We start from the raw sequence: 144,179 nt of genomic DNA on the forward strand, positions 1-144,179 counted from the left end.
CCCAAAGGACTAATGGTGAAGCATACTATCCACCTCCAAAGAAAAAACTGATATTGATGGAGCACAGACTGAAACATTCTATTTTTCACTTTCTTTCATTTATTTTTCTTTTAAGCTTTCTTATACAAAATGACTCTTTGCTAATGTTTTACATCATTGCACACAAATAACCTATATCTGATTTCTAACTGCCTCAGGGAGGGCTGGGGAAGGAAGGAAGGAGGGAAGGAGGGATAAAATTTGGAATTCATAACTTTAAATAAAAATGTTTATTATAAAAAATAAAGTCTCCAAAAAAAAGAATATTTGAAAGATGGGAAGGGGATAGGAAATGAGGACCTTTAACTCAGAGGATTTAATATATGATCGTAGAGGTAACAGGGAACCAATGCAGTTTTTTGAATAAAGGAGAGATATGGTCAGACCTGTGGTTAAGGAAGATCAATTTGAAAATTGAGTAGAAGATAGACTGAAATGGGGAAAAGGTAGAATCCAATAAAAAGGTTCACCTGATAGCCAAGGCATAAGGGGCCACATCAGAGTAACAGTTTCTTAGGAAAAAGTGGGGTATATAGGAGACATGTTATAAAATTTACTATCAATGGGACTTGGAAATTGATTGAACATGATGGGTGAAAAAGAACAGGGTGTTGAGGGTGATTAACTGGGATTCCAGCCTGGGAGGAGGGTGATATCCTTAACAATAATCAGGAAGTTAGGAAGTTCACAGTATTGGACTCAAGGCACACAAACCCCACCCCTACCCCCGTATGTCACCCTGATTGGCTTTACTTTACCCTTGTTATTAGGTTTTCTATCATTTCCTTCTCTCTCTCTCTCTCTCTCTCTCTCTCTCTCTCTCTCTCTCTCCCCCTCCCTCCCTCCCTCCCTCTTATTTTCCCAGTGGAGTACAGATAGAAAGGATGATGGGACAAATTACTATCCTGCTGTTATTCTTTCATATTTAGTGTTCCACAGACTTACATGGGTAGATAAAAGAACTGCTTTATGTAGCTATTGCTTTATGTAGCTTTTTGTAGCTTCACTGCAGGTATCTTCAGTACAACTATAGCAGCAAATAGGACAACAGTGATGGTATGTATCCCATTCTCTTCTTTAATGACTCTCATCTCCTCTTCTAAGTCTCTATTTTAAAATTATTTTCATGCCATTTAACTTGGATATTGTGAACATTTAGTTCAACAACATCTATTTAGGATGCTGCTATTCTTAGGTGTTTTTTTTCTGGACTAATGTTCTATCTGAGTGATTAAAGTAATCAGCTCAGTATGTGATAATGGTCCAATTCCAGTAAGTTTACTGGTTGAGTTTTCCAGGATATTTTGAGGCTACTATCATTATTAATTGCATTAATTCTGGCTAAAATTCCTTTTAGTTTTGTTGTAACTCAGCCTCCAACTTGTAGCTTGGTTCCTGGGAGATGACCTAGGGTAATAGAACAAAATGTACTTGTAAGGTGATTAAAAATTGCCTCAACTTGACAGACAACAGTGAATAAAAATGTTGGTAGTATTTAGGGATATAGCATAGGCTGATGAATGAAGAATAACTTGGAGCCTTTTCCTGTTGGTGTTGGAAGCAATTATAGGAAAGACTTGAAGCATGACTTACAGATGTCATCTCACAAGCTTAGCTGGGCTGACTTAGAATTGAACATGTATTCACATGTTGCTCCATGAAGACTTCTGCCAGCCAGCTTTCTTTGGTGATCTGATCTATGCCAATTTTGATTATATCATTAATTCAGGCCCACCCTTTTTGTGGGGGGAAAGACACTTAGTGGAATACTACAACAGCCTACTATTTCTCAGTTGGTAGGATAAGAAAACTTTACAAAGAAATTTGAAAGAAATTTCTTTTTCTCATCAAACAGCATTTTTTTGTCATTCCCACCCTCACTACCACACTATTTTCAACAATAAGTGCTTGTTGAATTTGTTTTCCTGGAGCAATCGGTCAACAACACTTAATTCACCACTACTACATGAAAAGCCTTCATGGTGGGATAAAACATAATTTAGTAGATATGGTTCTTCTCAAGGAATTTATAACCTAACTGAACAGCAGGATAAAACGATATTTTTACAATTCAATAAATACTTATTAAGGTCTAATTACATACAGGACATTCTCAGGAATACAGGATAATAGTTTAGAGGTCATCTAATCCAACCCCTACATTTAACTGATGGGCAATGGACTAGATAGGTCAAGTGACTTTCCCAAGGTTATATTTTGTATGAGAGTGTGAAGAGAGAGACAGAGACAGGTAGGATTGGAATCTAGTTCCTTGGCCTTAAATTCCAGTGTACTTCCCTACATAAAAAATCATACATTCCATTCTACAGAACTCAAGGTGCTTCCAGCTGATTAGGTTATGCTAATCATTGAACAAATTCAGCATTTAATAAACACGAACTATTTGCAAGGCATCTTCCTATAAGCTGGAGGAAAAAAGGCTGAAAACATACAGTCCTAACTCTCAAGAAGTTTACAACCTGGAGTAAATAAGACAAGTACACAAGTACCCCTAATACAAGTCAAGTGAGGCTAAGGTAGAAGCCCAAATAAAGTACTGGTAGAAATTCAAAGAGAAAGAGAGCCTTTTAAAATGAGATCTGGAAAGGCCTAAGGGAGAGTGAGTTTAGGCTCAAAGAAGGAGGAAGGATGTCAGGCAAAGGTAGAGAGTAAGGTGAGGGGAGAGTCCATTCAGGCTAAGGGGGTGGGGGGAGAGGAACAAGATCATAAGGCAAGTTCAGGACTTAACCATCCTACACCACAGTTTCTAATGGAGTTGAATTATAGTACCTGTGTTTATCCGGGCACTTGGTTCCACATTTTCTTAGTTTATTTGAAAAGCCTTCTGGCTGTTCCCGTTTTGTTTTGGACAAAACTAATCAGAGCAATGCTGGTGGTGACACTTATCCTAGTTTTCCTCCCTCTTTTCTTCTCTGGCTTTCCTTACTAAGGGAGGGGATGGCATGGGGAGTATCTTCCTAGCAAATGTCTCTGGTCCCTTCTTCCCTCCTCATCTTTTGCTTCCCACAGGCCAGAAACGCCAACAGACTAAGGGATCTACACTTTGAGAACTCCCCTGCGGCTTTAGCATCGGAGCTGGGCATGCTCAGACACCAAGGGCTGGTTTCTTTGGCTTCTAAGTTTGGCAGTTTCCCCACCCCACTGCATCTGAACCGGCAGGTTTGCATTTGGGAAGTGTAAAAAAAACCCAGGAGGAAATAAACCCATTTCTCACAGTGGTGGAAGGGAGGCGAGGAAGAGGGGGAGGCAGCCTATGTCAGTGGCTTTGCCTTTTTTTTTCCCAGAACTTGACCCTCTTCCTCCTCTGGGCCAGGAAGGCTTGCGCGCAACGAGGGCACGAGGAGGGGGGCTCAAGCATTTGCGCACTGGCCTCTGAAAAGGGGGGGCGGGGGAGTGAAATGGGTGGGAAAGGAAATGCGGGGGCGCGCGCGCGTCCTGCAGAGGGAGGTGTTGTCCGAGTGCACGTGTGCGGGTGCGCGCCGTGGGGAGTAGAGGGAAGGGAAAGAGGCGGGGCCCCGGCCAGCACCGGGCTGGGGCGAGAATACGCGGGCGCATTGCACTCCCGGGGAGGTGCAGCTACAGCAGCAGGAGCAGTAGCGGCGGCGGCGGCGGCGGTGGCGGTGGCGGCTGTGCGCTGGGGGCGGTAAATACTATCTGTATCAGTTTTGGCAGCAGCAACAGTATCCCCTACGTTCCATCCTCCTGTCTGGGTCCGGGGGAGGTGCCCCTCCCGGGAGGGGAGCTCAGGGCCTGAGACTCGTCCCCTGGATGCTGCTGGCGCTCGCTTCCTAGACTCTTAGTTTGGCCAGTGGGCTGGAGAGTGGGGAGAGCTCCCGGAGAGGGACGCCTTGGAACCTGTTCTGCCTTCAAGCCCACGAGAGAGCCCAGAGGCGACCGCGGGGGAGCCTTGCAATTGAGATTGTGGAAGAAGAGGTAGACGTTGGAGGTGGAGGGAGGAACGGTCCTTCCCGACGCTCCGCAAGATGGGCTGTACGTTGAGTGCGGAGGACAAGGCGGCGGTGGAGCGGAGTAAGATGATTGACCGTAACCTGCGGGAGGATGGCGAGAAAGCCGCCCGGGAGGTCAAGCTGCTTCTGCTGGGTAAGGAAGAAAAAGCCCATTGGGAGAATGGCATGGGCTGAGGATGTTGCTTACGACCACTATAGTATTATGGTTATCTCTGTTTGGGGAGAGAGGGACCCCGTGGATGTGGCTTTGGTATGAATCACCAAATGATCCCATTCTGCTGAGTTGAGCCTTTTCAGTGGAGGGAGCTGGTAATGGGTGGGGTGGGATGAAGGTGGGGGGAGAGTCTACACTGCCTCTTTTCCCTTGCCCATCATGCTCACAGATTGGGTGGGTTTCAGAAGACAGCTTGGAGGGAGGTGTTGAAATATGTTCTTAAAGATGCAGACTCCTTCACGGGGGGGGGGGGGGGCGGTGGACATTTTTCTTTCTTTCATTTCCTTTTAAAGGACTTCAAAATGTACACAGAGCCAGAGAGTAAGATCTGTTTGTGGTGTAGTGTAGGGCAGGAGCAAGCCATCCCTTGGTTTTCCCCATCCCACTTCCCCCCTTCCTCCTAATATGCTCATGAGAACTTGCAGAGAGGTTGGCTGTAGAGTAGATTTTTTTTTTCTTGCTTTACTCCAAAATCTTTTGATGCAGTCTTTATTAAAAAGACAGGATCGGTTAGATTGTAGAGATAGGGTATACCTGGGTACATTTAAAAACCGTTCCTTTTAAAGTTTAGCCTTTTTCTACAGTGAAAGGGCTTTAAAACACACACACACACACACACACACACACACACTTAACAAAGGTGTTATCTGCATCTATGCAAGAGTGAAAGTCTTTGCAAAGCTAAGTACCTAGCTTTTAAAAACGTGCTTTAGGTATTGAACTTCAAAAGGCCATTTCCTAAGTATTAAGGTGATAGTACTGTTTTTAAGCTTTCTAAAGCAGGCCGGCACTGCATTAGAAGGCTGATATTTCTTGTTGGAAAAAAGCTGTAATTTTTCTACAGCCATTACTAGAGCTATTCAGTTACTGTTTTATGTAGAAAAAAAGGATATTTTGAAATTGGAAGTGTCACTTTGAAAAATAGTACAACGTAATTTTCCACATGAAAAATTCATTCTCATCCACCCCTCCTCTCTCCCTCCCTTTTACTTTTTCTCTCCCATGTAAGTGGTCGGCTTATGTGAAACTTGGAAAATATTTCGTTTTTCTATTCATCATCTTGGTCAGCAAAATGTTTAGGTGAAAGTGGCTTTCTTTTATTTACAAGAAAAGAAGATAAACAAGGTTTATGAGTCAGATGCAATATGTAGTGAGAGATTCTTCTTTTTAATCAAAGGGTCCTTTTATCTTTAAATACTTAAAATCCTAAAGATGCAATTGAATATTTTCAGTCAGGGGATTGTTAGGTTCTAAAGAAGTTTTTTTGTTTGTTTGGTGGGTATTTTGTTTGTTTGTTTCCCTAAAAAAATGGTACAATGAAATAAGAAAATTTGCATGGGCAACCTTTAGGTTTACTTTACTCTGTTTAGCAAGCTACAAAATAAATGAAGGCTTTTCGTTAGTTTTCCTATAGTATATATAAAGGCATACAACCTAGAAGCATTAAAAGTAGTAATGAATCAATTCATTTTGTAGTCAGGCTGTGAAATTAAGACTGAGATGACCACCCTTTCTCTTGCTAATGGCTAATTTTTTCACAGTTAATTCTATTTTTTGTAGTTCATGTAGCATGACATTGATCTAAAGATGCTAATAAGGTCAAGCTACATATGGTGTGTACAAAAAAGTTGTGCAACTTCATGTCCATTTGTTTTGTTTGAGTTGGATACTGTTGAGAGCACATAAAAAGCAAGAAGCCTCTTTCAAGTTTCAGAATTGTTACTCTGAAATTCTCATATAGACCCAGCTCAGTTGTCAGTTTGAGAAACCCATCCAACAAGTTTTCACTGAAACATACATAAAATCAACTGAAAAAAAGAAAACATTGCCCATAATTTCTTTTGAAGAATTCCTAGAATTTATATATTTATACATATATACATATATATACATATATACATATATATACATATATATTTATACATATATATACACACACATACACTTTTGAACATTATATTATAGCTTAGGTGGCACAGTAGATAGAGTGCTGGACCTGGAGTCAGGGATTTAAATTTGCCCTTGGACACATATTAGCTGTGTGACCTTGGGCAAGTCAATTCACACTGTGTGCCTCAGTTTCCTCATCTGTAAAATGAGCTGGAGAAGGAAATGACAAATCACTCCAGTGTCTTTGCCAAGAAAATCCCAAATAGGGTCACAGAGTGGAACACTCTACTATTAGTAGAAACAACACTAGACCTGCAATAAGAATATCTCAGTATTGGGGTAGCTAGGTGGCACAGTGGATAGAGCACCAGCCCTGTAGTCAGGAGGACCTGAGTTCAAATCCAGACTCAGACACTTGACACTAGCTGTGTGACCCTGGGCAAGTCACTTAACGGCAATTGCCTCACCAAAAAAATATCTCAGTACTAATTAATTAATTTTTTAAGCTTCAATTTCTGAAACTTTACCTGTTCACACAATCTTCATTTGGTTAATATTAGTACTCAGACTCTTCAATTGAAGCACTGTGTAAGTAGAGGTGGTTATTAGTCTTGGGTCTGCCATTTAGTTGTGTCACTTCAGAAGTTTAACTTCTCTGTAACTCAGCTTTCATATCTGGAAAATGGCATTAATAACCCTTGAATTTGGCATATTAGATAAGTAACATGAGGGTTTCACGCTGTTTAATATTGTAGAAATGTAAGCTATCATTCAAAGTAATTGTACTAATGATAGGTTGGTAGTTTGAAAGCTAGAAGAGACTTTAGAGGCCAACAAATCCAAACCCTGATTTTTTACAGAAAAAGAAATTTAGCTTCCGAAGAGCCTCATCTTTCCAAGGGCGTGTTAGTAGTAAACATGGAAGTTGGGGTTTCAGCTCAGTCTTCCTCCATACACAGCATTCTTTCTACCATGTTGCCCCCCACATACAATGAATTTATAAAATGGGTGGGATAGCTAAGACCAGAGTCCCCCTTTAGTTTTTGTCACTCCTTGGGGGGCAAATGCTTTTAAAGAATATCTTCTATTAAAATTTGTTTATCAAATCAATGTTTTTCTTTAATTTGCAGGGCACGCAAAGAATGTGAATCTTTACAGTAGGTTATAGGGAAAATGACAACCAGCAAATTGATGGTGTTTAGAAAATCTCAAGAGATTAAATACTTTATACTTATTACAGTAGACATATTTCAAAATATTTTTTCATTACTCTCAGTGGGGGTGGGAATGAAATTTCCATAACTTTAAAAAAAATTCTTCTGGCCTTGGCTTCTCATTTCTTTCAACAGAATTGTGGTCAATTCCTTCCATGTTCCCTCTTTTCTGTTTACTCCTCCTACTAATAGCGATGCTTGAGTACCCTTTCACCCAGAGTTCTCCTAACATTTTCCCCACTAACAGTTTAGTAATTTCATAAATTTCAATTTCAGGAATGTTTGAATACCCACTTTGATTTGTTAGACTGCTAAAATCTGATCTTTACTTTTTTGGCTGCCAAAAATTAGGCAGGCTGAGAAGTTGGCATTTTACATTACAGTAAATGAGGCTACCAATAGATTTTGAGTACTAACAACTTGTTTGGTTATAATTTGAAGAAGACACCTGGGATTTTACAAGATACATCAGCAACATACTTTCTGTTCTGTTGTGAGCAAACATATCCATCCAGGTGAAGTGGGCACTCTCTGTTGACTTTTTTTTTTTATTCTTGTGACAAAAGAAAACCATATCTTTAATCATCTGTTCTATGACGTTTGGTTTTCTCTTCCTGATAGGACTTTGGCATGAGAAATTTTACTTTGATAGTTGGTTGAGGATTGGATTGCAAAAAAATTAGGAAACTATACAATAGTCTAGGCTGTAGTGTGAACTAAAAACTAATCAGAGAAAGTTTGCCAAGGTAAAATAGTTGAGACTTAGCAATAGGTGGTCAGGGAAGAGAGGGTTGACTTTCAGGTTTCAATTTTAGTTTTGAACTTAACTGGTAGACCACTTCCCTGATTTCCATTTTATTTGTTGTTTTTGTTCTTTTATCCCTGCCTTTTGAGGATGAGGCCTTTAAACTAAATTTAAGGAAATATCTCCATTTATCCCATCTATGTAAAAAATGGGGAGATTGGACTGAATGTTTAAGTCCCTTTCTCTCATCTTCATTCTATGATTGTATTACAATGTTAAATCTTTTTTCTTTTCTTCTTTCCTCACCCTTAAAGAGGAAGCATGTGGGGGGCAGAGGGGTATATATCTATCCTTCTTGAAATTTTAGTCTTATAAATAAGATGTGGTAGTGAATAAATTGTATAAATATATAAAATTATTGCACTAAAATTTAATTTATTTTATATATCATTAATTGACTAGACCATGATGACATAGTGCAAAAAATTAGCTCATTTACTAGTTTCTTGATTGTAGTCTGGGCCCTTTAAAAAAAATTTGATTTATTATGCTTTAGTATCAGTATTTAGGTCAGATAAAGTCATATTATAAATGCCCTTTTCTTTAAAGTCAGAACAGGGTGAGGAAACCACTTTTTTGGGGGGGGGCAGGGCAATGAGGGTTAAGTGACTTACCCAGGGTCACACAGCTAGTAAGTGTCAAGTGTCTGAGCAGATTTGAACTCAGGTCCTCCTGAATCCGGGGCCAGTGCTTTATCCACTGTGTCACCTAGCTGCTCCAGACTAATGTTTTCAAAAAACAATTACATGGATAGAGTACCGGCCCTGTATTCAGGAGGACCTGAGTTCAAATCTGGCCTCAGACACTTGACACTTACTAGCTGTGTGACCCTGGGCAATTCACTTAAACCCAATTGCCTCAGCCAAAAATAAATAAATAAATAAATAGAAATAAATAATTACAGCCACACACTACATTAAAATAAAATTGACATTAGCTGTTTATGGTATGTTTACAAAGGATTTTTCGCACAATAACCCATAAGGTATATTGTTCAAAGATTCCTAGCTGCCCGGGAAACCATTTTAAAAGAGAATGACTTTTTTTTTTCATTGCATTTGGTTGATTCTCATAAGGGGAAAAAATAATATCTGTGGAGGTTTTCAAGGGAAGGCCACAAATTTTTTTTTTCAGGGCACTGAGGGTTAAGTGACTTGCCCAGGGTCACACAGGTAGTAAGTGTCATGTGTCTGAATCCGGTTTTGAACTCGGGTCCTCCTGAATCCAGGCCTGGTACTTTATCCACTGCACCACCTAGCTGCCCCCGAAGCCCGCAATTTAATACCACTACATTCTACCAGAAGAAAAACTAGTCTTAACATTCAGTACATGAAAGAGTTTGTGTGTGTGTATGTATATGTATTAGGTCATAATGACTTTCTAAAATGGATTTTGTTTTAAAAAGAAACATTTGTGTAGTGTAGTCATTCTCAATTTTGTCAACTCTCTCAATACAATTTTTCAATACTCTTATGAAACTCCATCTTCCCTAAAAAAAGGGAAAAAGGAAAGTTTTAGCTTTCTCTGGGGTTTCACAAGTGGGGTAGAAAAATCAACATTAGTCAATTTGTTCCTAAGTCTAATACTTGTCACTAACATCTCCAAACTGCTGTTTGGATTTTAGCAGTCTCAGTCTCCTTGGCTTCCTTTGAAATTAACCTATGACTTCCCTAGAGATCCAGACCAAAATTGGGAAATACTGGCAAAGCAAGACTTGACCTGTATTATTGTCTTTATCTTTTTTGGATCTGTACATTTAAATATATTACTAAATTGGATCTTAGAGATATCTAGTTTTCATCCTTTTACTTTATACCTAAGAATCTGAGGCCCAGAGAGTTCAGTGACATATCCAAGTTTTATAAGCTCATATGCCAAAAAGAACTTAGAATTCAAACTTCAAAAGTGATTTCCTTTTTAAAAAAAATAACCAATAGTGGCAGCTAGGTGGCACAGTGGATAAAGCACCGGCCCTGGATTCAGGAGTACCTGAGTTCAAATCCGACCTCAGACACTTGACACTTACTAGCTGTGTGACCCTGGGCAAGTCACTTAACCCTCATTGCCCCACCAAAAAAAAAAAATAACCAATATATGTAGCTTTTCTTTGTTGTAAAAGTTTTATATTGGCAACTTATTAAATTGAAATCACAAATTATATGAATATTTTTGAAAGCAATTAATTTCCCCAAACTCCATTTATAGCTTTCATTGTTCCTTTACATATTTTGAATATTACTGTTTGTTCTTCTGAATCCATTTTTGCAAAAAAGTTCAGGATTGTAAACCAAAAAGGAACTGCAAATGTTAATAATAAAGAGAAGTTCAAAGGCAATTTATCTCTCTTACAATGATTATCCTTCATACAATATAGTATATAATTCTGGTCATATGATAATTGGTTAACTAGATATTTAAACTATTAGTCTTTCTGATGCATTTGTATTTCAATATGATTAGAATACTGAGGTATTTTTCATTGATTTTTAAAAATTGGAATTGATATTTCATGCCAACAATTGTCTAGCCTTGGACAAGTCACTTCACCTTACTAGTCAGGCTTTATTTTGTTGTTGTTTGTCCTTCCCTCTCAAAGAGGACCATGACATTGGGAGGTGATATCATGACTTGCATTCGATTGGGTTTAAGTGAGGCAGGGCTGTGCAAAATCACCAGCCTAACTCTGTCTTCCTGAGCCATCTGGGTCCAGTGGCAAGATATACATGAGAACAACTGGAGGTGGTCCCCAAGTGTTTGAGGCAATCGAGGTTAAATGACTTGCCCAAGGTCACACAGCTAGTAGTGTCAAGTGTCTTATGTCAAATTTGAATTCAGGTCCTCTTGACTCCAGGGTCAGTGCTTTATCTACTGTGCCACCTAGCTGCCCTGGGTTTTACTTTATTTTCACATAAAATGAATTTGGATTGCAGTATATCTATAGTCTCTTTAGGTATATATTATGATTTTATATTTTTTCCTTGTGAAATCCAGACTACAGGAAGCTAAGATTATAAAAATAATTTGACTCCATTTTAACAACTCTCTCTCTCTCTCTCTCTCTCTCTCTCTCTCTCTCTCTCTCTCTCTCACACACACACACACACACACACACACACACACACACACACACACGGATATGGCATATGTATGAATGTATGTGGCAGTTTGGTGGCACGGTGGATAGAGTGCTGGGCTTGGAATCAAGAAGATTCATTTTCCTGAGGACAGATCTGGCCTCAGATATTACATATGTGACCGTGGGCAAGTCCCTTAACCCTGTTTACCTCAATTCCTCATCTGTAAAATGAGCTGTAGAAGGAAATGGCAAATCAGTCTAATATCTTAATACACACACATAATTCTGGGTAAAAATACACACATATCCATGTGTGTATGCACATATATACATACGCATGCATACATGTGTGTATATGTGTATTTATGTATGTATATATAAATGTATATATATAATTGTTATGTATATGTTTGTGCATAAGTATAAATGTTTTATATACTATACCCATATAAAATTGTTCTTCCCCTACCCCAAATTTGGTCATAGCTTTTTTGTAACATTTGTTAATTAGATCAATATATTTGTTTCAGTGAACTTTATACTTTGAGGAACTTTCTTCCTTGATTGCACTTCTTGGAAGCAGTAAATTAGAGGATGGGTTTCCCTATCAGTAAGTCTTTCATGTCATAATTGTAGGCGTTAGTGAGTTTTGCCTCACTTCCTAACCTTGACTCACGAATGTATTTTGAAAATAACTAAGGAGTTTGAGATATGGTAGATTGAAATGTCAGGAGGGGATGATGCCTCTGTGCAAGGCCTTGATTTCTAATATGCTGAAAGATATATTTGCTTTGCTATTTATTTCTCCTTAAAGAACCCTGTAGAGTACTTAAACCTGATAAAAGAAAGCAAAATATATTCATTTATATCCATTCATTTTGAACTCATTCAGTTGAAACTGCTCTCCAAAGTTACTAATGATTACTGTTTTGGCAAATCTAATGGATTTTTCTCAGTCTTTATCCTTCTTTACTTCTCTGCATAATTTATTAGTGTCAGTGGCCCTTATCTCCTGGATATTCTCTCCTCACTAGGTTTTTGTGACACTGCTCTCTTTGACTGCCCTTGTTAGTCCTTTTTGCTGGATCACCATCCTAACCTAATTGGTGAGGTGTCCCAAGGAAACAACCCTTGGGATCCTTCTATCTTTTTGTTCTCGTCCCCCCCCTCTTTCCTCCCTCCTTCCTATACCTCAGGCCTGCATTACCACCTGCCTGTTAGACATTTCAAACTGGCCGTCTTGTAACATGTCTAGACAAGGCTTTAGTGTGGTCCCCTATCTCTCATGCCCTTCTGGACTTCAGTACTTCTGTGGAAAGCATCACCATCCTTTGAAATGATCCTTGTTCACATCTTGAAGTCATTCTTGAATCCTCACTCTCCCTGATTTTACATATGCAAATAATTGCTTACCAAGACTTGTTGATTCTACCTCTATAACATCTCCCATATCCATCCCCTTCACCTTCACCACAGCTTCCACCCTAGTTGAGATCCTTATCACCTCTTTTCTGAGATGTTCCATTAGTCATAATTAGTATCTCTGCCTCCAGTCACTCCCCTTTCTACCCCATCCTCTATACAGTTGCCAAAGTGCTTTTCCAAAAATAAGCCTCTGTCACTTCCCTACTCAACAAAAACTAGCCCCCCCCATTTCCTCTAGGATCAAAGAGTAAGTTCTGTGTTTAGCATTTGAAGACATCCATAACCTAGTTCAAATCTACCTTTCCAAGTACATGCACAATGCAGTCTAGTCAAGCTGGCTTGCTTCATTCCCTCCTCCTCTCAGACCTCAACTCCCTCTTTCCCTTTGCTTATACTCCCTCTTCACCTTTGCCTCCTTAGAATTCCTAACTTTTCTCACAACTCAGACTCCTATTTTATTCACTTTTGATCCCCTACATCCTAGTGCCTCATCCAGAATTACCTTGTATTTACTTTGTAAAGTTTTTCTATTTACTTTACTATTTCTGTTGAGGGTACCACAATCCTTTCAGTCCTATGAATTCACAAATTAAAGTAATTTTTGTTCTGAAGTACACTTCTGGATTTCTCTATTTTTCGTATCTCTTCCTATATAGTATATTCAGTGGTGATCATGAATATTTATTGGGCACCTACTCATAAAGGCAGTGTGACAGTGTAAAAAATGTGGAACTTTTTGAGTCTCCACATGCTAGATGACTCAGTGGTGCACTCCATATGCTGATACAGGAAACATCTAAGACTCATGGTAGCCTGTAACCTGTCAACACAATTTCCTGCTTCTAAGTGGGTTCCTAAAGTGCTTTACAACTCAATGCCCTACCCTGTTATCTAGAATTCTTTTAAAGAGAATTGGCAGTTTGGCAACACCATGGTATTATACTGAAGCCCTAGTTTCCTACCCATTTCTACAGAGTCCCTCCCAAACTCTTAGCATCATCCTGTGATTTGGTCACTATCCAGAAGTGAAACATTGTGATGACGCTAGAAAAGGAATTCCCTTCCTCTAATATCCTCACTGCCAGTATAGATAACACATAGACAACCCAGAGGGAAATAGTCATCTACCCCATGTTGTGACTTCAGTTCTTTATAGAAATGCCAGCTCATGCACCACATAGTCCATCCTCTTTTCTCTAAGAGGCATACTTCTCAGAGACTCGTTTTCTCTACCATGGAGGACCAAACCTTCTTACTCTTGAACTTAGGGTTACTAATGAGACACTTCTGGGCTAACATGGCCCCCCAATTTTTTATCACCTGGAACAGTAGTATCAAACTTTGGGTATTTGTAGGATACAGTTTGACTTGGGAAACACATTATCTGTGTTTTATTGTGTTTTTACTTGTTTTGTTAAACATTTCACAGTCCAATTTTAATTTTTTGGGGCCTCCGTACAGGCTACAAATTTGACACCTCTGTTCTAGAATGCTATGTTTTGATGTCACACTGCATGGGAATTCTCTCTCCTAACTAAGAAGCAGGGGATAAGGAAACCTATGCTATGAACCCAACCTGAATGAATTCATACTTTCAGACAGTTGTGTGCCTCTATAGGACTTTTCTTTCTATCTGAGCTGTCATATTTTGAATTGAGAAAGTCCATCCTCAGAACTTGTCTTCAGGCCACGTGGTCAAGCATATAAAGCTACCCTATACTTTAATGGAACATACAATTGCTTCCATTGGCAAAGCTCATGTTTACTCTTAGTTCCTTTGCAGCTCATTCTGGATCTCAAACACAGATCAAAAAAGAGTTCCAAAAATGTCGCATGAGTTTCCTGTTTATAGACTATGGAATTTTGCTTCTTCCAACACAGTCGATCCTCTTAAGGTTCTGAGATAACCAAGTCATCTTAGGAGCAGCCTCAGGTACTTTAACCTTTCCCCTAGAATGGTGTCAAAAATAAGAATCATAGATTTGTAGTTGGAAGAGATGTTAGAGGATATCTAATCTAACCTCCTTATTTTACAGATGAGAAATTTGGCCTCAGAGAGAAGTGACTTGCATAAGGTCATACTAGTATTAAAAGGCAGAGGGAGGATTTGAACTAGATCCTCTGACTCTATACTGTATTCTCTTGGGGCAGCCGTAGAAGCACTGAAAAATTAATCAGGACTTGTCTTTTGTTCTCTTGTTATTTTCTTTAGAGAGGTATGAACATTCAAACACATTACATTACTCAGAGTACTTACCTTTTTAAACCGTATGGAACAATACTAGAGAGTCCATGAAGAGTAAGTGGAATAGGTAGTGGTATGGCTGGGCAGCAAATTAACCTTTTTGAAAGTTACAAGATGGCTACTCTGAGAAACCTGCCAATTTCATATAGACCAGTGGTTCATTTTTTTTTTTTTTTACTCATGGCAGTTTTATTCTTTGCAGTGAGAGATACATGGCACAGTAAATGTTTAAATTGGCAGAATTACAGGAGAGTTGGGAGACTTGCACAAGTGCATGTGATTGCAAGTTTGAGTTCTGTACAATTCTTGGCATGCTCTGTAGCACAGACAGTAAATGGCCCTGTGGTATTCTCTTTGGAAATCACTGCTGTCGCTTTTTATATAGGGCCTGAATCACCTATTTAACTGTTTGACCACTTAAGATTTTACTGTACAAGTCTTTGATAAATACGAATTGCTGACTAGGAAGGCAAGCATTCTTGGTTGAGATAGCAAACTACTCACCGAAGTGATTACCGTTTGTATCTGTAGTGCAAGTCCTGGAGTTCTGGAACTGAATGAACAAATAATGCTGTATTAACAAGAAGATCAATTCCTCTTTTTTGTTTTCTTCCAGAGATGATCTCTAGGAAGCGTATCCGTGATGAGTACTATTTGTTACTGTATACAATTCAGAGTTATAGTAGGTATATGCAGGTTGTAACAGTGTCTTTGGGGTTTTTAAAGCTGTGTGATATATTTGGAATGATAAATGGCACTTATTCATTCAACACAGATATGATAATGATGCACAGGTAAGTGGATGAATTTCCTTGGTACTTGGCTTGAATACTAAGAAGCAAGACAGTACTGGTAGCATTGGCTTTGGTGCAAACTGTGACTTTGGGCAAGTTACAACCTTTTTGAAGTCATTTTCCTTATTTGTAAGATGAAGAGGTTCAAATAAATAATGTCAGAAGCTCTTGTCTGCTGAGAGTAACATTGCTGCAGATGATGCCTAAAGATGTTCCCTCCCTGTTTCCCCAGTGAGGTATAAATTTTATGAAACAATGAATTCCACATGAAAATGTTTTCTTTGGAAGAATTTATGATGACTTTCAAATAAGTCTAAACCCTGACTTAAGGACTATTCCCTCGATTCAGATTCCCTTGTCAAATCCAGAATTAACATCCTAAACTTCTAAAGGAGGACAAGTAGGGAGTGTGGTACAGTGGAAAGAGGACTGGGGCTCGAATACCATCTGGGACACATTATTATGTAAGTGTGTGATTTGGGGCAAATCACTTACCCTTCCAAAGCTTTAGTTTTGTCATCTGGAAAAATGAATGGTTGGATTAGATGGCATCTGAGGTCCCTTGCTGTTGTAGATCTTTGGTTTTATGGTAAGCTTAAGGTTATCTTTTGGTGAATTTCAGTAACTTGGATTTAGAAACATCTATATGACTCCCCCCACCAAGACTGTGTTTTTTGTTGTCATTGTTCAGTCATTTTTCAGTCATGTGAGACTTTGTGACCCCATTTGGGGTTTTCTTGGCAAAGATACTAGAATGGTTTACCATTTCCTTTTCCAGCTCACTTTACAGATGAGGAATAGAGGCATACAGGATTAAGTGACTTGCCCAGGGTCATACAACTAGTGTACTCAGGAAGATTCATCTTTCTGACTTTGGGCCCAGTACTCTATTCACCTAGCTGCCCAAGTTTGTGCTTGGCTAAAACAGTACAGACAGTTCTTGATTTACATAAATTTGCATTATGCAAATCAAACTTTACATAAAGAATTCTAAATCTTCCTTCCAAAAAAGAAATCCCACAACTATGTTAACTTTACTGTGTAGTACTGTATTCTTCCCCTCCTCCCCCTCAGCTTAGAGCTCCAAGACCTCCTGCCCCTCCACCAAAAAACAAAACAAAACCCCTTCAAGTGAAAGCAGAAGCCCTGATGCCATGTGTCCAGCCCCCTCCCATTTGACTTATGTGACTCTGTGCTGGGCTACTGTATCTGTCCCCTACCCCTCATGTGTCATCCATCCTCTCCTGTCAGTTTCTGACACCCCCTTCCCCCATGTGTGCTTCTTCCCTTCGGTCTGGTCAGGCCCCCAGGGCCCAGCTCAGGTCTTCTCTCTGCTTTCAGTACTTCTCTGTTAAGTGTTCCCAAAGGTCCTTGAACTTTGCCCTGGCCCCCGACCTCCACTGCTGCACTGCCCCCTTTCTTCTTCCTTTTCTTCTCCACTTTCTTAGGTAAATTCTTATTAAGTGAAAGTAGCTTTAAGTAAATGCCTGCGGAATATAAGGCAAGGTCTGACTGTATTAACACTTCTTTTGTTCTGATGAGTGTTTAATTGGTAAAATTTGTGAAAAGAAACCAAGATTTATATTGTTGCACAAATAGCTCAGTGGTAGAAATTTTCAACAAACTAACACCTTCAGTTTGAAATATCTGATCTAGAGCTCTGCCTCTGACATCTGTCCTCCTCTATTTACCTTACCTATCCTTAAGGCTCTTTCAGTGTCTTCTCTGATTGTTTACATTTCTCTTCCTCATTTCCCTTTGCTTGTTTAGTTCTGTACTCTTTCATTAAAGGCAAAGGCCTTAAGGCTTTTGTCTCTTGTTGCTCTTTGTATCCTGGCATACAACCTCAAAGACATAAACCCAGCACACAAATGAAAATCAATAGCTGTAATTGAGTTTTAGAGCAAATTTAGCTTCTTCCTTGGATACCATCTGGGTAGCAGAATATTCAGAAATCTTGGGACCTTGCTGAATATTGTACCCTAGACAACTACCTAGCTTTACTAACATTTTACTCTGGCCTTTAATTTTGTTTGTTTTTATTTAGATTTGTTAGATACAATGAGAGAGCTGAGACAAAGGCCAAGTTACTTGCCTATGATCGTTGCCATTGTGTTAGAGGCAAGACTTCAACCTAGGTCTTCCTGATTCTAAGGCTATCCCTACATCTTCTGGCTCATTCACCTTTTGAGTTTGGTTTAGGTGATATTTTAGATACTGTATGTATTTTGTCAATAGCCCCTAAGTGAAATATTGAAGGCTTCTAAGATTAAAAAGTCCTTTTTTCCCCAAAATTACTTGATAAAGATAAAGATTAGCATATCAGTTTCTTTCTCTTAAAGAATAACTTTTATTAATTGAATTTTTAAGTAACTTTTTTGTTTTCCCATAAAGTCATACCTCTACTTCGGTTTGATCACTTAGCATTCTTTTTTCATTGTTTCATGAATCCCTTCACAGAAGTTATCTTTTTTAAAAAAATTTGTCATAGTATTAAAGATTATTAAGTTTTGTATCCTTTTTGATTTGTGCATCAGTATTGTATCAGGTTTTTTAATGGACCTAGCTATGTAACTTTTAACAGATTTCATGCAATTCAGTAAATAGAGTCTAATAGAGAGAAGTTAATAGGCAACCATCAGTTGCCTTCATCCAACAGTCAATATCCTATTAAAGTTTGCAAATAGGGCCCTTGTAATCTGAAATGGGACCATCCTTACTTTCCTGTAATTTCATCAGTCTGATCCTGAGACACTCAATTGAGCACTGATTCCTTGATCACACCTGCTATTCTCTTAAGCCCATAAGTTACATCTATTTCTTCTCATTTGGCAAAGATTCTATTGTATTTCCAGTTCACAGAGCTATTATGGTAATGGTTTAAAAAACACTTGGGATATTTAATGTAGCTTTTGGTGAATATTAATTTTAAAAGTACGGTATATTCCTAAGTGCCTTCCAGCAAGGCACCAGAGACTAATTGAAGATAATGGTATTTTGCATTTTATTTTCTGTGAAAGAAATATTCCAAGGATAATATCAAGTTCATGATCAGTTTCTATTATTGCATATAAAGAAATCACCTCACAGTCAGACATGTCTACCAAGTATGAGGAGAATTGATCGGAATTTTGAGATGAGGCATATAAAAGCTAGGAAACTTTGAGGTCTAGGTGAAAGTCATCATTTTAATGTTTCTCTAGGTCACTATCCTTCATTCTCAACTCACACTTGAAGATTGGGTCCACCTGGGGATGACTCCCAGATTCAAGGTACTTTATGAGTCAGCAGCCCTAAAACTAAAAGCTCATCAGCTGCCATTGATTTTTTTACCCTTGACCCTAGTCAGCTAGAGGATATAATTAGCTCAAAACAAAGCCATGTAGTGAACAAGCATAGTAAGAAGAGATAGCACCAACTTATCCTCTGGAGAGTACTCTAACCAATAGAGCTTCAATATGGTGAATGGACTTAGACTTCTCAAGGGGACAAGCACACACATAGGGAACACAGGGCCATAGTGAGAGGCAGTCCATGCATTGCATGCTGCAGGGTCATCAATCTTAAAATCCAAGTCATTTATGGGTGTTGCTTTACTCTGGCTATAGTCACAACTGCCTCCAGCATTTATCTTAGCTAACATCCTGGACAAGGGCTAAAAGCCGTACAGTTCTAGAAAGAGCTGAAGCCTGTGCACATCCTAAGAACAGTAGGAGTAATAGTTTTGAGAGCCTAATTCCTGATCAGGAGTTATCTCCAGTTTCTGGACTCTAAACTATGTTCATGGACTCTGCTTGAGTCAGCTAGTGGACTCAATTCGATGCTGTCAGATTTCTCCCCCTGTTCTTTATGGAGTTTCTTAAGAGGAGCAGGGAAAAGGTGAGGAGACAGTTTCCCATAGCTGGCTCTCTTGTCCACTATTTCTGCTTGGACCTAGCTTGATTTTTATCTTGATAATAAAGAGCATAGCTGATCTCTCAGCAAATCATCAATTGCCTACATCCTATACTATACAAGGGGCACTTAATCTGAAAAGAGCTCAACTTTATATCCTATAATTTTATCAATCTGATCTAGGAGGACTCAGTTGTTCAGGAGTTCTCTGATCTCACCTTTGCTTTCCTTTTAAACCCCAAAACTGCATATATTTATTCTCAATTGGTAATAATAGTATTATATTACTGTGCACTTACTATTATTTTGCTTCTCTTGTAAGTGACTTTAATTGCAAGGAGACATGTTTCATGCATAGCTATCACAATTAGTTTTCACCTGATTTGTGAGACAGCTTGTCAACAATGTGGCACTTTTGTTACATTTATTATTCTTATTTTATGGAGTCATTTCTCAGAGATAATTAATGTGAACCAGATGTGCCAATGTAACGACTAGAATGATGCCATCTGCTGGAGACTTACTGTAGGGAAGCTCCACTGTGAGAAGGCCTCTGAGGGCAAGGCCATGTAGCTTTTCTTTGGCATCAGGAAGTGACGTTTGCTTGTGGGAAGAAGAGAAGGTGAGGCTGGCTCTCTTGCTTTCTCTTTTCTCAGGACTCGAGTGGAGAAGGGAGCTAGAAATGTGCTCTCCCTTTAATAGATAGATGAATCTAGGTCTTTCTCTCTCTCTTCACCAAATTCTTATTCTCCTTAATAAATGCTTAAAAGTCTAACTCATGCTAAAGCTTATAATTTATTGGTGACCACTCATTAGGTATTTTAGACAGACTAGCTAGAATTTAGCCCCTTACACCAATTTTGCTGAAATATAAATGGGGGGAGTTTATTATATTGTCACCAATAAGAGTATTATGAAGATTTTCTGGGTCTTTTTCCTGCCAGACAAAATATTATAGTTTCTTTTTGCTTTTTTGTTTTTTGTTTTTTGTTTTGGCAGGGCAATGAGGGTTAAGTGATTTGCCCAGAGTCACACAGCTAGTAAGTGTAAGTGTCTGAAGCCGCATTTGAACTCAGGTCCTCCTGAATCCAGGGCCAGTGCTCTATCCACTACGCCACCTAGCTGCCACCTATTATAGTTTCTTAATGCTATCCTAGAGGATTGGTTCTTTTTGCCCTCCAGTTCTGTCTTATGTGGTTTAGCTCTCTCTCCTCCTATTCTCTCCTCTCCCTTCCTGTTCTCTCCAGGACCTTTTTCAGCTATTCAGATTGACTTACTTTTAATGACCTTTTCATTTACATTGCTTGCTTGCTATATGTATTCTTTCAGTGCTGCTTATTTCAGGCTGCATCTGTTCATTCAGATTTTCCCATCTTTCTTTGAATTCTTCATGTGTTACTACAAATACTATTACATTTGTGTCATAGGTTTTTTTTAATATCATTTGCTTAATCTTTCTCAGCCTCAGTTTTCTCATTTGTAAAATGAGAATGTCAGAGGCTTGTGGGGATAAAATGAGATTATTTTGTTGGCAAACATTATTATATCTCTAATTGGAACTCTCATATGGTTTTAATAGTTTTGTAATTCTTTTTTAAGTACAGCTTGTTCATATTCTTCAATCACATTAGAGGGAATGGCTTTTAGTCTTAGACATTTGTATTATAACAGGCTTTTAGGGAATTATGAATCAGAGTAGAAATATTTGATGCAGTGACTTTTCTCCCCTATCCATAGTTTAGGACTCATTTTTATTATAATCAAAAGCATTTATCTAATACCAAGAACTAATATAATTTGTAATTAAAAAACCCTTTCCCAGTTAAAGGAAGGATGCACCTTCTCCCCAGCATGAGCTAACATAGTGCTAGTAATAGTAACAACAGGAATAATAACAAAACAAAACAAAAGGCATAAGTATTGGCAAAAGAGTTACAATTATCCCTACATATGTAGATGAGCTGATGTTGTCCTTATAAAACCCCAGAGCATCAGTGAGCAAACTATTTGAGACAATTAATACTTTCTGAGAAGTATAAGGATATAAAATAAATACACACAATCATCAAAACACAACAAAACAAAAACCAGGAAGAAATTATAGGAAAAAATCCATTAAATATAGGTAAAAATAAATAACTTATAAAGACAAGTAAGATTTATAGAGGGATAACTCTAAAAGAGTTTTTACAGAAATACTTAATAACATTCACTGTCAAAATTGATTATAAAAATATATAATAGATCCCCTAATCTAGTAATTGGGTTATGATCCATACAAAAATAAATACAAAACTAGCAGAGTAAAAGCTAAAAAAAATTGCTTGAAAAGAATATTTAGCTTTTTTTTCAAAAATGAGATCTTTTCACAGTTTTTACTGGTGTCTAGATGAAGGTTTTGGAGCCACAGCTGTATTCTGGGCAGTTGTCCAGAAAGGTTCAAAACATGAAATACAAAGTAAAATACCTTGGGATGCAGTTTTGTAGGTGAAGATAAAAAGTTGGTTACATTTCTTTAAGTCTAATATTCAACTCTAATGAATACTATTATTAGAAGAAAGACGTTTAGCATGTATTACCTAAACTTATAATGTATCTTGATAGTGCATATTATCAAACTTTCTGTATTTTATTCAATATTTTAGCTTATTCCAAACACGTAAGCTGTTCATTTGAATAGGGAGATTTTTTTTCACATTGAACAAATGGATAAAAATAGTTTCGTTTTTGAACCACTGGACAAAATCTCACAGAAAGGGAGGGGAAAATTTCCCCTGTGTGTGTGTAATTAAAAAGTTTGTGGTTCATTAAAATATTTCTTGCTAGTTTGGAAGTTGGCCTTTTAACATGAATAAGGGTAAAACACTTTATTTGTAGGTGTTGATTAAAAGAACAAGAAGCATCTTGTTTCAATGACATATAATTACAAAATACGTGTTTTTAATTTGTAGAAAAGGAAATTGCTTAGTTTTGCTGACCTTTCACAATTATATTGATGTATAATTTCTAAACCTGTATTTGTCCTTAATAGAGACAGTCACTAATATATGTTATAAACACACACACACACACACACACACACACACACACACACACACACACACACATGCAGAGAGAGACACAGACAGACCAAGATGGGGAGGGAGAAAGAGGGAGGAAGGGAGGCAGATGGAGAGGAAGGGAGGAGGGAGACAGGGACAGAGACTGAGAGAGACAGCCATCCTGTGGCCACAGGAACTTCTCATTCCTTACACATACAGCCCCCATGGAACTGCCAGTTGATTTGGGATATAATAGCACCTAGTCACAGAGTTGTTGTGAAGATTAGCTGACATGATATTTGTATCGTGCTTAGCACAGTACCTGGCACAGAGTAAGTGCTTAATAAATGACGTATCCCTCACCCCATGCCTGTCTTTCTCTTTAGTGAGATCAGAATCCTGTTTTCTTTCTCCCAGTTTCAGCTTTTTTGTGTTCTATCTAGGCAATGTCTTACATGAAAAGACTGGTGGTATAAACAAAAGGATTGGAAGGGAAGATAGAGCCCCTGTTATTGTACTTGCATTTTATCACCTTTTCCTTACCTGCCTTCTCAATCACAACTCAGGCCCTTCCTACCTTCTAACACTTTACTGTCCTCTACACACTCTACCATCCAACTGGGGCAGCTAGATGGTGCAGGGGAGAGAGCACAGGCCCTAGAGTCAGGAGGACCTGAGTTTAAATCCAGCTTCAGACAATTGACACTTTACTAGCTGCATGATGCTGGGGGCAAGTCACTTAACCCCAGTTGCCTCAGACATCCAGGGCCATCTCTTAAGTCATCCTGATATATATCTTGTCACTGGACCCAGATGGCTCTGGAGGGAAGAGTGAGGCTAGTGCCTTTGCACAGCCCTCCCTCACTTAAAAATCCAATTCACTGCAAGTCATGACATCATCTCTCAATGCCATGGTCCTATTCAAGAACAAAGGACAACCAGATAACTAAAAACAGCTAACTAACTAACCATCCAACTAGACCTGTCTATTGGTTGGTCCTCCTATTCGACACTTCAGTCTCCCAACTCTGGTGCCTTTGTACTAGTTGTCCTCCATACCCTGAAATGTTTTTCCCTCCTTGTTCAACTTCCCCTTTCTATCCTTGGCCTTCTTTAAGACTCAGCCAAAATCCTACCTGTTGTAGGAGGACATCATTAAGCCTCTCCCAGATACTAGTGCCTTCCCTCAAACATTACCTTCTGTTTATACTGTATATGCCACATATGTGTTTACACATATACATGTATATGTGTATATACATACATATACACACACACACATGTTTGTATATATGTGTGTGTAGGGCATGAGGAGGGAGGGAAGGGGAGAGAAAGAGAATATTAATTATTTTCATGTTGTCTTCCTCATTAGAACATTAGAATGTGAAAGTCTTGAGGCTAGGGAGTGTATTTTTGCTTTTCTTTGTACCCCAGCACTTAGCATAATGCATGATACATAGAAAAGGTTTTATAAATGTTATTATTTGACTGACTTTTTATTCTCTGCCTTTTTAGACTCCAGCCCTCTCTCCATTCTGTGGTCTTAAACTTTTCATCTCAGAATCCACATTAATTCCAGGAAAACAATGATTAGGATAGCCTGGGAGTGGTTTTCTTCTGTAATATAGATGAATCTTACTTAAGTCCCTTGTGTGTAAAACCCCACTATGTAGTTAGTTACCTATGTCTTGATTGATGTGTGACTTTATTTTCCAGAAAGGACTAAGAGAAAAAATAAGAATGTGTTAAAGCATTTAAAGTCCCTTTTATTCCTTGGTAGTTTTCTCTTTTTTCACCTTCTAAATAGTCGTAAAATAGTATGAGCTTTGTGTTAAAGCATTTAAAGTCCCTTTTATTCCTTGGTAGTTTTCTCTTTTTTCACCTTCTAAATAGTCGTAAAATAGTATGAGCTTCTAAAGTAAAAGCTTTCATAGAAGAGGCATTCTAAATAATCATAAAGATGTCTGTGTGCCACACTATATCCTATTTTGCTTGGGGTCACATGAAAGAGAATCCCTGGGAGAAATGGACAGGTGATGAGGTTGGTCCACAGGACCCAGATAAAGAGATCAGCTCCAAAAGTGATTGTTTCTTAGACTAAGAAGTATTTCCAAGTGTCGCAACCAGCTTGAAGTCGTGATCCCTCAGTATCTTCTATAAGGGATCTGTCCTTCAGCTTTAGAACTTGCTAATCTACAGCCATCCTCCTAATGTCTTTGGAAGTAATCTAGTGTACATTGCTGTTGTCCAAGTTTTCGCTTGAATCTCTAACCCCAGGCTACATTCACAGGGCCCTTTTCATCTTCTTGATCCCTGAACCTATTTAGTGACATGGGTCTTATTTAATTAATTTACCTAACTAGGACTCTTCCCTTCTTCCAGCCAAAGGTGAGAGGAGTTATTAAAATAACAGAAAATTATTTTTTTTATCCTCCAGAATAAGAGTAAGTTCAACCTAACACCCAGTTTATCCATAACTGTCTCAGAAAACACTCCCTTTCATTACGTCAATTTTATTGTGTTTATCAGATACTGATAAGATAAAAACAAAAATAGTTTGTTCCTTCAAGGAACTTACATTCTACTAGAATCTACCACTGGGGGAGTATAACCCAGATTTCACACTCATGGTGTTAGCGAGATTCTTCATTCCTTGCTTATATCCAGTCAGTTGCTGGATCTTGTAGTTTCTATAACATCTCCCTCTTTTCATAACTATACTATCCCTCTCCTTCAAACTCATGTATGTAGCCACCTCTTTAGTTCAGATTCTCATGACCTCTCCCCTGGATTATTGCTATAGCCTCTTTTTGGTCTACCTGGCTCATGACTCTCCCTACTCTATCCCTTATTCCACATAGTTTCCTAAAATGATTTTGTTGATAGATAAATATATCTGTAGATATAGCATAGATCTGATCATGTACCTTTTTCAAATTCGGTGGCTCGTGGTTGCTGCTAGTATCAAATGTAAAGTACTTTTGACAGTTAAAATTCTTCTTAACCTGTCTCTTATTTTTCTAATGTTCAACCCTTTCACATGCAATTTTTTAAATAATATTTTATTTTTCCACAATTACATGTAAAAACAACTTTAACATTCTTTTTTATTTGTTTATTTGAGTTTCAAATTCTCTCCCTCCCTTCTCATCCCCTTTTTTGAAACAGTAAGCAATCTGGAAGAATACTCAAAATAAAAAGAAAAAAAAAGAAAAAAATAGTATGCTTTGGTCTGTATTCGGATGCCATCAGTTCTTTCTATGGAGGCAGATAACATTTTTTGTAATGAGTCTTTGGGGATTTTCTGGGATCATTGTATTGCTGAGAATAGCTAAGACATTCACCGTTTTTCATTGTACAGTATCACTGTTACTGTGTACGATGTTCCCCTGGTTCTGATCATTTCATTTTATCAGTTTATGCAAGTCTTTCCAGGTTTTTCTGAAATCATTCCAGGCATAATTTCTTATACTACAGTGATATTTCATTGCAATCATATACCACAACTTTTTTTCATCCATTCCCCAGTTGATGGGCATCCTCTCAGTTTCCAGTTTTTAGCCACCATAAAAATTGCTACTATACATAGTTTTGTACAAAGAGGTCCTTCTCTCTTTCTCCGTCTCCCCCCCTCCCCAATTTTCTTTTGGATATAGATGTAGTAGTGCTATTGCTAGATCAAATGGTATGTACAATTTTATAACCCTTTCCTCATTGTTCCAAATTGCTTTCCAGAATGCTTGCTTGGATCAATATATAATTCCACCAACAGTATTTTGTGTCCCAGTTTTCCACAACCTCTCCAACATCCAACATTTTCCTTTTCTGTTATATTAGCTGATCTGATAAGTGTGAGATGGTATCTCAAAGTTGTTTTAATTTGCATTTCTCCAATCAATAGTGATGTAGAGGATTTTTCATTTGAGTATGGATAGCTTTGATTTCTTCAGATGAAAACTGCCTGTTCATATCCTTTGACCATTTATCAATTGGGGAATGAGTTGTATTCCTATAAATTTGGCTCAGTTCTCTATATATTTGAGAAATTAAGCCCTTATCAGATATATTTACTGTAAAAAATCCTCTCTCCCCCCAGTTTATAGCTTTCCTTCTGTGGTTTCATTGGTTTTGTTTGGACAAAATCTTTTAAAATTTTGTATGATCACAATTATCCATTTTGCATCTGGTTGGTCTTAAATTAATCCCTTCTCCATAGATCTGACAGGTAAACTATTCCATTCTCTCCTGATTTGCTTATGGTATCATCCTTTATGTCTTAAATTATGTACTCATTTTGATCTTATCTTGGTACATGATGTGTGATAGTTTCCATCTGTGGTAAAATATGAAAGTTTTTAACAGTCGGTTAGGATAAGTGAAAGACGCCAGTTTTTCAAGGACCACCCTTTTGGGGAGGAGATGAACAGTCTGCCTGCTGCGCATGTCAGACTGCCTGCCGGGTACAGTCCGCCTGCTGCGCATGTCAGACTGCCTGCCAGGTACAGTGCGCCTGCTGCGCATGTCAGACTGCCTGCCGGGTTTTTTTTGACTTCCGGGGTGGAGAGAACGGGAGTAGCCTTTTTTGCCGGCTTGGCGGGACTCCGGGCGGCGCGGCACAGACGGTCTGACTCACTCCAAAGGTGGCCTAAATCGGTTTGGTGAGTTTTTATAAGGAATATAGACAGCCTAGATTTAAGACGATTTGTACTGTATTTCTGTTTTCCTATCCTTCTAATCAACAACACCTTATATACAATAAAGGCTCTATCTAGAAAACCAGAAGCTTCTTCCATTTACTAGTCTGGGAGATGAATTAAGGGAAGGGTTAAGTAGGGGAGATTTATGATCTAATATCCAATTTTAAATCTCACAGTTTGGCGACCCCGAAGGGACCTTAAGGACCCTCCCACCCTCCCTAGTTTGGCCATAAGCCGGCTAATTCGGTGGATTTTCCAAATACCCACCCCCCCCCCCCCCCCCCCCCCCCCCCCCGCGGACTTTCCCTTTGTCTAATCTCCCTTAAAGACTTTAAGCCTCTAAAAGTCTTGCTTTAAACAGAAAAGCCAGCCCAGTTTAAAGGGCAAGATGCTCGAATATTCTACCATCCCTTTGATTTTTCTCATCGGAATGTATTGGGACAGCATAACATCCCGACTTAGAGGAATAGTTTACTCAATGGTCCTTCATAACATTATTGGTTTTTTCCTCATTCAGGCAGCAAAAAGTTTTTTGTATAATAGTATACGTGAGAATCTTTGGGAAAATACGTTTAATATAAGTAGAAATTTTATGCCTGCAATTGAAATACCTTTTAATACCACATCCATAGTTCATACGACTAAGGATTTTATTTTTTTTTGTTGTTTTTTTTTTGTTTTTGTTATTATCATTGTTTTTGTTATTATCATTGTTATGATGTGGGGGAAACTCTCACATATGGAGAGAGACCTCAAAATGGCTGTTTCTACTAGAGATGATCCAAGTTCAGAATCAGATCAGCAGAAACTACTCCCTCTGCAGGAAGCTATAGAACATAGTAAGAAGGGAGTGCCAATTCAAGTCAGAAAATATAGCCCCTTTAGACCAAGTGACTTGAGCGCATGGAAATCAATCATCCCTAGTTTTGAGAAAAATCCAAACACTGTAATTTCACAGTTAAGGACTATATTTAATGCATATCAACCCAGTTGGGCTGATGTTACTTGCCTTTTGGAAACTTTACTGTCCCCAACTGAGATTACAGATATTATCTCAGCAGGAAATGCCCTTGTTGCGAAAGGTAAGGCCGATGTGGAATGGCCTCTAAAGGATCCAGAGTGGAATTATAATGATGATAGGGATTTCCAAAGATTAAAAGATGCTAGAGAAACACTTCTGAAGGGAATGGAATCTTGCTCTAGAAAACCGGAAAACTGGCAGAAATTTTTAAGCCTACCTCAGGAGGCTAATGAAAGACCAAACAGATTTTATGATAGACTTTGTGAGGCCGCTAGACAGTACACCAGATTGGATCCAGTAGATTTAAGAGATTCCTGTATCATTCTCAACACATTTGTTTATAATTCACTGCCAGAAATACGCAGATACTTTCTGAAACAATGTCCAGACTGGAGAAATCTCTCAGTAGATAGAATTAAGGAACTTGCAAATTATGTCTTTGACTCACGTGAGGAAGATCCAGATCACCCTAAACAGAGCATTCTGGCACCAGCGATTCCTAGTCAGCCATGTGGACACCGGAACAAGGACACTAAGGTGTGTTGTTACTGTCGTAAGGAGGGGCATGAATTGAGAGAATGTAGGACTTGGAGAAGAAATTCTAATTCTAATTACAGGCGAAATCAAAATAGAAATAGATCTTTTTGGAGGAATACAGAAAGGCAGTACCAGAATAATGGTAACCAAGACCCCCCTCAGAAGAGGACACAGGAATGATGGTGTCTTGGGGAGGAATGGAACATAGATAATGAAAGCCATATATTCCCAGATCCAGATTTTTTGAATGCACTTGTGCCAGTCCATTCACCTCCCCAGAGTAATGAACCACATGTCACCTTAAAAGTGGGGGAGACTTATTATGATTGTCTGCTAGACACAGGAGCCTCTAAATCAGTATTAGTAAGCAAACCAGATGCTGGGTGTAGACCTGTAGGATTTTTGAATGTAGTGGGAGTCTCAGGAAAGAGCCAGAGAGTGGCAAAATTGAATCCTCGCATGGTATCTATGGGGCCCTTAACAGTGGAACATTCATTTTTACTCATGCCTGATGCCCCTGTAAATTTATTAGGTCGTGATCTCCTTTGCAAGCTTAGAGCAACCATATCTTGTGCTCCAGATGGGGCTGTCTCCTTACAATTGCCAGAGGATACTGTTCATTTATTACCAATTTTACTTACAGAAGCTCAAGGAACAGCAGGGGAGGTATCCAAAATCCCCTCTGACATTCCTGAGTCTTTATGGGCCTCATCCCCTAATGAGGTGGGGCTCCTTAAGTCTGCCATGCCTGTTACCTTTAAAGTTAAGGGGGGACCACCCCCCTCCATTCCACAGTATCCATTGTCTAGGGAAGCAATAGAAGGGATCACCCCTATAATTGAGGCTTTGAAAAGCCAGGGTATTATTATTCCATGTCATCACTCTCCATGCAATACTCCCATTTTGCCAGTTAAAAAACCCAAGCCTGGGCCAGATGGTAAACCTGTTTATCGCTTTGTGCAAGATCTTAGAGCGATTAATAATTATGTTATTCCTAGACATTCTATAGTCGCAAATCCGGCTATGATAATTTCCTCAATTCCCTATGAATCTACATGTTTCACAGTGGTAGACCTTTGCTCTGCCTTTTTCTCCATACCAGTACATGAGGACTTCCAATATTTATTTGCTTTTACCTGGAAAAATAGACAGTGGACCTGGACTAGACTCCCACAGGGATTTGTAGACAGTCCCACATTATTTTCCCAAATTTTACAGCAGGATCTGGCCTCTATTACCTTTAAGGGCTCCACACTAGTACAATATGTAGATGACTTACTTTTGGCCTCTCCTAATGCTGAAATTTGTCAGGAAGATAGCCGTCACTTACTGCTGGAGCTGCACAAGAGAGGACACAAGGTTTCCAAGACAAAGGTACAATGGTGTTTGCCCCAGGTAGAATATTTAGGATTTATTTTGGCTGCTGGAACTCGCTCTGTCTCTTCTAAGAGAGTCCAGGCCATTCAACAACTCTCTGCCCCCACTACTAAGAGGCAGTTGAGAGCCATTCTGGGAGCAGCTGGGTACTGTAGACAATGGATACCCTCTTTTGGTGAAATTACTAAACCCCTCATAGCTCTTACAAAAAGTTCTGTTCCAGACAGTTTACAGTTGGATCCCCAGCATCTCTCAGCCATAAAAGAATTAAAACGGGCCTTGTTATCAGCACCTGCCCTAGGACTGCCAGATTATAGTAAGCCTTTCACTCTCTTTGTGCATGAACAAAGGGGGGTGGCTTCTGGAGTCCTGACTCAGTCACTGGGGCCTAACCAACGTCCTATAGCCTACTATTCAATTCAGCTGGACCCTGTAGCGGCTGGAGCGCCACCTTGCCTTAGAGCAGTGGCGGCCACAGCGCTTTTGGTAGAAAAAGCCTCTGATTTGGTCCTAGGTAACCCTCTAACTGTGCAATGCCCTCACGAAGTGGAGGCTCTCTTACTACGTCACAGGACACAAGCCTTTTCAGATCAAAGGCTGGCTAAGTATGAAATAACCCTGTTAGGTAATGAGAATATCACTTTAAAACGCTGCACAGTTCTTAATCCAGCAACACTACTCCCTAACTTACCATTCTCGGGGGAACCATTGCACGACTGTGCTTCTTTAGTTGCTATGGCTGAAAAACCCCGTGACGATCTTTTTGATACACCTTTAGAAAATCCTGATCTTGTCCTCTATACAGATGGTTCCTCATTTATGAGAGAGGGAACCCGTTTTACTGGAGCTGCTGTAGTTTCTGATTATGACACCCTCTGGGCAGCTTCTCTGCCTTCCCATTTTAGTGCACAGGCTGCTGAACTTGTGGCTCTTACACAGGCCTGTAATATAGCTAAAGATAAGAGTGCCACCATTTTTACTGACTCGAAATATGGCTTTGGCATATGCCACTTTATTGGTATGATTTGGCGTCAACGAGGCTTTCTAACATCCTCGGGCAAGGCTATTGCCAATGGGGACCTTATCAAGGACCTCTTAGATGCCCTAAAACTGCCTTCTTCCCTAGCCGTTGTACATTGCCCTGCCCACACAGGGAATAGTGATCCTGTTTCAAAGGGAAATGCACGAGCCGATTCTGCAGCCAAGCTTGCTGCATTAGAAGCTCCTGAACATGTATTTAACCTTTCACCTTCTGAGGATATTCCTTCCAACCTAACCTATGACGATTCTGAAGTAGAAAAGTGGAAAAAGAAATTTAAGGCGAAACAGATCAATGGCATCTGGGTGTCTCCGGAAGGTAAGCCATTTCTTCCCCGGAAATTCTACCACCAGGTATGCCTCTCTGTTCACAGAAAAGGCCATTTTGGTACACAAGGCATTGTAGACTCTATTAAGAGAACCTGGATAGCACCAGGTGTGACTAATACAGCATCTCGAATCTGCTCGGGCTGCTCCACATGTCAGTCTTATAATCAGTATGCTTTTAAGGTCAAAGCTTATGGAGGGCGTCCTCTAGCATATACACCTTTTGAGCACTTACAAATTGATTATATTACTATGCCAAAAGCAGGACATTATAAATTTTGCCTTGTTATAGTTGATCAGCTCACTCGGTGGGTGGAGGCCTTTCCCAGCCCCCGAGCCACAGCTGCCTTTGTTGCCAAAATTCTTCTTAAAGAGATAGTACCTCGTTTTGGCCCACCAGCCCGCATCGATTCTGACAAAGGCACACATTTCACTGATTCGATTTTATCCCAAATCTACTCTTTCTTGGGAGTGACTCCAAAATTCCACACGCCCTACCATCCACAAAGTTCAGGCCAAGTCGAACGTATGAATAAAGAGCTTAAGAGTATGATTGGCAAATTATGTACTGAAACCCATTTGAAATGGCCTGATGTTCTACCATTGGCATTATTCTATCTACGAAGTAGACCAAGAGGAGAACTTCATATATCTCCTTATGAAATGCTTTTTGGTCACCCTCCTATCCAAGCTAAAACTTTTTCCCCAGTTTATACATCACTGGTGGGAGGTGATACTTCTGTTGCTTCCTATATACAGGAATTACAGACCAGGCTACGTGAACTCCATGAGGCAGGAGCTGTGGTCCAGGCAGGACCATTAGACTTTTCATTGCATAACTTCAACCCAGGAGATAAAATATATGTAAAGAATTTTCAGAGAACCAGTGGAACTCAACCTGCCTGGGAAGGACCTTTTCAGGTATTATTGACAACTCCTACCGCCATTAAAATTGGTGAAAAAGACTCATGGATTCATTGCTCTCATATAAAGCCTGCACCATTCATAGGTGAAGAGATTTCAGATAGACCTGAGGTAGACGCTAAAGAGGTAAAAACCCTAACGATAGCAACTGTTAAAGAGCAAAGAAAGTTCAGAGGAAACAGGAAGTTCCCATTTAAGAATCCCACTGATCAGTTAAATGCTTTGGGACTCAGTCTTCGTAAAGTATCAGGAGACGGAAATTGCCTTTTTAGGGCTTTAGCAGACCAGCTAGAAGGTCACTGTAGAAATCATCTCAGACACAGACAAGAAGCTGCTTCTTATATGATTAACCATAGACAAGAGTTTGAGTCTTTTATAGTAAATGACTCCCCTTTTGAAGAATATGTTGATGAATTAAAGAAATTTGGAAAGTGGGGAGGAAATGATACAATTGTAGCATTTGCTAAGCAGCATCAGCTGAATGTTGTGGTTCATCAATTAAATCAGCCTTTATTGAAAATCAGTGGCACAGACAAAACTGATGCTACAGAACTCCACATTTTCTACCATAAAGAACATTATGACAGCATTAGAAAGATCAATGACAATTCAGAAACCCCTGCCACTTTGGCATGCAGAGAATTGGGGAACCAGTTAAAACAATGTGGCATACCCCAAACTCTAGCAGCTTAAATACCTTATAATTTAACAAGCATTTCCTTCTACAGGCAAAAGCACTGAAGTACATGGCCTAGTTTTCTGGCCTACCTCAACTATTTTTTTTTTTTTTATTAATTTTTGGGTTTTTTTGTTTTTGTTTTGACTTTTGAAAGGCACTGAAAAGACCTGGAATTGACTGCACCTTTAAGTTCTTTAAGAGCACAAAAGGGTGCTTAGCGAATCTTTTGCTTTTTATTTTTTATTTTTGGTTTTGCTTTGGTTTTTTTTTTTACTTTTGTTTCTTTTGCTTTTCTTTAAAACTAAATTTTGTAAACTAAGTGATTATTCAAAGACATTTTAAGTATATGCTGTGGGTGAGGCTATCGGGCCTCAGAAGCTACCAGAATTCTTCTTTTTTTTTATTTACTCTTTCTTTTTGAGAGAACCATGAGTTCTAATGAGTTTTGTTTTATTTATTTATTTTTCTCCTTTCTCTTGTATGTTGTTCTGTTTAACTAAAAAGTACCAGAAATTGCCTGATACCTCACTGAAAACATTGAATATTGAATCTTGCTAATTGAAGTCTTATTTCTTTTTGATGAATTAATCACCACTTTAAGTATCTGCTACTGTTATACCAGAGAATTCATGTATAAGATGATGTGGTCTACTTGCTAAAAGAAGATTATGTAATAATGTCTAAAAGAAGATTATGTAACAATGTCTAATATAATCAGCTATTTACATTCGTTTATTATTTATATGTCATTATACTCTGGGTATGGTTTGGAATTATTGTATATATCACTAATATATTCTCAGTTATGCAGCATAGCACACATTTTTACCATCATATTGTCTTTGGTGAAATTAATGAGATTTCAGAAATATGGAAACTTATCATTTCAGAGACTAACTTGCTGTGAACTCTGACGCAGGCCCTGGAGAGAATATATGTGCAACAAAAGGAGAGACAGGTATACGTAAGTCCATGGTTTGCTTATGATGGTGACTATGTAGAGCACAATTACTAGGCACAGTCCAGTATTCATCCTCTCTCCCTCCTAATTTAACCTAATTTAACTGAACTTATTTATCTTTTTATCTCACTCAGTTGAATTCACCTGTGGCCTAGCACAATCACTGGCTGTCTCAGAACCATGAGATATGGTATGATAACCTTTCCATAACATTTTCAGGTGTCATGAACACATACTAAATTTGGCTTTGATCCAGACACATGGTGGTAAAAAGTGTTACACATTGCATAACTACCTCAACCCTCTATTACAAGTCTAACCATATAAAGGAGGGAATGTAATGGAATTTATTAATTTGATCATTGACAATGCTATGCTAAGGTTTTAAAAATACAGCAATTCAAACAGTTAAAGAAGATAATCCAGCTTTCCAGACCAGAGTCCAGAATCCAGTTTTCCAGACCAGAATCCAGTTTCCTCCTGATGACATCTTACCACTTCAAGAAGACAAGAGAACTCAGAGACTTTATATGAACTGTTTTGCTTTATTAGCTTTTACTATCTCCTTTCTGTTATATACTATCTGTAACATGTACTCTCTGCAGAGGCTCTCCCTTTGCAAGACTAATGTCAAAGCGTCGGTTCATGAGGAAAAAAAAAAAAATCGCCCCTCTGGACAAAACTTTCCTCTCTTCCTTTTCTGTATTGTTGTTCGCATATTATTAGTCAGCAAAAGTTATTATATTCTTTTTACTGTTCCATCAAGGAAACATTCCGTTTCTTGAGGAAGCAAAGGGGGGAAATGTGGTAAAATATGAAAGTTTTTAACAGTCGGTTAGGATAAGTGAAAGACGCCAGTTTTTCAAGGACCACCCTTTTGGGGAGGAGATGAACAGTCTGCCTGCTGCGCATGTCAGACTGCCTGCCGGGTACAGTCCGCCTGCTGCGCATGTCAGACTGCCTGCCAGGTACAGTGCGCCTGCTGCGCATGTCAGACTGCCTGCCGGGTTTTTTTTTGACTTCCGGGGTGGAGAGAACGGGAGTAGCCTTTTTTGCCGGCTTGGCGGGACTCCGGGCGGCGCGGCACAGACGGTCTGACTCACTCCAAAGGTGGCCTAAATCGGTTTGGTGAGTTTTTATAAGGAATATAGACAGCCTAGATTTAAGACGATTTGTACTGTATTTCTGTTTTCCTATCCTTCTAATCAACAACACCTTATATACAATAAAGGCTCTATCTAGAAAACCAGAAGCTTCTTCCATTTACTAGTCTGGGAGATGAATTAAGGGAAGGGTTAAGTAGGGGAGATTTATGATCTAATATCCAATTTTAAATCTCACACATCATACTGTTTTCTAGTTTCCCCAGCAGCTTTTGTCCTAAGAGCTTGGATTTCTTGGTTTATCAAATACTAAGTTATTATGATCATTTACTACAATATATTGCTTTTCACACTCTTTTCTTATCCAGCGATACTGGCCTTTTAGCACAGAGAGCCCCAAGTCCTATCTTTTGTGCCTTTGCACCTTGGATATGTTCTTTCCTTACTTCTGCCCCTTAGAATTCCCAATTTCCTTGAAGACTCAGTCTAAATGCCACCTTCACCTGAAAGCCTTTCTTGATCTCCCTAGCTGTTGGGAACCCCCTCTCCATACTACCTCATATGCATTTTGTGTATAATATGTGTTTACTTATATGCATATGCCTCCTTTCCCCTCTGCCCCCCCCTCACTTCCCCTCCCCTGCCCATTTGAACATCAACTTTTTTGTGGACAGGAGCAGTTTCACTGTTTTGTTTTCTCAGAACTTACTGTGCTTTAGCACATAGACAGTTCTCACTAAACGTTTGTTGATTCATTTCTGATTGCTGATTGACAGGGAAGGGGAGACGGGTAAGCTGCTAAATGCCAGCCAGTCTATGAGGAGGTATAGGTCCTGAGAGGGGATGATGTACCATGACAACCACATTGGTAAAGACTCTTGGCCTCATGACCTGGAATATATTTTAATGTCTCTTTTGCCGTCTGGCCACAGGTTGAGGATGAGGAATTTAACTAGGGTGGAAGCCTTCAACCTTTGGAGTGTGAACTGCGAGTGAATATTGCAGGCTTTGTCCTTCTGGATGCAGAACCAGGCTGTGTCAGAAACCTGGCAGGAACATGATACCTTCAACCTCATCTTAATCCTTCCCCCTCTCTTCTTTCTCCTTCCCCCTCCCCCACTCCTGCTCATTGCTATCTCTAAGGCCCGTCTTGTCCTGGTGCCTCCTCTGGACACACAGAGACCAGTTCTATATGCTATGGCTTAAAAGCTAGAAAGTGTGGGAGATCCAGGGGGGGAAGCATCTTTTCTAAAGTTCTTTAAAGATGCTCATCCCTCATTAATTGACCCACAGTTGTGATTTCATCCTTTCCCCCTGAATCATGTTGTTTTGGTACTTAGATCCTGTGTTGATGAACCTGCTATTGATATATTTATTATGCCTTCAACAAGCCCCGTTTTGAACTTTTTAACTTGTCTCGATGCACTGAGATACCTTGACCTTACCTCTGCCTAGTCCAACCTCTGAGGCCATCTTAGACACCTGGCTTTCATGCTGCTAACTCCATTTTGAGTAAGGCCAGGTAGAACGGGGTGCTCATACTTTAGAACTGGGAGGAAGGAGAAGGAGGAGTTCTTGATGTGTTCTTGGAGTTCTGGATGCATTTTCATGTAGAAACGGTGCTCATTGTTAAGTCTGCTGGTTTTGGATTATAGTACTGAATAATATGATAGTTCACTATAATTATTAGCTCACCACCTTATTCAAGCACATTATGGTTGTAATAGACTTTTCACAGCTGATCTGAGAAAGCATTATTTTTAAAAATCTGTAAGAAAATGTGTTCAAAACTCCAAATATAAAGACTTTCAGATGTACTTTTGGAATGCAGTACATTTGTAAGTTGGACACTGTCTATTTCTTATCCTCTCTGGTAAATAAAACCGGAAAAGACAGCATATTAAATATTTACAACAACCTAATAGTAACTAGGCAACTGAGAACCCGGGATGAAATCTCTGTTTTCACAATGCTAAGTGCATTGCATTTTGGAGAACACATTCTAATGTGATCCTCAACAGCTTGTTTTCAGACTGCCTGGGCAGAGCACGGTGCCATGAATGCAGGTGCTTAATAAATGTTTGGAGAAATAAAAAATGATGTGGAAGAAGGGTCTGAGGTGTTTAGGAAGTAACCACTGAATCCTCATTCTCAACTTAACATAAGCTGAGACTTACATCATTTCCAGACTAATGTTTTGCTGAGGGTAGGGTGTTAGAGAAGATTATCAGTAGTAGGAAGGATCCTGGTGGAGGAAACGATTTTTTTTATTGACTTATAACTTGAGAATATTGGTTTCATTATTGAAAAAGATATATTTGTTGGTTAGTAGTTCACTGCTTGCTTGGTGTTATTAATTATATGATAGATTCAGAACTACAAGGGACCTTACAAATTATCTAGTTCACGTTCCTCATTTTACAGAAATAAAAAATTGAGGCCTACAGAAAAGAAATAACTTTCTCAAGACCACAAAGGTAGTAAACATCAAGCAGACCAATTTGTCTTAGTGAGTTACTAGGCGGTAATGAGTGGGTTAGAGACTTTTTATCAGAGTTAAGATTTGAACTTGGGTCTTCTAGCCCTCTGTCCATTTTCCTGCTTGATGGTTCCTGGTTCTTCAGACTGTAGATAAATAAATGTCTCTGCCACTCTCCATGATATATTCAAATTCCCAGTTTTGAATTGCTGTCTTTCTGAGAGACAAAATGGGTCTGGGTTTTTTTTTTCCTGCCTGTGCTAAATGCCACTGGATCGATACTTTACTAATATATAATATTAATTAATAATAATTATTTGCTGCAAAACAGATACAATAGCCATTAATATATAAGTAGCAATTAATTTAAAACACAGTTTAGAACAATAATTACAAAAACAACTTAGTACAGATCTTCCCAAGCTTCTAAGTTGTCTTGGACTAAAAAATTGTTTCACCCTGACCTTTTGTTGATTCTGCCATGCCAGCATTCATTTTTAGGCATTATTTATAAAGTTGTTGGGAGAGGAATTTGGGCAAGCTGAGGTGAGACCCCAATTTGACTCTGCTATTTTGCCTCCACCCCCAACCCCCCAGGCAACTTCCTTACCAAGTATCTCCCACTTAATGATGGACTCACACATTCATTTTAAAAAGTATTTTTTACTGGAACTTCAGCAGAGATGTTGGACATACAGAGATGGCTATATAGAACTACAGAAAGGAAGGCATGGTATGCTTTTAGAATTTTATGATTAGTGATGAAGTTTATGCTGAGCATCCACACATTTAACATGACTGACATCACTGTGAACAGCTTCACATTGCAGGATATCAATTTGGAAACGGCAGTGAAGTTTTTAAACTACAGAATAGGGTTATCTTCTGCATGAAATTAGCTGACTCATAAATATTGTAAGGAAAGTTAGGCCTAACTTGGTGTTCATAAGTACAAATAGAAAATGCATTGTAAAATGCACCAGTAAATATTTATTGATTGCTTATACTTGCCTAACACTATAATGTGTCTAACACTATAAAGTATTAGGCATTATCTTTTGCTTCTTGTCCTTTAAGGTCTTATTGGAGTAGTGATTCCACACCTTTCACCAATTTATACTTTACAAAATATCCACTATGGGACAGCCATGTGCTAAGCCCTGAAAATATGAAGAAAAGGTAAAAGCTCCCATTCTCAAGGGATTTCTAATCTAATGTACAAACACAATACATACAAGAGAAACATGGCTCTTTTTCTTTCCATAGTTCATTTTAATATCAAATATCTTGCATTTTCTTCTATTTTCTCCAAAGTTTTATTTTATTCTAATATTTCTTGAGGCTTAGTTTAGTCATTGATTTCTATTTGGTCTATTCCAGTTTGTAAGGAGTGCATTACATAGGAAAGGTTTACCACTTTTTCTTCTAAGCAATTTATTCTACTTTCAATTACTTCTACAAGACCTAGATGTTGCTGTTGGGAGTTATACTTGCAATATTACTACTACTCCCCAGGGCTTCCGAGGACCCCGTTATGTGTTTAAAATAAATCAATAAACATTCATTAAGTGTCTGTTATGTGTCAGGCACTGTGCTAAATGCTGAGGATACAAAAAGAAGCAGAAGACAGTCCCTAAGTTCAAGGACTTTACAACTCAATGGGGAAGACTGAATTCAAACATATATACATACACATATATACATTTATATACATATAAACATATGTATATACACATACATACATACACACACACAAACTATATGCAGGTTAAACAGGAAATAATTAACAGAAGGTACTGGAATGAAGAGAGAATGGAGGCTTCTTGTAGAAGGTAGGCATTTAATTGGGACTTAAAGGAAACTAGAGATATCAATAGTTGGAGCAAAGGAGGAAGAGCATTCCAGGTATTGGGAGGTTGGGGGTGGCGTTGAACCAAGAAAGAAAGCCAAGCCAAAGAAAATGCCAAGATCATGGAGTGTCTAATTCATGGAATATTCAGGAGACCAGTGTCAATAGATTGAAGAGTAAGTGTCCAGGATTAAGGTGTAAGAAGCCTAGAAAGGCAAGAGGGGGCTAGGTTATGAAGTGTTTTGAATGCCAGAGATCATTTTGTATTTCTTTCTAGAGGCAATAGGAGGCCACTGGAATTTATTGGACATGGGTAGGGGAAGTGGTATCAACATGATTGGATGTGTACTTGATGAAAGTCAGTTTAACATCATAATGTAGAATGGATTGGAGTGGAGAGAAATTTGAGTCAGGCATATCCACCAGTGGGCTATTGCAGTAATCCAGTAGTGAGGTGATAAGGGCCTACATTAGAGTGGCGATGGTGCAGAAGGAGAGAAGAATATACTCAAGAGATGTTACTAAGATGAAATCCACAGGTTTGATGGATATGGGGGTGGGGGGTAAGAGATGGTGAGGAATCCATGATGACTTCTAGATTGTGAGCCTAAGGGACTGGGAGAATGATGTTGCCCTCTACTGTAATAGGGAAGATAAGATAGAGGGAAAGTGTAGGGAGAAAGATAATGAGTTGTTTTGGACATAATGAGTTTACGACATTAACTGAACATCCAGTTGGAAAGGCAGTTGGAGATGTGAGACTGGAGGTCAGAGAGTTTGGGGTAAGATAGGTAGATTTGAGATTCCTTAGTATAGAGATGGGCATTAAATTGATGGGAGCTGATGAGATCACCAAGGGCCATGATGTAGAGGAATAAGAAAGAAGGCCCCTGACAGAACCCTGAGGGATACCAAAGATTACAGGGCACAGTCTGGAGGAGGGTTCAGCAAAGGAGACAGGGAAGGAGAGGTCATATAGGTAGGAAAAGAATGAGGAGAGAATGGTGTCCTGAAAATCTAGAGAATGATCAACAGGATACAGAGAGATCCAAGAGAATGAGAACTGAGAAAAGGTCATTGGATTTGGCAACTAAGAGATCATTAGTAACTTTGAAGAGAACAGCTTAAGTGGAATGATAAAGTAAGAAATCAGATTGTAAGGCGTTAAGAAGAAAGCAAAAGTTTTTGGCAAAGTTGTGAAAAAATCCAACCCTTCTGGAGAGCAATTTGGAACTATGCCAAAAGGGCTATAGAACTGTGCATACCCTTTGATCCAGCAATACCACTTCTAGGTTTATATCATAAAGACTTACCCCAAAAGAGAAATAGACCTATTTTTACAAAAATATTTATAGCAGCTCTTTTTTGGTGACTAAGAATTGGAAATTAATAGTTGAGGAATAGCTAAACAAGCTGTGGTATATGATGGTGATGGAATATTATTGTGCTATAAGAAATGACAAGCAGGATGATTTCAAAAAAGCCTGGAAAGACTTGTATGAACTGATATATGGTGAAGTGATCAGAATCAAGAGAACATTGTTGACAGAGACAGCTATATTGTTTGATAAAGAACTGTGAACAACTTAATTATTCTCAACAATACAATGATCTGACATTCCCAAAGGATTATTGATGAAACATACTATCGACCTCTAAAGAAAGAACTGATATTGATGGAACACAGACTGAAGCATGCTATTTTTCACTTCCTTTAATGTTTTTGTTCAAGATTTCTTGTGCAAAATTACTAATTTGGTAATGTTTTACATAATCAGACAAGTATAACCCATATCAGATTGCTTACTGCCTCAGGGAAGGGGGAGGGGAGGGAGGGAGAGAAGGAAGGATAAAAGTTGAAACTCAAAACTATAAATAAAAGTATGTATTACTTAAAAGAAAGAAAGTGAAAGGAAAACAAGTATGAACACCTATTGTAGATGGCCTTTTTGAGGAGTTTAGCTACAAAGGGCAGATGAGATAAGATGGTAGAGATGGAAGGATCAAGTGAGGGTTTTCTCAGGTAAGGGGAGACATGAATATGTTTATTTGCAGTAGAATATAAAATGGTTTACAGGGAGAGATTGAAAATAAGAGAAAGATAGGGATGACACAAGGGCCAGTCTGTTGGAGGAGATGGGATGAAAGGGATTGGTTAAACAAATAGAGGGATTAACCTTGGTAAGGAGCTTCTTTATCATATGTGACAGGGCTGAAGAAGAAGTAAGTAGCAGAAAGCATCTGAGTGATAGGAGATGAAAAAGAGGGAATTCATGACAAATGACCTCTTTTTTTTTTTTTTGTAAAATATGAGGCAAAGTTTTCTGCTGATAGAATGAGAGGAGGGTAAAATATGGGAGGTTTAAGGAGGTATAAAGAGATTTGGAAGGTACTGTGGAGAGTGAGTTGATAAGGAAGGTATAGTAAAATTGTGTAGTAGCAGTGAATGCCAGGTTGAGGTTATATAACAAAAATTTGTAGTGGATCCAGTCAGAAGTTTCATGATTTTCTCTACCTTCATTCATCAGTACATATGTAGGTCAGAACGCAATGAATAGTGGGAATAATCCAAGGCTGAGGATTGACTGGGTGTAATTATTTATATGATAAGTAGACTAGGTATTCAAGAGAACAGTGTGGAGTTGAATTGGTTCACCAGGGAGTCAAGATGAGAAGAGAGAGAGGCTAGTATAGGGGAGATGGCTTGGGAGAGAATTGATGGGCTAAGGGATTGGAGCTCAAGGTGTGACTGAAGAGTAAGATTTTATATGGCAAGGCAGAGGGAGGGATGAAAAGACAATAGATTATGGCCAAATAACAGGATATAGGATTCTTGAACAAGGAGGTGATACCTTTATGGGTGATGGCAAGATCAAGGGTATGAACAACTTGATGTGTTTACTACCATCCTGGGACTTCCTTTAGGGAATCTTTTACTGTTTCTTTCTCCAGACAGAAACACTTAGTTACACTTGTTTCTGGTCATTGTTTGGTTCCACTGGGAGGCAAAGACTTATTTGTCTACATAGTGCTGTTTTTTTGGACACCTTTGCTATTGCCTAGAGGCAGCTGGCTGATTTTGTCTCAATCTAGAGTAGAAAATATCAGTTAGTTTAGTTTTCCATTGTATTTGTTAATCCATATTCAGTCAGGTCAAAATTTAAGGGTTTTTTGTTTGTTTTTTTGCTGAAATTGATTTATTTGCCAAGCTGTTAGAGATGGCAACCAAGGGCCATGACAGTTTACACAATAAACTGGCTTGTAAAAATCTCATCTAGAAAAGGTGGTGCAAGGTTATAGTAATATCACTTCATAAAACAGAGAAGAGAAATTGAGAATAAAATCAGTTACCAGAAAGTTAGGTGAAAGACCCATCTAAGTAAAGATTTTCCAGGGATCTTTATGGATGAAGCTGGAAAGGCAACAAAAGGACAAAAGATAAAAGATCTGCAGTGAATTTTAGAATAAATCCTTTTACTGGTTAAGGAGAGCAGAGCCACCAGGTTTGAATACTAACATCACATTCCTGAATGAGCTTCTAGAGGAAGAAATATTATCATGGAAAATGAAGAGATGAAAGTCACAAAGGTAGTACCAAATCTACGTAGAGAAGATCCATGCTGTAAGCAACAAAGCCACCAGGGCATTGAAGCATAGGTAGAGAAACAATTGGAAAGATAGGAAGATGCCAAAAGCATGGGGAAAAACTCAGACCTTACTATTTTGGGAAAAGGCAACAGAGAATGCCAATAACTACTGACCTAGGGTACTACCTCCCATTTTATAAAAATAATCTATATCTGTATCAGATGTATCCTTAAGAAGGGTATTAGGGAACAGACAGACTTTTGAAAATAGTGTTGTACCCCATATATTTACCATCACATAATGGCTTAAAGAAATATGATGTTTAAGCGCATACTACACTTCTTTGTTGATTATATAAAAACATTTGATTTTATAAAAAAGGGTCACTTTAGGGGATTCCTTACAGTAAGGTATCTGTCTCCCATGCTTATGTTAAAATTATTGAAAATGCTTTGAAAGATATAATAGAACGGAACTTGTTCAATCCTCTGACAGTTAGTACTCTATTAGGTGAGGTATACAACAGTCATGTTCCATCTAGAGATGTTATTGGTATTTGTGATGGTGGTGGTGGTGCTGCTGCTGCCGAATAAGTAGAAACCATTCAGTGTCCAAATTGAAGAAGGATTCCTTATAAATTAAATCCTTCACGTTTGAAGTTGACATTATGCTAATTGCATTCATCTGTACAACATTGTAGAGCCTTCTGGAGAATTTTACTCTTAAATTAATTTCTCCAAAAAATGTAACTTTACTGTGAATTTTTCTTGCTACAAAATATGATTTATTCTGATATGAAATTATTATTAATTTCATCTGAAGCAATTTTTATGTTATCTCCATTGAGTTATCTTAGTCTTTTGACATTTGTGCTATTCTTAGGGAATTTTTTAAAAAGTCAGTATTACTCAAGGTAAAATATTAGGATTGAAAATCTAATGAAGGTAAAGATAAGAGAGATAGGAAGGAAATCTTAAAACAAACAAAAAACTAGATGATATAAACTATCCTTTGTTGTGAATGGCTCCAGTAAAGGAATCATTTATTGCTGACTCTTCTTTGCTTCTCCTGCAATACTTAGGACTGTGAATGTTTTATGTTTGCTCTTGTTTTATGTAGGAGTGTGGCAGGTGCAATAGCACAGGACTGTATGTTAGAAAGGAATTTTAATCCTGCTTTTTTATGTGAAAATTTGCCTGTTAGTAATATTTAACATTTATATAACAATTTAAGGCTTGTAGAGTAGTTTATCAGGTCACCAGCTAAAAATGAGAATGTAAGATTTTTTTTCTTTTTCATTAAAAGTTGTTTGGAGGGGCAGCTAGGTGGCACAGTGGATAGAGCACCGGCCCTGGAGTCAGGAGGACCTGAGTTCAAATTTGGCTTCAGAGACTTAACACTTACTAGCTGTATGACCTTAGGCGAGTCACTTAACCCCAATTGCCTCACAAACAAAACAAAACAAAACAAAAGATGTTTGGAGATCTTAGATATTCTATAAAATTTTTAGGAATTTCCAAATTCCCAAACAGGCTTTTGTTCTTATTTATTCTAATATGAGTTTCTTGTATGGTAGTAAAACAAAACAGTAATATCTGTTTTTCCTCTTGAAAGATATTTTAATGTAGTCTAGTTTTCAAAACTTTGCACTCTTAGTCATAGGTGTCAAAGTCAATGAGTGGGCTGATGTCTATTATTATTAAAGATCAGTGATCATAATTGAGGTTTTAGAATTTTAAGTGGCAAATGGCATACCATGAACAGTGATAGAAGAGTGTATGCTCTTAGATGTTAAAATTTCTAGTGTGTCACTGATCAGACTATTAGAAAATAAATATGCATACCAAAAGGCAAGTCTGCCTTTTTTCAATGACAAAAGCACACAAAACAAAGGTTTGTTGGAACAAGCCTCAAATGGCTTATGTTTCCATGTAGTTTTTGTTTAATTCACCATATTTTAAAAATTTCTTCTTCAAAATAGCACTCAGAGTTTTAGGGATACTTTTAATAAAATTCTGAATCATTTGTAATTAACATTTTAAAATATATCTATTTATCATAAAAGAAGGCATACTATTATAGACCTAACTTGTTAGCTGCATAACTTTCATCAGGATCTTTATATGCATAATCACCACAGTTTCTTTCTGTATCATTATTATATTTTAAATTTCTTAACGTAATATAATCTAACTAGAGATCACAGAGACTACCCATCTCTTTTTTCAATACTAAGAGATCTTGAATCATACTAGGAAAATCTAACACTTCACAATTTGCATTTTCCACAAGTAGGTTATATTTCTTTTGGTCACTTTAACTGTGAGAAATCTTGCTTTCGAATTGAAGAAGTAATGTGGTGTGGCTGAAAGAACATTCTTCAGTATGCCTCATTTATGGTCTCAGCTCTGTATATCACTTATCCTCTCTTGACTGCATTTAGACACTGTTCTCTCCATTCCATGTTTTACTTTGTCTACATATCCTTTTATGTGTTATTCTTTAATATCTTGCTTGCTCTGATTTTTTAAAATTTGCAACCAATGTTAACATATGGAATTCCTTTTGAAATTCAAACCATAACCACTGCTTCTGATCCAAGGAGGGAAATCTATTTTTAGTATAGATCTAAGAGACGAGTTGTCTCTGAAAACTAAAGGGTAATAAGGTCAGGATTTGAAAACTGACTATCTAGCTTCTCACTGGTGCCCAGAGAGCCTGACCTTGGAAGGTGGAGTTTTAAAAAATTTTATTTGAAGTAAGTTCCATAGTGCCAAATACATATACTGTAAGGATGTCATACTCTAAAATCAAACAGCAAAATTGCAATTTAATTTATTTGTTATTTTCAGTGATGTGTTCCCCTTCTTTGATAGCAAAAACAAGAATAATGACAAAGCTGCCTTGATTTTTTTTTTGCCAAGAACTAACATACTTTTGGAACTCTTTTCATCCCAGTTATTTCATCTGAACTTTAAAGGAACACTAGGAAAGATGTTAGGTGAATTATAAAATATTCCTTTGTTAATAGCTGAGAAAACGGACATTGAGAAGTTTGGGGAGTTTATATATACACTTAAAGTTTATACAGTTAGTGACAGTCCCAGGACTGTCACAAATTTTATAATACCCCAAGTCATTCTTAGTCTAGGATTCTTAGTCTTGTACTTTATAATATATAGCCTCTGGTCTTAGTCCATGGGCAAATTTTTATGAAGTATGGGAAATAAATATAGATTGTACAGGTAAATTAATACAGAGTTATCTCATGTGCATATGTACTAATGTCTGAGGAAAATAAAGCAAGTTCTGTGAAAGGGGGTGCAGGGTGACAGGGCACAGCATTTGAGACACAGAGGGCAATCTACAAAGGCACAGATGTAAGAAATGATATATTGTATATCGAGAACAGCTAATAGGCTTCTAGTTTTGGCTGGAGGGTAGAGTGCTTGAGTAATGAGTAATCAGCTTGGATAGATAGACTGAATCCAAATGGCAAAATACTTTAATTGCTAAACAAAAGACTTTTTCCATTTATTCAGTGAGCCATATAAGCTTCTTGAGACAGGATAGTGATTTGGGTTGGACCTGCAATTTAGGAATATCAATTTGGCAGTTATATGGAAGTTGGATTGGGAAGAGAAGAGAGACTGGATGCAGAGAGACCAATTAGGCTATTTCATTAGCCTAGGTGAGAGGTGGTGGCTTGAGTAAGTGTAATTGTTTTATGAACGGAGAGAAGAGAATGAATACAAGACATACTGAGGAGATGGAATTAAGAAGATGTGCCAGTTTCTCTCCCCCTCCCCCATCCCCATAGTGTGTTTGTATGTATAAAATACATTTTTGAGTTGTATTTTTGAACATATTGAGTTTGAGATGTCTTAGTAATAGTCAGCTAGAGATGTTTATCCAGCAGGCAGTTGTATTGTGAGACTTGAGCTCAGGACTGGATGTGTAAGTTTAAATAAGTGACAGATTAATCCATGGGAGCCCGTGAATGAGAGGGAGGGAGGGAGGGAGGGGGGAGAAGGGGGAAGAGGGGGAGAGGGAGAGAGGGGGAGAGGGGAAGGGGGAGAGGGAGAGGGAGAGGGAGAGGGAGGAGGCCCAAGGGAGAGCATTAGGTTATATTGTTGGATGGGGACATGGATGAAGATGAATGAATCAGTGAAAATTGGTTATGAAGTGTTTGCCATGTTCTTTCCTTGAGTAGTTTGTATTTTAATAAGGCAATGGTGGCTAAGGAAAGTAGTTTTGTTCTATAATCACAGAAGTAGTAAGTTGATCCATAGGGAAATCAGTTGGCATGTACTTTTCCAGTATCAGTGGAACTTGTTCATTAAGTTACTATTCCCAGAGAAAGAGAGAGAACTGACAGGAAGCAGATGACAAGATGGCCTGGGTGGATTGTTAGATAGAATCTAAAGGCAAAACATGGTGAAGGGGCTGAGACTAGCTAAGAGATAATGGTGGACTAAATGTTCTAGTATGTCCTCAGTCAAACAAGGAAGATGTCAGGATATTCAAGTATTATGTTTTGCTCTTAACTTCAGATTTGTTTAAGTTTCTAACAGTTAATTTTTAATTTTTATGTCATTAGAATCTGTCAGAACCTATTAAGGTTTTTTTGTTTTGTTTTACTTGTACTTGTATTCCTAGTGCTTATTAGCACAGTGCCTAGTACATAGTAAGCACTTAATAATTATGAGTTGACTTCTTATTGACTACAAAGCATCCAGCACTGGATCAGTTATTGTAAATTAAGAAATTAGCTCAATAAATATTAAACTTTTTTCTTGGTTCTTTTTTCCTATTTTCATTGGAAATCTTTTCTTTTTTTGTCCCTGTGTGTTTTATATATTTTGAGCTCTCACTAAATGATTTTAAGTGAGTGTTAATGATGATGTCCTGGGTACTATTTTCTCAGTCACTTTGTAATTTTTCTCCCTTCATGATTGTCCTTATACATTTTTTTTCTCTACTTGAAATTTGCTTTCCTTCAGCTCCACCCATCTTATTTTACTCATACATGAAGCTTTCCCTTACCTACACTTGCTGGGGATAATCTTTATTTCATATGAACTCTCATTGCACTTTGTATCTAGAAATTTTTGTTCTTAAATCAGAAATGCATCTCAAAAATAGTATCTTCTAACTGTGGGGACCAGTTTTTAATTGGGGCGTGCTAGCTAAGTGGCTCGCCACAATATTGGGGCAAGGAAGGAAACCGGCAGCCTCCCTCAAAACAGAACAAGATTTATTTTAACAAGAATGAACTTAAAAAAAAAAAAAACCACAAACAGGATCAGTAGGATCAAGGGAAAGGAAATAAAAATGGGGAAAGGGAAATTATAATACCTGAAAAATACCACCACCCAGGAATCAGCTGAAAATACGCAGCAGAATGCCTGTTGCTTTCCAGCTTCCACCTAGAATGCCCAATTCTCCTCCCCCAAACCTAGAAACACCCCACACAGTCCCAGCCAATGGAATGGCTGCTCTGACAGTCACATGACTGCCCTCACTAGGCTTCCAACGATTATAATTTTGCCAGGCCCATGTAGGTGTTGGTGGGTGGTGATGACGTGAGGTGCCAGAGCCCTGGCAATGGCTATAACCAGTGGGTGGAGCACCGTGTGGTTTGCGGAGCCCCAGGCCAGTGCTCGCTGAGGCATAAAAATCTCAAATAACAATTAATTCTTTACATTTCCCCCTTTGTTTCGTCAAGAAACACGAGGTGTTTCCTTGATGAAACAATAAACAATAAATAATTTTTTAAAAATAACAGAATATCATAACCGATGCTAAAAAACAATATACTAATAATAATATAGGAAAGGGAAAATACATATTACAGATGATGTATATAGTAACAGAAGGAAAAACAAAAATGTCCATTTAAAGTACTTAAAATCTTGTCTTAGAAGGAGGGTTGAGATGTCATCAGGGTAACAGGACTCTGGTCTGGATTCTGGCTATCTCTGGATTCTGGTTGTCTCTGGAACTGCTGGATTGTCATTAATCTTAAGCATAGCATTGTCTAAAAATATTCAAATAAACAATGAAAGTTCTTCAAAATATACAAAAAAGTTTAAACTTGATATATATACAGCATATTGGAGTCCCCCCTTTGGAGGATATTCATATCTATACGCAATACAAAATTGAGACAATTATGACATTACTAGCACTTTTTACCACTATATGTCTGGATCGAGGCCAAATTTAGTTATGTGTCGATGATGACACCTGAAAATGTTATGGAAAGTTTACCATACCACATCTTGTGGTGCATAGACGACTAATAATTGTGCTAGGCCTCAGGTGGATCGATTCTCACCATGATACCAGATTGAGTGAAGAAGCCAAGTTAAGTTAAACTAGGTGCATGCATTATGGCTAACATGACACCAGAACATTTTTGGAGTGAGAGAGGAAGAAACTAGACTATATCTAGCAATTGTGCTCTACATAGCTGCTCTCATAAGCAAACTATGGATTTCCTGAATGTATTTGGCTATTCTCTCAGCCTCTATCAGGGTATCTTACATGTACCTGTCTCTCCTCCTGTTGTATATATATTCTCTCCAGGGCCTGCAACATGGAGTTGAACCATCTCCATTGAGCTCATTGTAAGAGCAATTAGTCTCTGAAATGGTAAGTTTCCATAAATCATAAATCTCGTATTAATTTCACCAAAGACAATTTGATGGTAAAAATGTGTGCTACACTGCATAACTTAGGATATACTTGAAATATATATATATATAATCCCAAACCATACCCAGAGTATACATAGTCACAATGACATACAAATGATAAATGAATGTAAATGGCTGATATTATTAAACATTATTACAGAATCTTCATTAAGCAAGTAAACCACATCATCTTGTCCATGAATTCTCTATCTAGTACAATGACAATAACAGATACTTGAAATGATAAACAATTTATCAAAAGGAAATAAAACATCAGTGAGACTCAATATTTTCATTAATTGCCTTATAAATCAAGCAATAAGGTCCAATAGCCCTTTCTAGAAGACAGAGCCATGTGCTCTTGGTGGAGAAGTTCTTCACCTGTAGGAGGAAAAGCTTGTTTAAGGTAAAAGCTTATAATGCTAGAATTTGGGGTACACCACATTTTTTAAACTGGTTCCCCAAGTCTCTGCATGCCAAAGTGGCAGGGGTTTCTGAATCATCATTGATACTTCTAATGCTGTCATAATGACTGTTATGGTAGAAAATATGGAGTTCTATAGCGTCGACTTTGTCTGTGCCACAAATTTGCCATAGAGGTTCATTCAACTGGTGAATGATTACATTCAGTTGGTTATGTTTGGCAAAGGCTACAATGGAATCGTTCCCAGCACAAGTACCAGCTTTTTTCAAATAAGCAACATATTCTTCAAAGGGAATATCTGTTTTTATAAAAGACCTAAAGTCTTCTTTATGACTGAGCATATAATTAGCAGTTTCTTGTCTGTGTTTAAGATGGTTTTTGGAATGACCTTCTAACTGGTCTCTGAGGGCTCTGAAAAGACAATTTCCATCTCCTGATACCTTATGGAGTTTGAGTCCCAGGGTTTGCAATTGAGTGATAATGCTTGCAAATTGGAACTGTCTATTACCCCTGTGCTCTGTTTGGTGTCTTTGCTCTTTAGCAGCTGGTTGAATTTTATCTGAAATTACTTTACCCACAAATGGTGCGGGCTTCACATGGGAACAATGAATCCAAGATTCTTTTTCTCCAATTTTAATAGCAGTAGGAGTTGTCAGTAATACCTGAAAAGATCCCTCCCAAGCAGGCTGGGTCCCACTGGTCCTCTGAAGATTCTTAATACATACATTGTCTCCAGGACTTAAATCATGCAAGGAAGAGTCTAAAGGACCAGCTTGTACAGCAACTCCTGCTTCATGGAGTTCACGTAGCCTAGTTTGTAGTTCCTGTATATAGGAAGCAATAGAAGTATCACCTCCCACCAGTGATGTATAGACTGGGGAAAAAGTTTTAGCTTGGATAGGAGGGTGACAAAAAAGCATCTCATAAGGAGATATGTGGAGTTCACCTCTTCGTCTACTGTGCAGATAGAATAATGCAAAGTGTAGAACATCAGGCCATTTTAAATAGGTTTCAGTACATAATTTGCCAATCATGCTCTTAAGCTCTTTATTCATACGTTCAACTTGGCCTGAGCTTTGAGGGTGGTAAGGAGTATGAAATCTAGGAGTTACTCCCAAGAAAGAATAAATCTGGGAGAGAGTTGAATCTGTAAAATGTGTGCCTCTATCAGAGTCAATGTATGCATGTGGCCCAAAACGAGGAACAATTTTTTTAAGGAAAGTTTTGACCACAAAGCCAGCAGTTGCTCATGGGGCAGGAAAAGCCTCCACCCATAGAGTGAGCTGGTCAACAATAACAAGGCAAAATTTATATTGTCCTGCTTTGGGCATAGAAATAAAGTCAATTTGTAGATGTTCAAAAGGTGTATATGCCAAAGGGCGCCCTCCATATGCTTTAGCACGGAAAGCATGTTGATTGTAAGACTGACATGTGGAGCAGCCCAAGGAGATTCGAGATGCTATGTTAGTTATACCTGGTGCTAACCAGGTCCTTCTAACTGAGTCCACAATGCCTTGTGTGCCAAAATGGCCTTTCTTGTGAATAGAGAGGCATACCTGGTGATAGAATTTCTGGGGGAGAAGTGGTTTTCCCTCTGAAGACATCCAGACACCATTGATCTGTTTATCCTTGAATCTCTTTTTCCACCTTTCTCCTTCAGAATCATCATAAGTTAGGTGGAGAGAAACATCCTTAGAAGGTGAGAGGTTAAACACATGTTCAGGGGCTTCTAAAGCAGCGAGCTTAGCTGCTGAATCAGCTCGTGCATTCCGTGTTGAAACAGGATCACTATTCCCTGTGTGGACAGGGCAATGTACAATTGCTAGAGCAGAGGGAAGTTTTAGGGCAGATAGGAGGTCCTTGATAAGGTCTCCATTAGCAATACCTTTGCCAGAGGATGTTGGAAAGCCCCTCTGTAGCCAAAGCATGCCTACAGCATGGCATATACTGAAGGCATATCTGGAGTCGGTGTAAATGGTAACACTCTCCCCTTTGGCTATGTTACAGGCTTGTGTAAGAGCCACAAGTTCAGCAGCTTGTGCACTAAAATGTGAAGACAAAGAAACTGCCCAGATAATATCATAATCAGAAACTATAGCAGCCCCAGTGAAACAGGTGCCATTTTTCATAAACGAAGAACCGTCCATATAGAGGACAATATCAGGGTTCCCTAAAGGTGTATCAAAAGGTCATCACGGGGTTTCTCAGCCATATCAACTAAAGAGGCACAGTCATGCAACAGCTCCCCCAAGAGTGATAAGTTAGGAAGCAGTGTTGCCAGGTTAAGGACTGTACAGCATTTTAAAAGTGATATTTTCATGACCTAGCAGGGTTACTTCATACTTAGCCATCCTTTGATCTGAAAGGGCTTGTGTTATATGGCTTAGTAAGAGGGCCTCTACTTCATGAGGACATTTTATTGTAAGAGGATTACCTAGGACCAAATCAGAGGCTTTTTCTACCAAAAGGGCTGTAGCCGCCCCTGCCCTGAGGCGGGGGGGGGCACCCCAGAGGCCACAGAAACTAGTTGGCTGGAATAATAAGATATTGGACACTGGACAGGTCCTTATGATTGAGTCAGGACCCCAGAAGCCACTCCCTTCTGTTCATGCACAAAAAGAGTAAAAGGCTTACTGTAATCTGGGAGTCCTAGTGCAGGAGCTGATAACAATGCCATTTCAATTCTGTTATAGCTGAGAGATGCTGGGAATCCAGCTGTAAAGGTTCCAGGACAGAATTTTTGGTTAGAGCTATAAGAGGCTTAGTAATTTCACCAAAAGAGGGTATCCATTGTATGCAATACCCAGCTGCTCCCAGAATGGCCCTTAACTGCTTCTTAGTAGAGGGAGCAGTGAGTTGTTGAATAGCCTGGACTCTCTTAGGAGAGACAGAGTGAGTTCCGGCAGCCAGAATGAAGCCCAAATATTCTACCTGAGGTAAACACCATTGCACCTTTGACTTAGAGACCTTGTGGCCTCTCTTGTATAGTTCTAATAATAAATGGTGGCTGTCTTCCTGACAGGTGACAGCATCAGGGGAAGCTAAAAGTAAATCATCTACATACTGCACTAAAGTGGAACCTTTAAAAGTAATAGAGGCCAGGTCCTGTTGTAAAATTTGAGAAAATAATGTAGGACTGTCCACAAATCCCTGTGGGAGTCTAGTCCAGGTCCATTGTGTATTTTCCCAGGTAAAGGCAAATAAATACTGGAAGTCCTCATGCACTGGTATAGAGAAAAAGGCAGAGCAGAGGTCTGCCACTGTGAAGCATGTAGCCTCACATGGAATTGAAGAAACTATGGTGGCAGGATTAGGAACTATAGCATGTCTAGGAATCACATAATTGGTAATAGCTCTAAGATCTTGTACAAAATGATAAACAGGTTTGCCATCTGGGCCAGGCTTGGGTTTTTTAACTGACAAAATGGGAGTATTACATGGAGAATGATGGCATGGGACAATAATACCCTGAATTTTCAGAGTCTCAATTATAGGGGTGATCCCTTCTTTAGCTTCTTTAGACAATGGATACTGCGGAATGGATGGAGGTGGTCCCCCTTTACCTTTAATAGTAACAGACATAGCAGTTTTAAGGAGCCCCACTTCAGTAGAGGATGAAGCCCATAAGGACTCAGGAATGTCAGAGGGGATTTTGGATGTATCCCGTACTGCTCCTTGAGCATCTGCAATCAAAATTGGTAATAAATGAACAGTATCCTCTGGCAACCGCAGAGAGACAGCCCCATCTGGAGCACAAGATATGGTTGCTCTAAGTTTACAAAGGAGATAACGACCTAATAAATTTACTGGGGCATCGGGCATAAGTAAAAATGAATGTTCTACAGTTAAAGGCCCCATAGATACCATGCAAGGGGTTAATTCTGCCACTCTTTGGGCCTTACTTGAGACTCCTACCACATTTAAAGATCCAATAGCATTGCATCTAGGGTCTGGTTTATGCACTGAGACTGATTTAGAGGCTCCTGTATCTAACAGACAATCATAATATGTGTCCCCAACTTTGAGGGTCACATGAGGTTCATTACTCTGGGGAGGTGAATGGATTGGTATAAGGGGGTTCAAAAATTCAGTATCTGGAAAAGTAAAGCTTTCTGTATTTATTTTCCATTCCTCCCCTGGACACCATCAGTCCGGTGTCTCCCTCTGAGGGATTCTGGAGTTACCCCAATTCTGATTCTGTCCTTCTGTACCTCCCTGATAGGGTCTACGATTATACTGATTCTGGTTGTAATAAGGTCTGTAATTATCTTGGTTGTTTCCTTTATGGTAAAAATTTCCATAATTATTTTGGTTTCTCCTGAAAAAATATTCCAGACCCTCAGTTACTGCCCACCTAAATTCTTGCTTTCTAATTCTACATTCTCTCAATGAGTGTCCTTGTTTTTCACAGTACTGACACACCTGAGGGGTTTTGTCCTGACCTTTAAATGCCCGACCTGAAAGTGCTGGTTCCAGAATGCTTTGCTTAGCCGTATTGTCTTCATTCACCTCAATGATATAGGTGGCAATTTCTTTAAGCCTTTCTATAGCCATATCTTTCCAGCCTGGACACTGTGTCATAAGAAATTTATGTATTTCTGATAACGATTGACATACAAATGTATTCTGTACAATATAGGAATCTTGATTCTAGTGGGTCCAGTCTTGTAAATTGCCTAGCAGCTTCACAAAGTCTATCATAAAATCTTTTAGGTTGTTCATTAGGCTCCTGAGCGAGTTTTAAAAACTTTTGCTAGTTGTCAGATTTCTTAGAACAGGATTCCATTCCTTTCAGTAGCGTTTCCCTAGCATTTTTTAATTCTTGGAATTGCTGAGGATCATTATAATCCCAGTTTGGCTCCTGGAGAGGCCACTCTGTTAACGCTTCCCCAGAGGCCACCAAGGAATTTCCTGCTGTGACAATATCTGCAATTTCACTTGGGGATAGTATAATTTCCATAAGACAAGTGACATCTGCCCAAGTGGGTTGATATGTATTAAATATAGACCTTTAACTGTGAAATTACTGACTTCGGATTCTGATCAAACCTAGGTATAAGTTTCTTCCATACACACAGATCCTTTGGACTGAATGGGCTATATATTTTACGTTGTGCTTCTCTGCGGGCTGTAACATTCTGTAGGGGGAGCAGTTTCTGTTGATCTGATTCTAAAGACTGGTCTAAATCTGTCCAATAGAGGGACCTGTACTGGTATCCCTGTGAACATGTGGTCTACTATGATCATATCCCTTCCTCTCTTTACAGCTTTTTGGGAAAAAATGCCACATTGCAATAATGACAATAACGAGAATAAAATTTATAGCCATTTGAGTTATAATGATAGTGGTATAGTAAAGTTCTAATTTAGTTGTAATGGTTCCAGTCAAATTGTATATATGCTCCGTGGGAAAGATAAACTCTCCCATACCATCGTTCCAAAGAAATTTTTCTGTGTTCGTGAGGAGGAAACCAGCAATGCCATGAATAAGTATTGAGCAGGCCAACAGTTTAAATCAGGACAATATACTATCCCAAAATATGCCAATTAGAATATACAAAGGGGGAGCCAAATATTCAATCATGGTGCAGTTCAAAATGAACAGACTTTTCTCTGACCAGCAAGATAAACGCTAAGGTTTGGTTTTTTTTAAGAGCAAGGGAGATTGCCTAAGGGGGCAGTGGGGGAGGGGCAAGAAGGTCCCACAGGTTAGTTGGCTCATGGCCAAATAAGGGGGGTGGAGGGTAAAGAAATTCACTAGGTTAATCAACTCCTGGTTGACTCGCCAAAAACTGTGGGGACCAATGTTTAATTGGGGAGTGCTAGCAAAGTGGCTCGCCACAATATTGGGGTAAGGAAGGAAACCAGCAGCCTCCCTCAAAACAGAACAAGATTTATTTTAACAAGAATGAACTTAAAAAAAAAAAAAACCACAAACAGGATCAGTAGGATCAAGGGAAAGGAAATAAAAATGGGGAAAGGGAAATTATAATACCTGAAAAAATACCACCGCCCAGGAATCAGCTGAAAATACGCAGCAGAACGCCTGTCACTTTCCAGCTTCCACCTAGAATGCCCAATTCTCCTCCCCCAAACCTAGAAACACCCCACACAGTCCCAGCCAATGGGATGGCTGCTCTAACAGTCACATGACTGCCCTCACTAGGCTTCCAATCATTATAATTTTGCCAGGCCCATGTAGGTGTTGGTGAGCGGTGATGATGTGAGGTGCCAGAGCCCTGGCAATGGCTACAACCAGTGGGTGGAGCACCGTGTGGTTTGCGAAGCCCCAGGCCAGTGCTCACTGAGGCATAAAAACCTCAAATAACAATTCTTTACACAACTTGTATCTGAATAGCATCTTTCCAACATTTCTGACAAGTGGTAACCTACCTCTTCCTAAAGACCTCCAGTGATGAGATCATGCAGATTTTTGTTTTGAGTAGCTTATTCCACGTTTGAACAGTTCTTAACTTTAAGGAAGTCTTTCCTAATATTAAGTCACTTGTTCAATCTTTTTGCAAATGACATCCACTGATCTTAGTTCTGCTCTCTAGGTCCAAGAAAAACGCGTCTAAGCCTTCCTTCACATGACTGCTCTTCAAATACTTCATGGCTCCATTCCATTTTGTTGCTCAACCCAAATATTCTTTTTCAAGGCTAAGCCTTCCTACTTCCTTAAGTCACTCCTTACATAGTAGAGCTAGGTGTTTTGACCACACTAGTTGCTCTCTGAATCCATCTCCTTTGTCAGTTTCACTTTCAGATATTTACCTCCTAAAAGGTTCTCTATAACTTCCTTTAGTAAGAGTCATTAAGGTAAGGCATAATAAGACCCATGATTCTTTGATCTTTGTAGCTATCATCCACAGTTTCTTGTCCATGGTAGATAATAAGTATTTGTTCAATGAAGGGAAGTTGGCATTTATTTTTTGATAGCTAATTTCCTAATTTTAGTAATTTTTTTTCTAGAAAAAGTCCACATTCTAGCAATTGTAACCTAATGATGCCTTTTCAGTAAAATCCATATTTACTTAAGAGATCTAACATTCCACTTTGGGGGAGGGGAGATGTACAGTCTTTAGTTTGTACCATTAATGCTATAAGCTAATGGGACAGTAAGTGATTTAGAAACCACTTACTTCCATGGCTGCATTCCAACTGGTCAGTGCACTGTTTTTATTCAAAATGACATTCAGTATTGAAAATACTAGCAGTTCTTTTATAACAGGATATATGTGCCCCTCCAAAATTCTTCACTATGCAAAATCTAGCAATAAAAACCACAGTGCTTATGGGGAAAATAGAGTTAGGGGTACAGTGCTCAAAAACTTCATTAATATCACACAAAATGATAGGAACCTAATAAGAAATGGTAGCACAGATTTATACATGAAAAATGGTTAATGAATACATAAATACTATAATAAATAGTGGCTAGACATGTAGCCTTAGGCTGATACACAACTTAAATTCCAAGAGATACACAAGCAAGTTGGAAATACCAAGAGGACCCCTACTGAAAGGCATAGAGTGTGGATGTGGGTGGAAATGGAGTAGGAGTAGTGAGGACCAGCCCCTCTCTGCTTACAGCTACTACTGCACCAGAACATATACAATAAATATGGCACTTTACTTCATGAAAGACCTGAAATTTTCTTGTGGAAGTGAGCATGGGAAGGGTTGTAGCTTGCAAGCTATTGAGAAGTACTTCTCTTTTCTGAATTCTTCCTCTTTTTTGACAAAGAAATCACACAGAAGCAAATTTGGGCTATGCTCAGAGTATTCATTAGTGTATCAGTTGTATTGAAAAAAATCTGAATTTTTGAAATCCATTTTAACATAACTAACTATAATACTTCAGCTATGGTCTTTATCATTACACTTTCATAATACTCCTTTAATTTGGATGTTGTATTCATTGAAGCAACATTTTTACCCGCCATGTGTCTTTCCATTGTCCCTAGACTCAACTTATTTCTTCTGAGGATGGTATCCCATGATTCATAGATATGTATCATAAAAAGAATATTGGTAGGGGCAGCTAGGTGGTGCAGTGGATAGAGCACCGGCCCTGGAATCAGGAGTACCTGAGTTCAAATCCAGCCTTAGACACTTGACACTAGCTGTGTGACCCTGGGCAAGTCACTTAACCCCAAATGCCTCACTAAAAAAAAAAAAAAAGAATATTGGTGTTAAAAATGTAAGTCTTTACTGCAGGAAGAAGGTGGAGTCATTTGTCAACACAAAACAGTTTCTGAAATGTAATTCAACCTTCTCTCCTATTCAATTCTGTTCCCAGTTCATTGTCCATGCAGTGTCAACCCACAAATTGTGCTGATGAATCAATTCTATAAATCCTCCATTTAACTATTATAGACTGGACAACAGCCATTCTTAATTGTGTTATTTTCTTCTGTAGACAGGTTGATCTCTTAAATGAATATCATTTATTAAGCTCTCACGTTCTGGAGCTGGTTTTCATCAGCACAATATCATCTGTAAACAACATGCAATGACAAACACCTTTGGTTAGCACGTTTATTTTTTTTCTTCACTCAGTATTAATAATCAGAAGTTCATTATAGTTGACTTCTCACGAATTTCTGTATCATCCTTGCACAGGGGCCATGCTAATCTCTGTATTGTTCCAATTTTACTATATGTGCTGCCAAAGGGAATACTATAGTTGAATTTTGATACTGTGTCACACTCTTGACTCAAAATAAAACTTATAACATAAACTTCACCCCACATTTTTGCACAAATGTTAAAAGTGAAGTGTTAAATCATATTATTTTTGTCTTGTACTAAAATTAATATTTTATATATAAATATAGAATTTGTGTAGCTTTGTTAAGTTATCTTATTTCAGCTTTTAGCTGTAACTTTGTTTTTTTTTTTACTCTTGCTTTCTTATCCAACATTAGCTTACTTCTCCCCAATTTGTTCCATCTACATATTTGATCATCATGTCTTCTTCATATTCATCCAAAATTTGAACAAAACAGGACATACATCTAACACACCTGACTGGAGAACTCCCTTCTAATTAATATTCCCAATTAGTTGTGGATAAATTATGTACCAGACATGGATTCAGGAGGACCTGAGTTCAAATCCAGCCTCAGACACTTGACACTTACTAGCTGTGTGACCCTAGGTAAGTCACTTAACCCTCATTGCCCTTCAAAACAAAACAAAACAAAACAACAACAACAACAACAACAACAAAAAACACAAACAAAAAAAAACACACTATTCCCCATTAATTAACCTTCCTTGTGTTCAGGAAAATCACTTGACTATGCTCTCATCAAACCCACATTTCTCTATCTTGTCCACAAGGATACCATAAGAAATTTTGTGAAGTCCTTTGCTGTAATCATGGATATGTCATCTGTATAATTTTTCTTTAATTTGCCAGAGCATTTAGCCTTTTTAAAAAAGGAAACTTTTAAATTTCACTTCTATCACCATAGTTTTTCAAAGAAACTGCAGTGTAAAGAAGCAAAACATAATAATTTGGTTTGTGAATCAAAATTAGCGTGTAGAAAAATGAGGTAAACTTTGAAATTTATTTAGTACTGGATGGACTTTAAAAATATTGTTTAGTACTGGAACTTCTGCTTAAGAGGATAGGAAGAGGTCCTTAAGCCCTATTCCTCCTTGTTTTCTGTAGCAAATATATAAAATAAGTGTTTTTAATTTTTTTGAAAAAAATTTAGAGGTATAGTCTGAGATGATTCCAGCAAACAGAGCTGAGGATTGACTGTCCTGTGAATCTTTACATCCTTGTTATGATGGCCAGCTGTTCTTCACAGCCCACAAAGACCAAACAAGAGGAAATGAATTTAAGCTGTACCCTGAAGAATTTAGACTGATATAAATAGGAATTTCCTGACTATAAAGGTTATTAAACTCTAAAATGACTTTCTAAAGGAAGTTGTGATATCTTCCCAACCCCCAGGAAGTCTTTAAAAATAGGAAAATTGCAGCAGGTCAGAGATGAGTTAGGTTGATTAGACCACTTTGAAGTAACATATATATATATATGCCTGTTAAAGGTCCTTTCCACTTCATGATTATTCTGTTTTCTGATTTTCCTGATTCAGTTTCTTTTTTCCAAGCCTCATCCTGTATCAGGGTTCCCTTTACTCTATTTACTGTTGGTGCTTTTCTTTCTTTAAAGAGTTATCAAGATTCCATTAGGTAGACTTCTGGGGGTAGAGTTAAGATGGCAGAATAGAGAAAGCACTCATCTGTGATTTCCCAGCATTCCCCTTCAAACAACTCTAATGCCTCAAATGGAATCCTAGATTAGTGGAGCTAAGAAAAGGTCAGAATGTAAAGTTCTTCTAGCACAAAACAATTTTGGAGGCTAGAAAGAGAGGTATGTGACATGGGGCTAATGTAAAGAATTAATTGTTATTTGAGGTTTTTATGCCTGGTCGAGCACTGGCCTGGGGCTCCACAAACTGCACGGTGCTCCACCCACTGGTTGTAGCCATTGCCAGAGCTCTGGCACCTCACATCATCACCACTCACCAACACCTACATGGGCCTAGCAAAATTATAATCATTGGAAGCCTAGTGAGGGCAGTCATGTGACTGTTAGAGCAGCCATCCCATTGGCTGGGACTGTGTGGGGTGTTTCTAGGTTTGGGGGAGGAGAATTGGGCATTCTAGGTGGAAGCTGGAAAGTGACAGGCATTCTGCTGCGTATTTTCAGCTGATTCCTGGGCGGTGGTATTTTTTCAGGTATTATAATTTCCCTTTCCCCATTTTTATTTCCTTTCCCTTGATCCTATTGATCTGTTTGTGTGTTTTGGTTTTTTTTAAGTTCATTCTTGTTAAAATAAATCTTGTTCTGTTTTGAGGGAGGCTGCCGGTCTCCTTCCTTGCCCCAATATTGTGGAGAGCTGCTTATCTAGCACTACCCAATTAAAAATTGGTTCCCACACTGACCAAAAGCCCATGTAGATGAAATACCAGTGGTGGAATTAAGTGCTGGTGACAGTAGCAGCAGCAGTGTCCGGAGATCTCAAGCCAGAGACAGTAAGAGGACCTGGAAAGTAGTCAGAAAGATTACAGGGCACCCATGTGTTAGTACTGTATGCAGGACCAGATGCTATTTCGCAATTTATTTGCCTATCCCCCCCTTCTGGGTCTTAGTTCCAGGGCAAAGAAGAACACTTTTCATTGAAAACCTGAAGTTCCATATTGATTTTTGTATCAAAGTATTGGGAACACTGAAGAACAGCATTAATTCCAGTCCCAAGGGAGTAGGGACCCTGAGGAGTAGTATCAGTTGCAATCCCAAGGTAACAGGGGATCTTCCCAGATAAGAAACAGAATGCAAAGAGAGTAGTACTCACACCTCTTCCTTGATTCCACATTGGAAGCACCAAAAGCTCCCAAACCCCCAGAAATAACTTTGAAAACATCAATGAGAAAAAGCTTGAAGCTTGAGACATTGACCAGCTGCTCCCCACACACACACACACACACACACATACAAATATACTAGGAACAAATCACAGTGTTAAAACAAATTTCCAAATCAAGGAATAGGGTAGAAAATTAGCAAAGAACAAAAATAGAACCTTCCTATAAAAAGTTGCTGTGGTAGTAAAGAAGAGCAAGACAAAACCAGAAGACAATGAAGTAAAAAAACTACAAGCAAAGCCCGAACAAAAAAACTGTGAATTGGACACAAGGACAAGAATTTCTGAAAGAGTTTTTTGAAAAGAAAAAAAAAAGATTGTTAAAAATCAAATAAGAGTGGGGGGGAGAAATAAGATAAAAATGAGAGTGAAGGAAGAAAATTATGAAAAGACAACAACTCAGTAAAAGAGGCACACACAAAAATAGTGAAGAAAATAGGACCTTTAAAGGGGTGAAAAGGGATGTTCCAAGTGGAAAAGGAGGTACAACAACTCACTGCAGAAAATATTTCTGTAAACATTAGAATTGGGTGACTGGAGGGGCGGCTAGGTGGCGCAGTGGATAGAGCACCAGCCCTGAAGTCAGGAGTACCTGAGTTCAAATCCGGCCTCAGACACTTAACACTTACTAGCCGTGTGACCCTGGGCAAGTCACTTAACCCCAATTGCCTCACTAAAAAAAAAAAAAAAAAGAATTGGGTTACTGGAAATAAATGACAACAAAAGTCAAAAGAATGGGATATATAAAAATAATTGTGAAATATCTCATTGGAAAGGTAGAGCAAAGAGAGATAATTTAAGAATTTCTGGACTACCTGAAAAACATGATTTAAAAAAAAAAGCTTGGACCCCATCTTTCAAGGAATTAGCAAGGGAAAGCTTCCAAGAAAAATATGAACTGGTCTCAGGCTGTAGAAGAGCTAAGACAGGACTTTGAAGATAATGTAAGAGAGTCAGATGAAAAAATTAGAATGATGCAGGAAAGTCATAAACAAAAAAAAAAACATTAGAAAGCATAGAAATAAATGGAGCCTTTCTTAAAATAAGTAGTATCCATCTAAATGCAAGAGCAAGCATTATATGTAATGGGAATATACTTGTAGCCTTTCCAATAAGATCAGGGGTGAAGTAATGATGCCCATTATCCCCACTATTATTCAATAGAGTTAATCATGCTAGCTATATCTATAAAACAAGAAAAATAAAATTAAGGAATAAAAATAGGCAATGAAGAAACAAAAATGATATGATGGTATATTTAGACAATCGGAGAAAATCAACTAAAAAAACTATAGTCATAATTTAACAACTTTAGCAAAGTTACGGGATACAAAATAAACCCACATAAATCATCAGCATTTCCTTATACTAACAACAAAACCCAACAGCAAGAAATAGAGAAATTCTGTTTAAATGAACTGCAAAGAATATAAAATGTTTGGGAATCTACCTGCCAAGACAAACTATGGGACTATATGAACACATTTATGAGACATGTTTCACACAAATACAGATCTAAAGAATTAGAGAAATATTAACTGTTCATGGGTAGACTGATTCAATATAATTAAAAGAACAGTTCTACCCAATTTAATTTACTTACTCAGTGCCATAGCAATCACTACCAAAGAATTATTTTATAAAGATAGAAAAAATAACACTTCGTCTAGAAGAAAAAAGGTCACATTAATCAAAGGGGGAGAATGTGAAGGAAGATGACCTAGCATCTCCAGATTTTAAACTGCTACAAAGTAGTAATAATCAAAACAATCTGCCTAAGAAATAGAGTGATGGATCAGTGCAATAGATTAGGTATACAATACACAGTAGTAAATGAAAATAGTAATATATTTTGAATAAATCCAAGGATCCAAACTTTTGGGGTAAGAACTCAACTTTTAATAAAAATTTCTGGGAAAACTGCAAAGCATTTTGGAGGAAATGAGCTATAGACCAGCATCTCACATTGTGTACCAAGTTAAGTTGAAAGTGAAGAAATGATTTAGACATAAGTGGTTATACAAGTAAATTAGAGGAACATGGTAAAATGTACCTTTTTAGATCTATGGATAAGGGAAGAGTTTATGACCAAATAAGACTTTGAAAGGATTAAAGGAAGCAAAATGGGTAATTTTGATTATGTGCTAATACATCTTGAATTAGAAGGAAAACATGAAATGGGATTTGCTCCAAGTTCCTCTGATAAAGGCCTAATTTCTCAAATATATAGGGAACAGAGCCAACTTTATAAAAATAAGAGCCATTCCCCAGTTGAACAGTGATCAAAGAATATGAACTGGCAGTTTTTAGCAGAAGAAATCAAAGCTATCAATAGTCAAAAGACAACAAAAAATACTCAAATCAGTACTAATTGGAGAAATGCAAATTAAAACAACTCTGAGATATCACCTCACATCTATCAGATTGGCTAATCTTACAGAAAAAGGAAAACATGTTGAAGGAAGTGTGGAAAAATTGCGATACTAATGCACTCTTGATGGATTTGTGAACTAGTGAAATAATTCTGGAGAACAGTTTGGAACTACACCCAAACAGCTATCAAACTAAGCATAGCCTCTAATACAGCAATACCACTACTAGGTCTGTATGCCAAGAAATCAAACTGTGATATAGAAATGTGATGGAATGTTGTTGTACTATAAGAAATGATGAGTAGAATGATTTCCGAAAAATCCAGGAAGGTTTATATGAATTCATGCAAAGTGAACTGAGCAGCAGAACATTGTACAAGGCAAAAACAGTATTGTAAGGATGATCAACTGTGAAAGACTTAGCTACTCAAGACAAGATGATTGTCTTGATCCAAGACATTTCCAAAAGACCCATGATGAAAAATGTTGGCTACTTCCAGAGAGAGAGCTGGTGAACTCTGAATTCAGATTAAAGCATGCTTTTAAAGCTTTCTTTCTTTCTTTTCTTTTCCATTTGCTAAATTTCCCTATAACAAACATGGCTTCAAAATTAATTTGTTGACTTTAGTGCTTCCATAATAGGTGATCAAAAAACTATTGGTTGTTCTTAGTTGTGTTTTTCCTACTGATAAGCCTTTTCAAAGTAAAGGATTATTCCTTATGTTTCACCTCCTTCACATTCTCTTGCCTCCTTTGTTTATTCTAAATTTTAAGTAGAGTTGCTTTCACTCTATCAAGACTACCTGACATTGATGTTACAATATGTTCTCAAAACACTTTACATTTCACTGGGCAGCCATAGTAACATATGAAGGGTCCTTGCCAGATTTTTTAAATGGGAATTTCAAATCCTGTCTCATAAAATTTCCAAAATAGTCATAAAGACTGTTTATATCAACTGTTTGTACTTTTACTTTCATGTTTGCTAAACCTGTTAGGACACTGGTGGAAACTAACATAGTAATGCATTACTATCGTTGCTTATAACTATATAAAGAAATTAGGGTACTATTCTCACAAAGTTATATGCTTTAGAGTGTAGATTTAGATTTGGAAAGACCCTTCCCATTCTCTCTGCCTCTTATCCTTTTAAATAATGTGTCTATTTGTTTAATATAATGTTAAGTTACTAATTAACAGTTTAAAGAATGAAAAAATTAAAAATTCCTGATTTAATTTTGCTGATATATATATTTATATAACATAACAAATTATTAATCATGTTTAATTTTGTTTTGTCTCCTTAATTTGGTTTGCTTATGACTGTTTTCCCAAGTTTTGTTTATCTTCATCTACTATGCTTGTTTTGCTATCTTAAAAATTAATAAAAAATAAATAATTTAGCTTTCATTATATAGCTTCCTTAAACTTTTATCTCTGTTATCGGCAGTGAAATTGTTGTGTTGGTCCACATCTCTGGTCCTTGCTGCTGAGAGCCTAAGGCTGATGAATTGCCAGAATTCAGGAGTTCTGAGCTAAGTAGGGCTAAAAGCCATTAGTTGTCTGTGTATTAAGTGAAGTACTAATATGAGGAGCTTTTGGGAACAGAGGACTCCCAGGCCACCAGTACATCATAAGGAGCATAACATGTATTCTAAAAACACAGCAGATCAAAGCCTTATGGCTGATCACTATTGGAATTAACCAGAGTATTTGCTATACTTCTAGCCTGAGGGAGAGAGGGTGACTCAGTTTTCACTCTTCCACTGATTACACTGATTACAATGATTCCACTGATACATTGGCATCTTGGTTTTTGAAGTTTATGTGATATATATTCAAGCAGTCCTCAATTACATGTTAACATGGTTGTTATGGGGAAATATATTCACAAAGGAAATATTCCAATCAGCCCCTCCCGGTAATTCTTATCAGTAATAAATGTGAATTCTATAAATTTCAATTAAATGTAATAGAGACTATATATATGAACATATAGATATAGATATAGTTTGCAGTTATTTTAAATAGGATTTCTCTATCTATCTCTTGCTGTTGGGTTTTGTTGTTAGTATAAGGAAATGCTGATTATATGGGTTTATTTTATATCCTATTTCTGTGATGTCTTCTTTGACCCATTTTTTCTTTAGGTTTTGATTATTTAGTTTCCAATTCATTTTAATCTATGCTATTTTTTTTCATTATTGTCTGAAGAAGGTGCATTTACTATTTCTGCTATTCTGCATTTGATTGTGCTTTTAAAAAATTCATTATCATGTTTATTTAAAGTTTTGAGTTTCAAATGCTATCCCTTCTGCTTCCTCTCCATCCCCTCCTCCCTCCTTCCTCCCTGAGGTCAACAATCAAATATACGATATACATGTACAATTTTGTAAAACATTTCCATATTAGTCATTTTGTGAATATGAATAAAAGAAAAAAATGAAAGTGAAAAACAACAAGCTTCAAACAGTCAATATCAGTTCTTTCTCTGGAGACAGAGAGTATGCTTCATCGTTAGTACTTTAGGATTGTCTTGGATCATTGCATGGCTGAGAATAGCTAAACAGTTCACAGTTCATCAAACAATATTGCTGTTACTGTGTACAGTGTTCTGGTAGGGTGTAACTAGGTGGCTCAGTGGATTCAGGAGGACTGGCCCTGGAGTCACGAGGACCTGAGTACAAATATGACCTTAGACACTTGACACTTACTAGCTGTGTGACCCTGAGCAAGTCACTTAACCCTCATTGCCCTAAAAACAAACAAAAAAATGTTCTCCTGGTTTTATTCACTTCACTATACATCCGTTCATGTAAGTCTTTCTAGGTTTTTCTGAAATCATACTGCTTGTCTTCTCTTATAGTACAATAATATTCCATTACAATCATATACCATAGCTTGTCCAGGCATTCCCCAATTGATAGGCATCCCCTTGATTTCCAATTCTTAGCTACCACAAAAAGACCTTTGGACAAATAGGTCCTTTTCACTAATCCAAACATTCTAGAGAACAATTTGAAACTATGCCCAAAGGGCTATGGTACTGTGCATACCCTTTGACGCAGTAATATCACTACTAGGTCTGTATCCCAAAGAGATCATAGAAAAGGGAAAAGTAACCACATGTACAAAAATATTTACTGCAGCTTTTTTTGTGGTGGCAAAGAATTGGAAAATTTGGGGATGCCCATCATTTGGGGAATGGCTGAATAAGTTGTGGTATATGAATATAATGGAATACTATCATGCTATAAGACATGATGATCAGGTGGATTTCAGAAAATCCTGCAAAGGCTTACATGAACTGATGCTGAGTGAAGTGAGCAGAACCCGGGGAACATTGTATCCAGTAACAGCAACATTGTACACATTTGTTTCTTGGAAAAACATCTTTAACTTATCTGCCTGGTCTTGACGAAAAGATGTGAAATAATTAAGGACCAATATTATTGTAAGTAAACTTTTAAAAAATTATTTAAGCTTTAGGAACACATTAGCTTCATATTATTGTACCAATAGTCAAACATACTAATGGAAGTTTTTGTCACATACCAGTGTTATTTCGTTTATTCTCAACAACTTAGATTCTTAGATTTTTCTAAAACACTGATAAGTGATTTGCCAGTGTCACAAAACCAGTATGTATGATAGGTGGTCTTTAAACCCATTTCTTCCTGTTTCTTAGGCCAACTCTAATCCAGTATGTCACACTGAAAATAAAAATTGAAGATGACATGGAATTTTGGGGGAAGACAGTGAAAGGAAGTGATTTTAAGTATTACTAAGTAACTGGACTTAAGAACATGATCTTAAAACAAAGAAGAACAGAAACAATGTATCTGTCTCATTTCTTTGCAGTCTCCTTAAAAATGAATAAGAACAGGGGCAGCTAGGTGGCGCAGTGCATAAAGAGCCGGCCTTGGATTCAGGAGGACCGGAGTTCAAATCCTACCTCAGATACTTGAAACTTACTAGCTGTGTGACCCTGGGCAAGTCACTTAACACCAATTGCCTCACCAAAAAAAGATGAATAGACACTGGAAAAGAATGAAATTTGAAGTCTGCAACTTAGTTTTCTTTTATTGAGGTTGAACTGAGTTGTCTTCCCTTTCCTCTGGCAAAACTGTAAGAAAAGATCTTTTAAAACAAAAGATTTACGTAAGTATACCCTGAATCATTTCATTCCTTTCTTCACTCTTCTAGGCTAAGGAAGGTGGGAGATAGTCCAATAGGGAATTTAGTAAGAAGGCAATCTACAGTGTTTGAATTTTATCATTGCAATGTCATAATATTCTTTCTTTAGTGACTCATTCCTTTCTATACTTTATGAAAGTAATGGATAAGGGAAGATGGGCATTTAAGGGTTACAGAATCAAATATTAATAGTATGCATTCATTATTGAAAAGATACTTAAAATGTGATCTATATACATGCACATATGTATATATATATATATTCAAATTTACATGTAACCATGCTTATGGATTAGTAAAGATGATAGTTTGGTACTTTATAGCTCTAAACAGAATAGTAGCTTAATTTCATTATATTTTAATCTGCTTTGTGTGATGTATATGAACTCAGATTTTAATTTCTCACTGAAATAGGTAAATGAGAAGGAAAAGAGTGTTTCCACAAGTAGATTTGATAGATATTTGACTACTGGGTCATCCTACAACATTAAGCTGCTCATAGTTTCAGGAAACAAGAAGGTCACTCATGTGAATGTGTCCTTGAAGAAAAGTTAGGCAAAAAAATCTCATAGAAAATCATTCACTTTATGAACTGTAGTATTTTGCCTATATTTTCCCTACATTGTAAAAGTTGGATCTTTAATAATTTGGCCTTGACTTGTATTTTTCTGGTTTACTACCTAATGTGCCAGAAAGTACAGTTTTAGAACTTTTGCTTATAACAATTGAAAATTGCAATTATGAGATCAAAACAAGACTAGTCAGTAAGATTGATTAAAAAGAAAGACATTTTAAGGGGATCCAAGTATTAATGCCTCTGGTTATCCATTTCATACCAAAATAGATATACTTCATCATAACATAATGCTTAACTAAGTTACAGGAAAACCAAATTAAATAAAAGGGACATCCCACTTCTTACTGAAAAACAGATTGTAGTACTGTTGAACCCTAAGTTGTCCATAGATGCTCTACTTGTTTAACAAGTCAAGCAAAATAGTCAGTGTCACATATACCTTCATAGGTTAGGAGTAAATCAAGTTTAAAGAAAATTTCTACCACTAAGGAATGATTCTTTCTATAAAAAGGCCTTACAACATCTTTTTTGGACATAGATAACTAAAGTCATCTTTTACCTGCCCAGTAGTGTATATGGTTTCCCAAACTTAGAGGCTTGTGTTCTCTTTCACATAGTGCGTCTACACCACAATAGTGAATATGGGAGCCTTTGAACTGATCACAAATTTGTGGTGTTATTTCCACAGTGTCTCACTAATATTTGATGTTGCTATCTATGTTTTAATGATGTGACAGAGTTCTAGTGAGAAAATCCCAGAAATTTGGGGGAAACCCAGGAAAGAGTATTATTAGAAATGCCCTTTGATAAAAGCCAATCATGATGGCTCATTAGAGTTGTTTACTCCTAAAATGCTGAAAAACAGTTATCTTCACCAATCTGTAAAGACTGAGATTGTGATTTTCACAGTGCCAAGTACACTATCGTTGATTAATAAGTAATGGCGTGTTTATCTTGGAACTGTGTACATTGGCACATACCCTAGGAAGCTTAGACTGGAAATGTCATTGTTGTTCATCCAGTTCTTGGGTGGTTGTTTGTTTTGTTTTGTTTTTTTCCTACTTCATGGGGAGTGGACATTGAGTGTAATTTCTTAAATTATTGAATGCAGTTTTTTTTCCCAGTCGTTCACATCAGCTATAAATTATTTGCAATGATATAGGTCTGGAATTCCATGCCTAGTTAATCCCAAACCCAATTTTAGCACATTGCTGCAACTTTTCTCCCCCGCTTGTTTTGTCAACTCTTGACACCCTTGCTTTTTTCTCAGTTTAGCATTTTCTTCCCTCTTTTAACAGAATGGCAAAAAAGGAAGCCTGTGTGTGCAAAGCCTATTTGAGCCACAAACTAGATTATTAAGATTTGAATAATCAAGAGGGTTAGTAACAAAGATAAGAAAACTGTTTTTGTAGGGCACTTGCATATAAATAAATACCTGAGGAGCAGTTTGGTGTTCAGGTACAGTCTTCTGGTCTCAGGCTTTAAAAGGATGGTAATCGGGGCAGTTAGGTGGCACAGTGGATAGAGCACTGTCCCTGGATTCAGGAGGACCTGAGTTCAAATTCGGCCTCAGACACTTAACACTTACTAGCTGTGTGACCCTGGGCAAGTCACTTAACCCCAATTGCCTCACCCAAAAAAAAAAAAAAAAGGATGGTAATTGTTCTGTTTTTGGGGATTTTTTTTTCTCCTTATGAACCTCCCAGATACTGCTGTAAAAATCAGTCCAGCATCAGCATATTTTCTTCCCTTTATGTGATTTCACCAAACTTTTGTTCCTTTTACAGGAAGGTACCCTTCCCCCCTCTTCATTCCAAGTTATAAATTCCAAGAAAACCACGAGAAGGATGCCTAGCATGACAGTAATACTTAATAAATGGTCCTCTCTTCCTCTCCCCTTCTACTTAAATCTGTTTCCAGGTCTAAGTGTGCAGTAGTCTCCTTTATTCTATTGTATCTTCAACCATGTAATATCTTATTAAAAGAAAAAGTAATGTCAGTGTAAGTTGAGGATAATAAGAGGGTAGCAGTTGGCAGCATCTAAGAACACTCTAGTTGGCAGGGAGAAATTTAGATTTTTGAAATTATAAAATTAGTCATATTAAATTATGTTTTTATTTTGTAACTACTTTCAGTGTTGGGATATATAATATGAAAACAATATTTTGCAGGGAACAAGTTTAAAATCTTAGAATAGCAGAGAAATATCATTTCCCATTTCTTTAGGCAAATGTTTTTAAGTAGTCCTAATTGTTTTAAGTTGCAATAGAATTTTCCTATGTTTTTACACTACCTTTTCTTCAGTGTTCTATTCCCTGACTTTCCCCTACTACCTCAATAGATCATACAAAATTAAGATATCTTAGGAAATATAAATGAAAATAAGAGTGGTATGATTTTATTGGTGTAAAGAACTCCCAGATGTGGAAACTCATTATACCAATAAAGGTCAGTGCCCTCTTTTCAATTTATACTCTTAAGAGAGTTTCTTAGAACATTCAGAGGTCAAGTGACTTGCCCAGGCTTACATAGCCCAAACCTTCTTAAACTGTGGGCTATGATCCCATGTGGGGTTTCATAACTTAATATGAGAGTAAGGAAAAATTTGACAGTAAGTATTTGATTTGTGTAACTGTTTTATATGCTTGTATTCCCTGGGTCATGTAAAAATTTCTCAGGCAAAAAGGGGTCATGAGTGGAAAAAGTTTAAGGAGCCCTAACATAGCCAATATGTGTTCTTGGTTCTGAGATCTTTCTTCTGTCCACTGTGCTGCCTCTCAGTTACAAATAATATACTAAAATATTGACGTAGAAGCATAATTTATATATATATATATACACACACACACATATATATATAAACTTTATTTTGTCTTTCCTTTCTAGAAGTAATTTAAAATGTTCTAGATCATGACATTTTTCTCAAAGATAAAAGCACTTTCCAAAATTAAAAACAAAGGAAAAAATGTTATTTTTCCAGTAGAATGTTGTTGAAGGGACCTTTGTAACTGTGTCTATTTTTTAGGAGCTGGTGAATCAGGGAAAAGCACAATTGTGAAACAAATGAAGTAAGTGGAATTAAGAATCATTGTGAGATTTCTAGTTAAAATCTGTCTTTCTGTTAAGAGAAATAAATTCTTTATTTTTCCTTCTCTCTTAGAATTATCCATGAAGCTGGTTATTCAGAAGAAGAATGTAAACAATATAAAGCAGTTGTTTACAGCAACACCATTCAGTCAATTATTGCTATTATTAGGGCAATGGGGAGATTAAAGATTGATTTTGGAGACTCTGCTAGGGCGGTAAGTATCACTGGGACAGTCATATTAAATCAGTCCTACCAAATGTTGGAATAATTTGGCTCATATATTTTGTTTTCCTTTTCAAGAACATAACCTTATAGTCTTATCTACAGGAAACTTTTTTCCTGATTCCCCCCAACTTCCAGTGTCCTCCCTCTTATACACCTATTTATTTACTTTGTATTTATTCTGCATATATTTAGTTATATATTGGACATTATTTTCCCCATTAAATGTAAGCTACTTGTTTAATTTATTGTATTGAGGGCCCCAGCACATAGTACCATGCTGCTTGTCTCCCTCCTTTATGTATCATGTAACGTTAACAATTGGAATCATTAAAGAGATTTCTGTTTTTCACCTGTCAAGGAATCTTATGATATTAATGTGTTCATGTGTAGTACCTCATTGGAGGAAAGATTTTTCTCTAAAGTCAAGTGTTCTTATAGCAGTATAAAAAATAATTAATAGTGTTTTTGTATTGGCTATCACCAGTGTCTACCATTTTTTTCCACCACAGTAATAGTTCCTGGTTTTTATTTACATGGACGCCACCCTAGTTCAAGTTTTTATGACCTCACTTGTGGACTCTAGCCCCTCTGTTCCTTTACTTTTTTCTAGTCTTTTCCACTGGAAGGTTCTCCTTTCTTTTCTTAGTTGTTCTTACTAGATTTTTAAACATTCTTCCCCAAGCACCTTTTTCTTTATATTAATCCCTTGAACAAGAACTTAACCTAGTATCTATCATATCTAATTGAAACCTTTTTGCCTTTGAAACCTATAAAAACTTATCTTTAATTCAGTATATTTTAATAATTAATAATAACTAACATTTAGATAACATTTACTATGTGCCAGCCACTGTGCTTATGGACTGCTTTACAATTATTATCTCATTTGATCCTCATGATGGTTTGCTCTTCACCTGGGAGGCAGATGTTATTTCTATCCTCATTTTATAGATGAGGAAACTGATGCAAGCATAAGTTAAGTGACTAAGCTAGTCACATGGCTAGTGAGTATCCGAGGCTGGATTTGAACTCAGGTCTTCCTGACTCCCAAACCAGCACTGTCTGTACCACCTAGTCATGTCAGTTTTTTGGATTACTTTCAGGTAAGGTTCTAGCAATGTAGATAGACAAGTGGTCTAAAATTTTCTTGGAGGATTAGCATCAAACTCAAGTAGAGACAGGGCCAACTTGATAGATAAATGATATAGAAAAATCTGTCTCTGCATATTGCCTTAGAAAACCACATTGGGGCAGCTAGGTGGCTCAGTGGATAAAGCACCAGCCCTGGATTTAGGAGGACCTGAGTTCAAATGCAGTCTCAGACACTTGCCCCACCCCCTCCCAAAAAAACACAAAACACATTAACCTTATCCACGCTGTATAGCATTTTTATCCATTTTATTAAATATTTCCCAGTTACATTTTTTTCTTTTTCTTTTCTTTTTTTTTTTGTGGGGCAATGAAGTTTAAGTGACTTGCCCAGGTCACACAACTAGTAAGTATCAAGTGTCTGAGGCCAGCTTTGAACTCGGGGCCTCCTGAATCCAGGGCCCCGGTGCTTTATCCACTGCACTACCTAGCTCCCCCTCCCCAGTTACATTTTAATCTGGTTCTGGATGTTAGCCACAATGTTGCAGGCAGGCTAGCTAGCTTTGTGTTTGACACCTCTGCCTTAGAGTATTTTCTTGGGCAATGAGAGATTAAAGATTGCCCAGAGGGGCAGCTAGGTGGCACAGTGGATAGAGCACCGGCCCTGGATTCAGGAGGACCTGAGTTCAAATCCGGCCTCAGACACTTGAACCTTATTAGCTGTGTGACCCTGGGCAAGTCACTTAACCCTTATTGCCCTGACCAAAAAAAAAAAAAAAAAAGATTGCCCAAGATCACATAGTCGTCATATGGCAGAGGCATGGTTTAAAACCTGATCTTCCTAATTTTGAGGGTAACTCTCCTATCTACTAAACCACGCTAAGTTTTTGACAATCTAATTTCTCACTGTTTTATGGCAAAATTGATTTAATTGATCATATTCTCCCTATACTTTTAATTTTTTCCCATTTTTATAAATATTATTTACATTTTTACATGCTTTTTGTGAATCCCAATTACATTCTAAACTTGGTAAACATAAGGTCCTCTTGGCTTGTTTGTAAACTCTCCTCCTGTTCCTCATTGCTTGTTTTCAATGCCAGTGATTATTTAAAAAAAAAAAAAAAACTGACTTAAATGTTATGTCTGAGAAAATTTTCATTTTGATTTACTGCTAGTGTCTTTAAGATGATTATGTTTGTGAGTAATTTATTGACAGTTTGATGGCTTTTACATCATTTAGGAGAGTTGCTTTTTGAAAATCAAAGAAAGAGAACAAATGTCATTGATAGGTGTAGTGAAAACTGTTTTTAGGGTTACTCTTCTGTTTCTGAGATCTTGCTTTAGAGTTAGATGTGTTTGTTGTCCACAGGTTTTAGGCCCCTAGCTATTAAGAAAATAATCATTAGCTGTTGTAATTAAAGAAAAATTCTTTTCCATAAAAATCTCTGCTTATACCTTAAACCGGAACCTTGTACATAACTTGGAATGGCTTGTATTAATTGGTTGCAGTTTGGAGCATATTAAGGGATTATTTGAGAAAGTAGCAAATAATTTCTTTTTACTTTAATTTTGTAAATGATCAAAGGAATGTGGGCTTTTAAGGACATATTTTCTTTGGGTTTATTAAGGATATATCACATGCAGTGGCTGATTGCATGCATTCTTCTTGAGATTTCCTAAAAAAAGGAAACATATGCTTATGTATTGTGATCCCATCTGGAAGACTTGATTATTTTTCACATTTTGTTCACGTCTGGAAAAATGGTGAGCTTTATGAATTAGTAAGGAAAAGATTGTTTTCTTTCAGCTAATACATTCCACTTTTCAGCTCCATCAGAATTCTCTCTTTTCTATAACTTATCAAGTTTTTGGTAAACAATGATATTTTTTCCATTTTGCTTTGAAAAATACAGAGTATAGACTAAATTGAATCCCTACGAGGACTGTGGCTTTTAACATGGCTCACCTAAGAAATTAGATTTTTGAAGGTGGCCAAAGCAGCTATTACTTTATTAATCACAATACCTGTAAAACGTTAAGGAGTTAAAAGAAATACTCAATTAAAAAGTTATATAGGGGGGCAGCTAGATGGCGCAGTGGGTAGAGCACCGGCCCTGGAGTCAGGAGTACCTGAGTTCAAATCCATCCTCAGACACTTAACACTTACTAGCTGTGTGACGTTGGGCAAGTTGTTTAACCCTCATTGTCCCACCAAAAAAAAAAAAAGTTATATAGTCATATAAAAGTTATACAGTTTCATAGTCATTATTTTAGTCAGATTCATAATACTTCAAGATAGGAATAGAATGCTGCAATCAGATCTCTTTCTTAAGTGATATGGTTTTAAAGTGGAGTTAATAAATGGTCAAGAATCTAATACTGACTAAAAATTACAATATAATTTAATCTGTATTGTAGTCTGTTTTGTGGCATGTCAGTGACTCTTCTGAAAGGTGGTCAGAGTAGGCAGCAAACTGACAGATGCTAGCCAACTAGAAGAACATCAGATCGGTCTTGTCCCAGAAATAGTCTAGTTAAGCTCTGGAAGGTTTATTGCCCAGTTTGTCATGTGGTGATGAATTGTTTTGCCATAGCAGCTTTTGAAGACTACCTACTAAACACAGAGAGTGTAGTTAATACTACACTGGCTTTAAAATCACGTGTTTGAAGTATAAACGTATGTAAAATGTTCTGAAATACTTGGAAGATGCTTTTAATATTGTTTGCATTCCTAAATTGCATGCATGAAATATAACTGTTTTAAGAGATTCAATAAAATGAATTAAAAATATTCAACATGTCCAGTATTCTGGAAACATTCATGTAATTGCCACAAAATTTTGCTATTAGGAAATAAGATAAAAAAAAATGACTACTCTTTTCAGTGACATCAAATTGATGCTCATATATGTCTGCTCTGTGATAAAATGTGCATATTGTTCTTTTCCTGTCTTCTAGATATAACATCTAAAATTTAGCTTGATGTTAGAGAAGTCCAAAATTAGTTTTCTGTCACAAAATCTGTAGTACACATATAGAAAAACATGTATTGTGTATATTGAAGTCCTTTGTCCTAAAGCATAATGGTATTTTTAAAGTAATGAAACATTTAGATATAGAATCACAACTTTTGGGGCAGCTAGGTGGCGCAGTGGATAGAGTACCGGCCCTGGAGTCAGGAGTACCTGAGTTCAAATCCAGCCTCAGACACTTAACACTTACTAGCTGTGTGACTGGGCAAGTCACTTAACCCCAATTGCCTCACTAGGAAAAGAAAAGAAAAAAAAAAAGAATCACAACTTCTGAGTTAGAAGGGACCTCAAAGGCCATCTGAAAGGAACCGCAACCATAATACACCCAAAAAGTGGTCATCTAACCCTCTGCTTGAAGCCATCTAGGAAGTGGAGGATAAATATCCAATCACTTTGTTAAACAGCCTGTTTTACTTTGGACCTCTCTCAGGATTAGGAAATTTGTTTGTTTTTCCTGACATTAAAACTAAATTTTGTCCCTCTCTTTTAAACTTCTGCCCTTTGTTCCTGTTATGCTTTATAGTTAGATGTGTTGTTCCTGTTATGCATTCTGAAGCCAAACAGAACATTTCTAATTCTACTTTCATATGATAATCATGCAGATACTTTAAGATAGCCATCTCATTCATCTTAAGTTTTCTCCTCTCCAGGCATCTAGTATTCATATGACAAGGTCTCTAGGGCTTTCCCCCTTCCTGGCTACTTTTCTTTGGACTTTTGATATATTTAATCAGACAGCATGATTTTGATCAAAATTGTAACAGTTTTTGTTGTTGTTGTTGTTGTTTTGCAGGGCAAAGGGGGTTAAGTGACTTGCCCAGGGTCACACAGCTAGTAAGTGTCAAGTGTCTGAGGCCGTATTTGAACTCAGGTCCTCCTGAATCCAGGGCCAGTGCTCTATCCATTGTGCCACCTAGCTGCCAATTGTAACAGTTTAATAAAATATTCTTTACATTAAAGCCCAGAAGGAAATTAATCCCATAAACATTTAATGATGAAGCTTTATTAGAAATAAAATAGACATTTTCTCTCCTTTATGTATGCACATGCGCACATGCACACACACACATATATACACGTGCCTTTTATGTATAGTGAAGTAAAAAAAGAAAATTGAGAAAATTAGTTTAAAAGTTCATCCAAAAACCTGAGATTCATTCAGTACATGTATAAAATTAATGACATTTTTCATTTAATATTTTATTTAATGTTTTAAAATAATTATATTCTTATTTTCAATTCACCCTTTATTTTGTGTTCATTAGTTCACAGTGCAAAATATCTGGGGATTTTTAAAAGTTCCAAAGAGTAAATAAATTAATCTCCAAATCTAAATCTCTTTAGCTTTCAGGATGTTCAGTAATCTGGCCCTACCTATTTGTTCAATATCACATCCCACTAATCCCCAAAATGAGCTTTCTGGTTCTTTTAGTTGAAATAAAAGGATGAACTTCTTCTTTGCCGTGGTTATTTTGATCTCTGTGTCACCCTTCAAAGATATAGAGTGTTCATTACATATTTTTTGTGCTTTTACCTCTGCTTGGACTACTTATCTCCTCTTTACTGGGGTCCTAAAATATCTCAATGTGATCTGTCCTTCAAGTTCCAGCTTAAATCTTCATTATTCTTAACCCCCAAATTATATCAGTCCCTTAAAGACTAGGTCCCTAAAGTATGTACTTTTAGGTCCCCAGAGTAACTATTACAGTACATACCACACAAGGCAAACACTTTGAAACTGAATGTTAGGGTAGAAAGAGTGCTTTACTTGAAGTCACAATACATGTGTTAACTGAGTTAGTATGGACCTGTCTTATAGACTCTGAGCTCTATTTTAATGAGGATTGTAATACATTACCTACCTCACAAAGTTTTATGGGGGAAAAGCTCTTTGTCCCCTGAAGGAATTATAGAAATTATAAGCATGTTGACTCAGTTGCTACTTCTATATATTTTCTTTAACACTAGCTTGTAAGTTTCTTGAGTACTGGGAGCATGTGTTCTGCAGGAAAAGTAGCAGGATATGGTAAAAAGAGGTCTAGACTAAGGTTCTAGTTTTGCTTCTCTTACTACCTAAGAGATCTCTTGGACAAATCATTTTTCTTTAGACGTCTCACTTTATCTGTAAAATGAATTTGTAGAAACAATTAATTTCTAATATGCTTTTCAGGTGTGACATCTTTTAGCAGTGACATTCTCTGATTCTGAATATCTTTATTTCAACAGTTTTCCTAATGTAAATACATAGTGATTTGGGGGAGTCGCATATTTGGGGCTTTGTTTTGTTGTTGTTGTTTTAAAAACAGAATGAAATGTTTATTTTAGCTTTAAAATAGTTTTCTCCCCCTTTGTCTTATATTTTATATTTGTTTAGGATGATGCCCGGCAACTTTTTGTACTTGCGGGAGCTGCTGAAGAAGGTTTTATGACTGCAGAACTTGCAGGTGTTATCAAAAGATTGTGGAAAGATAGTGGTGTACAAGCCTGTTTCAACAGGTCCCGAGAGTACCAACTTAATGATTCTGCAGCATAGTAAGTAATTTTAACTTCAGGAATAAAATATCATTAATAATTATGACCAAGTTTCCTTGTAATTCAAAATTTTATTGCTAAATTGTCAGATGCATTGTTATACAACTCAAAATATTTCACTGCCTTTGATGTTTTATTTTGTTTGTTTCAGTCTGTCATTGGTAGTTATTTCTTTTGTGTTCAGAAGTGCCTGAAGAAATGAATGCATGTGTTTTTGCTGAAAAGATATCTCAAGGGAGTGTTTTAAAAATGTATTTCTAGGGGAAAAAATATGGTTTCCAAGGCCAATATTTACATGTATATGTGAGAGTCTTAAAGTGTATGGCTAGGGCCAGGGAATAATTGGATTATAGCTGCACTATTGTTCTGGTTTGGGGGTTCTTAACCGAGGAGTCTGGGAATAGATTTCAGGATTCCTAAAATTTGGATGGGAAAAAAAAAATACTTAAAGTAACCTCTAACTGAAGCAGCATTTTCTTCATTTATGAAAAATAAACATAATTATGAAAAGGAGTATGTAGGTTTGACCAAATTATCAAAGGGGTCCATGATACAAAACAAGAAATCCTTTTCTAGCCTCATATTGAGCAACCATGGTCTAACGATGTGTATTTGGAGGAAGAAATTTCCTCAAATTGTAGTAAATAACGGTTTATTTAAAATGGTCATGAGTAGCATATATTGCAGTAGAACTAAGAGACAATAGAAGTGGGTTCTTTACATGGTCTTTTAATAAACAGCCTCCCCTACTTGCCCCTAATAATGCAAGCAGTTATAAAAAAATTAAATCTGCTTTTTAGATTTTACCCCAAAGATTGTAGATCATTACAAAAGAATTAATCTATAAAAAAATCTAGTGTTAATTTGTTATTTTTTGTTCCTTACCATTTCTAAAAAAAAAACATATACTCTGTGCTTGCTGAACTTTTCAAGGTGGTTTAATTTTCTTGTTGGTGTTGTTGACTTTTCAGAGTTATTGCAAAATAATAGAATAGTCAAATGTAAAATAGAATGTTGAATATAAGATGATGGAGAAATTAGTGAATAATCTGGAAGGGCTCAAGTAAAACACACCCATACATATACACACAAACACATAATTAAATGAGAAATATCCCATGATATATTATGACCCTTGTGTAATGTGAATGGTAAAACCTTCCCTGACTGCTCCATTCCATGGGATATTTCTTTCTGAACATCTTTAGTAATTATTGTCTTTAATGTTCATTGGGTATTAATCATATACTTATTAGTATTGTCACTTTTTATTTGTTTTTTTTTCCTGTGGATTTTCATTATCAGCATTCTTATATTGGGGAATTTTATCTTATACAGCTTTGCATATCCATAGCCTAATATAGTACCTTTCTTATAATAAATGCATTGTAAATATTAATCGTGCTGATTGGTCCTTTCTTCATGCTTTTCTTCTTGCCTTTATTACATTCTTAATGTTGATTAGCCAGTGAGTCACTAAATCTCTATCAATAATCTTTATTTTCCTCCCACTGACTCTTTATTTTTCTTTCCTTTTCTTTTTTTCTTTTTTGTGGGGCAATGAGGGTTAAGTGACTTGCCCAGGGTCACACAGCTAGTAAGTGTCATGTGTCTGAGGCCATATTTGAACTCAGGTCCTCCTAAATCCAGGCCCAGTGCTTTATCCACTGTGCCACCTAGCTGCCTCCCACCCCCACTGAATCTTAATAGAAGTATTTACAGCATATTTCAGAGAAAGAGATTTTAAAGGAAATGCTCTATAAACCCTGCTTTTTTATGTAATAGGACAATTGAAATCTGGAAAAGTCCATTATATAACCATTGATTTTCAATGGTTCTTGAATTGCACCAGATAAATGACTTTAGTAACTTTCACATCACCCCTTTTTGATCTTTCCATGTCTTTTGAACACTTTTTTGTGTATTTTCAGGTTTACTCCTTTCTCTCCTTTTTATACCATGAAATACAAACACACCACTTTGCTATAGTAGAACTGTTTATGAAAAGTTGATACATAAATCAAAGTTTTATAGATCTAAAATATTAGTTGAATATATTTGTAGGGAGTCCTCGTTATACTTCATAAACTCATTGCTTTTGAAAAGGGTTCTCTTATAGCAAGATACACAAATTTGCAAAATAGATAAAATTAGGGATTTGTCATTTTAACAAAAAAAAATGCTTACGAGAGGGTTCCTTTAGATACCTTAATAATAATATATATATATATATATTTTTAAGGGATTCAACATCGTATCCCCTTCTCTCATATATATGCAAACAGACTTATATACTCTCTTTGTGTATATGTATACATTTATGCAGGCATGTTTGCATTTGTGTCCCTCACTATTATTAATTTTTTTGTCCTTTCCCATAATTTCATTGGTCTAAGGAGGTCCTAGTGAAGAAATTCCCACTATCAATGAAAATAGACAATTAACTCTCTAATTTGTAGTCTTAGATATTTATTTGAGCCCCTAGGAGGCTTAAATAATTTACTCAGGATCAAATAATCAATACATCAAAAACAAGGCTTGAACCTGGGCCTCCTATCTCTAAGGACAGCCTTCTATCTACTACCACAACACCTACCTAAGAACTATAAAGAATTATTCGTTACTTATTCTTACCAAAAAATATTTAAATGGTTTTCAACTACTCATACCTCTATTTAGTTAAAGACTTATTGAGTGCCTGCTGTATTTAAGTGTTATGCTATGAATCCATATTAACTGGTAAGAATGATCTGGAACAACTCTGATTTATAAATCTGACAATTTTTATAATCTTAGTTGATCTCTCTCTCTGTTTGCCATTACCAGACTAGTCTCCCAAAAACACTTCCTTTGCTATTCACATATCTTCTTGTGTGATAGTGAACACACACATCATAGAGCTTAGAAGATCAGAGTTCAGATCCTGGTTCCAACACTAAATAGATAATAGTTAATGGTTCTGTACCTCCTCATAAGACAGTGCAGTTCCCTTTATCTAGAATGCTCTCCCTATCCTTTTTGTATATCTAAATAAATTTACCTGTGTTTCAAGGATCAGCTTTCTTCTCACATCCTCTAGCTGTCCTTCCTCAACTAATCAGCCTCACATTCTCATGTTGTATTCAGGCCTTCTTTAGCATGTATTGTGTGAGCCATATATTTTGCTAGACTCATGTTCACTTGTATTATATTTTTTTTCTATGTTATAACTTAAGTTCATAGAGACCAACCATTTTGCATCCCAATCACCATTTGGCATGGTCAAGGCACATAGTAGTACCCTAATCAATATGAATTAAATTAAGTTGGTCCATGTAATAGACTTGTAAAGGATGAGCAGTGTCCAAAGGCCAGTGTATTTTTGTTAGGTATTTAATGTGGATATAGCAAAGGTTTATGAATCGTTTTTCATTTATTCATTAAAGTGTATAAGCATACAAATTCCATTGACCTAATTTGAAAATAAATTACAAAATTTCAGAATAGGACAGTTGTGAGGATTAAATCAATTGGTTTTCCAACAGGATATTAGCGCTTGTAATTAGGGAGCTATGAGAAGGAAATTGAAAAATTAACTAATGCAAGTTGGATTTGTAGAATTTAAAAATTTACTTAATCTGAAAGCTATGTGGGTTCTGAACTTGTAAAACAGTGTTAGGAAAGCCTCCAAACACTGGAAATAGATGAAATCAGGAAGATATTTTAGCTCCAGCTATGCTAGAATAGTTGTGGTATTTACAGGTCATTAACTATACAGTAGCCTAAATGTTGGAAATAACTACCATTTAGACCAGAAGAAAAGTCATTACTTAGCATTTCAAATGTTTGTCCAACAGGAGGGTAGGGAGTGCAAGGAGGAAGCTAACTGACAGGGAAGAGACAGATGCCTGGGCAAGTTGCCAAAGGGTTATTGTGCAGATCATTACGAGTGTATACCAGTATACCCACTGGTGACACTGAGGAGTCAGCCAGACAACAGGCAAATTTCAGGGCAAAGTGTATAATATTGAATCTCCCCAGAACTCTCATAGGGCTTTGGATCCAAGGGGGGAAAATTGTCTATTTGTGGAGAACCTGGTAATTTCTTGGACAAGGGAGTCTCACCTTGTAATTCCTGGAGTCAGAAAAAGAAATGTCAGGCTACTTCGCTTGAATGTTTTAAAGGTGATAATTATAATTCAATATTGAATGATATAATTTTCCTTTAGGTACTTACCTAGAACCTAACTATGTTGTTTACTTTATTAACATTATACTATAATCTTTAATTTTAGCGAGCAGTTACAAATAGTCTCAAATTCTTTTTTTTTTGGTTAGAATAGAAATAATGTTCTTTTATAAATTAAAACTCTTTTCTGTATATTGTCATATTGTTAGATTCAGTGTTGAAAGGAGAGCATTTTTATTAAATTCTAGTGGACTACAGGGGGAAAAAATCAGTGGAAGCCTATATACAAGTAAACAACCAATATTTGAGTGGAGTTGCCATTTAAGTAAAGAGTCTTTCAAGTACACTGCATCCTCAGTAGCTAAAGAGTTCATTAAAAAAGAACAGGAAATATAAAACTTTATTCTGTACCTGCAAGAAATAATTCACACACACATACAGACATATTTCATTGCAGTTGGTTCCCCATGTTTACCTTCCCTTTACCTGTAGAAATGATACTTTACTATGGTACAAGGCATACTTTATCAGTCACACCTTATTATCCCATTCAGTTTTTAGCCATGTTCTCACATTTATCACAGAGGATTAGTTCAACACAGTAGGGGCCTTTATATGTTTTGGGTTTTTTAAATGGGTATTGCTTCAATATTTAGGTTGTCCATTTTTTATTTTTTGCTAAACATTTTTAAAAAAATAAGATAAACACACAAAGACAAGAAAATAAGACTTCATTCAATTAAAAAAAAACCTACTAGATCTTGACCTAGTTGAACAAGTGCTTGACTTTGAAAAATGTGAAATGAATAAAATTAAAGATATTGATTCTGTTTATCATCATCCCCAAAGTTTAATTGTTAAGAGTCTCCACATGAAGAAGTTCAAAAGTACCTATATAACTCTTCAGCTACCAAGCATTTAGCTCAGAGAAAGGAGATCAAGGCAGACAAGGTCAGCACCATTTTTCAAGTACAATCTGACTTGTACAGCTTTGAGGAGGACAGAGGTAAATTAGGAGGATCTTTACCTTATAAAACAATGGGGGAAAAATAGAAAAAAAAATGTCTACAGATGCTCAATGTGAGACCCAACCAAGTCAGACAATCTGAGAGCATTTCTAGATTGAAGTTGAAGGAAATAAAATGTGACCAATAATAGATTTGCCAGTATTTCTATAGCAATCTGTTTTTATCACCAAGAGTGCTACCTCCACATTTGGAGTAGAAATGAGACTTGAGATCATATTAGGTGTATGGAAGGATCTAATTATCAGACAAATAGAATAAACCTATGCATATTTTACCATGCAAATAAAAAAGTAATGAGATAAATTACTCTTAATGCTCACCACCACTTGTTCTTAACCATTTTCTAAAAGTTTCTCTGTAACTTCACCAGAGTCTTCTCATTAACAGCTAGCTAGGAACAAATCCTTGCTTATACCCAATACCATCAACCCTAATCAATTTTACTATTTGAGGTAAGGCTACTCTCATCTAGGCTTTTTTTTTTTTTGACCCTTTCCAAACTCCTTTAATTTTGTTATGGTATCATCCTTTATTTGTATATCATGTACCCATTTCGACCTTATTATAGTGTACAGTGTGAGATATTGGTCTATACCTAATTTCTGCCATACTGTTTTCCAGTTTTCCCAGCAGTTTGTGTTAATTAGTTTTCATTCCAAAAGCTGGGATCAGGCAGCTAGGTGGCGAAGTGGATAAAGCACCGGCCCTAAATTCAGGAGCACATGAGTTCAAAGCCGGCCTCAGACACTTGACACTAGCTGTGTGACCTTGGGCAAGTCACTTAACCCTCATTGCCCCCCTGCAAAAAAAATTTTTTAAAAAGCCACCGCCACCCCCAAAAGCTTGGATCTTTGAATGTATCATATACTATATTACTACAGTCATTTACTATAGTGTTGTGTCTATATATTCTATTCCACTGATCTACCTCTCTGTTTCTTAGCCAGTACCAGACTGTTTTGATAATTGCCACTTTATAGTACAGTTTAAGCTCTGGTACTGCTATACCACCTTCTTTTGTATTTTTTCATTGATTCCCATTATATCTGTTAACTTTTGTTTTTTCCAGATGAATTTTATTATTTTTCTAGCTCTATAAAATATTGTTTTGATAGTTTGATTGTTATAGCACTAAATAAATTATTAGGTAGGATTGTCATTTTTGTGGAATGTTTTAAAAATTACTCTCTAGTATAATTTGATTCAATCAAATCCATATTGAATGCCTACTATGTGTTATGCAAAAGGCACTTTGCTAGATGCTGTGGTGGAAACAAATGTGTAGGATGATCTTCTTAAGGACCCTATGGCAAGATGATATAAATATGTGCCAAGTTAAAACAAAAGATTTTAAAGGCTTAGTGTTAAATATAGGGCTATGATAAGGTAATATATTACTTGTTAACATTGAGATGTGTGACTATAGTTAGCAGTCAGTGTTCTAGAACTCTAAAGAATTGAGGAGATCATCTGATTCAGTACCCTCCTTTTTAAAATGAATGAGAAAACAGACCACAGAGATGTGATGACTCTGCTGTTCTTTCCACTATACTAAGGTAAGAGATAACAGTTGTTAGATTACTTGAGAATGGAAGAGACCACTTTAAATCATGTTGATAAGCAAAAAAAAAAGTTATGGAAGATGTGGGGTTTGAAAGGATTTTGAAGAATAGAAGGGGAGATCATTTGATGGGTGAAATAACATGAGAAAAAGTGAGATACAAAATGATAAAACAGTATCATTCAGCTTATGCCAAGTATTTCCTAGCTAACAGTTATATTTCTCAAAAAATGTTACATTATCCTAGCCTCCATCCTAACACAAATAAAGACTTTGCTGCTTTTATGATACAACATAGCCATGAAAGTCATATTGCTGGTCAAATAAATCCCAAGGTAGATAGAGCAAGAGATGGATGACTTGAATGATCCATGTTAGTGTAAGTAGTAGAAAGTTGATTGACTAGAAAGAAATAAAATGGGGAAAAACAGGACCTGGCTGTAGTGGTCAAGTCTGAATGAAATTTCATGAAAGAATAGTTACACCCTTTAGCCAAAAAATTCCCCCAACTTGGCTTACACCTAAATTTGTGATATAAATTGCATAAATATATAGCCACAAAATTTAGGCAGATTCTTTAAAAAAAAGCAAGCCAGTAAAATTATGTTTGTTGCTCAAAAATTCAAGGATTCCTTATTTCATCTATGTGGGCACACACTCCCCTATTACAGAATGTAATCCCTTTGTATTTTTTTGAGAGGAGTTGTAGCAGGAAATAATTCTTGAACGAATTGACTGTAGCACATTGTGGTGAACCTGTCTACACTTGGACTGGTCCTTGGGCAGCAGACATTCAATACACTGCCCAATGTCTCCATAGTCAAAACATTTCCATTCTGGTAAGGGAATGCTCATTTTTGGATGCACTACTATTGAACACATTCTAGAAATAGGTAAAATTAAATTTATCTCTTTTAATTAACTCACATATTGCTCTACTTTTGCTTCCAACTGACAAAGAAAAAAAACTTTTTTTTTTACTTTTTTTTTTAAATATGTAATTCCTTTTATTTCAGTAGTTTTCATAAACATCTAGGCCAAAATTTTATCTCTGTTTGCCTAAAATCTCATAACAAATAATGAGAAAATGTTTTACTCTTTTCTTTTCTCTAGTCTATATTTGTTGGTATGATTAACTTACCATATTTTTCCTCCAGCTACCTGAATGACTTGGACAGAATAGCACATTCGAATTATATCCCAACACAGCAGGATGTTCTCAGAACTAGAGTGAAAACAACAGGAATAGTTGAAACACATTTCACTTTCAAGGATCTTCATTTTAAGTGAGTATCTAACATATGCATAATTTATAAGTTTTCAATCTAAAACTCATTGCTTCAGAAACACAGGGCTTAAAAAGTACAAATATTTGAAGACCCAAATGCTGCAAAGTAATACATCATTTTCTCAGAAATGCAAAGGGTAAAAAAAAAAAAAGAAATGCAAAATGTGATTTTCCAGTGAAAAAAATATAAGTAGTAAACATTCTAGAAGTGATGTTTAAATTTTAACCAGAAGGGGAAAAAATGTATGCAGTTTCTACCTACCCACGTTAAATATTTTTTGGAGAGATTTAAATATAAATTTTTTTTTTTCTGTAAAGATCGTGGAGCACAATTGGGTCCATTTAGTTGCGAAACAAGTGCTATTAATTGTTATATATTGAAAGACTAAATTTTTAGTGATAATTTATATAATTGTAAAATATACAAATTATGAAGTTATTTGAACTAACTGAATTTCAAATTATTTAATAATTTAAAACAATTGAAAATATGAACATCTTCATGGAGTCTTTTCTCCTTTCTTTGAGTCCTATATATCTGTCCATTAGCTCTGTCCTTGTGATTTTTTCAATCTTGCCCAGTATTACTGTTACCAAGTGTTGATTACATTGTTCTTTGATGTGAAATGTTCTTTTTATGACTGAGGGCACTGAGTCCTAGAGGTTAAATGAAGTGACACATTAAAGTTTACACTTTTGTATTTCTGATTTTTATGAGTAGAAACAAGTCTTCACAGGAAGATATAAAAAGCTACTGGATCTGCAAAATTCTTAAATACTTTATTTTATATCCAAAGGTGCTGATTTATTTATAAAACTTAATGGTGTGTCTTTTCCTTTTTTTTTTTTCATTTCTCATGGCTGCATGGTTCTCCTCTGCTCAAACATTCATGCTTTATGTCATGTTAGATTCTCTTCAGCATTACCACCATTCACATTATTGTGTCTTTTATCTTTTGAAGAGTCTGAGTTCATGGAAAATTAAGGTGTACATTTCAAATGAAATGGGAAATTATATTCACATTATCAGAAAGTTCTAAGGACAGGTCTACAGTAGCAGAACTGCTCTGTTTTAATTTGTTCCCAAAACCCTTATAGGGGATTCTTATAAGTTCTTTCATATCTGTTGAAATTTTGTTACAGTTTTGTTTTTTAAAAGACCAATTTTAGATCACAATAAAACAAATGACATGTTATGTTATACATCATCTTTTCCAGAATATATTTAATAAGTATCGTCACTTATATGTCTATAGTATATCTAGCACCAAGGAAGTTGAAGGAATCTTTAAGTGGGATATTACTTTTTCCTTTTCATCATGAAGTAGATTCCATTATAAAACAATATCATGGCATGGCCCCCAAAACAATACTGGAATGTCAGCCCCTTCGCTCAAGCACTTTATATTTTAATAAGAAAAAGACAGAGTCTGTTATAGGCATTGGTGCTTTAGTTTAGCCTTGAAAGAAGAAGCCAGGAATTCTAAGAATCAAACTATATGAGAAAGAAGATTCCACATATGAGGGTAGCCAGTGCATGGAGCATGGAGTTAGGAAATGAGTTGTTACATAGGAAAAACAAAAAGAAAGTGAGTATAGCTGTACCACAGAGTGTGTGCTGAGTAGTAGTAATATGTTTAATACCTGTAATGATAAGAAAGGAGAGATCTTTAAATACCAAATAGAGGAATTTATATTTGATGATAGAGACAATACTGAACCATTTGATCCTAGATGTAATAGGGAACTTGATATATTGAATTGGGGTGATAAACGCAGGCCTACATTTTAGGAAATTCTCTTTGGCAACTACTTGAAGTTAGTAAATATGTGAAGCACAAAGTCTTAATTATAAGGGTTACTGAAAAAGACGAGGCAAGAGGTAATGTTTTCCTGGAATAGGGTGGTAAATGTGTGAATAGAAAGAAGAAGATATATGCAAAAGATATGTTGGAGAGAGAAAGAAAGGGGGGGAGGGAGGGAGAATGAGAATTTGTAGTCATAAAGTACATACATAACACACACACATACACAAACAATATATGTATGTTAGTATGTACACACACACACAAACGGAAATAGAAGTCCATGCTTAAAGTCGAATTGAAAGTCATCTAGAGACTTTATTGTTTACTATAAGAAATGTCCAGTTAAGTTTTCCATATTATTAATAAGATTTTTATTACATCTTGAGGAAATTTAACTTGGTTTACAAGAATAAATTTAAATAATTCTGCGGTTACATGAAATATTATTTATCAGCATTAGTATTTCAAATCTAACATGTATGGTTTTTAGAACACCTTTTCTCCCCCTTCACCTATCTCTACCTTCTTTTAACTTGATTGAAAGTTTTATTATATAAAAGCATCCTTCTAGGGGAGACTGTAATGTGTTTGTGTGTGTGTGTGTGTGTGTGTGTGTGTGTGTGTGTAGAAGTTTTCGAACTCTCTTCTGCAAAGTCCAGGACCAGAATTCCGTTAATAAGAACACAAAATTTCACTTCTGGTATCAGCCAGGAGAAAACATAAAAATCATCAAATAAGTTTGGAAAAGCTCTATGCTCTGACATTAGTTGCAGTGCTGCAGAACATTGTAGACGGCAAACCTTTCCCAATGGTTTGGTTTACTTGAGTATCAAAAAATAGATAATGTGTATTTTTCAATGTTTTTTTTCCTAAAATCTTTGGGGAATGATATGTTGTACAAAACTAAGCTTTCTAATAACTAAAATTTCCTCCGAGTCAATTTTTTTCGTTTTGTTTTTTCTTAAATCATTTTATGGATGCCTTTATCAAGCACATGTTATACCACCAACATGAAATTGGTTCTTTAATACTAAGCTTAATTGAATCTTTTCTGGATGATTCAGTTATCATTAAGATCAGGCATATTTTGTTTTTTCAATAGTTGCTTTTTGTTTGTTTTTTCTCTCCGCTTCCTTCCTGTCAGTCTGCCTAATGTCACTTCTCATTGTGTCTGGTTTTAATAGCAGCTAGACCCACCCGCTTTCAGCTTTCTACTTCTTTAACAAAACTTGTTATGAATTGTAAATCATTAGTAAATTTTCCAGCAGGAGCTTTTGGGCTGTCTTTTACTGCTGGTAATTTGTGACGTCTAGGTCTGGTTTTTATGCATTGCCATGAATTTTAGGGGTAGAGCTCTTGAGGAAGAAAGTACCTAGAACTTTGGGCATACTCGCTGAGGAGGATTTACAAAAAGAAAGAGACAAGTCTTAAACAGATTGGAAAAGAATGGATAGGTTTAAATCAACATCACTGCAGGAGTGCACAAATGGACAAAATAATGAACCGATTGAAGGTTCAGAGGTGTTTTTTTTTTTTTACTTATTTGCTGCTTTTTCTAGAGTGTTGAGGTTGTAGATGTCTGGCCTCCAAATAGATAATGGGCTGTTGCTAATGTTTTGTTTTGGTTTTTTTGTTTTCCAGTCATCACTACAAAGTGATTATTATGGAGTCCCATGACATAAACCCAGAAGTTTTAGCATTGTTGTGATGCTTCATAGTATTTCCTAGCTGCCTAAAACCCACTGTTCCCTAACTTTGGAAGTAAATAAAAATGTTGAGAATGAGAGCAAAGATAAGAATGGTACTAGATGTGAAGGCATGGATGTCTTCTTTGCAGATATAGGTTCATTAAGGTGAGGAAGAAACTATTTATGAAGATGCTACATTTTCATTTGATGCTGTCAGTTTATAATTTAAGATCAGGAGACATAGGATCTTTACTCACTCTGCGTCACTAAGTAACTTAATGACCTTTTTTGTTTACTTCCTTAATACAATGCATGAATAAATAACCCCAATTTATTTTTCTTACAATTGTAAGGATAATGTAAGATTTTAACTGTTCTTTTTTTGTGGGGCAATGAGGAGGGTTAAGTGACTTGCCCAGGGTCACACAGCTCGATAAGTGTCAAGTATCTGAGTCCAGATTTGAACTCAGATTCTCCTGAATCCAGGGCCAGTGCTTGATCCACTGTGCCACCAACTGCCCCCTGCACCCTAGATTTTGAAAAAGGATATTTCATTGCACACATCCTTATGGACTAAACTTCTTTAGCATCACTCAGGCCAGGAGTAATGGGAGATGTCAAAGAATGAAATTATAAAGCTACAAAGGAAACTTCCCTTCTTTCAAGGAAGAGGGAAAATGAGATTTTTTTGAAGAGTTTGATGTGGATGCAGAGGTAACTCAGCAGGCAACATAGATTTTTAAATGAAATGTACAAATCCCAGAAGCAAGGCCAAATTCCAAGCATGGTTTTAACCCATAAATATGGTGTTAGGAATATTAAAACTCAAAAAGAATTGAGACTGGGACTGAGAGAAACTAAGGAAAACAAAGAAGGGGATTTAAAGAAAATCAAAGAAGAGATCTCTCCTTTCCTTCCAATAGATCCAATGGTATTTGATAACAAGTACAGCTACACAATTTCTATTTCATTTCTATTTTCTTTATCAAGGAGAATGACCTTTACATTGAAAATGGCAGAACAAAAAATGATAAGTGGGAAGTTGATACTGAGTGAGGAGATAGCCAGAGAACACCTAGGTCACCTTTCTCAGTATTATGACACCTAGCTCTCTTCTTCATTCTTACCTTGACCCCATCTCACATGAAGAAGTGGCTGTTTTAAATTAAGGCAAATGCCTCATCTTTGATCCTCTACCTGCTTATGTTTGCCACTTCTATCATCCTATCAACTAACCTTGGGTAATTGGTAGTTCACTCTCCTGGGCTCTTTTCTTCTTTCCATCTATACTGTTTTGCTTGCTGATCTCCCGTGTGTTCAATAATTACTTCTATGAAGACGATTCCCAGATCTATATATTGAGTCCTGATCTTTCTCCTGAGTACATCTTAAATAACCAACTACTTTTTGAACATCTCAAAAAAAGATGTCCAATACGCATCTCAAACTCAACACGTCCAAAACAGATTTTGTTATCTTTCCCCCTCAAACCATCCCCTCTTCCAGTGTTTCCTATTATTATCAGTAGCACCATTGTTCTCCCAGTCAACCAGACTTGTAACCTCAGTATCACTTTCTCATTTATATCCCACATATCCAATCTGTTGTCAGATCTTTTTTTCTACCATTACAATATCTTTTATGTAAGTTTCTTTCTCACCTCTCATAGTCACCACCCTCAAAGTCTAATGGCTCATTACCTGCAGGTTCAAATATAAAATGTTCTGTTTGTCATATAAAGCCCATCACAACTTGTCCTCTTTCTGTCCAGGCTTTTTTTTTTAACAGTGTACTCCCCTTCAGTCAGTCATAAACTATTTCTTAAGTTCCTACTATGTGACTTGCACTGTGTTAAATGCTGATTATAAAAAGAATTATAAAAAGACAGTCCTTCTCTCCAGAAGTTTACTCTGCAATCAAGCTATAGTAGCCTATTTGCTGTTCCTCACATTCATCATTTCCCAAAAGATATCTCTGTGATTCTTCACTTATTGCCCCCATACTTCAATTGTCCTCCCTCTTTACTCCCAACTCCCTACCCACTGCTAATGACTTTTCCCTGATATTATTTTCCATTTACACTATATATTTTGCCCATATATAACTATTCACATATTGTCTCCCCATTAGAATATGTGAATCCCATTTTTGTATTTCTTTGTATCCCGTGTCTATCCACAGTAATCACTAAGTGTTAGTTGAGTCTTTGACTTTTTGGTAGGTGTTATGAAGAAAACACAGAGCCTTAGGTACTTACTTGATTATATTTGTTAAATTTCAAGTACTTAATATGAAAATGTAATTTTTTCATTATTATAAATAAGGAAATAATTAATTTTCTAAATAAATATCAAGATTTTAAAAAGCTGGCCTTGGGATCAAAACAGCTCCATTCATTCCTTGTATCAATAGAAAATTCACATATGAATAACTGTAGTTGTTATTTTTTGACCGAACAATAGCAGGTAAAACATTACCTCAGATATTTAAGTCACTGGGTTGGAATGGTCATGCAAATTTATGGATTTTATACCTATTTAAGGAAGTTATGTTTTTCCCAAATGTAACAGATTTATTCCTTTGGTCATAAAGGGTATGAGAAAATAATTATGATTCAACACAGCCCAACAACACTACTAGACAAACAAAACCCCTCAAAATGAATGACATAGAGAGAGTACATTGCTAAGTTCCATCTTCTCTTTTTATTTTTGGCTACTTTTTTTTTCTTTTTATTAGATTTTTTTAATAAAGTATTTTTTTCCAATTACATGTAAAGATAGTTCTCAACTCTTGTTTATACAAGCTTTACAATTTCAGATTTTTCTCCCTCCCTCCCCTAGACAACAGGTAATCTGATATAGGTTTTATATATATAGATAGATAGATATACACACACACATATACATATGTGTATATGTATGTATGCATATATGTATATATATGTATGTATATATGTGTATATATATATAATAACATTAAACTTCTTTCTGCATTAGTCATATTATAAGAGAAAAATCAGAGGAATGAGGAAAAACCTTAAAATAGAAAAACAACAGCACCAAAAACAAAAGAAATGGTATCGTTCAATCAGCATCTGTACTCCACAGTTCTTTTATTTTTCCTGGATTTGGAGATCCTCTTCCATCATGAGTCCCCTGGAACTCTTCTGTACCATTGCATTGGTGAGAAGAATATAGTCCCTCACAGTAGATCAACACACAGTGCTGATGATACTGTGTACAGTGTTCTTCTGGTTCTGCTCATCTCACTCATCATCAGCCCACACAAGACCCTCCAGGTTTCTCTGAACTCCTCCTGCTGATCGTTTCTTACAGCACAATAGTATTCCATTACATTCATATACCACAACTTGTCCAGCCATTCCCCAATTGATGGGCATTCCCTCAACTTCCAATTCCTTGCCACCACATAAAGAGCAGCTATAAATATTTTTGTACACATGGGTCCTTTTCCCTTTTCCATGATCTCTTTGGGGAAAAGACCCAAAAGTGGTATTGCTGGGTCAAAGGGTATGCACAGCTTTATCACCCTTTGAGCATAATTCCAAATTGTTCTCCAGAATGGTTGGATCGGTTCACAGCTCCACCAACAATGCATTAGTGTTCCAAAATTATTTTATAGAGCTAGAAAAATTAATAACAAAACTCATCTGGAAAAACAAAAACTCAAGAATTTCAAGGGAAATAATGAAAAAAATGCACAGGAAGGTGGGTTAGCTGTACCAAACCTGGAGCTTTACTATAAAGCAGCAGTCATCAAAACTATCTGGTACTGGCTAAGAAATAGAGTGGAGGATCAAAGGAATAGGCTAGGCACAGGAAACACAGTACTAAATGACACTAGTAATGTAGTGTTTGATAAGCCCAAAGACTCCAGCTTCTGGGATAGGAACTCAGTATTTGACAAAAACTGCTGGGAAAACTGGAAGACAGTATGGCAGAAATTAGGCATAGACCAACATCTTATACCTTATACTAAAATGAAGTCAAAATGGATACATGATTTAGACATAAGAGGTGATACCATAGGTAAACTAGGAGAGAAAGAATAGTCTACCTTTCAGATCTTTGGAAAGGAGAACAGTTTATGACCAAACAAGAGATAGAGAATATTATAAAATACAAAATGGATGATTTTGATTACATTAAATTAAAAAGGTTTTGTACAAATAGAAGCAATGCATCCAAAATTAGAAGGGAGGCAGAAAGCTAGGAAACAATTTTTATGGCCAGTACTTCTGATAAAGGCCTCATTTCTAAAATATATAGGGAACTAAATCAAATTTATAAGAATCCAAGTCTTTCCCCAATTGAGAAATGGTCAAAGGATATGAACAGGCAGTTTTCTGATGAAGAAATCAAAGCTATCTATTCCCATATGAAGAAATGCTCTAAATCACTAATGATTAGAGAGATGCAAATTAAAACAACTCTGAGGTACCACCTGACACCTATCAGATTGGCTAAAATGAAAAAAAAGGAAAATAATAAATGTTGGAGAAGCCGTGGAAAATTTGGAACACTAATCCATCTTCTCATAAAAAAAGATAGTTTTATACGTCTAATTCCTTTTTAAATGAAGTACACCAATGTTTAAACATGGTATGTCATATAAAACATACTATATCATGTAATTTTAGATTTCTGTGATGCATCTTAAACCTATTATGCAGTCACACTGAACCAATACAGAAATAACAACAATTTTTCTTCCTTGAGTTCTCTTTGTTTCTCAGCTAGCTGGCTTTGACCCTAAGCAATTCACTAAAACTGTTGTCACTAATGTAATTGTTTACTACTGTCTGGCCAAGGTTAATATCCTATTCTCAATCATTGTGTCCCTTGACCTGTGGACTAAAGGAACATTGCTTATGTCATTTATGTCTTAGATTTTTTTTTCTCTTCATCCCTAGTGGAAAACATAAGGTACTTCCATGGTAAAATTCTCATCACCTCTAATTACCAAGTTGAGGCTCTAATGAAGCATAAAATTATTTTACATTGTACAGTTAAAATACTATACATTGTGCTAATTGGTAGATCCAAATTTAGGTCTTTTATTGCTAGAAGTTTTAAGAGTGTTTGTTGGCAATCTTTACAGAGCTACATCTATTCAATTCCTAAAGTAAATCTTATTTACAATTGTTTGGATTCCAATAAAGTTTTTGTAAAAGTTTTTATTGCTATTTTCTTAGGAAATTGAGCAGATGAGTATTTATAAATGTATATTTGGGGTTTTACCTATCTGATCTAATCAGAGGCAACTAGGTAGAGAAGTGGATAGAGCATTGACTTTGAGTCAATTTGAGTCAATTTCAAATTCATCTTTAGACACTTTAAAGTATATGACGTTGGGCAAATCACTTAATCTCTCCTTCAGTTTCTTCATCTGTAAAATGGGGGTAAAAATAACACCTCTCAGAATTGTTGTGAGGATAAACTAATAGAAGATTTGTAAAGCATTTTGCAAATCTTAAAGTACTATATAAATGCTATCTGTTATTATTACCTACTTTGTGCTTAATCTCATCGTTTTTGTTTTGTTACATTCTAATGGATTAATGAATTATATCTATTTATTAGGTGGCATACTGATTTATTATTTGTTCATAGCCAAGTCATTTGACATCTTTGGGGTTTCATTTTTATCGTCTATAAAAGTCAACGGCGAGGGGCAGCTAGGTGGCGCAGTGGATAGAGAACTGGCCCTGGATTCAGAAGGACCCAAGTTCAAATCTGGCCTCAGACACTTGACACTTACTAGCTGTGTGACCCTGGGCAAGTCACTTAACCCCCATTGCCCTGCAAAAAAAAAAGTCAATGGGACTATGAGCCATTCCTCAGTTGATAAATGGTCAAAAGTTTTCAGAAAAAGAAAATGAAGCTATCAATAGTCACATAAAAATACTCTAAATTAATATTGATTAGAGAAATGCAAATTAAGGCAATGCTGAGATACTGCCTCACACCTGTCAGCTTGACTAACCTGACAGAAAAGGGAAATGACAAATGCTGGAGGGGATTTGGAAAAATTGGGATACTGATGTACTGTTGCTGAAGCTGTGAACTTTTGGCTAATATTGCTCTACAGGGAAAATTTTTACTATGACAATTAAACATTGCCCACTTTAGAGCAGCATCTATATAAATAAATTTAAACTGTACCAATATATGTAAAGTTATTACATAAATAGATGTTATATAGTATGTCAATTTAGTGCTTATCTTTAAAAGTATTTAGGTATATAACGGGAAGAAAAAAGGAAGTACTCTTTTGCTAAAATAATGTCATTTCCCTGTTAAGAAACCCACATTAGCCTATAGTAATAACCAACTAATCAATCATCTCTTGCTAATTTTATAAAATCAGTGTTCTTTCATTTTAATTACAGGACCTTCCTATGTGCATCATAAGCCACTATGACTCACCATGTCTTCCTATGATATAGTTTATTCCTTGTCCCTGCCTTCCTACTTAACTTTCCTTTCAATTTAACTTTACTGTCCTTAATGTTATCTTTCCTATCTCTTTATCACAACCCTTTTTTTCTTCAGAGCAGTCACCTAAAATCCCCTACTTCATAAAAATACTATATCCTATATCCACTGAAATAGTAAGGAAAGAAGTGTGGCCTCTCTCTGATAATAGACCTGGGTCTGCTAATTGATGGTGTGAACTTGGTTGGATCTTTATCATTCTGATTTATAAGTATTCACACCACCCAAGGCTTTTTGAACTATGTGTAGTTTGTGTTGTATTCTTCAATACTATTTTGTGTGTTCCTTTCTAAATGTTTTGACCTTTTTTTTAGCTATGCTTTGTCTACTCAATTGTTTTATAAGCTCTTCTTGAACATGGATTATCTGTCTTTCAGATTTTAAGATGATACTCTACCATTAATAGCGGTTCAATCATTTTTAACTGAGTATACTTAAGTTAAGCAGGTTTTTTGAAGATACATGCATGTGTATAAGTATATGTATATATATGTACATGTACATGTATATAATAGATACATATTTGCTTTCCTCACTTCTCCTACCCCACAATGTTATAATTTCAGCCTTTTAAAAAATCAAAATATTGTGCTAATTTTTCTTTTACATCATCATCAGGAAGCCTTATAGCTATTTTGTTGACAGTTCAGTATTCCTAAGACTGCTGAATATTTTGAAACCATGTCAACAAACTATTTTTTTTTCTATTATAGAATGTTTGATGTGGGAGGTCAAAGATCTGAAAGGAAGAAGTGGATCCATTGCTTTGAAGGAGTAACTGCTATCATATTTTGTGTAGCACTTAGTGACTATGACCTGGTTTTGGCCGAAGATGAAGAAATGGTAAGTATAATTACTTTTTAAGAACTGAATGTCAAAGTAAATAGTATTGTGGTTTTACCCAGTATAGTTTAAAAAAAAAGTTTTGTTTTGTTTTGATCAGTAACTGACAGATCAGCATTGAGAGATCTTATTAAGAGATCTTTAGTAGATCTTGTAAAAGATCTGCTAGGAAAGAAAGATTGATGAGAAGCCATAGTTTTAACAAGTTAAATCTCTAGTGATCCAACATGATGTGTTCCTGCATGCCAGACATACCCATAACTCACACAAGTGGAAGAAACTCTTGTTCCTTCCTTCCCTCCTCCCACTCCCTAACCAGAGGGGAAAGTAATAAGACAAAAAAGTTCTACATTCATATCTATAAGCACCACAGAGCTGTGGTACAAAAGATGACAATGGATTAAGATCATAGACCAAAGATTGTATTTTCCAATTTTTTAGTTACAGTAGTAGAGTGGTTAATACATGTTAGCAATATATTGTTATATATTACATATAAATGTTCATTGTTCATATTAAAATAATAATGTTAAAAATACACATTCCCCTCTGAAGTGGCCCCATAGGATTTTGGGGAGGAAAAAGGATGAATTTAGGAAAGAGGTAAAGAATAGAAGAGAAGTAAATATTTTCAGTACCACATGAGACATTATGAATCTACCCTATGAGGCTTGTAGAGGTCAAGAACATTTGTTTTATTATCATATTTAACCTCCCACACCAGAATTTTCTAAAACATATTACACTTTGAGTAAAACCTATAACTTGAACACCTCAATTTTAACATATGGGTTTTCATTACTTCATTTCAAATTAGTAATGAGAAGATGCCAGTTTTGAGCTGGCAGTAATTTATCTTTACAAAAATTCCTGTTAGTCACTTAACTAAGCTTTACTTCATTAAAAATTGTGCATTTATGAAATTATTTTTATTCTTGATATAATGGTATTTATATCATTTTTACAATAGAATCGGATGCATGAAAGTATGAAATTGTTTGACAGCATCTGCAACAACAAATGGTTTACAGATACATCTATTATTCTTTTTCTAAACAAGAAGGATCTCTTTGAAGAAAAAATTAAAAGGAGTCCTCTCACAATCTGCTATCCTGAATATGCAGGTATTTTACTTTCTTTGGGAAATTTGTCAAGTCAATTAGTCTTTTATGTATTGCCGAAAACTCCTTTATAGTGGAAATTTTCACTTTCATGTGATACTGTTCTTGCAGAAATTATCACTTTTAATCCATTTAGAAAAAAACCTACATTTATCAAGGACTTCTTTTGTACTGGAGGAAAGTCTATGTCTTTAGTGGATTAAAACTCACTAGCCTCTAAGTAGGGAAAATTTGGGTTCGAGTGCACATTCTTATAAGGCCAGGTTGTGGAACCCAAACTAGTTAGTCTTTCATTCAGTATCTAAGTAACTATTTAGAACTATAAATTGCATAATACTTGCAGATGTGCATTGAATGGAGTTGGCCATCTTCATGATTTAACCCATTTCTTGGTAATTTTTTTTTTTGGATTTTGGTACCAGAGCTATGATTTTTTCCCACTGGAGATCACTCTAGAAGAGAAAACTTCCTTCAGGGGTATAGATCTATCATTTACAGCCCTAGGCTGTTACCCAAGAGCCCTGATTGAGAAACTAAGTTCCAACTTGAGCCTACATAACTAGATTCTGTCAGAGTATGTTCTTTAATTCAGGTCTTCCTTCTTCCTTCTTATACAAAGTGAGTATTTAGAGTACAAAGTGCTATGGTAAAATCACAAGAAGAAAAAGCCATTTTGAAATGGAGATTCCCTTGGGAATCAAGGAAAACTTCATGGACAAGGTGCTATTTTAAGCAAAGTCTTGAAAGGTAGATAAAATTTAAATATGCAGTAAGCAAAGTTACAGAGAAAATACTGGACATTTACAGTAGTTGAGGCATAGAATGTGTTGAGCATAGCAAAGAGTTCTAGAAAGGTAGGCAAATTAAACTGTTAGAATAATTTTCTGTTTTATAATGTTTTTAACTCATAAAATAAGGAGTATTTGATGTCACTTATTAATATCATAGATAACAATGGAATTGTCATTTTTCAGAAAGGTTTTCAGTTCTTACTGTTTATAGATTTTTGTCTTGAGCTCCTGAGGCTTCTGTTTTCCCTCAATACCAGCTTACTTGGGTACTTCATCAGTTCCGTGTAGATGATTCCCATTTCTCTGTATCCATCTCTAATCTATTGCCTGATCTACAGTCCCAAATCACCAGCTACCTTTTAGACATCTCAATTTGAGGTTTCATATGCATCTCAAATTTAACATATTCAAAAGAGAGCTCATTATTTTTACCCCATACCTTTTCTCTTCCCAATGTCCCTAACACTTTTGAGAGCTGCCACTCTCTTCCCAATCATTTAGGCTTATAGTCAGTGTGACCCTTAGCTCCTCATGCATTCAACATATCCAATCCATTTCCAAACCTTGTCATTTCTACCTTCAGGACATGTTGAGAATATATCCCTGTCTCTCCACTCACAGCCACCACCCTAACTGAACCCTGTATCATCACTCACCTGGATTGTCATAATAGTCTTCAACTTGATGTCCCTAACTTAACTCTCATCACTGCAACCTGTAATCCTTTCAGTTGCAAAGAATAAAAAAATAAACAAACACATTCCTGAAGTGTAGGTCTGATCATTTTAAACTTTTCTAACTCCAGCATATATGTAAACATACTAAATAATCATTTTCTTGCCCTGTTTCCTGCACTATACAATTTGATCTTACTAATCTGCCCTACTGTCTTTAGATGGCAATTTAGAACCAAATGAGAGAATATATGTAAAGTACTACATAGAAATGCTTTATAATTTAGTTAATAATAATGCTAAGGAGGAATAAATGTTGCTTCATTTGTGGAAAAATAGTATTTCAATTATTTGGGGTTTTTGTTTTGTTTTTGTTTTTTAAAGTGAGGTTGAGTTGTGATAATGAAATTCTTTTGTTCTATAAGAAATAACAAGGAAGATGGTTTCAGAAAAACCTAGGAAGATTTATATGAACTGATACAAAGTAAAGTGAGCAGAATCAATAGAACATTCTACACAGTAACAGCATTATTGTAATGTTCAACTGTGAAACACTAATGACTAATCATTTTAATGATCCAAGCTGATTCCAAAGAACTCATCATGAAAAATGCTATCCATTTCAGAGAGAGAACTCATGAACTATGAGTGTAGATTGAAGCAGACTTTTTTCACTTTATTTTTCTTGCCTTTTTTTCAACATGACAAATATGAAAATATGCTTTGCATGACTTCACATGTATAATTGATGTCATATTGCTTGCCTTCCTAATGGGTAAGGGAGGGGATAGAAGGAGGAAGTGGACTTGGAACTTATTTTTTTTTTAACGAAGGCTAAAAATCAAAATTCCGCCCCCCACGCCCCTGCCAAAAAAAAGAAAAGAAAAAAGTCATGTTGTTTAGGTAGTGAGTTGTAGTGAATAATGGGGGCTCTCTTTTGGGTAAGGATGACCTAAGTTCAGCTCCTGCCTTAGACACAAAAAATGGTTATGAGACTGTGAGCAAGTCATTTAGCATCCATGTGTCTCAAGTAAATCTCAGAGAACAAAAGTAGCAGATGCATTGCCAGTTGGCATCATGGGAAGGAATTTGGAAACAGGCATTCATCATAAAGATGAAATTTGAACTTATTCCCCATTCTCCACCTTGAAAATTTTTGCCATGAGTTAGCTTTACTTTATTTTTTTTATTTGAAATTTATTTAATTGTTTTGCTTGACTTTTCCCCATTTAAGGTTCAAATACATATGAAGAAGCAGCAGCATATATTCAGTGTCAGTTTGAAGACCTCAACAAAAGAAAGGACACAAAGGAAATATACACCCACTTCACGTGTGCCACAGATACTAAGAATGTTCAGTTTGTGTTTGATGCCGTAACAGATGTCATCATAAAAAATAATCTAAAGGATTGTGGCCTCTTCTAAGATTTTTAAGTTTAATGGTAAATCAAGTTTCTTAAGCCAAATGTAATTAAATTTGGAGCTGTATACACAGGAGCCTCACTATAGTATGACAAGTTGTAGCATGAAATTCACAAGGCAAGGTCCATCAGTGACCTCATTTGAAGATTGCCCCCCCTCCCCCACTGGAAATATCAGAAGGACCTTATTGTAACACTGTTAAGCCTATAACAGAGTCCTCAAGCATGGTTCCTAGGACAAAGTTATAGCGAGGCTCCAGTGTATGGTGTTTGCATATTTGCAAATATGGAAATTATTCTGTGCATACCTATATTTATAAGTTTAATTATTGACCTTTAGGTTTGAAGAATGGCTTCACAAAATTCTAACCTGATGGTTTCCAAGGTGACAGATATAAAGTGACTTGTGCTGAATGATAGACCAGTACTGTATTTGCCAGTTTTAAACAGCTTTATTTATGTTCATGTCTTGTAAATTTTTAAGTACAGTAATATTAAGAAACATTGAAAAACTACCTTGATTGTATGTATACTTGTAATTGTAGGAATGTTATTTGTACAAACATTGAACAAAATATTTTAATAACTTGGTTTGTCCTCTAAATTTGTTGTTTTATTGAAATGCTCTTAAAAAGAGGATGAATATACTTGCCTTTGGATTAATTATTTAAACAAATCTTGTATATTTTAGTTTTTTTTTTCTTTTTAAAGGTGCATGCTGCCTTATTCTCTTTTAGGTTTCAGTTACAGAACTCAGATGTTTTTCCAATTTTTTGATATGTTGTAGCCAGTTTCACATTTAGTGTTATACCTAATTTTTATTCATTTAACTTAAGTTTTCACTCTTAAATTTACAATGTGATTGGTATATATGCATTGCCTTAATGGTGATGCCATAATTAATTTTTATACCTTTTAAATGAATAAGCCTTTATTTATAAGTAAGTTGAGATGGATGTTGAGAGCATTTTTGTGGGCTAAAATGTGAGTGTAATAAATTTAGAGACATTCATTTGTGTATTTCCTTTGGGAAACTCCTTGTACCTAGCATACATGATAGTTTGAATAGTCTACTACTGATTCAGCACAAGCTTTAAGTTTAGCTATATAACTAGATACAGATTTTATTAACCTGCTATGCTGAAATTGCCCTTTTTTCTTCTAGAATATTCATACTGCCTCCAAGCATCTTCGGTATATTTTATTTCATTTTTTAAATGTTTCATTTCTTTTAAACATGAACAATTATGTTTTCAAAATATAAGTACTAATGTTTATTAGAAGTAAATAATAGTCTATACTCAAGTGTTACATATCACTGAGATGTTGCACTTTGATAAAAACCATTACTTTTCCATTACTTGGGCTTGTCTCCCTGTGTACCTGTTTAAGCCATTTTCAGCAAAAAAAAAAGGGGGGGGCTTTTCTGCTCATCCGAGAAAAATGCTATTTTAATTGTTTGCTTGTAAGCAAGTTACATGGTGTTTAGCTCATATTTGATTTCACTCTGCCAGTTGGCATCCATCAGTTTTTGTGTGTCTATGTACTTTAAAGTACTTACATGTGACTTTGCATTTATGTCAGTCTCAATTATAAGAGCTTTTTAAAAAAAAACATAATTGGAAGTAATTGGAAGTAATCAAAATTTTCTAACTTTGTTGATCTAAATTCTTTATGTGCCTTTTCTGAAAAAATGTTTTTCATTGAATTTATTGATGGAAGAACTGCTACATATGTCCACAGTATGAAGGTGAGAATAAAAAAATATATACTATGAAAAAATTTCCATCATAAGAAATATGGTTGAAAGGAAAAAACAAACAAGGAAGACACATTGGTCAGCCATCACTGAGGACCTGAACTTTATTCTATGTAATTCTGTGTTACTAATAAAGCCTAATAAATTTAAGATTTTTAAAATTTTACAATCCAGTTTGTTGATTCCATGTATTACTTTGAATTCTGAATATATTGCAGTCTAATAGGTGTCTCAAACTCCATCTTTACAAATATTTTTTTTTCTTTTACTGTACTAAGAAATCAGTCCAACCCTCTCAAAATTTATTCATTGCTTAGACCTGCAGTTTGCTCCCTGTTTTTTGGTTTTGGTTTTGGGTTTTTTTGGGGCAGTGCAATGAGGGTTAAGTGACTTGCCCAGGGTCACACAACTATCTAGTGTCAAGTGTCAGAGGTCAAATTTGAACTCAGGTCCTCCTGAATCCAGGGCTGGTGCTTTATCTACTGCACCACCTAGCTGCCCCCTACTTCCTGGTTTGTTTGTTTTGTTTGTTTTGGTTTGGTTTGTTTTGGTTTGGTTTGCTTTGGTTTTGGTTTGGTTTTCCTTATACAGAGAACAAGAAATTTATTATAGCTTACATTTCCCCAAGAAATATGCCGTATGTCTTACATAAGTCTTAATTTCCTAAAGTGAAATGAATTGAGCTCAGCCAGCACTTTGATGGGGAAGATCCTCTCATTAGGGAATAAATCATGACTTCTACAACCTACCTATAAAACTTCCATGTCAAAGTCATTGCAGAAGAATAACCTATGAATTTCCCAAATGCTCTTCCCTGCTGTGAAAATTACCTACCATTTGCATTGGTGAGTTAGAACTTTAGGAAGCATACAAACTTGTTAAGTAGAGAAATTGTTTCTTTTCCAAAAAGAATAAAGGAGACACACAGCATCATATTGGCTTTTTTTTCCTTTTAATCATTAGCCTCTTTTGAATGGAATTTGCAAGTAAGGCTATACAGTAAATACAAGCTTTCTTCTACCATGTCGTTTTCCACATAGCAGCAGTATTATCAGACAATATATATTTATATTTCCTTGAGATTCATGCCTCAATGCCTCCTGTATAAAAGCATTCAATTAAAATTCTGTCTTTCTAAGACAACTGAGCATTTCCAAGTTTTCATTATTTATTACAGTTGTTGACATTATAGACAATTGAGTTGGCTTAATTATTTGCTACCATTAAATATTGACATGTGAACTATTTTCTTTTCTCTGTTCCTTTTAATCTAAAAAGCCTTTGTGATTATGAGCTAAGTTTTCTGAAATAAGATATCAGATTAGGTATATAAATAAATATAGTAATACCTGTACTTCCTGAATGGGTAGGAAATGAATAAAGTTGGATCCTAATACATAATGAAATGCCTACTATTATGTGTAATCCTTAAATCCCTCCAGTACACAGCATTTGAAAATATATATATATAAAAGGCTTACTTTAAAAAAAAAAGTCTTAGGATAGAGTGATATGCCTCCCCCTCACCTTGTAGCATAATTCTTTATTGAGAATATTGAGGACTTTAGACTTGAGTTCCCTTTTCTCTTGTTCTTTTTATCTCACAGTTCTTTTAATGCATCACCCATTCTCTACTGCTTTCCCTTGTTCCCTGACAAAGGCTTTCTTGCCAAGGGCAATCTCTCTATATGTGCACTTCTTCCCATCTTCCCCTCCCTTTTCATCTTTTCCAGCAAATTACAATCTTGACCATTTCTTCCCTTTTCCTCCTCCAAATCTTTAAATGTTTCTTCACCTAATGGTTCTTTCCTTACTACCTTCAAATATAGTTATCCCCCTATTCTAAAAACGAGAAGAACCAAACATACACGAACAAAAAAACCTTTACTGGATCTACCATCCCCTTAAGTTCTTTTCCTATATCTCTAACCTTTTTTAGCCAACCTCCTAGAAAAAAGACATTCACACTCATTACCTCCACCCTGTTTTCCCCTCAACCCTTTGCAGTTTGTCTTTGACCTCAATACCTGATTGAAACTCCTCTCTAGGTGGTGTAGTGGATAAAGCACTGGCCCTGGATTCAGAAGGACCTGAGTTCAAATTTGACCTCAGATACTTGACATTTACTAGCTGTGTGACCCTGGGCAAGTCACTTAACCCCCATTTCCCTGAAAAAAAACACAACATTCCTCTCTTCATAGTTACCAATGATCCTTTACTTGCTGGATCTAGATCTGATGGTTTTTTGTTTTTGTTTCTGTTTTTGTTTTTGTTTTTCAGTTCTCATATTTATAAACTATCTACTACATTTGACACTTTTGACCAGCCTCTTCCTAGATAATCTTTTCTCTTTGAGCCTTATGACACTTTTCTGGTATGTCTGTTTTTCCTACATATGTTGTTAACAACTCTTCAGTCTGCTTTGCCAGTGTATTATGCATATCGTGTTCCTAACTGATTGATTTCTCCCTTCCCCTCTCCCCCCATACCTGTATTTTCTCTCTCTATGCTCTTAGAGAAACCTATAAACTCACAGATATCTCCTCTCAACAGCTACAATCTTAGTTCATACCTATATCAGGTAATAATCATCAGCTTAGAGATAATAATAATAATACCCAAATCAGTTATGTAGATATAGATATAAATCTATGCCCCCCTCTCTCAACAGCTACATTCTTAGTTCATGCCTTTATCATTTCTTGCTTAGGTTTCCAAAGTGATCTCTCTGCATCAAGTATCTACCCATTAGAAGATAGTGACCTCTAGAATAAAATCTGAATTCTTCTGATTGATTTTTTTTGTTTGTTTTTTTGTGAGGCAATGAGGGTTAAGTGACTTGGCCAGGGTCACACAGCCAGTAAATGTCAAGTGTCTGAGGCTGGGTTTGAACTCAGGTCCTCCTGAATTCAGGGCCAGTGCTTTATCCACTGCACCACCTAGCTGCCCCCTCTTATTGATTTTTAAAACCCTTCACAATATGGCCCCAAACTCGTCTTTCCAGCCTCATTGGGCATACAAACACACACATACACATACATCTACGCATATATGCACACATATATATTTATATAGATATATGCATTCATACACATACATACACAAATTGCATATGAATGGGAAAATGCTAAAAAAGAGCCACAAGAAGAGTAAAGGAAATTCAGAAAGGATAGTGTTGCAACTAACTCATTAACTTCAAAGTTTATGCACAAAAGCTGCATATGAGAGATTCACAGTGCATATAATCCTCTTTCTGTTACTTTTATAAAGATAAACTTATGGTTATTAATAATGTCCTAAAAGTGAAATTTTTTTCTCAAAATTCCTTGTTTCCTTCAAATTTCAGTTGAAGTACCATCTCTATTAAGGTCTTTACAAAAAGGAAACATGGCATCAAAACCCTGGCCTGGAATCAGAAACCTGGGTTTGAATCATGTCTCAAACATTTATTAGCTATTCTACCATAGGTAGGTCATTTAACCTCTATGGGACTCCTGATCCACAAAATGAGTGGGTTGAACCTGACCTCCAACTCTAAAATCCATGACCTTGTGATCTCCCCAGTTTCTAGTGGTCTTCTCTCTTCCTTCCTCGATTCATACTTACAGATACCCTGAAATTTATTTAGTATATATTTTGTATCTATTTTTATGTTTGTTTTTTCTCCTTTTGAAAGTAAACTACTTGAGAGAAGAAACTAATTTTTATCACTTCCCCAATGCCGGGCACACAGGAAGTATTTGTTTATTGGTTGGTTGAGAACAAGTTATGTAGACAAGTCTTAGAGTTTCACTTTCCACATCTATAAAATAGGTATGATAATATTTGAACTATTTGCCATAAGCTTATTTGACAAAAATATTTTATAAATTCTAAACTGCCATATAAAATGCGAATCATGATAGTTTTATATTGATAAATAAACTCAGTGGACTCTATTGCATGTCAAGATATGGAGCAAAGATTTTTCATTCACTTTTTGTTTCCAGTGTCCTGGGACTCTATAAAATTAGTATATGTGCCTCAAAACTGATATTTGGGTATTCATAGATCTTTCAGTTCGAATTCTTTCCAGGATATCCTTCATGATACTAGAAGAGGTGAGCATATCTTTTTTTATATTCCTTGGTACTCAGTTTGATACTCAGTTGCAGAAAATTATCTACCTATTTGCATCTATTACACAATATTATATCATTTTACCTTAAATGAGGAAAATAATTTGTTCTTAGAGAGTCATTAAAGCTGCATTATGTTATGAACTACAATCATTTTAATACCAACAAATATTATCTTATTCTCTTTATACCTCTTTGAAACTAAACATCTGCTGTGAAATATATGAAAGCTTATTTGTTTCATCTTCATGTTGTTATCATTGATGCCTCTATGTGGACATAGAAAAATTTTGTATACTCATATCTTCTTATTTGGTTTTGGAGTGGACACTGTACAATTTCCCCAGCCTTTCTTTATAAACTTTTTCTTTAGAGAGGCATTGTGTTAGAGTGGACAAGGTTCTATTTGGGATGTCAAACATGAGTTTAAATTCTGCCTACGATACTACTTGTATGGTCCTCTCTGACATTCACTTCCCTCATCTGAAAGATGATTCAGAGAGCATTAACAGCCCTGAGATGAATGCCTCAGGCTCATTATGAAATATTGAAGATTGTTATAGATGATGTAGAGGCAATTAGATGGCCTAGGAGATAAAGCACTAGTCCAGGAGTCAGGAAGATCTGAATTCAAATGTGGCCTCAGACACCAATTAGCGCGCACACACTCTCTCTCTCTCTCTCTCTCTCTCTCTCTCTCTCTCTCTCTCTCTCTCTCTCACACACACACACACACACACACACACACACACACACACACACACACACAAGTGGATATATCTTCTTCTTAGCAATTCATTTGCATTTACTGTAAAGGAAAAAAAATGTAGCACATGCAGCTCATTGCTGCCTTTTTAGCATCATTTCCAAAAAATTTTTTTATTTCCCAAATTTGTCAGAATGCCTACTGACAAAAGGTTAATATGGTTAATAATAACTTTACTAATCTCAATTTTTCAAGGTGTTGTCTTTGATTTTAGTTCAAACTTTATATTACAAGATGAAAGCCAAAGGAATTATCAGGGGAGAAAGAAATGTGAATCATATTTTATGTTTTCATCTATAAAAAATATAGGAAAACATCCAGCAAAAACAACTTCTAAATTCTGATGTTTATCCCAAACTAACAATAACAACCAGGGTGAGTACTGAAAAATACATTTTGTTTATACTGATGCAGATACTTGGAAAATACTGACTCTGATTATTAATATATTTAATATATTATATAGCCAACCATTTTAAGTCACTGAGAAGATAATGTTATGAACATTGAAAAAGACTGTTACGTAGGCAAAGTTTAAGAATAAAAATATTTCAGAGATGAATAATTTGATTCCCTTTCTCAGATCTTAAGAACTATTGACTTGGTTCAAGTCCTCTGGAAATAATTACTCAGGATGACATATAGAATAGACTTCTAGGTTCATTGATATTTCATTATTTACAGAAACCTGCTTTATGGTTCGTGAGGGTTCAAATTTAGAAATGTAGTCAATTTGTAGAGGCAGGATTATTGTCATCCCTATTTCACCCTGATTCCTGTAATGAAGTCCAAGAAGAGTCCATTATATCAGACCCACTTTCTGTGGAGGCAAGTTTGCACACCAATGTTATAATCACAATTTTGGAGTTGGTTACTAGTATGCACTGTGGTAACAAAAATTTGGCTACTCACCATTGTTTTATTATCATTAGTATTTTCCTGAGTACATCCCAACCTTCTACTTCCCTCTTCCTCATGACCCCTATAATTTAGTTACATTTTACAATGCTCCCAAAGTTACTATAATCATTTACTGTTGTGTATTGTATGTCTACTCTGGTTCCATGGATCCAACTTTCTATTTTTTAGCCAGTAGCAGATAATTTTGATAATGACTATCTTGTAATATAGTTTAAGATCAGGTACTGCTAAACCTTCCTTTACATTTTTTTTCATTGATTTATTGGATGTTCTTGATCTTTTGATCTTCCAAATGGATTTCGTTATTATTTTTTCTAGTTAGTAAAATAATGTTTGGTAATTTAATTGTGATGGCATTGAATAAGTCGATTAGTTTAGGTAGAATTGTCATTTTTATTACATTGACTCTGCCTAACCTTGAGCAATTAACATCTCTCCAATTATTTCATTCTGACTTTCTTTGTATAAAAAGTGTTTTATGATTATGTTCATGCAGTTCCTGGGTTTGTCTTGGCAGGCATACTGCCAGGTATTTTATACAGTCTAAAGTTATGTTAAGTGATGTATCTCTTACTATCTCTTTTTTGTAGTTTTCTGGGTGATAGAAATGCTGATGACATATTTGGTTTTATTTTTGCTAAGACTATTAATTTTTTCAACTAACTTTTTAGTTGAATCCCTAGGATTTTCCAAGTATAATATCATATTGTCTGAAAAAGGAGATAGTTTTGCCCATTCTGCTTCCTTCAATTTTTTTCTTCTCGTTGCTATTTTAGCATTTCTAATATAATATTGAATAACATAAAAGATAATGGGCATCCTTGTTTCATTTCTGAACTTACTGCGAAGGCATCTAGCTTATTCCCATTATAAATAATGCTTGCTAATGGTGTTAAGTAGCTGCTTCTTATCATTTTAAGGAAAAATTCATTTATAGCTATGCTTACACATGTTTTAGTATGCATTAGTGTTGTATTTTGTCAAAGGCTTTTTCTGCATCTATTGATATAATCACATGATTTTTGTTACTTTTGTTATTGATATAATCAATTATGTTAATAGTTTTCCTTATGTTAAACCATCCCTGCATTCCTGGAATAAATTCCACTTGGTCACCATGTAAAATTTTGGGGATATATTGGTTGAAGTCTTCTGATTTGTATTTAGAATTTTTGCATCCGGGGCAGTTAGGTGGCGCAGTGGATAGAGCACTGGCCCTGGATTTAGGAGGACCTGAGTTCAAATCCGGTCTCAGACACTTAACACTTACTAGCTGTGTGACCCTGGGCAAGTCACTTAACCCCAATTGCCTCACCAAGAAAAAAAAATTAGGAAAAAAAAAAAGAATTTTTGCATCCAACATCATATATGAAATTGTTCTATAATTTTCTTTCTTTTTGCCTTTCCTAGTTTAGGTATTATCACCATATTTATTTCATAAAAGGGAGTTTGGTAAGACTCGATCTTTGCCTATTATTCCAAACAGTTTATTTAATAATAGAATTCATTGATATTTAAATGTTTGGTAGAATTCAGTTATAAATCCATCTGTTCCTGGTGCCTTTTTTCTTTTTGTGGGCTGTATAGTTTGTTTTTTTTCTAACATGGGTTTATTTAAATATTCTATTTCCTCTTCTATTAATCTAGGTCATTTATATTTTTTGTAAATATTCTTCCATTTCATTTAAATTGTTACATTTCTGGTATATAATTTGCAAAATAACTCCTAATAATTGTTTTGATTTCATCTTTATTAGTGATATATTCACCCTTTTCATTTTTGATGGTAGTCATTTGGTTTTCTTCTCTCTTCTTTTTGATCATATTAACCAATAGTCTATTTTATTTATTATTTCATAAAACCAACTTCATTTTATTTATTAATTCAATGTTTTTTTTCATTCAATTTTATTAATCTCATAGATCTCTTCTTTCTTTTTTTTTTTTTTTAGTGAGGCAATTGGGGTTAAGTGACTTGCCCAGGGTCACACAGCTAGTAAGTGTTAAGTGTCTGAGGCCGGATTTGAACTCAGGTACTCCTGACTCCAGGGCCAGTGCTTTATCCACTGCACCACCTAGCCGCCCCCCATAGATCTCTTCTAAGTTTATTATTTCAAGAAGTATAACAACATGATTTCCTTTTATTTTAGTGTATGAAGTAAAGTGTTTTTGTCTCAATCTCATAATAATTTCTTTCTCCTTATGATATTAATAAGCACTTTTGAACTATATATCACTAAAGGACTATTCCCCAAGCATAATAAAATAATCTTCCAATGTAGTCCTTCTTCAGTGCCTCATCACAGTGTGGAAGTGACCCTGATCAGATCCAGGTCCTACTCATGGTCAGACTGAATGGTAGCAGTATAAGTATGGCAACTGTAAAAAGGCTGGATTGAAGAAACAAAGATACTGGATGCAAGAGAGATGAATTTAAGAGGCTGTTCCAGGAGTCTAGATGAGAGGTAATGACAGCTTGGACAAGGATGGTTATGATGTGAGAATCAAGAAGATCTTAGTTTGAAAGCTGGGAAGGACCTTAGAATGAAGAACAGAGGTGGGATTCTAGGTTGTAAATCCTTAGGACTCTAAAAATAGGGGTGCCTTCAACAAGCATAGGGAGGGTGCTTTACACTTTAATTGCCAAGAAAGACCAGCCAAGTGCAACGTGTTTGAAGTAGTCTTACAATTCTGTCTCAGAAGAGGTTTTCTGATTCATTGTCTATCTTAACAATATTACATTTTCTGAGGCAGATCTGCTTCATTATAAATCTTCTTAGGAAGGAAATGTCTCCCTTTCCAGATCACAGAATGACTTTACATTTCATGCACACCCAATTCAAAATAACCTTCTTTTAATCCATTTAACACACTGGTTCCTCAACACTATTATTCACTTAGGACTTTATTTTCAGTTTCATTGAGTCTTCCAAACCTCTTTCTTGTCATCCCTCCTTTATCTCAAAATTTCTCTCTCTCTCTCTCTCTCTCTCTCTCTCTCTCTCTCTCTCTCTCTCTCTCTCTCTCTCTCTCTCTCTCTCATCCATGTAAATTACATGCTAGAGTACCTTGCTGAAGATTTGGCTAAACCTATTTGAACTATCTGGAATATTATGTTGTCTATTTATTTATTTATTTTTTTTAGTGAGGCAATTGGGGTTAAGTGACTTGCCCAGGGTCACACAGCTAGTAAGTGTTAAGTGTCTGAGGCTGGATTTGAACTCAGGTACTCCTGACTCCAGGGCCAGTGCTCTATCCACTGCGCCATCTAGCTGCCCCTGTCTATTTATTTTAAAATCTTTAACACCAATCCAAAAATATATGTTGGAGGTGATTTCCTACTCAGTTTCTACCCAATGGAAATTCATTGCCTCTTCCAGATTAATAACTAGTTTCCCCATAATTCCATTTCTCAGATGAGGTTTTTTACCTCAAATTAATAAGAACTTTTCTTCTAATCTGGAGAGAATATTAATTAGTCCATTTGGGGCAGTAGGTCAGAGCAGAAAGGGGAAGATGAAATTTGGATATTTGATTTCATGAGAATAGGGATTCCTGTTGTATAAACTCCTTCCAGTGAGGAAGATTGTAACTCACCTGCACCTTCTAGTTTTAAATTGTTGCCTAGAATACTGAAAAGGTAAGTGGATTTTCATGAATATAACTATTGTATATGTCAGAGATAGGACTGGAACTTAGTTCTTCCTGACTCCAAGGCTGTTCCAATATTCACTAGGCCTCATTGCCTCTAATAATTTATTTCTTCTTAAAATTTCTTTTTATTAGTATCATTGAATTCTATTATAATATAGCTTATTTTTACATGAATACAGATGCACACTGATTCAAATAAATGTACCTGAAACATCACAATTATATTCAGAAAAGGAACACTATCTTTAAGACAATTCATTTATGAGGTACCAGCTATGTTCTCCAAAATCAGCACTCCCGCTGTATTATTAACGATAGTCATTACTAGGCGGCTTCTGGAACAAAAAAAAATCATAAATGTTCATTTTAAGTTCTAGAATATCAACTAAAAAGAACAGCATATATTTCCAAATTCTAATTCCTCTATTCAATTTTGAAGTGACAAGATCTGCATCTTTAAATCCAATGCAGACAGCGAGTGTGGATTCATCAGGACAGTATTGGAACATTTCTAAGCCCTGGTTTACAAACCTATTTTTTCCCCCAGTGTTCTTTAGCCATATCACAAGACTTGTTTTTATGTACTTCAGTTTCCCTGGCCAAATTCCTGTCTTCCTCCACACCTCCCACAGGACTATACTGAGCACAGTGATGTATTAAGAAAAGTTCCAAACTTAGAGCAGCTCTCTGAAACTGTGGAGGAGGACAGGAATTTTATTTTCTGCAGGACATAAATGGGACTGGATATCACATAGCTCAAGATCTTAGATTGTTTAGGGGTGCCCAACTAAATAATATGCTGCAATGATGATTTTAAAAATGTAATTTAGGGTGTTTGAAAAATGATAATTTGTTCATTAAAAATTACAATTTGTTAAGCTTTTTCCCTACCACTTAACATATGTGTATATGTATACATATATGTATATAATGTATATGTATATTTAATGGACATGATACAAGAAAGGATGGCTATATAATAAATGTTAGTTTTGAAACTTTATTTTGTATGGCTCTATTTTCCAATGAACTATTCAGGTATAGCCTAGGAAGGAACAGGAAAGTATATTCCTTTAAAAATAATTATAAAATACAAAATAGTTAATTTCCCTTGACATTTGCAAGATTTACATAATGGATATATAGGAACAACTTATCTTTTTTCAGAAATAAATGAATATTCAAATACTTGAAGAGTCATTGGAGCTAATGGTATGGACATAGCAATATAATAAAAACAACAATACTGCATAAATTAATTTATAGATTTAGCAATATGCTAATCAAATTGCCAAGAGGTTATTGTATATATTTAGATAAAATAAAATGGAATAAAATTGAAATTATTTCAGAATACAAGAAGTCTAGAATCTCAAGGGCAATAATGAAAAAAAGATAAGTAGAAATGAAGGGGGCATAGCAATTAACTGTATTATAAAGAAGTAATTACCAAAAGGACCAAAAGTATTGGTTTAAACATAGATCATATTAGATAAGAACCAGGTGCTATTCAAAAGAGTAGCTCCATGTTTGGTAAACCCAAGAACAAAAATTAAAGGGGAAAGACTGTATATTTGATCATAACTGCTGGGAAAATTAGAAAACAGTTTAGTAGAAATTGAATTTAGACTAGCATCATGCACCAAAATAAGCTACAAATGAATATTTAACCTAAAAATAAAGGGTCACCTCATTAAAAAAAAATCTTAGAGAAGAGTGAAAAAAGAGGCACTTTTCTTTACCATGGCTAGGAGCAGAATTCTTAACTAAACAGCATCCAGAAGATCATAAAAAACCAATAGACAAAAAATTAGACAATTAGATATTCATAAAATTCCAAAAGTTATACTTGAATAAAATCAATGAAGATAGAATAAAAAAGAAAACTGTTAAGTATGAAAAATATTTGCACCAAATATCACCATTAAAAATTTGCTAATCAAGATATATAGTTCTACCTTTGAGGAAGCATTGCTGGCTGGGTCACCAATGAGGCTGAGCATACTGTGCCTAATACATTTTTTTGTGCCCGGGCATCTTTTAGGATTGAGTTAAGTAAAGGGAAGCTTGCCTTTATTAAGAGGCTTCAAGCTCCTTGTTATCATACTCAATGATTGATTAAATCCCTCCCTCCTCATTGAGTCACAGGGACAACATTACTTATGACTAATATGTAATCTACCAAAAAAACGTGACAGTAAAAAGGTACTCAATGTCCTATATGAATCAGTCCTGGAACAGGTAATTATTCTTGCACACAAAAGGAATGTTAAACATAAGACACTCACAAGTGTGCATTTGTACAAACTCAAACTTAAAACAGTGTTCAGTAATGTAACATAAGTACTTGTTGCAATCTGTTAGGAGAATAATACTCAAACTTCATTAGAACATAAAGCATTGTGTAGAATATTCGAGTAGACCTTCTATATTTTTATTCTGTTCTTTCCTAATACTTTACTCCATCCTTGAACCTCCTCTGAACTTTGTACTCAACCACTTGATAAATCAACTATTCTTGGAACTGCTGAAACCAACTATTCCTCACACTGCTACAGCCAGCTTGAACTGTAAAGATTTACAAGATCATCCTCTAGCATGGATGCTGAGAATGGTGGTAATTCACCTACTCAAAAAACAATCATAAAATGGAATGGGCAACCAAAGATTTGGTCACATGTTTGCCTAACTGGGTCCATGCTCCACATCTTGGGGTTGGGAGGAAAGAGCATTTCTCTTGTTCCTGTATTGGAGAGCTAAGCAAATGCATCATTTTTTTCTCAAGTGAAAGTTGCAGCCAACAGTACCATCAGGATGCTTTCACTTTTTTTTTCCTTCTTTTCTTTTCTTTTCTTTTCTTTTCTTTTTTCTTTTTCTATTTTTTTTTTGCGGGTCAGTGAGGGTTAAGTGACTTGCCCAAGGTCACACAACCAGTAAGTGTGTAAGGCCAAATTTGAACTCAGGTCCTCCTGAATCCAAGGCCAGTGCTTTATCCACTGCCCCACCTAGCTTCCCCGATTTCACTTCTTTTTAACAGAAGCAGTAGCCCACATTCCTGTGGCTGGCCCAATCAGTATTTCCCATATCATACTAAAATGCTTAGTCCTCTCAGCACTGGTCCACTACTTGTCAAGAAGCAGCTAGGAAATTTCTTATTGTCAAACATCTGAGCAGTAAGTCATCATGTCGTCGGAGTGCCTGGATGTTTCCAGGGTACCTCTTGGCTCACACCCCCTATAAATGCCACTCATTAATGCAAATGTATAGGACCAAGGGCCAATTTCCAATATATTACTGGTCAAAGAGTATGAGCAAATGGTTTTTAAAAGAATTGCAAGCCATCAATGACCATTAGAAAGCATCCTACAAATTACCAATAGTAAGAGTAATGCAAATTAAAATAACTCTGAGCTTTCACTTTGCTCCTGCAAATTGGCAAAGAGAACAAAAAAATGATGTGAAAACTCTTTGGGTCAAGAAGGAGGAAAAAGTTTTATTTGTTGACCAAACAGGCAAACTATGACTCTGGGAGCTTTACATAGCTGAAGAATTTCATCAGTTTCCTAGTCTGGAGGGTTAAGTTCAGGAGTTAAGGATTGCAGTTTGAGCTTTTGAAAGGTTTCTTTTTCTGTCCCCCTCCTACAATTGAGAGGCAACCATGTGAGTTTGGAAGATGTTGAGAACCATGAACAGAGTTAAAGAGTAAGCAGTGGAGTTGGGAAGAGTAGTAGCTGTAACTGCAGCAGTCAGGAGATAACCAAAAAACAACTTTAAGATGGTTGGGCTAAAATATTGTGAATTTTGCAAAGTCTAGGAGACTACAGGGCAGAAGATAAGCAGTCTGACTCAGCAACAGATCAGCCCAGCCCAAACCAACAGTAAATGAACTTTTATAGAGAGATGCAGCCTTACTTTGGAAGAAGCCTGACCAGAAGGGTGGCTACACCAAAACAGATCTTCATGAAGACTCCAAGAAAGCATAAAAGACTTTACAGAGTCCTGTGTGCAAGTTGGCCTAGAGTCTTTACCCATGTTTGCTGCTGCTGTTCAGTCATTTCAGTCATGTTTGACTCTGCGATGCCATTTGGGCTTTTTGGGTTTTTTTGCAAAGATACTGGAGTGGTTTGCTATTTTCTTCTCCAGCTCATATTACAGATGAGGAAACTGAGGCAAACAGGGTTAAGTGACTTGCTCAGGGTCACACAGGTAGTATATGAAGTCAGATTTGAACTCAGAAAGATCAGTTCTTTAATCCTGGCACTCTATCCACTGCATCACCCATGTGGCTATTACCAGAGGTATTTCATCCAGCCCTAAAAAGTTTTGCTTAAAAGTAGAGTGAATCACTTTGACATGCAGTAACCTTTACTTATGTCAGCACCTGTGAGTTCATTTGAGGGGGAGGTCTGGTAAAATACACTTATTGTATATGGAAACCCTGACCCCAGTATTTATTAAAATTAAGCATCCACACTACATGGGAAGCCAACCCTACCTGCACAATAAATTTACATGTGAGACCTGACTTAACCTACATGATAACTCTGACAGACTAAAACCTGCCCTCTGGGGACCCCATCCTTTGAGATCAGCTTTCCTTTGGAAGAGAAGAGGAAATACTAAGGAGTTACTTCTCTAAATCTAGAGATAGTTCTTCTGGAATTACATTCTCATGATAAACTGAAATGTGGACTATGTTCTTATTGCTTAATTTCTTGTGGAATCATCCTGATTTCCTTTAGGCCAAAGGTGCTTTACTTTGTTATGGACCCCTTTGTCAGTTTGGTGAGGTCTATGTATTCCTTTCCACAATAAGGATTTTAAATGAAGAAAACTATATTAATTATATTGAAATATAGCTAATTAGACATATATTTTAAAGTTCACAGACTCCAGCCTAAAACCCCCTGTTTTAGGCTCATGGTTTTCATTTATAGTTGGAAGTTTGTGGGTTTTTATTAATGTGTAATCATTTCAGGAAGTCAGGAAATCTTTACTCTATACCTATCAGCTCCAGCTGTTGTAGCTCAGAGCTTTCTCAACATGTCTTATTACTATCTTGGAGAAAAAATTGACTCAAGCATCCATAAATGTCTAAATTTCCTAATGGAATTCTGGCATTATGTCTAAATGGTCCCATGTTAAACACTTTGTCAGATCAACTCAGTCCTCTATGTTTTGTCAAGGACAGAATTGCTTTCTCATTATAGATATTGTGGTCAGGCTTCTACTCAGGAAACTACCTTAAAATGCAAATGTTCTTGCCAGTAACCACTCTTTCCCCAAATCAATTCCAACTTTGATTTAGATTTTGCAACAATGACATTTGCAATGAAGTTCATTTTTCTAGAACTTACCCTCAGATATTTGACCAGAATATGTAAATACTGACATTTGGGATTTTTTTTTTTGCATGAGATCTGTGATTTCTTTAGTGTCGGGAATTCTCAGTGAGGAGACTCTGTATCCCAATATATTTCAAACAGTAAGTCAAAAACAATTATTAAATTCTACATGCAAAGCACTTTGCATAAAATTAAAAGTCTATACCTTCAAGGAACTTCATTCTGTCAGTAACTGCATTCCAACATATAATACTAGAAGACTACCTTAGGTATTGAGAGTTTTAAGTAATTTGCCTGTAGTCAAACAGCAATATGACTCAAAAATTGGATTTGAACCCAGGTCTGCTGAAATCTGAGAACTCTATCCACTACATCATGCTCCCTCTTTCTAGTTTCATTTATAGTATTCCATATATGTGTGTATACACACACACACACACACATCTAACACATTATATATATTATATATAATTTCAAATATATAGAATATGTATTCCATTCATATATTTCTTTCAATTTATAAGATACTTTCCTTATAGTAGCTCTGTGGGGAAGGGGAAGGAAAGAGTATAAACATTTACTAACCATCTTCTATATGTTAGACACTTTGCTAAGAGATTTACAAATGTGTGGGAATGAATAGTAGTATCTTATCATCCTTATTTTGCAGATGAGAATACTAAGGTATAAAGAATTTGAGTGATTTTTCAAGGTCATGGTGGAGGTAAAGGCCTTTTGCTATAAGCATTAATGCCTCTTCTGTGGGTAAAATTGATGTTCCAAAAAGAAGCTAAAATAGCCTGGGCAATCATTACACACTAGTATAAAGTCAGGACATGAACTTTTCCACATCTCCATTTCAAACCTGTTGTTCCTTCCAGATAGACATGATATCATATAATCCTAAAACATTTGCTGGATTTGTTTGGCTTAAGAAAAGTAATGGAAGAGGGCATCTAGGTGGCCCAGTGGATAAAAGCACCAGCCCTGGATTCAGGAGGACCCGAATTCAAATCTGGCCTTAGACGTTTGACATTTACTAGCTGTGTGACCTTGGGCAAGTCACTTAGCTCTCATTGCCCTGCAAAAAAAAAAAAAGTAAAGGAGAAAATACAGTGGTACTGTATTTTTTAAGTATAAATGTATACAGCTGTTTTCACGATTAGTACTGTAAATCCCAAGAAAAGTCGTACTAGCTTACTGTAATGCTAAATACTTTTTTTCATTATTTGAGGAATAGTACTTCCTCTTAAAAGATCTGAAAATAGTTTATTTATCTGGAATAGATGACCAGTTCTAAGAGCAAGTTTCTTTTTTGAAGTTGAGTTAATATAAGGATTATGAGAACCATAAAGTGAAAATTTCATTCCAAAAAAACTTTATAATAATTTTTAGGTTGAAAGTAATGATTATTTCATTATACATTTTTACATACTTGAAATGTCGTTTGGAATTATTGCTTAGAGGCAAGAAAGATATCTGCAATGTTATAAATTCCAGCAGAACTGGAAATGAGGGAAATAACATTATAGATAGCTATGTAGGAGATGAAAAGGAATAGGGGGGAAAGTGCCATGATGATATTATAAAACCCAAAGCCAAGGCAATTTCAGCAGTTTGGAATGATAAATATTTTATTGTTTCACATCAAATTTTAATAATTATTCCAGCAAAGTGATATATCAAGTTATTCGCTGTGGGCTAGCAGGAAAATATAACTACAAAACACTCACTATGCAGAGAACATCATGGAGGCATTCTATGATTGTCTGCCCTTTGTCACAGTTATAAGTGAATTTAAGATTTGAGTGATTTTTCATGACAGGTAGAAGTAAAGAAAAATAGATGTGCCTAATAGATTTCAAACTCACTGAAAATTATTTCATATTGAAATTTAAATAAATTCTGCTCATATAACTTTATATAAATAAAGACTAATGTAGAATGACCTAATTATACAAATATTTCATCATTATATGTAAAGCAGTCCCTCAATTATCCAGCATATTTAGGGGATGAAATGTTATACACGAACATTTCTCAAATAAATGAAATCTGTTCCTTTGAGCAATGATACCATTACCATTTACCATTAGAGGTCATCTATTGTAACCCCCATTTTTTTCTGATGAAAATGAATTTGAGAGAAAGGAAGTGACTTAGAGATAGTTAGGTGGCACAGTGGATAGCTGAAATTGGAGTTACAAAGACATGAGTTCAGATTCTCCTCCAGATATTTACTAGTGATATGAGCCTGGGCAAGCCATTAACCTCTGTGTGCCTCAGTTTCCTCATCTTTAAAATGAGGATAATAATGATACTTACTTCATAGGAATGTTATGAGCACATAATGAAATATTTTTAAAGTGCTTTGCAAACTTTAAATGTAAGCTGCTATTATTGCTTAAGGTAACATGACTAGTTGATGACAGTGATGGGAGTATAATGCTAACCTCTTGAGTTCTTGGATGCATGTCTTTCCAATGTAATATGTTACCTGGTCATTTTGTCCATTTGTTTGTTTGTTTCGGGGAGGGCGGCAGGGCAATGAGGGTTGACTTGCCCAGGATCACACAGAAAGTGTTAAGTGTCTGAGGCCAGATTTGAACTCAGGTCCTCCTGAATGTAGGGCTGGTGCTTAATTCATTGCACCACCTAGCTTTCCCTGTCCGATCACTTTTTGTAGATTTTCTTTTCTAACATATATTTTTCTGAAATTGTTTTGTTACTAACTGCCTTTGCTAAAATTTCATTTGTTTTAAGTTAAAGAAGATACCCTTAAGGGCTGCTACATGGCGCAGTGGATAGAGCACGGGCCCTGGAGTCAGGAGTACCTGAGTTCAAATCCGGCCTCAGACACTTAACACTTACTAGCTGTGTGACCCTGGGCAAGTCACTTAACCCCCAATGCCTCACTAAAAAAAAAAAAAAAAGATACCCTTAAAATTAATCAGTGTGTTCTACAAATATCTGATGAGTGCAGAACAGGAAACTCTGTAGTACTGTTATATAAAGTTAGAAGGGGAAGGCAGGGTCTGAGAATACATTTGGTGTATTGGATTATTTATTATAGAGAATTGGTTCTACTTATGTAATTGAATGCGGAAAGTAGGAGATTTTGCTAGGAATTTCTTTTAGTCAATTGTAGTGATGAGGACAGTGAATTGGAATGACCTCTATGTCTCACAATATTTCTTTCCTCCAAACCACCTTCCTTTGAGATTTAGGAAGCTTATGAGGAAGCAGAATAAGTAGGAGAAGAAAGAAAAGGAGTGATTTTTAAAATAAGGCTGATAGCATGGAAGGAATAATTTGGTTATAAGCTCTGGAGTAATTTGTACTTTTTTTTGAAGTAGGGGAAATCTATCCCTCATTGCTATAGTGCCATTGTCTGTGCTGCCCCCCAACCCTGACATAAACACTAGTTATTGTAATGAAGACAATGAACATGTGAAGAAGGGAAGGACTTCCTATGTTTGACTTTTATTGTTATCCTTTCTATTATTTCCTCCTGGATTTTATTATTGCTGTGTAGAAATGCTATTTCTTTCTGTGGTTTTAATTTGTTACTTGCTACTTTACTAAAGCTATTGTCTCAATTAATGCCTTTACTAATTTATTAGGGTTTTCTAAGTCAACCATCATGTCATGAGCAAACGGATAGTTGTGTTTCCTTTTTGCCTGTGGTTATACCTTTCCTTTCTTCTTTTCTTATTGCTAAGACTGCTATTTCTTGAACTATGTTAAATAATGACCCTTATTGTTACTAATTATTTTTCACTGATTTATAGAGACCTGGCCTATAATAGACTTTATCACAACAGAAGGTTCAGTATTTACAAAGACAAGAAACCAATTATTACCTGATGAGAATCTGGAATTTCAAGATTTCTTCTCAAAGCTAAAGCCAAAAGATCTCTCCTTATTTTCAAGCTCTTGCCAACTCCACTGCTCATTTAGGAGTGGAGCATTGAGTAATCAGTCTAAACCAATGAGGAAATTCTTATGCAAATGGACTTTGAACAACAAATTATATAGGAGATATTAATAAGAAGGGGGAGGGAATAGCCAAATGGATCCCCAGGACAATAGAATTTTAAGAGTTAAAAGTGGTTAATGATAATTTAATCTTTCCTCACTTTATATCAAGAACCCTAGGTCCAGGGAGACTAATTAACTTCTTTGAGGACATGATGCTGATTAATACCAGAGTCTGAATTAGCATCCTTTTTCTTTGACTTCTACCCCTGAAGAGACTTACTTTCATTTTGCAGATGTTTCCCTGTTTGAGAACTCTCAAAGGAGTGCAAACTCTAATAATCCATCTCAAATTGGCATCACAGATTTAGACATAAATGGGAACCTTGGAGATCAACCCCTTCATTTTATAATTGAGAAAACTTAGACCTTGAGCAGTTTAGTGATTTACACAAAGTCATATTGCTGGTATTTAAATGTAGGTACTCTGACTCCAAAACCAACACTCTTTCTATTGCACCAATGACTCTGGGTATGCCCCAGATAATGTAGTGTATCATCCTAGGGCCAACTAAATTCAAAGCAAGTCATCCTTAAATGGTTGGAAACCAGGTGATGAATATTTTCTCCTATAGTAACTCACTAAAAATACCTATGAAGGTAGGAAGGGATCACAACCTTTAGTGAATGAGGGGAGTGCCTAAAGCAATAAAAGTACTTATTTTTTAAACATTTAAGGCATGCAGTAATATTGCTGAAATCATCTGATTTTTGTGGAAGGGTGGGATTAGTGGATAAAACAACATAAAATCTTCAAGTTTCAGGTCCTCTGTGGTTATTTTATTTTAATTTTTAGTGAAAGGCATAATCTAAGTCAGGGAAAAAAAACTTTGACTCTGAAATGCTCAGTTGTATCAGTAGAGGACCAAAATGACCTATCTAATTTAGACCTTTCCTGAGATGCAGAAAGCCTGAGTCAGTTTTCATGGTGGAGGGTATAGGAAGAAAGAATTCTAATTTTAGTCATTTGTCAGTAGGTTATTTTAGAATCGACCTGTCCTTATGCATGTGTTGAGTGAAATTGATTTTCTAAATGTGTATTTTTATAAAGCCATAAGGCAACATTCAGTTATTCTCCAAATCCTGTTGATATTTCCTTTAAATGTCTATCATAACTATTCTATTCTGGATATTAATCACCTAACACTTAGATTTCAGTAACAGAATTTTGTCTAGCTTCCCTAATTCCAGCTTTACTTCTACTCATTCAGTTACACATAGCAATACTAGATTAATCTTCTTTAAACATTATTTTGACAGTGTCTATTCCTGTACCTTATTCCTGAGCATCATGGATTTAGAGATGGGAGAAACCTTATAGCTCATGTAATCTAGTTCTTTCATTTTGTAGAAGAAACTGAGGCCCAGAGAAATGATCTGCTCAAGGTAGCTAATTTGAAGAACCAGGATTTTCAACGCCCTAACTCCAAATCCAGTGTCCTTTCCTCTATACAGCTTTCTTCCTTGGTTTAAAACCACTTGACTAACTTTTAAGTTCATAATATGGTCCCTCAAAATTGATATGTATATTTACTAATAATCTATAACTTACCGTTTAGAAAAACAGGTCTATGGGGCAGTTAGGTGGCACAGTAGATAAAGGACTGGCCCTGGATTCAGGAGGACCTGAGTTCAAATCCAGACTCAGACACTTGACACTTACTAGCTGTGTGACCCTGGGCAAGTCACCTAACCCTCATTGCCATGCAAAAAAAAAAAAAGAAAAAGAAAGAAAAACTGATCTATTCACAAAAGAGAACCCAGCTATAGTACCAGGATCCTTCTCTAGATTTTTCTGACATTGCTTGGATACTAATGCTACATGCATACAGGCTTCCCAACAGTTATTCTTCAATACATGAACTAACTCATTTTCCAATCATATAGGCCTCTAATGATATGTTTTATGCCAGTAAGTCCTTTACACTGACTTATTGGTAATATGTTGCAGTTTACTCATGCCCACTAGATCTCTCTCCTTGCTCTTTAGGTGACCTTCGATTTTAATCCTATTGACGTTGTCTATTCTATGACCTTTGGGGACAATGATTTTAGAGTGCAAATGTGATGTCTCCAGTGTTACTGATGGATGAAATAGTTTAACTATTGATAGAACTCATGACATATTTTTCCATTGTTCTGGGCATGTTACTTGCTGTTAAATCTCAGTAATTTATCTGACAGTGTCCAACTTATGACCTGTCTTATGACAAGTATGAAGTTATGTTTACTTCTCAGTATCTTATAACTACAGGTACCATACCTCCTTTGAGAAATAGAAATGCAAAAATATGACTTGCTAATAATGTCTCTATCTAGCTATCTTTCTCTATATATGTATGTGTACATATATATGTACACACATTTATATGTAGTTATATTGCTAAGCACGACCTCTTTCCCCATGTTAGAACCTTTATGTACTGGAAGTTTATTCCTTCTTCCGTATAGCACCTGAATTATTAGAATCCAAAATAATCCAAAAGAAAAAAAAACCCTAAAATCTTTCATGAGAGGGACTTTGAAATATAGTTATTGAATTAGAAGGTAACAGATAAAACTGTTTTTCACCAGTCAGTCTCCTAGAATCCCTGAAAAGGAGAGAGAGAGAGAGACCCTAAAACATGCTAGAGATGGGGTTTTCTCTCTATGAACAGGAGAATCTGGGAAACCAGATAGCACCTCACTTCTAGCTCCAGATGACTGTATAGAGTGTCTTCTAATGAATCTCTTTTGGATGTATGTCTTATCTACTACTTCCCCCTTTTCTCCTCTACAGTTTGGAAGCTGAAATTAGGAAATGAGGCGAGTTTGCCTGTTTTGGTAGGTACTTGCTAGAAAGATGATGATGGCAGAGGAGAGCGGGGTTGCAGTCATACTTTAGTGAGGCACAGAGGGTGTTGGGGCAAAGAACACAGAAAGTACGGAAGCATTTGGGGAGAAGGGATGCAAAGGTAGATGCTGTGGGGATAGGGGGTGGGGTCATGAAGGAAGACAGGCAGTGAAGGGAAGCAGATGAAGCCAGAAGTTGTACAGAGTATCACTCGTGTGACCATGGATTAGAGTGGGGAGCACTTGGCAGCACTGACCCAGATGCTCAGGGGGCAGGAATGTGAGGTCTCATTTTTATAGGGTTTTAGGGGCAAGTAGACTCTCATTTGTATTCATTTCCATATCCTGATCATCTCAAAGTTGTCTGTAAAACTTTAGAACCACATCATCTCAGAGTTATTAGTACCATTTGGTGTTCTGCTTCTCTTACAGTGGCTTCCTGGAACTTGTTTGAGATTTATATATCACGGGACCAAAAATCCCTGACAACAGAGTCTACATGGTGTCTCCTGATTCAATGCATATTATCAAGATGTGATTGTGGATTAATATGTGATAGAACTTGTAAATTATTCTCCTTTGACCTTTGGGATTGTTTGTATATGATTCCTAGGTTCCCCTTTTGCAATCATTTTTTCCTATACTGACTAGGAGGGGAAGTTCAGGGGGACAAGAACAAGATACAATTTTAACATGCCAAATTACTATATAATTATTCATTTGGAGATGGTTTTGGCACCAAGTGAAGGGACAGAAATAGGTGGCAAAAATTGATCATCTACTCATTTGAAACTCCTCACACCCACGTGGAATACCTACAAGTTTCCCAGTTTCGTTCCTCTCCTCCTCCCGTCTTTAATCTTTAAATGTTCTTGAGATGACCTGGCTTAATTTGGTTTCATACCAAACTTCTGGTGAACTTTTTTTCCTCTGCTTTTTATTAGGGCATACTGATCTCATTCTCCTCTGGAAGATTTTGTCATTAAGTTTATGTTATAAACCAGCATTACTTTTGGCTGATGTTTCTTTGTAATGGTCAAGAAACATTTTCTAACTGAAGGAATTTCTAGGTTCATTCAGCAGCCGTCTTAATCTAGCATTTGCTTTTATGTCACTTAAACTTCTTTAGAAAATAGTGATAGGTGATGTCAGTGTCTATTCCTTTATTTCCCATTTCCCTCTCATGTATGATGTTTAAATAAGTCAGACTGATACCAACCAGAGCTATTTTAACTATGTTCCATATCTTATGCTTCTTAATTTTTCTTCTAGATGACTTTAATCTTGGTTTTAAGAAGTTGATGTTCTGACTGCACCTGATTAAAAATGATTCCTGAAGGGCAGCTAGGTGACACAGTGGATAAAGCATCGGCCCTGGATTCAGGAATACCTGAGTTCAAATCCGGCCTCAGACACTTGACACTTACTGGCTGTGTCACCCTGGACAAGTCACTTAACCCCCATTGCCCCGCAAAACAAAACAAAACAAAATGATTCTTGAATACAACCAATAATCTCCTGCATAATAAAATGTAACAAGTAGCTTTTAAAAAAAGGTTTCATTTGGTAGTTTCCATGCACAGTGTTTTTTGATCCTTTTCTTGAAGACAGAATTCAGGCTATATAGACATGGAGTTACTATGTATACTACAAGTCGTTGGACTAAAAAAAATTATACTGAGCTATATTTTTCATCTATTTTTCACCACTGTCCATTCTACCCACCAATGCATTAAAATCAAGTATTAATATATGTGTTGATTTAACTTAGAGGGTCTTATCCTATGATGTACTGGTAAATGCTTAACAACCAGCTTTCAAAAAACTCATTTAGATTTAATTTGTATTATTAAAATTTTCAATAGAAATTCTTTTAGTTTTTGCTGTCACCTAAGGCATAAATGCTTACAGTATAAATTTAATTGGCCCTCTTGAACTGGTATGACCTGGCTCCAGCACACTCCTGCATCAAGTTCTTGCTAACATTTTCATGCCCCTTAATTCTTTGAAAGCAGTGCTGATGCATTAGCTGCAACTATTTTCATTGTTTCATTTTGCTCACATTAATTATGAGCACTGTAATGCAAGATGACAACATTTGCAATTCAATGATTTTTTTTTTTTTGCTGTTGTTTTCTTTGGATGTATGATAAAACAGACTCTTCCAACTCTTTTAATTGCAACTTTCTTATGTCTTCCAGTTTCATTCTTCCATTAACAGGTCAATTTACTGGACAATGGACAGGTATCTCCTTTTTGGAGTATCAATGATTAGGTTAATATTGATATATTGTCTTAACACTGTGATTTGAATATCCTCAATTCCATCTTACTTCATTGTAGAAGTGAAAGTGGATTTCACAGGACTGCTGCTGTTTTGTATATTTCTTTGTTTTTGGATTGTCATGGTCAAACAATTTATCCATTTCATTGTATCCCACTTGCTAATTTTGAGGCTTTCTGCATAATTAGGTTGATTTTCAGAAAGTAGATGTGGATTAGATGTGGGAAATTTGTATAGCATGGAAGACTCTGCCAAAGTTTACATTCCATTGGCATAGCTTTGAGATCCTAGGGTTGTTTACAGTCCCACAATGAGAAATTGGAATAGATGTTTTGGCCAGGGGCTTGAGTTTCTTCTGCTTAACTATAGGAATGAAAAATGCTCCACTCTACCAAAATCATGCATATGAAACTATGAGAAGACATGGCATGATTTGTCTCATCAATATTGTTTATGACTTAGGGGGAAAAAACCCCTTCTTCCCAATACTAACCAGAGATACATCTGTCCCATCATCGAGCAATTCTAAATATTATAAAAGATAGTAAAATGAAATAATACTTAGTACTGACAGCTCACTTTTTCTTCACTGTGACACACACAACTCAATGTCAGGAGTGGATGGTTTTTTTCCATAATCATCCTATATTAAATTTTTATTTTATGCATACTATATATTTTTTTCATTTATTTAGGTACCTTGACAACTTTTTCCCTTCTTATTGTATAGTCTAGAAATTATCAAGAAAAAGTTAACATCACTTATTATATAGCATAATTAGAAATGTGGTACACTCACACACATATCAAGATTTTAAAAAATATATTTATTTTTGTTGGACTTCATTTAAATAAAAACCTAAAAGAATTTACAGATTTTGAGGATAATAGTCTTAAAATGAATTATGTTTTAACATAGCCATTTTTTTATTCTGCAGAAAATGAAAACCAGGAGCCTACGATCTCAAAAGATTCATTTAAAAATTGTTTCCTTTATTGCTACATTAGCAGTATGCTATTGTTTCCCTGCCCCCACTCCCCATCAATGGGGGGAAATCCGGCTGAAAAATCATTTTCATACTGAATAATTTATGATCAATTAGACATTTCCAAATTAATTAATATTTTTATTCATACTAAAAATTCCCCTGCTACCAGCTTCCTCTTCAGCACAACCAAAATGTAGGAAATTATTCGATGGCTCTTTTGTTAAAGACATTTATTCTATTACTAAAATACATATATCTTAATAGCTTTATGGATTATAAATACATAAAAATAGGCTATTGTATGAAAACAAAATCATTGTCATCTTGAAATCTTGAAAACAGCTGATTCACTTCTCAATAAGGCAAAAGTCTGTCTAAACAGATGGACCTTACATTGGACCCTGAAGGCCAATGGCTTGGCTTTGTTGGACCATGACCATTATGGATATCTTTGCCCTTTCCTTGTCATTGACTCATTACCTATTATTAGGAAAGAATATTTAGAGGAAAGTGGAAGGTCAAGCTTATTTCTGGCCCTTGAAAATTGTTGGAACTAAAATTTTCATTGATAGTGTTTTTGCAAGTTATGTTGCTGTGTTTTGTTTTTACATTACTAACATTAACCTCCTCCCACATTCCAAGAGAAATCTCTTGTACTAAAAAAAAAGTTAAGTAAAAGTGATAATACAGTGATCTTAACTGAAATTGCATGCAAATTCTACACCCCACCCTTCTCTATTTTTTTAATATTAAAAAAAAACTAATGGAAATCTATTTTTCTATTGCCCACTCCTCTACTACATTGTGGAGAAAAAGAGAAAACATAAACATATTCCTTCTAAAGAATAAGCATACTCAAATAAAACAAATTTTCTCACTGGCAATATTCAAAAATATGTATGTCTCATTCTGTACCCTAAATCTGTAACCCTTATTTCAAGAGATGAATAATATATTTTCATCATCGGTTCTCTGGGATCATGGATAGTAATTATATTTATCATAGTTCTTACAGTTTTCAATATTTGTCCTCACAGTATTCTTGTTATTTTTTCACCAGTTAATAAGTCATTTAATTATATTATCTGTCTTTTTTTGTTTGTTTTTTTTTTTCGTTTTTTTTGTTTGTTTGTTTTTTGTGGAGCAAGGAGCATTAAGGGATTTGGTCAGGGCCACACAGCTAGTAGGTGTCACATGTCTGAGGTCAAATTTGAACTCAGGTCCTCCTGAATCCAGGGTCAGTGCTTTATCCACTGCACCACCTAGCTGCCCCCACTTAGATAGCACCTTAAGATTTGCAGAGGAAGATGGCAGAGAGGAGACAGGAAGTTGCCTGGGCTTTCCTGTGTTTCCCTCAAAAACAACATTAAATCAAGCCTCTAAACAGATTCTGGAACTACAGAACCTACAAAGAGACACAATCCTCCCACTTGGGATAATTTAGAAGACTTCAGGAAAAGTCTGTCTCACCTGGGTGAAAGGGGAGGGCAGCTCAACACTGTGCACACAGCTCTGCTCAACACAGCTCTGCTCAGCACAGCTCTGCTCAACACAGCTCTGCTCAGCACAGCTCTGCTCAGCACAGCTCTGCTCAGCACAGCTCTGCTCAGCACAGCTCTGCTCAGCACAGCTCAGCTCAGCAAAGTTCAGCTCAGCACAGCTTGGCTCAGCACAGCTGCAGCTCAACACAGATGAGAGTGGGGCAGCTGACAGCCATAAGAAGCTAGCAACAGTGACCCCTATGCCCCAGGAGTAGATTTCAGCTTTATAAGTTTAAAAATAGGCTACAGCATGAGTAAGAAACAAAAAAGGACCCTTACCATTAACTGCTTCTATGGTGAAAGGGAAGACCAAAACTCAAACTCAGATAAGTTTGTCAAAATGCCTACAAGTGAAGACTCAAGTGGGAAGAGGATCTTGTCTCAAGACCCAAAAACTTTCTTTGAAGAGCTCCAAAAGGCTTTTAAAAACCAAATGAGAGAGGTAGAAGATAAAATGGGAAAAGAAATGAGAGAAATGAGACTTACGCTGGAAAAAGAAGCACAAAAATTGACTGAGGAAAACAATCCCTTAAAAAACACAGCCACATGAAAGAAAAAATTGGCCAAATGGGAGAAAACATTGGCCAAATGGAAACAGAGGTGCAAAAGCTAACTGAGAAAAATAATGCCTTAAAAATTAAAATTGGGCAGATGGAAGCTGTAATTTAATTTTTTAAATCATTTTATATAATTACTAAAGGACACATGGAATTTCTGCTTTTCTATATTTGTGAGGTTTTTATGTTCTGAGGCATGATCAATATGAAGTTCTATGCATGGCTTAGAAATATATTTGCCTTTCTTTTTCCATTCACTAATTCCCAGAGGTCTATCACATTTAATTTTTCTAAAATTCTATTCATATTCTTATTTATTTCTTGTTTATGTTTTGGTTAGATTTATCTAGGGCTGATGGGATAGATTGAGGTTCCTCATCATTGTAGTTTATTATATATTTCTCCTTGTAATTAATTTGGTCTTTCCTTTAATTATTTGGATGCTATGCCAGTCAGTGTATATATGTTAAGTTTTGAAATTAATTAATTAATTATCTATTTGGACTTTCAGAAATATGTAATATCCCTCTTAACTAAATTTATTTTTGTTAGTGTCTGGCCTGAAATCATAATGGTTAGACCTGCATTTTAAAAAAAAACCAAAACTTAGCTGAGGAGTAAATTGATTTTGGCCCAAACCCTTATTTTACCTCTCTTTATGAATCTAGTGTATTTCTTGTAAGTCACATATTGTATAAATGGGATGAACTCAACAACAAATGGAAGAGATCAGTGGAATAAAATAGAAAAGAAACCCCATTATTCATTCAACCAACAGTTATTGATCACCAGTTAGCATATGGCAGCATGCTAAGTGCTGCTCAATTTAGACCTGTTTTTTAAGATTTTTACTATAATTATTATTTCCTCCAAATTATTCATAGGCAAAAAAGAGATTAATTATTGACTGATAACACTATAACAGTATACCTATTAGTAATGAAATAATTTTCATAATTTAGAAAACATACATTAATATAGTTTACATTTTTTATAATTCAATGTGAATATTCATTTCTAAAATCAGTCACAACAAGGAAGACGTTATAGTTAATTAATTTTTTCTTTAAATATTCAACTTTTTACTGGAAATAAAATCTACTTTAGTCTATTTAGAAAGAATATACGGGGCAGCTAGGTGGTGCAGTGGATAGAGCACTGGCCCTGGAGTCAGGAGGACCTGAGTTCAAATCCAGGCTCAGTCACTTGACACTTACTAGCTGTGTGACCTTGGGCAAGTCACTTAACCCTAATTGCCTCACCCAGAAAGAAAGAAAGGAAGGAAGGAAGGAAGAAAGAGAAAGAAAGAAAGAAAGAAAGAAAGAGAGAAGGAAAGAAAGAGGGAAGGGAAGGATATACAAGCCTGAATGAAGAAAAAGCATTTATTAAGTGCTGATTATATACCAGCCACAGTATGAAACAATTGGCAGATGACCATAAAAGCAAGACAGCCCCTATCCTCAATAAACATATTCTAATTGAGAGATAATATATTTGGGATAATTACATATATGATTGGCCTGGGAAGTTCCATCCTTAATAAAAGCAATGTTAATATTACTTTGAATACTATTCGAAAATGTTTTTGAGCTGGGGAGTGGTTTTGTGTGGCTACTGGTTAGATCTGAGACTGATTAGATATAAGGAGCTGCCAGCAATCCAGAAAGCAGAATCTTGGGATGGGAGTTCCCAAACATAACAGTGTTTTTTATTTAAGAGGAAAAGAATATAAGAAAGGGAGTGGGAGGAATCATGCTTTTCTGTGTGGGTAAAAAAGTCCAGACTGAAAAGAGCATCTCTAGTCAAGCATTAGCATTGGATGTAAATTTTTACTTAGAAATCAATTAATTGCAAAGGGTTCTCAGATTTTAATTTTTTATTTTTTAGTGGATACATTTTGTTTAAACATAGTGTACAGGAAGCTACTGTACAATTTTCCTCCAACATATGAAATATAGTTAGATGAATATATAGAATATTTATTAAGCACTTACTTTGTTTCAGGTACTGATCTAAGCCCTAGGTATACAAAGATAAATAAATCAAACACTCCTTGCCCTCAAAGAACTTATGTTTCGATGGAAGTGATGGTATTTGGGGTGGAGATGGTCCAAGAGTGAGGGCATGGCATGAAAATAACCACTGTTGGACTAGCAACAGAAGACCCACCTAGCACCTATTTAGAAAGACTAATTAATTGACCCAAGCCAGATAAGTCAATGACCATTATTAAACATTTGCTATGTGCAAATCACTGTGTCATGACCCAAAGTCATCAAGATACAATGAAAACCAGTTCCTTTTTCGAAAAAGCCTACATTCTAGAAGTGGTGGTATACAACACCTAAATAGTTTGTAGAAGTTTGTAGAAAATTAATGTAGCAAGGGAGGGAGCACAAGCTATTAGTGGAGTGGACTACAACAAATGTGTCATCCTTCTCTCTATTCAAAGGCGCATTAACCTAGTTTATACGAGCATCATTTATGCTTAGACTGTAGCAACAACCCCTTAATTGGGCTCCAGATTTACAGTTTTTCTCTTTATAATCCATTGTCCACCCTCCACACAGTTACAAACATAATCTTCCTAAAACACAAGTGTTATTGTGTTGTTCCCCCAGCTCAGTGAACCTCAGTGATTTCCTATTACCTCTAGGAAAAATTAAAAACTTCGTAGTCTAGCTCTAGCCTACCATTATAGACATTTTTATATTATACGCTTCCATCAATTCTACATGGGTGAAAGAATGACATAGTAAAAAAGCAGTGGGTTCTGAGTCAGGAAAACATAGGTTTGAAATACTTCAGAAACTTAGTTGTATTAGCAATCTTAGCTTCAGTATTCTTATATGTAAAAAAAATAAAGATAATAATAACATCTACCCCTGTAACCAGTGAGATAAGATATGTAAAATGTTTTGCAAACTTTTCAATGCTAGACAAATGTTACCTATTATTGCTGTTGTTATTGGTGGTGGTGGCGGCAGCAGCAGTAGCAACAATAGCTGTGTCATCTCCAGTTATCCTGATATATATCTTGCCACTGGACCCAGATGGCTCTGGAGAAGAAAGTGAGGTTATTTACCTTGTACAGCCCTCACTCAAAACTCAATTCAGTGAAAGTCATGACATCACCCCGATGTCATGGTCTTCTTCAAGAACAAAGGACAGGGGCAGTTAGGTGGCGCAGTGGATAGAGCACTGGCCCTAGAGTCAGGAGGACCTGAGTTCGGGTCCGGCCTCAGACACTTAACACTTACTAGCTGTGTGACCCTGGACCCTGGTCAAGTCACTTAACCCCAATTGCCTCACCAAAAAAAAAAAAGAAAAGAAAAAGAACAAAGGACAAACAATAACAACAAGCTATAATTGTAGTAGGAAAAGTTGTAGTCATAGTTGTTATTGTAGTGGTGGTGGTAGTAGTAGTAATAGTAGTTTACATGGTAGTGGAAGTAGCTGTAGTAGTAGTAATTGTTACACTAGTAGCAGTAGGAATAATAGTAGTAGTTGTAATAGTAGAAGTAGTTATAGTAGTAATATTCCAACCTAACTATACTAACTGATATTCTGTAACTCCACTCCAAAAATCTATGTAAACTCCCACCTCTGTGCCTTTGAACAGTTTGTACACTATGCTTTGAATATTTTTATTCCTCATCTCTACCTTTTAGAATCCATATTTTTCAAGGTTCAGTCCCAGTGACACATCCTATAGGAAACTTCTTCTGATCTTGTGGCTTGTGCTTCTCTATTACTTTAACTGTTTACATGCTATATTTCCTCCCATAACCCCAGGAAAATGAAGGCTCTTTGAGAGCAGAAACTGATTTGTCGTGTGTGTGTGTGTGTGTGTGTGTGTGTGTGTGTGTGTGTGTGTGTGTGTGTGTTGTGCTGGTGATTAGTGAAGAACAGTGCATTCATGTGTTTGCTGGGTTTGTGGGGAAGTGGGTTGGCTCATGGACTTTTCACCTCTTTCACCTTCCTCCTGTGAGTATAGGCACTTGGTCTAGATGCTCCTCCCACTCTTGGGGAGATCAGCAAGATATGGGAAATGGCTGGAAAATCCTGGAGGAGAAAAGTAGTGGGAGCTTAAAGACATGCCTCTCTCACCACACTGATATATATCCCCTGCTCTCCTTCCTCTTGGCAGTCCTTAATGCTGCTGCTGTGACTACCCTGCAACATTCTCCTTTACTTATTTTTACAGTGCTTCCAAATTAAGAGATTTACTGATTTAGGACCTTCCAATCTCAGATTGGAGCTAGTTGTCTGGTTTATTTGAGCTGCTACCTGTGGGAAGAGAATAAACTTGGTTCCCACTTCCCAGACCCTACTGGAGAGGGAGGTGGCAGCCAATGTCCGGGTTGCCTGGGTGAATGACCAGTTTATTAGAGGAACCAGGGGTGTTGTTTGTCCTGTTCTTTTCTGAATTCACTCTTCTGTGGAAGGATGTAAAGTTGTTCCCTTTCCTCCTACCTCTTCACCCCCCATCTTCAGAGTGAGCTGAGATTCAGGGTTAGCTTTTGGCAAGAACCTTCTAAATTTGGCACCCTCTAGCCAATTTGTTACCCTTTAAATATGTCAGTAGCTGGTACAAAATTTTTCTTGCCCTACCCAGTTTTGACTCTGGGCTTAGGGACACTCATAATACAATATTTGGTACACAGTACACCCTCGATATGTGTTTGAATGACAAATTGGTCCTGACTTATGTAGTTATGTGACCTCTCTCCTCAGCATGCTCAAAATCTAGAAAAACACATCATGACAATTGACTGTTTTATCGATCTGCACAAAAGCACACAAATGTCATATAATCTTAAAATTTTAGATTTTGAAGGGACATGAAATATCATATAGTCTATCCCTGTTATTTTACAGATGGGGAAACTGAGGGCCACAAAAATTGATAGACTTGTTTATTGTCATAACAGTCATTTGGTAAAAGAGCTAAAAATGAAAAACTAACATTTTCTGATTCCCCTTCCAATGTCCTTTCTCTCTGAAACCACACAAACAAGCAAATCCATAACACCCTACTAGTTTGAAACAAATGTTTGATGAATTATTTGATTGGAAAAGTCCAGTTTGGCAGTGAACAAACTACCACCCTATCCATCTGCTATTTCTCATTTTTCCTTTTCTTTTCCCTTTTCAAAACATTTATCTTCCATTGGGTAAATGTGAAGTCAATGGCATCTAGGAAAGTATATGTTCATTGCAATTCTTATTGTCATGATTTGGGTCTGGATTAATCTTGCCTTTGACTTTGACATAAGCTATCGTGGACTCTGTTTTCCACTCCTGTTCCTCTATATACAACCAAGGCTGCCAATCTGTTGTCTCTCATGCTCACCACATGATCAGTTCCCTCCTGCTTCTGAACATACATATTCTGAATAATATGAGAAGCTAATCTAGTTCCAGAAAAGTTTGGGGGAGTTTTTCTACTTTCTGGAGTTAAACAGTAGATTCAGAAGTCATATCAATAGATTTGCAAACAAGCAGTCACCATATACTCTTCCCTGATTTGTTAAGATTACTAATTAAGATGCATAAAAATGTTGCTTTCCTTTTCTATTAAATGAATTCACTGAGCACTCCATTTAAACTAAGGACTTTACCATAAGAACTTTCCTCCCCCGGTACTCTACCCCCGGGGCAGCTAGGTGTCACAGTGAATAGAGCACTGGCCATGAAGTTGGGAGAACCTGAGTTCAAACCTCACTTCATACACTTACTAGCTGTGTGATCCTGGGCAAGTCACTTAACCTCAATTGCCTTATACTAATGACAAATCTTTACTGTACCTCAAATACACAATAAATAGTCTTTTGAAAGGCAGAATTTAAAGGTATCATCTTAGAGAAGTGACTGGGTTGACCTTTCAACATATTCAGCCATTGATGGTGCTGACAGAAAAGAAAACTAACTGAGCAAGCATTTGGAACAAAAGAGCTTTCGCTGTAGGAAAAATCCACAAGTAAGCTTAACCAAAGAGGTATAAAAACCCACTTAGAGCAAAAGAAACCATGTATTACTCAAGAAACCCATCAGTAAAGTAAAACTGAATGTCTCAAATGTGAATAAGATGGACATCATATAATAGGAGAGAGAAAAACAATTACTAGCTCGAGATCTCTTTGCTTCCCCTCATAAAGAATAGAACCACATTTTCTTCATAAGCATCTGTCAAAAAGTCAAATGTGAATGAAAAGCAAATCATTCTAATTTGACCCCATCTAGGGAGTAGTAGAGCCAGCCTTACAAATTATTAGTGTATCTGGTATATGTGGCATTTGAAGGATCCCAGGAAGCTCCTATCCCCTGTAAATAATGTCAGCATGTAATATTACTGTTAGAGTTTCATTTCTTTATTTTTTATTTGAATTTTCATAAAGTATAGCTATTCCATAGAAAAGAAGACTTTAAGCCTGAGTAGTTATTCACGAATATAACCTGAGTTTCAAGCCTGGAACATTTTTCAAAAGACTTCTAATTGGTGTAGAGAATAACTTGATACTATACATAGGACCAGAGGAGATAGTGTTGGTATAAGAGCTTTTGAGAGGAAATAAATTCTTTATTCCTGCTACTCAACGGAGAGAATGAGACATACCCACAGGATTCCAGACTTTCTTTGGGATCAATCTAGTCGAGAGAGAAATATTATTTTGCAGATTATTTCAAGGAGAAATCAGCTCCTTAACATGCCCCTGATTTCCAGCTTTGCTCCCTATAGACTTTGAAAAAATTCCCCTTGGGTGAGATCAGACCCTCACTCTTGGTTGAGTGAGTTCTCAACTTGCTGATATCTAAATAGAATCTTCATCCTTGTGTATTATCTGGTATATTCCTATATGATTAACTTTTCTGACTTCTGTTTGCTATCTCTTTGTATACATTGTTTTGCTCACTATTCATAATGTATCATACTCTTTTGGGTAACTAGAATTTGGTGGGAAGGGATCAAGCCTTGATTTATCTCTCTCTCCCTTTAAGGGAGAGTGACTAGGACAGCAATTTTTTTCACTTTATAGTATTTTATTTTTTCCCCAATTACATGTAAGGCTTGTTTTCAACATTAATTTTAAAAGATTTTGAATTCCAGGTTTTTCTCCCTCTCTCTCTTCCCTCCCCCCTCCCCAGGACAGCATGCAATCTGACAAGTTATGCAGTACAATAATGTTAAACATATTTCCACATTAGTCTTGTTGTAGAAGAAGAATTGGAACAAAATGGAAAAATCATGAGAAAGAAAAGCCAAACAAAACAAAAAAGTGAAGATAGAATGCCTAAGAAAGCAGTTTGAACACAGAAGTCATACCCCTAGACCAGCAATATTTAGAGAAGATAGGTGTAATTCTAGTTCTTTAACCCTTCCAATAAAGATCATCACATCTAGAGTCTTGAACCTTTTTCTTGTTCTCCAGGCAGGAATCAAAGTCTTTCTTTGAGAAGGATAGGAAAAATCTATCCATGCCTCCCCATGAATTACTTTTAGACATATAAGTAGTGACATTTGCTTTGCACATAATAGTATTAATGAACTTAAAACATCTTTTCCAATAGCTAGTTATGGTAGAGAGGAAAAAGAGCTTGAAGTTCTTAGAGGAAAGGAGAAAGATGCTCCCCAACCCCTCAGATTTGTGATTTCACTGATATGGGAAAACTCCCAGCAAGGAAACTTCTCCCTACCTTACTTTTACCTTGTTTTTATCTCATAAGTACTGATTTATGTATATGTTGTCTCCTCAGCTGGAGGATAAGCTCCTGAACATAGGGACTGTTTTTTGCTTTTACTTTTGTTTCCCCAGCATTAGCACAAAGCACTTAATAAATGCTTTTTGATTGATCTGCAGACACTGAGACCAATCAACAAAATGATATGCATTTATTATAGATTCAAAAACAAAAACTAAAGTCTCTGCCTTCAAGAACCTTATATTCTCTTAAGAACCATTATACAACAAAGTGCTACAGTTCTGCATTGAGAAGTTAAGCCTTTTTTGAGTGTCTCAAAGTCAGTATGTTTCAACTCAAAAGGATGCCCATCAATTAGGGAAGGGTTACACAAGCTGTGGTATATGATTGTAATGGAATATTATTATGCTATAAGAAATGACAAGTAGGATGATTCCAGAAAAACCTGGAAAGACTTGCATGAACTGATGCATAGTGAAGTAAACAGAACCTGAATGTTGCACAAAGTAACAGCCATATTTTTCAATGAAAAAGTGTGAATGACTTAACTATTCTCAGCAATACAGTGATCTAAGACAATCTCAATGGACTAATGATGAAGCATACTATCCACCTCCAGGAAAATAACTGATATTGATAGAATATAGACTAAAACATGCTATTTCTCACTTGCTTTCATTTGTTTCCTCTTATTTGCTTCTTCTCTGACAAAATGACTAATATGATAATGTTTTACATAATTGCATGCAATTTGTGAACAATTAAACATATGCATAATGAATGGAGATTTGTATTCAAAAACTTTTAAACTTTTACTGATAAAGGTACATAATCCATTATTTACTTACTGATAAAGGTATGGAAACCATTGTTCTAAATCAAAATGTGAAACAAGCAGCTACTCCATGTGGCCTGAACTAGAATAAAATATAATTGGAAAATATTTGACAAAATAAATCAAAATACAATAGAACATAGATAATGTTAATATATGTTTTTCTAAGTCAGTATGTGGCAGTAGGGATCCTTATTAAAGGTTTAGTGGTCCCTGTTTGTATTTAAGTTTGACACCTTTAGTCTAGAATGACCTCTAAACATCCTTTCTCAGTCTAACAATGAATGAAAAGTTCTTACAGGTCTTCTATTCCAACCTTTTATGTAAATCAGGATGCCTGATTTCTTTCTTCCAAGTGCACACAACCACTAATTGAATGGTTCCAGGGATGGAGGACTCACTATCTCACAAGTTGTCCCATTCCACTTGTGAATAGTTCTAATTATTATAAAATTGTTCATTATGTAGACCTGAAATCTGCATCTCTATAACTTACCAATTGGCCTTTATTTCACTATTTCTTTTTGCTTGTTTGTTTGTTTGTTTGTTTGTTTGTTTGTTTTTGCAGGGCAATGAGGGTTAAGTGACTTGCCCAGGGTGGCACAGATAGTAAGTGTCAAGTGCCTGAGGCCAGATCTGAAATCAGGTCCTCCTGAATCCAGAGCCTGTTCTTTATCCATTGTGCCACATAGCTGCCCTTCCACTGTCTCTTAACAGATGAACAAGAGTTCAATGAGTAAAACCTCATTCAGGGCCCCACCCCCTCCAACAGAGGGTATTCTTCTCACAGAAGTATTTTTGTTGTTTTTTTTGTTTTTTGGGGTTTTTTTTTTGCAGGGCAATGGGGGTTAAGTGACTTGCCCAGGGTCACACAGCTAGTAAGTGTCAAGTGTCTGAGGCTGGATTTGAACTCAGATACTCCTGAATCCAGGGCCAGTGCTTTATCCACTGCGCCACCTAGCTGCCCCCTCACAGAAGTATTAAAATGAGGAATACATCAAAAGTTTCTAAGAAGGAAGAGAATTTTAGAAAATACAAGGACTCACTGCCATTTCTCAATTTCAAAAGATCATTTAATTTACAGTGTTAGAGCACATGGCTCCTCTTTAGCCTAGTGTCTCACCTGCATATGAAAAGTAGAGGCTCTTTTTGATGTGAATATTTTATTTGTTGAAAGGTGAAGAAAATAGACATTCACATGAGCAAAGTAGCTTTAGGCAAGTCTATGTAGCTGGGAGAAAAGAGCCTCCTAGATAATTATACTGAGAGTACCTATTTTTAAAGCAACTCAGAGGTAAGAAGATTGACTGATTTTAAAGAATTAAGATGGATGCAATTCAGTGTTTCTCAGCAGCTAATGTAAACTGGATAGTTTTCAGTATTTTGGAGTATATTGCTGAGAAGACTCTGCATCAAATAACATTTTGGAGCTTATTGATCTATTGTAGATGTTAACCTGGAAATTAAGGAAACAATATAGGAGAAATAAGGTCTTTAATTGGTCAGAGGAACTATAGCTCATGGTATCACAAAGCTTGGAAGCTAGGAATACCCAAAGATGGGAACTGAGGACAGGGTTTTTATGTGGTAACAAAATAGAAGGGAACCAAAAGATTGCTCCAGAGTCACTTACAACTACTTAATGTAAATGAACCTTTAACAAAACAAAACAAAAAAACCCAATAGAACTGCTCCTAAATTTAAGGATAGGGGCTACTGACTCTAAATAGAAACTACTTAATGTAGGTGGACCCTTTTTACATAATAACATTGTCAGGGAAGGAAGGTGAGGAAACATTGGGAGGGGATAAGTTGCTTGGGGGAAGGTACATAAGTCTATCAAGAGTCTGGAAATGACAAAAATTGGTTAGCCCCAGGCAATTAATTTGTCTGGGAAAGAGGGGACTGGGTGGGAAATCAGTTCTCAGTAAATTTTGTAATTCTCATAGAGAAACATTTTGTGTAATATACGGTAGAACTGAAGATTTGGGGTTTCACATAAAACAGAGGTGAGTGACTTTACATCAGAAGACTGCTTTGAAACAGGAGAAATGCGTTAGCAGAGAAGCCAGATCACAGCATCAGGAATGAGCAACTGAAGAAGTAGGTGTAGGAGATGTATTAGAGAGGCTATGAAGAAATGACACAAGACAGAATAACTCAACCATCTCTTTCCCCACAGTAGAGGAGTCTTCTGAATTTACTCTATTTAACTTTTTCAAAAAGAGAACTTTCCTCCCATCAGCTTTGCCCCTCACATTACTGGCAGAGCATCTCTGTCTGCCATTGATGTGGGCTGGAATTTGGGTCAAATTGATCATGAGTTGTCCCAAAAGAATTAAATTACAAGACTCAGGGGTTCAGTTTAGCAAGTTTTATTGCAATGCTGTGAGTGATCACAGGGAGAGAACCAGAAAAGTGGAAAGGTATCTCTCAATTAGTAAAAGGAAAACCAGTTATATATATAGTATAGATAAATTGATTCATCAGTCTCATTATAATAATCTCCACCTTGGGAAGGTACAAAGGAGGGCCTGTCCCACTCATTATAATATTCTCCACCTAGGGGTGTTACAGGGGAGGGCTTATCCCATTTGGAGTTCCTGGGGTCCTAAGCCAACCCCAGAGTCGGGTACCTTTTTCAGTAGAGGTGTGTTTTGGGGGTTTACATGTCATAAGGTGAATCTGGGGACAAATTTGATCTTTTCTGCTCATGTCTTTCTGGTTCCCATGGTAAGTTTCAAAACATAATAATTTTTCTTTTATTTCTGGTCTGAATTTCTATAGGCTGTCAATTTCTTTATTGTTATACTTTTCAGGTCTCCTCAGCCTAGCTCCCTCTGTTCCCGTTATGGGTTCTGATTTATGTGGGTACAAGAACTTAGAAGTTATCCATTAACTGGGGTCCGACTCCCTTTTTGAGCTAATATCTGAATTGAAGTTTAGATCTCAGGTTTTTCTGTTAACCCCTTTTTTGCCTCCTACATCACCATGAGCAATTCTTGTTACTCCCTCAGCTTCTCAGGTCTGTGGACTGAGAAGTTGACTTCTTTGGGATATATAACTAGCCATGGTATCTCTAGGTCAAAAAGTATGGGCATTTTAGTTACTTCCCCAGCATATTTCTTAATTCCTTTCCAGATGCTTGAATTCTGGAAAGGGCCAATTCCCACACAGTTTTTCCGATAATGTAGCAATTTGTCTTTTAACAACTTCTCCAATGCTGATTATTCCCATCCTTAGTCATAATTACCCATTTGCAGGGTATGAAATTAAACTTCAGGCCTCCTTTAATTTTTTACTTCTCTGAACATTAGTGATGTAGAACATTCTTTCATATGGTTGTTGATAATTTGTGATGCTTCAAAGAATTATTTTTTTATATCCTTAGATGGATTAACTATTGGGGAAATGACTTTTGGTTTTATTTATTTGTTAATTGTCTATGCGTAGTGATTATCATGTTCTTATATGTTTAACACAAATGCTTTTTCACAATCACTACTTTTCTTGTCTTAGTTGTGTTATGGGCCCATAGCCACAGTCAGATGGTCACCCCCATCAGTCCTCTATAAAAGTACCTGCCTGTCTCCTGCTCAAGGAGATAGGTATCTCAGAGCCATGCTCTGTGCCATGCCTCCTCCCCATGAGAAAAAGTCCAAGGATTTCTCTCTTAGTTTCCCTTCCCTTCCCTAGCCCCTAAATAAACTACTATTTTATTCTAATTGCTTTTGTGTGCAAGAGGGTATAATTCTTTAAAAAGGAATTCCTAAGGACCCCAAACCCTTATCTCTATTCCTAACCACGCACTCCATTTTCCCCACATCAGTTGCTTTAATTTTGTTCATGCAAAAGTTTTTAAATTTCATTTAAGGTACATTCAGAGGATTAGTGAGTATTGTAGTTCAAAATCTGTGTAGGAGAATAATGGAATATAATGCTGGGAAGGGCCAGGTGGTGCAGGGCTTTGAATGCCAGGATAAAAGATTAAGACAATATAAGGAATGGGGAACCATAAAATATTTTTGAGGAGGTAAGTGGCATAATGAAAACATCATTTATGGGCATTATTAACATTATTTATGTACACCTCTAATGTAAGTATCTCATCAAAGATCTTTTAGGTTGTTTTGTTTGAGACTTCCTATTTGGGCAAGATTAAAAGGTCATATTGGCTCTGCTGGTGATATAGTATAAGGTTCTATAATGCTTAAGTTGGAAGCTAGATTCTTGCCAACCTCCAGAGTTTGAAGAACTCAACTCACTGCTATAATAGAGACATTTGCAAAGTTTTCTTACATTAAAAAGTAAGTACTGGGGGCAGCTAGATGGCGAAGTGGTTAAGCACCGGCCCTGGATTCAGGAGTACCTGAGTTCAAATGCGGCCTCAGACACTTGACACTTACTAGCTGTGTGACCCTGGGCAAGTCACTTAACCCCCATTGCCTGCCCCCCCCCCAAAAAAAAGTAAGTAAGTACCACTTAAATTAAATTAATTGTGTTACAGTTACATCTTAACTTGGTCACAAGATCTCTAGACTTGCAGAACACAACAATCTTCTGGAGGGCTAAAATAGAACCATCACGAGTGCTTAAAAGTGCCTTGTGGCACCAAGATTTGTCCTTGATAATAAGTACAATAAAGGGGCAGCTGGATGGTGCAATGGATAGAGCATCAAGCTTGGAGTAAGGAAGATTTGAGTTCAAATTCAGCCTCAGACACTTTCTAGCTGTGTGACCCTGGTCAAGCCACTTACTTAATCCCTACTTGCCTCAGTTCCTCATCTGTAAAATAGGGACAAACCACAGAAGGAAATGGCAAATCACTCGAACTATTTTGCCAAGAAAACTCCATGAACATGAAGTCCATGGGGTCAGAAAGAGTCAGATATAACTGAACAACAGCAATGATTTTCTACACATATAAATGCCAGTAAAACTTAAGAAGAGTCCCAGAATATTTGATGAACACTGTGCCATAAACTCAGAGGAGAACAGTCTGAGACAGTATGGATTTGTTGTGATATGAGT

At 36.4% G+C, this 144,179-nt stretch overlaps 1 protein-coding gene and 1 non-coding gene across 2 annotated transcripts; one reads left to right on the forward strand and one right to left on the reverse strand.

The window, feature by feature from the left end:
• Positions 1–3,536: 3,536 nt before the first annotated feature.
• On the forward strand, positions 3,537–103,730 carry GNAI1 (G protein subunit alpha i1). The gene is made up of 8 exons (XM_043967900.1): positions 3,537–4,161; positions 71,950–71,992; positions 72,085–72,226; positions 78,736–78,893; positions 86,808–86,936; positions 97,669–97,798; positions 98,769–98,922; positions 101,619–103,730. Exons 1-8 carry the CDS (start codon positions 4,044–4,046, stop codon positions 101,807–101,809), a joined length of 1,065 nt encoding a protein of 354 aa, XP_043823835.1. The 5' UTR covers positions 3,537–4,043; the 3' UTR covers positions 101,810–103,730.
• On the reverse strand, positions 58,912–59,015 carry LOC122730202. Its single transcript, XR_006353412.1, has one exon. It is a non-coding gene; the product is annotated as a U6 spliceosomal RNA (small nuclear RNA).
• Positions 103,731–144,179: the final 40,449 nt, after the last annotated feature.

The sequence above is a fragment of the Dromiciops gliroides genome, chromosome 5 (assembly GCF_019393635.1).
Source record: "Dromiciops gliroides isolate mDroGli1 chromosome 5, mDroGli1.pri, whole genome shotgun sequence".
Taxonomy (NCBI): domain Eukaryota; kingdom Metazoa; phylum Chordata; class Mammalia; order Microbiotheria; family Microbiotheriidae; genus Dromiciops; species Dromiciops gliroides.

Coding starts and splice junctions, on each gene's coding strand:
- GNAI1 (XM_043967900.1), top strand. CDS start 4,044: ATGGGCTGTACGTTGAGTGCGGAGGACAAGGCGGCGGTGGAGCGGAGT. Junction 86,937..97,668: donor TTCAAGGATCTTCATTTTAA/GTGAGTATCTAA, acceptor TTTCTATTATAG/AATGTTTGATGTGGGAGGTC. Junction 98,923..101,618: donor CTGCTATCCTGAATATGCAG/GTATTTTACTTT, acceptor TCCCCATTTAAG/GTTCAAATACATATGAAGAA.